General features: G+C 41.8%; 9 protein-coding genes and 1 pseudogene across 21 annotated transcripts; 7 read left to right on the plus strand and 3 right to left on the minus strand.

Moving 5' to 3' along the window:
- Window positions 1-9,301: 9,301 nt before the first annotated feature.
- LOC110509901 (eosinophil peroxidase) lies at window positions 9,302-15,587 on the plus strand. Its single transcript, XM_021591098.3, has 13 exons — window positions 9,302-9,433; window positions 9,694-9,853; window positions 10,051-10,235; window positions 10,382-10,514; window positions 10,735-10,864; window positions 10,991-11,197; window positions 11,598-11,961; window positions 12,166-12,326; window positions 12,532-12,790; window positions 12,934-13,104; window positions 13,309-13,546; window positions 13,639-13,927; window positions 14,047-15,587. Exons 1-13 carry the CDS (start codon window positions 9,304-9,306, stop codon window positions 14,053-14,055), a joined length of 2,436 nt encoding a protein of 811 aa, XP_021446773.3. The 5' UTR covers window positions 9,302-9,303; the 3' UTR covers window positions 14,056-15,587.
- A 10,398-nt stretch (window positions 15,588-25,985) lies between these two features.
- Window positions 25,986-31,751, plus strand: LOC110509899 (protein-lysine 6-oxidase). 3 transcript variants are annotated; one of them, XM_021591096.3, is made up of 8 exons: window positions 25,986-26,289; window positions 26,942-27,791; window positions 27,941-28,049; window positions 28,464-28,595; window positions 29,315-29,468; window positions 29,969-30,064; window positions 30,222-30,337; window positions 30,623-31,751. In XM_021591096.3, the coding sequence occupies exons 2-8, from the start codon at window positions 27,155-27,157 to the stop codon at window positions 30,627-30,629; spliced, it is 1,251 nt and encodes a 416-aa protein (XP_021446771.1). In that variant the 5' UTR covers window positions 25,986-26,289; window positions 26,942-27,154; the 3' UTR covers window positions 30,630-31,751. The 3 variants fall into 3 exon arrangements, with proteins under 3 accessions (XP_021446771.1, XP_090082909.1, XP_090082910.1); XM_090226783.1 differs by lacking the exon at window positions 25,986-26,289 and having other exon boundaries at window positions 26,513-27,791; XM_090226784.1 differs by lacking the exons at window positions 25,986-26,289; window positions 30,623-31,751 and having other exon boundaries at window positions 26,513-27,791; window positions 30,222-30,341.
- Window positions 31,752-31,841: 90 nt separating this feature from the next.
- On the plus strand, window positions 31,842-35,770 carry LOC110509900 (sorting nexin-24). The gene is made up of 7 exons (XM_021591097.3): window positions 31,842-32,135; window positions 32,599-32,682; window positions 32,960-33,064; window positions 33,207-33,301; window positions 33,436-33,465; window positions 33,641-33,705; window positions 34,004-35,770. The coding sequence occupies exons 1-7, from the start codon at window positions 32,067-32,069 to the stop codon at window positions 34,072-34,074; spliced, it is 519 nt and encodes a 172-aa protein (XP_021446772.1). The 5' UTR covers window positions 31,842-32,066; the 3' UTR covers window positions 34,075-35,770.
- Window positions 35,771-35,872: 102 nt separating this feature from the next.
- On the minus strand, window positions 35,873-54,014 carry ggcx (gamma-glutamyl carboxylase). Of its 2 annotated transcripts, none has more exons than XM_036967944.2 (15): window positions 53,047-54,014; window positions 50,042-50,281; window positions 49,681-49,839; window positions 49,167-49,332; window positions 48,951-49,029; window positions 48,717-48,823; window positions 46,380-46,543; window positions 40,198-40,499; window positions 39,617-39,748; window positions 38,950-39,101; window positions 38,682-38,851; window positions 38,434-38,564; window positions 38,098-38,245; window positions 37,797-37,998; window positions 35,873-37,621 (listed from the first exon to the last, which is right to left on the minus strand). In XM_036967944.2, exons 1-15 carry the CDS (start codon window positions 53,078-53,080, stop codon window positions 37,468-37,470), a joined length of 2,340 nt encoding a protein of 779 aa, XP_036823839.2. In that variant the 5' UTR covers window positions 53,081-54,014; the 3' UTR covers window positions 35,873-37,467. The 2 variants fall into 2 exon arrangements, with proteins under 2 accessions (XP_036823839.2, XP_036823840.1); XM_036967945.2 differs by lacking the exon at window positions 53,047-54,014 and adding an exon at window positions 50,631-50,722.
- A 103-nt stretch (window positions 54,015-54,117) lies between these two features.
- Window positions 54,118-66,732, plus strand: LOC110509898 (germ cell-less protein-like 1). Of its 3 annotated transcripts, none has more exons than XM_090226785.1 (15): window positions 54,118-55,658; window positions 55,850-55,973; window positions 56,136-56,232; window positions 56,355-56,452; window positions 56,609-56,721; window positions 56,828-56,893; window positions 57,010-57,094; window positions 57,216-57,306; window positions 57,436-57,576; window positions 57,674-57,743; window positions 57,865-57,940; window positions 58,044-58,189; window positions 60,836-60,923; window positions 61,606-63,431; window positions 63,568-66,732. In XM_090226785.1, the coding sequence occupies exons 1-10, from the start codon at window positions 55,492-55,494 to the stop codon at window positions 57,676-57,678; spliced, it is 987 nt and encodes a 328-aa protein (XP_090082911.1). In that variant the 5' UTR covers window positions 54,118-55,491; the 3' UTR covers window positions 57,679-57,743; window positions 57,865-57,940; window positions 58,044-58,189; window positions 60,836-60,923; window positions 61,606-63,431; window positions 63,568-66,732. The 3 variants fall into 3 exon arrangements, with proteins under 3 accessions (XP_090082911.1, XP_090082912.1, XP_090082913.1); XM_090226786.1 differs by having other exon boundaries at window positions 54,155-55,055; window positions 55,471-55,658; window positions 61,606-66,732; XM_090226787.1 differs by having other exon boundaries at window positions 54,608-55,055; window positions 55,457-55,658; window positions 61,606-66,732.
- Window positions 66,733-66,863: 131 nt separating this feature from the next.
- Window positions 66,864-68,450, minus strand: LOC110509895 (TIM double twin CX3C motif protein). Its single transcript, XM_021591092.3, has 3 exons — window positions 68,115-68,450; window positions 67,773-67,913; window positions 66,864-67,685 (listed from the first exon to the last, which is right to left on the minus strand). The coding sequence occupies exons 1-3, from the start codon at window positions 68,199-68,201 to the stop codon at window positions 67,497-67,499; spliced, it is 417 nt and encodes a 138-aa protein (XP_021446767.1). The 5' UTR covers window positions 68,202-68,450; the 3' UTR covers window positions 66,864-67,496.
- A 623-nt stretch (window positions 68,451-69,073) lies between these two features.
- LOC110509896 (prenylcysteine oxidase 1-like) lies at window positions 69,074-70,937 on the plus strand (annotated as a pseudogene). Its single transcript, XR_016493135.1, has 4 exons — window positions 69,074-69,090; window positions 69,361-69,568; window positions 69,675-69,829; window positions 69,952-70,937. The product of XR_016493135.1 is annotated as a prenylcysteine oxidase 1-like (transcript).
- A 6,250-nt stretch (window positions 70,938-77,187) lies between these two features.
- On the plus strand, window positions 77,188-81,343 carry si:dkey-200l5.4 (uncharacterized). 4 transcript variants are annotated; one of them, XM_021591088.3, is made up of 11 exons: window positions 77,188-77,361; window positions 77,778-77,831; window positions 78,090-78,125; window positions 78,308-78,340; window positions 78,632-78,655; window positions 78,758-78,790; window positions 78,906-78,941; window positions 79,133-79,159; window positions 79,261-79,278; window positions 79,449-79,496; window positions 81,200-81,343. In XM_021591088.3, the coding sequence occupies exons 1-11, from the start codon at window positions 77,307-77,309 to the stop codon at window positions 81,211-81,213; spliced, it is 378 nt and encodes a 125-aa protein (XP_021446763.2). In that variant the 5' UTR covers window positions 77,188-77,306; the 3' UTR covers window positions 81,214-81,343. The 4 variants fall into 4 exon arrangements, with proteins under 4 accessions (XP_021446763.2, XP_021446764.2, XP_021446765.2 ...); XM_021591089.3 differs by having other exon boundaries at window positions 77,223-77,361; window positions 78,909-78,941; XM_021591090.3 differs by having other exon boundaries at window positions 77,223-77,361; window positions 77,778-77,822.
- A 118-nt stretch (window positions 81,344-81,461) lies between these two features.
- Window positions 81,462-97,905, minus strand: LOC110509893 (sodium-dependent phosphate transporter 1-B). Of its 2 annotated transcripts, XM_090226788.1 has the most exons (12): window positions 97,582-97,901; window positions 95,590-96,306; window positions 95,288-95,428; window positions 94,139-94,224; window positions 93,751-93,847; window positions 93,247-93,305; window positions 87,807-87,926; window positions 85,306-85,539; window positions 84,606-85,149; window positions 84,156-84,341; window positions 83,911-83,995; window positions 81,462-83,642 (listed from the first exon to the last, which is right to left on the minus strand). In XM_090226788.1, exons 6-12 carry the CDS (start codon window positions 93,263-93,265, stop codon window positions 83,481-83,483), a joined length of 1,350 nt encoding a protein of 449 aa, XP_090082914.1. In that variant the 5' UTR covers window positions 93,266-93,305; window positions 93,751-93,847; window positions 94,139-94,224; window positions 95,288-95,428; window positions 95,590-96,306; window positions 97,582-97,901; the 3' UTR covers window positions 81,462-83,480. The 2 variants fall into 2 exon arrangements, with proteins under 2 accessions (XP_090082914.1, XP_021446758.2); XM_021591083.3 differs by lacking the exon at window positions 93,247-93,305 and having other exon boundaries at window positions 97,582-97,905.
- Window positions 97,906-106,710: 8,805 nt separating this feature from the next.
- Window positions 106,711-126,677, plus strand: LOC110509892 (stAR-related lipid transfer protein 7, mitochondrial). 3 transcript variants are annotated; one of them, XM_090226791.1, is made up of 8 exons: window positions 106,711-107,023; window positions 117,819-117,988; window positions 120,024-120,073; window positions 121,224-121,334; window positions 121,650-121,732; window positions 123,208-123,307; window positions 123,420-123,504; window positions 124,021-126,677. In XM_090226791.1, the coding sequence occupies exons 2-8, from the start codon at window positions 117,922-117,924 to the stop codon at window positions 124,185-124,187; spliced, it is 663 nt and encodes a 220-aa protein (XP_090082917.1). In that variant the 5' UTR covers window positions 106,711-107,023; window positions 117,819-117,921; the 3' UTR covers window positions 124,188-126,677. The 3 variants fall into 3 exon arrangements, with proteins under 3 accessions (XP_090082917.1, XP_021446757.1, XP_090082915.1); XM_021591082.3 differs by lacking the exon at window positions 106,711-107,023 and adding an exon at window positions 108,752-109,833; XM_090226789.1 differs by lacking the exon at window positions 106,711-107,023 and adding an exon at window positions 108,893-108,960.
- The last annotated feature ends 1,528 nt before the right edge of the window (window positions 126,678-128,205 follow it).

Genomic DNA, 128,205 nt, shown 5'->3' on the forward strand with positions numbered 1-128,205 from the left:
GTTTTATGGTCCTGAGAGCGAGATAAGAACATAGTTTAGGAGACAAAGCTGAATGATAATTTATAGCCAATGCTGTCTGGCTATGTGTGTCTTTGCTATAAAGGATCTCAGTTGCAATGTGTAAGTGACTCTCAGATAATTAATTTATAGACACTGAATTGATCTGAGAGTCACAGGGTTGTGATGGAGCTCATATAATTAAAGATGGACTTTATGATAACTCTGACTTGTGTGTGGTTTTCTCTCATGATTTGGTAAATACAGGAAATTTCCACTACACATATCAAAAGTAATGTGAGCATTGCATTTTGAAATGCAATTACTTTGTATGAACATGTATTGCAATGTGATGTATTTCTAAATGAAACACTGATTAAGTTTGGTGAAAAGGTGACTACGATTTTGTGTGTTGTAGTTAGTCAATTGAAAATGTGCTTAGTTTTGAAACAACTGCCTTTTTGATGATCTGTTTACATTTTTGTACTTATTTTTTAATTGAACTTTTATTTAACTAGGCAAGTTAGTTAAGAACAAATTCTTATTTACAATGACAGCCTACACTGGGCCAATTGCATGCCACCCTATGGGACTCCCAATCACAGCCGGATGTAATACAGCTTGGATTCAAACCAGGGACTATAGTGATGCCTCATGCTCTGAGATGCAATATCTTAGACCACTGCGCTACTCAGGAGCCCTAACTTTCACCAAAGCGATTAAAAACCTCAGAGCTTTAAAACATTCAGTCTTTAAAACATGTAATCACAAACTGTCTCTATCCAAAAACAAAAGTTCAAAGGAGGATATACACAATGCCCTTAATAAAGTCATTTTACCAACAGTGAAGGTGCATAACGATGGAGGAATTCAGATATGACATCATTGTTTTTGCACTACTCACAGAGTTCTTAAACTACGGTGCGCAGCATGGTCCAATGTGCCAGTTAATCAGCACAACTTACTTTTCCTTTTATCAAATTGCTGCCGTCTTGGAGCTAGAATTGGGATCATGTATACTGTGTTAATTCCGTTACAAAAAAAGAGTAAGGGAGAGCAATGTACAATACCGCGAACTTAGCAAATTAGGCATTTGTGGTAAGTACATGGGGGCCGCCATCTTTATGCATGCCCCTTAAGTGAACTAGAGAAAACATATGGATAGAGAAATCTCCTGGTTCCCAGTGTATTTAAAAAAATATTTTATTTTTTATTTTTACCCCTTTTTCATGGTATCCAATTGTTGTAGTAGCTACTATCTTGTCTCATTGCTACAACTCCCGTACGGGCTCGGGAGAGACGAAGGCTGAATGTCATGCGTCCTCCAATTCACAACCCAACCAGCCGTACTGTACAATTCACAACCCAACCAGCCGTGCATCCAACCCGGAAGCCAGCCGCACCAATGTGTCGGAGGCTACACCGTGCACCTGGAAACCTTGGCTAGCGCGCACTGCGCCCGGCCCGCCACAGGAGTCGCTGGTGCACGATGAGACAAGGAGGGGTGTGACAGTACCCCCCTCTAGGGATGCCACCTGGCATCCTAACTGGGCGCATACCTGGCTGAGCGGCATGCCGGCGCTGGAACTCAGAGATGAGGCCTGGGTCCAGGATGTCCCTGGCGGTGACCCAGCTCCTCTCCGGGCCATAACCCTCCCAGTCAACCAGGTACTGGGATCCCCTGCCCCGAGGTCAAACCTTCAGTAGGCGTCTCACTATAGACGCCGGTCGGCAGTCGATGAGACGGGGGAGAGGGGTGGGCCTGGAAACAGGAGACAAGGGGCAGCTTGACTGGGGAGGGAGGTCTACAACTTATGGAAGAAGCCCAGGTTCCCACTGGGAATGGATCACTGAATGTCAACTTGATGAAATTCAAACGAGCGTCCCCACCTGTCGCGGTTGCACTCAAATCACTTGTGCGGTGACTATGACCACCTCATGTCAAAGTGAGGAATTTTTTTTTTTATTTTTTTAATTTTACCTTTATTTAACCAGGCAAGTCAGTTAAGAACAAATTCTTATTTTCAATGACGGCCTGGGAACAGTGGGTTAACTGCCTGTTCAGGGGCAGAACGACAGATTTGTACCTTGTCAGCTCGGGGGTTTGAACTCACAACCTTCCGGTTACTAGTCCAACACTCTAACCACTAGGCTACCCTGCCGCCCCCTGCCGAATATCGATGAAGTGCTGGTTAAGGTGGTTCCTATGGCTCTGTCCCGGAGGGCTGACTGGGCAAGCAAATGATTGAAAGGGGATGATTATTTTCTGTTGCTTCTTCCGAAACCCGGCCGATGGTGCTGCTAGATGCTGCGAGGGGTATTTGCTTCTCAAGCCTGTGTAAAAACCCAGTTAAAGTCCGCTGACGGTTAGAATCGGGCAACTGATTTCCAGTTTGTAAGACAGAAAAGCCTCTGATGATACCACCGGGTGTGACTCTATGGATGTCAATTTGATGATATCTGACCATAGCATGCAACCCTTCGCGGTTGCACTCAAACCACCTTCGGGGTGGCTGTGACCCCCTTATGTCAAAGTGAGGAAATTCGATGAAGCGGGGGTAAACGGCGGGACATCATTTAGAGTCTCTTGAGGTAGCCAAATACCTCGTCATCTAATGACGCGCAGTCCTCTGGTGGGACTGTGAGTCAGGTTGGGACACGCTGTGGAAGTCAAAAGGTCACCAGGTGTACGAAGAGGCCTCCCCCAAGCCAGGGGGCACTCAGAGTCCGAGCAGGGGAGGCCGGACTCAGGGGCTGGGGGCAGCACTCAGGCCATGTTGGTTGGGTTGGGGACTTAGTCTCTGAGCGGATAAAAGCGGGTGGGTCACCAGGTGCACAGAGCCTGTTTCGTGTTACCAGGTGCACAAGGAGGCCTCCATCAAGGTGGGGAGCACTCCGAGTCCAAGCAGTGCGGCCGGACTCTGGGGCTGGAGGCAGCACCATGGATGTTGGAGTGGGGACTTGGGTCACCAGGAGATGGGTCACCAGGAGCACAGAGTCTGTTTCGGGTTAGCAGGTGCACAGATCCTGTTTCAAATTACCACGTGCACAGAGCCTGTTATGGGTTACCAGGTGCATGTGGTTCCTGACAGCGGGACTATAGATGTCTTAGTAATTCCAGGAAGTAAGCTATACTCTAAGGCCAAGGGAGAGGGGTGTTGACCAGGTAGAGAGAGTAGGTGTGGAGACCTGGAGGTCTGTAGTTTCCAGGGAGTAAGCTATACACTCTCAGACCCAGGGAGAGGGCAGGCAGGCGGGCAGGGAGTGTAGGCCTAGAGACCAGGAGTCAGAGGTCACCAGGTCAATGGGGGCCTGCCTGGAGGTCAGGAAGTTTGAAAAATTAATATAAAAATGTGTGAGATGAAAATGGACAAACTAAAGGGTGCGACTTTTTTATTTTTGAATTTCAATAGCTCCTTGGTCATGTGACCTACTGACTACCCTTCTATATGGCACACTCTTTAGTTTGTCCGTTTTCATTTCACACGATTTTACATGCATTTCTCAAACTTTTAAATTTCAATAGCTCCTTGGTCATGTGACCTACTGACTTCAAACAGGGTTCAGAATGTATACTCAGTGGGCCTACACATACCCACTGTATACCTTGACAGCCCAATTTGCCTGAATCATGCTTTCCACCCTGCATTGGATGATATGGTGTTTTCACAGTGGAGGGAGAAGGGGCTCACAACAATTGTTAACTTATACAGTGATGGTCAGTTAGCTTCCTTTCAACAATTACAGGGTAAGTTTAACATGCCAAAAACACATTTTTTCGAATACCTCCAAATCAGGAATTTCTTAAGGACACATATCCTACAGTGTGGCATTAAGCCAAATAACCCTACATTAAATAGCCTAATCCTTGTCAAACCTCATTCAAAAGGATCGGTCTCTAGACTGTATAGCTTGGGAGCAGGAACTTGGTTCAGAAATCTCAGATGAGGACTGGGTAGAAGCTCTCAGGAATATAAACCACAGTTCAGTGAATGCCAGACACAACCTTGTTCAGTTTAAGGTGATAAACAAGTTACATTACTCAAAAGTGAAACTGCATAAGATATTCCCAGACACCTCACCGCCGTGTGGGAGGAACAATTAGGATGAGAAGACGTTGACCCACTTATTTTGGACATGTCCTAAGTTACATGCTTACTGGGCTCTCATTTTTGATTACTTACAGTATCTAAAGCCATTGGATAGAGTTACAGCCCCAGACCCATTGATCGCTCTGTTTGGTACTGTTGATGGGAATAACCAGGAAGGGAAGGCTGTGTCACTTTGTACTCTATTAGCCAAAAGGATCATATTGAAATTTGGAAATTGGAGACTGTACCTACCTTTGAAATATGGTTACGGGATTTAGGGAATGTAAAACATATGGAAAAGATTCGATACAATCCCTCCAGTTGAAGTCCAATGTTTTACAAAATATGGCAGCCGATACTGGATAAATGGTCTAGTGCAGCTTCATAACTGGGTTGATGGTCTGCTGCTACTCTGTGCTGTACTCCACTCAATATTTATTTTTGGCTTAACTACACTGCTTGTAATGACTATATGCTGTCTTCTTATATATGTACCACCTAATAGAATTTGTTTTATTTTGTGTATGTGTGAGTTAAGTTTTGTTTTGTCCTCTAAATTTGTCATCCCATTCAACAGTACAATGAATGTCAATGTTTGTATCTTTGTCTTTTTTGTTTATTTTTTATTGGAAAATTCTAAACATATTATAAAAAAATATATATATATATTTCCTTTCACTGGAACTGAGGGGTCTAGCCCAAACCATGAAAAACAGCCCCACCAAACTTGACAGTTGTCACCATGCATCAATATGAGTTATTTCTTGTGTAGGCTGCTATCCAACTTGAAATAAAATCATGTGAGAAAAGAAATGAAGGCAACACGACTGTTATATCCAGTAAGAAGCACTTCAAGTCAGCAGGCACGTTAACACGACACCGATGCACTGGTCGCCGGCTCATCAATTCATCGTGCAGCCCAACCTGCCATGCAAAATGGTCTGGCAGCCAATCTGCCCAGTTAGCTGATTCGCTTTCCATAAACCCACGCTTTCCATAAACCCACTCCTTTCGACACACCCAATCGCCCATACTCCGGTCGCCATTTTCGGCTTCAACTACCCATATTTGGTATTTCTAGATGAAACACTCAAGTTTAGTGAAAAAGTTACTGTATGATTTTGTGCATTGTACTAAGTCAATTAAAAATGGTCTTAGAGTTTTGAAACGACTGCCTGTTTGATGATCTGTTTAGATTTTTGTATTAAGCGTTGTGAAAATGTACTACATACTTGTGAAAACTGCACCAAAGCAATTGAAAAGAAAACTGTAAAATAAGACCACTTCTTGGGCCATACCTTAACTATAGATCAAGGTATTTACATTGATTCTTGATACCACAATGTGTTGACTTGCATAGGTGTAAGAAACCTGTTATGTTTTGTCCCCCATATGGCAGGATTCTGAGAGGACTGGATAGGCCATGGAAGTAATATGGCCTAAGGTGTAGGGGCTAGGGGGCAACTAACTGCTCGACAGTTTGCAAGCCTCCCACCACTGTTGCAATCAAGTGGCTTCTAATTCGTTTTTGCTGTGTCATAGTATTAGCCAACGAGAAACCATGTCTTGGTAAACGTTGCTAAAACCTCAATATAGGGAACTGTCCGGACTGGAGAAACACTTTTCTGTGTGGGCCATGTATCACAGAAGGACTTTTCCCAGTGATATTTATGTTAGTGGATCTGTAAAACATGAGTTCTGAGAATCTACAACAGATCAATGCAACATAGAGGCTGGCAGACACGACAGAGCGGCATGCCCCAAGGAACAATGCACGTTGCAACCCTTGTCTTACATGTCTGTCATTGGGCAGGTCCAAGCAATTAGTAATAAGCCAGGCAAAGTAAAACTCTGTTCTGGTCTAAGTGTTCGGAAACAGGTAATACTGCAGTATCACTGTCAGACAGGAGACTAAATACTCATCCAGACACAAACCATAAACTCGATTAATCATGGAACACACATCATCATCACAGGCAGAATATTACCACAGGCTTTCCTTTTGTCTTTCCTCATTCCACATTTCATAAAGAACAACACAAAATAACAATATGGTACCACAAATTTCCCTGTGCAAATTCAGTGCATCCGCACATTGTTACTGTACAACACCATTCCCATGATAATATCAATAAAGTGTCACTCCCTGAAACAAGGAAGTATGATGGTGAATATCTGAACAAGGTCCAAAGCATTTATGTGTCTATTTAATGTCAAATGAACTTAGTCATGTTAGGAGTAAAATACCTTGCTTTGTTTACTGAAACTTCCCTATTGAGGTCTCTTTCTCAAGTAACAGTTTCCGTGTGGTAACAACACAATTCAAGTTTTGAAAGAGCATGATGACAACAGACATGCAACAACAAAAAGCAAAACCTGTGTGAAAAACAGACTATAGCTAACTCTGAGATCTGACCACAACAGACCATTTTTAATTTTAGAAAAGTTGAATTGTGACTTGAGATAAATGCTTTACGATACAATCCTAAAGCACATATTTCAATCACAATGCACAAGTCTGTTGCATGATGTCAATTTCCCTGAATCATTTTTATATTGTATAACTGCACTCTTACGAAAATTGGTTCCAAAAGGGTTCTGCGGCTGTCCTAGTAGTAGAACCCTTTGAAGAACCCTTTCAGATTCCAGGTATAACCCTCTGTGGAAAGGGTTCTACATGGAACCCAAAAGGGTTCTACCTGGAAACAAAAAGGGCTCTTCAAAGGGTTCTCCCACAGGGTCAGGCGAAGAACCCTTTTAGGTTCTAGATAAAAAATAAAATAATCTCTTAATGTATTCATTAAGACAATACACAGAAGAAATGCATCGCAAACAAGAATGCTGAACTATTTATACATTTTGCTGGTTGGCTGGGAGCCCCTTGCAAAAAAAACTAAAACAGTCAAAGGTCACAAATTTGTTTTATTGTGCTGGTTGTAAGTGTGCCTATATCGAGAAGCTCTGAGTATACAGCCCAGAATAAAGTTATTCATTAATTATTCTTTGTCCAGACCATATACAGTGCCTTGCGAAAGTATTCGGCCCCCTTGAACTTTGCGGCCTTTTGCCACATTTCAGGCTTCAAACATAAAGATATAAAACTGTATTTTTTTGTGAAGAATCAACAACAAGTAGGACACAATCATAAAGTGGAACGACATTTTTGGGATATTTCAAACTTTTTTATCAAATCAAAAACTGAAAAATTGGGCGTGCAAAATTATTCAGCCCCTTTACTTTCAGTGCAGCAAACTCTCTCCAGAAGTTCAGTGAGGATCTCTGAATGATCCAATGTTGACCTAAATGACTAATGATGATAAATACAATCCACCTGTGTGTAATCAAGTCTCCGTATAAATGCACCTGCACTGTGATAGTCTCAGAGGTCCGTTAAAAGCGCAGAGAGCATCATGAAGAACAAGGAACACACCAGGCAGGTCCGAGATACTGTTGTGAAGAAGTTTAAAGCCGGATTTGGATACAAAAAGATTTCCCAAGCTTTAAACATCCCAAGGAGCACTGTGCAAGCGATAATATTGAAATGGAAGGAGTATCAGACCACTGCAAATCTACCAAGACCTGGCCGTCCCTCTAAACTTTCAGCTCATACAAGGAGAAGACTGATCAGAGATGCAGCCAAGAGGCCCATGATCACTCTGGATGAACTGCAGAGATCTACAGCTGAGGTGGGAGACTCTGTCCATAGGACAACAGTCGTATATTGCACAAATCTGGCCTTTATGGAAGAGTGGCAAGAAGAAAGCCATTTCTTAAAGATATCCATAAGAAGTGTTGTTTAAAGTTTGCCACAAGCCACCTGGGAGACACACCAAACATGTGGAAGAAGGTGCTCTGGTCAGATGAAACCAAAATTGAACTTTTTGGCAACAATGCAAAACTTTATGTTTGGCGTAAAAGCAACACAGCTGAACACACCATCCCCACTGTCAAACATGGTGGTGGCAGCATCATGGTTTGGGCCTGCTTTTCTTCAGCAGGGACAGGGAAGATGGTTAAAATTGATGGGAAGATGGATGGAGCCAAATACAGGACCATTCTGGAAGAAAACCTGATGGAGTCTGCAAAAGACCTGAGACTGGGACGGAGATTTGTCTTCCAACAAGACAATGATCCAAAACATAAAGCAAAATCTACAATGGAATGGTTCAAAAATAAACATATCCAGGTGTTAGAATGGCCAAGTCAAAGTCCAGACCTGAATCCAATCGAGAATCTGTGGAAAGAACTGAAAACTACTGTTCACAAATGGTCTCCATCCAACCTCACTGAGCTCGAGCTGTTTTGCAAGGAGGAATGGGAAAAAATGTCAGTATCTCGATGTGCAAAACTGATAGAGACATACCCCAGCTGTAATCGCAGCAAAAGGTGGCGCTACAAAGTATTAACTTAAGGGGGCTGAATAATTTTGCACGCCCAATTTTTCAGTTTTTGATTTGTTAAAAAAGTTTGAAATATCCAATAAATGTCGTTCCACTTCATGATTGTGTCCCACTTGTTGTTGATTCTTCACAAAAAAACACAGTTTTATATCTTTATGTTTGAAGCCTGAAATGTGGCAAAAGGTCGCAAAGTTCAAGGGGGCCGAATAGTTTCGCAAGGCACTGTACCATGAAGATATAGCTAATCATCACAATCACATAACTCATGTTACTGTAAAAGGGCTCTAGCAGGAAACAGCTGGCCAGATTATAGACTAAGCAAAGACAGTTGAGAGTAAGTCTTATTTTTCATGTTCAATCAAATACCATTTGCCTTGATTGAATCAATATTACCATAGTTGCCCTGTCCTGCAGTCAAACTAACTAGTTGCCTCATTGGTGGAATGTTATGCATATTTTTCACAATTTCATAATTAATAAACATTTCAGCAAACAGTGTTTCTATGTCAAACAGGTTTGTTATATTTCAGTATTCTGTGATGTATAGAAAGTGTAGTATTGGAATTTGAAATCTGACATGGTACAGGTGTCTTCTTTTTTTAAGCCCGTAAACCATGTGTGTGAGGTGTATACTTTTGTTTCAAAGTAGATTTGTTTAAGACTACCAAGAAACACTCAGTGTGACCCTTATTTTGCCCACTACAGTAAAATGTTAAATAATATTATCAGTCAATGGTTGGTTAGGTTAAGGCAAGGGCAGACTTTTTGGAAGAAGTAAGAAGGAACTACATACTGTCAGTCACCCCATCTGAGAAATGACAGATGACAGGGGGCGGGGCTTTGCAACATGGACCATAAATAGAACAGTTAGAGAGCGCACCATACATCTTCAGACAAGAGTTGACCTAATAAAAAGACTTCACAACAAGAGTTGTTCAAACAAAGGTAACAATTTTATACACTGTTTCTCTTGTCTCGTCTGATAATCAGGTTTTATTATAATTCTTTCTGTTGTCCATGGTAATTCTGATCCATGCATGATTGTGTTATTAATATTGTGTGCAAAAGCTGTATTTTTTGAATACTTTAGAGATGTCTCTGTAGTTAACAAGACAAGTTATTAGCAAAAAGATGCACACATTACATTTAAGAAGCAGGATGTTTTTTTAAAGGATGACATCTGATTATCCCTCCATTTTTTTCAGAGATGAAGCCATTTCCTCCCCTCCTGGCATTGGGATGGTGCCTGATGTTCAGCCAGCCAGCCCTGTCTACAGAGGAAAGTTTGGGTGGCCCTTTCATTCACAGTTCAGTGGAGGAGGCAAAGAGACTTGTAGATGAAGCATACAAGTACTCCCGAGAAAAGTAAGTGAACCTGACAGTTGACCTCTTCAGATGTAGTCGTCAATCTCTGTCTTTGTAAATTGTGCTAGCACAATTTTCTCAGTCAGTCGAAGAGACATGTAATGTAATTTCTAATGATTAGTACACTAAATCTACATGTATACTGATAGGAGCATGTTTCTATTCATAATTCTGTCATCTGCTTATCCATATCCCAGGAGTCTGGAGAGAGTGCGTGGGCAGTCCACCAGGCCCTCTGATGTCCTACGTCTCCTGAAGCAGCCTGCCAGGGACACACGCTCTGCTGTACGGTCTGCAGACTACCTGGAGAACACCCTGAGACTGATCCATGAGAAAGTCCACAGCACGCACAGGCTGCACAAACGCTCGCTCAACGCAACAGGTCAGTCACACACACCGTCACAGATACTCACACATTCACTTTGTGAAAAACTCCCCATACGTATTCACTCAGACGTAGACACACACAGTCATAATGAGTACACTTTCTTTATTACAAGTCTTCCTTATCGCTCTCTCGTTTCTCAGACCTGCTTACAGCAGAGCAGCTAGACACCATTGTCCGGGTAACTGGCTGTGCAGCTCGTGTCAGCAAACCCTCCTGCCACAGCACACCCAACATGAACAAGTACCGCACAGCCACCAGCGTCTGCAACAACCTGTAAGAGCACCAGGGCATGGCGGGTTTAATATTTTCACTCAACAATTTGATAGCCTTGTGTAATGTGCACAGTCGTTGTATAGGTTGGAATAAAAGGGGAAGAGCAATCAGTGTATGTCTGAGGTCTGGCTACGGAGAACGCAGTAGATGAGGCCATATCCCTTGAGTTTCTCAAGTGAGGTTTCTCAATTCTGATGTGTATTTTCTTTATGCTTATTAGGAAGTTCCCTCGTCTTGGAGCCTCAAACACCCCCTTCACTCGTTGGCTGCCTGCTCAGTATGACGATGGGGTCTCTCGACCCAAAGGCTGGGACCGAAACACGAGCATCAACAACTTTGTGCTCCCTCTGGTATGATGACAATAAATATAGTTGGAATAACTGCTACTATGTTGCCACAAGTTAGATATAAAGTATCATAATTGTATTCATCTTTCTCCCTCTACCCTCCGTCCTTCCTTTCCTCCCTTTGTGCAGGTAAGGGAGGTCTCTAACCGTATCCTGGCAACCAATGACTCTGGTATAGTGAACGATGGCGAGTACACACACTTTGTCACCCTCTTTGGCCAGTGGAACGACCATGACCTGACATTCACGCCCTTCTCTCCCAGCATCCGCTCCTTCAGCAACGGCCTGGACTGTAACGAGAAATGTGAGCGCTCCGAGCCCTGCTTCCCTATCCAGGTCAGTCACAGCTCTCACATCACACCACTTACAGCAGGCACTATGACTTCACTCTTAGACAAAAATGTGCTGTCTAGAACCTTAAAGGGTTCTTCGGCTGTCCCCATAGGAGAGCCCTTTGAAAAACCCTTTTTGGTTGCATATAGAACCCTTTCGGTTCCAGATAGAACCCCTTTCAGTTCCATGTAGAATCTATTCTACAGAGGGTTCTACATGGAACCCAAAAGGGTTCTACCTGGAAACAAAAAGGGATATCCTATGGGGACAGCCAAAGAACCCTTTTGGAACCCTTTTTTCTTAGAGTGTATACAGTCATCCCTGTATATATTGGTATTTTCTAACCATGGTCCATGAATTATTAGGTCTTCACCCTCTACCATGTCTTTTCCTCCATGCCCAGATTCCTCCCAGAGACCCACGCTTGCCCACTGGCCCAGACAGCTGCATCCCAGTCTTCCGATCAGCGCCCGCATGCGGCACAGGAGAGTCTGCTTTCAATTTCGGTGGCGTGGCCACGAAGAGGGAGCAGATCAATTCACTGACGGCCTTCCTTGACTTGGGGCAAGTGTACGGCTCTGAGGAGGGGTTGGCACGTGACCTCCGTGACCTCACCAACAATGGGGGCCTGCTGCGTGTCAACAAAAACTTCACAGACAAAGGGCGCGAGTTTCTACCCTTCACTAAGTTGAAGGGGAACATGTGTTTCACCCGCAGCAGAGTCACCAATGACACCAATGCCAGAGAGGTGCCCTGCTTCATTGCAGGTTAGCCTTTTAAGTATGTTTGTCTGAGGAGTAGACCAATGTATATTTAGGTTAAAGTTGAAGGAACAGAATGATGGCAGAAATAGAAAACTAGAGTCATTCTTTGACTTTCATGTACAATAGTTATCTGGATACAGACACACAATGTGTATGATGTTCATCTCAATCACTATTTGGCCTCACCAGTAAGTCTCTGTTTGCCAGGTGATGCCCGTGTGGATGAGAACATAGCATTAACATCCATTCACACAATGTTCATGCGTGAGCACAACCGTCTGGCCCGTGCCTTGAGTCGTCTCAATCCACAATGGGATGCTGAGACACTCTATCAGGAGGCTCGCAAGATCATGGGCGCCTACACCCAGGTACCACAAGCTGACATATATCACTAATAGCCGTGGTGTCAGTTCATTGTCTCCACGAGACATCCAGGGCATACTTTCTAACACACGCTCTCCTTCCCTCTGCTTCTCCTTCTCACACAAATAACTATTCTTGAATATTCTCACATTGACACAGCTTCCCTATCAAATACACACCTAAAAAATAAATCTACTCTCACTCTCCTAGTTGTTTGTCTTCCGGGACTACCTGCCGCACATCGTGGGCCCAGACGCCATGGCCCGGCAGCTGGGCCGTTACCCTGGATACAACGAGAATATTGATCCCAGCATTGCCAACGTGTTTGCTACAGCAGCCTACCGCTTTGCCCACCTGGCCATCCAGCCCATTCTGTCCCGCCTGGACAGCAACTACATGGAGAATGCCATGTTCCCCAATGTGCCTCTGTTCAAGGCCTTCTTCACCCCCTGGAGGCTAGTTTTTGAGGGTGAGTGGTGGGACACATAGGGATGGATGCTTTGCAGACCTCTTGCCAGTTGTAAGCTAATTCACTCTCTGGATTAATAACAGCATGTAACGGGGAAAAGGTTACAAATGTAAACATCCTATTCTCTCTCTGTCCTTCTTTAGGTGGTATCGACCCTCTGATCCGTGGTCTGGTGGGTCGCCCAGCAAAGCTGAACACCCAAGATCACATGTTGGTGGACGCTGTGAGGGAGAGACTCTTCCAGTTTGTAGAACACCTGGCTCTGGACCTGGGCTCCCTCAACATGCAGCGTGGACGCGACCATGGCCTGCCTGGTACACACCTGCCTTGTCCTCCATACCACTATACTGGCACCACAGATAAACACATCTATACCGTTCTACTTACATATTACAGCTAATGCTTTAGGGTTGTTAACACCAACTACAAAATGTCAATCATCTCTCTCTCTCTTCCTCAATATATCTCTACCAATCTGTTCCATGCAGTCATTATTTTCTTTCTCTTCCCTAACCTAGGCTACAATGCTTGGCGTACATTCTGTGGGCTCTCAACGCCTAGGAACGAGGCCGAGCTGGGTGCAGTTCTGAACAACAGAGACCTGGCCCGCAGACTGCTGCAGCTCTACGGCACCCCAGCTAACATTGACGTGTGGATGGGGGGCGTGGCTGAACCATTTGTACGCAGGGGCCGCGTAGGGCCTCTCTTTGCCTGCCTCATCGCCACCCAGTTCCAGAGGATCCGCCAGGGAGACAGGTGTGTGTTTTTGTATGTGGTGTAATGAGTTGTTCAAGTGTGTTTCATCTGTCAGAGCATGCATGTGTCCTAATCTTGCCTGTTGTCCCCAGGCTGTGGTATGAAAACCCAGGCGTCTTCACTTCGGCACAGAGGGCTAGCCTGAGTCGTGCCTCTCTGGGTCGGATCATCTGTGACAACACTGGCATTTTGACCGTGCCGCGTGACCCCTTCAGAATCCCTGATAATGGGAACAACAGACTCATCAACTGCAGCACTATCCAGCAATTAAACCTCCAATCCTGGAGGGAGAGACCTACAGAGGCCAAACAACAGAACCAGGACCATAACCAGCAGGAGGATCAGAACCAGGAGCAACAAGAACAGGACCAGGACAATGAGGTAATTGGTTGAACTTCAGTATAAGTTAATAGTTCTGCACCGAGTTGGCATTTCACCCATCCATAACCCATTCATCACTCTCTTCTAACGTCACCCTCTTCTTCTGTATTCCTTTCTAGATCCCCTGATTTGAGGCCCGCTTGACCCTCAGGACCCAGCAGCAACCCAACCCTGCAGTTCTCCACTTTCCATTATATGTATTGAACTACATTTAGAAGGAAACATTTTATGGTAATGTTTAAAATATAAATATAAACAACAAAGTAGAAATACAAAAGTAACACACTTATTGAGCTTGATACATATTACTGTATACCCATATTTCTTTATGAGCATACAAAAATACATAGTAGCTTTTTATTATATCAAACTAGGTAGCTGGGGTTCTCAATTTTCTCACACGGAAATATCACATTCTTTAAAGGGGCAATCAAATAATAACAATAACAAAGCGGTCGCCCACAACTGTTTTGGTAAATTGCTGGGGGATGGGGCTGGAGCTCTCAAATCTCCAACAGAGATATGACATTTCTAGATTCATATAATACATTTTGGCAGGAGTGTAGTAAGTCTTATGAATTATCTTGAATTGCAATAATGTATGTCTAAGGTTGTAGGAGCAGGTATGAACATTTTCACATATCTGTGATCAATAGTTCTCCTCAATTTCTTCCTTCAGATCTGTTTAAATGTTCCTTATAGGTTCTGAACTATCAGGTAGAGTTTCAATCAACCCTTGATATAACTTGGCAATCAACTTCTTTGGCAGAGCAGCTTCTTTCAGTATTTATGCTATATGCCTTAGGTTAATCCAAATTCTGTTGAAGTGAATGAATAAGATTTCTTAGTTGTAAGAACTTAAAGAAATTGACCATGATTTAACCCACATTTTTCTTGTTATCGATTGAATGACAGTAGAGAGCCATCATAGCACACATGTTCAAAATTCACATGCCACTTTGGAACCAGGACTTAAGGGTGTTGTAATTAAACGCTGGAGGTAATGTGGGATTGTTCCAAATAGGGGTGCCTGGCGATATAGTTTTCTTTGCATTAAAAAATATATATATTTGCATTCTTCTATCTGATATTTTGTTATGCCATTGTTACTGTGACTTTGTATGTGTTGTTCACTCATTCCGTGTCAACAAATCAAGGAATACTGTATGAATTTTTTTTATGCATTTATTTGTGCAAAAGGAATGAAAAAGAGGACTTTATTTAAAAAAAATCTAAACGTTTACAAATTATAAAGTAAATTTATAAATAAACAAAAATGAAAACTAGCGCTGAATTCCTCTATATGGATCTACTGTAAATTAACAGTTCTAGTAACATATTTTTTATAATTGTGTAATTAGTTTATTAAAAACAATCTTAACATTGTTCGGTGAGATGTTCAAGTCAGTTATCAACTGTTTTATATATATAATGAAAAAAACAAATATTATACAACAAAACTATAGAAATTAAGATTCTGCACACTTCCTGAATTTAGTGCTTATTTAAATGTGCGCTGCACTTGTATCCTTTTTCTCTGCCGCTTTTTATGGTTTATTTCACAAATATTGTATTTTTATTGAAACACTGTAATCATGTGTTTTATTGCATGAATATGAACTGCATCAGAAAATAAACATTCTTAACTAAGACGGCAAAATAATTTTCATGGTGTGTACTGTTGACCTAATTTATTCCTTGTTCCAAGTGTTGAGATGAAAAAAATAGATGCCGCATTCATGTCGTGAACTCGTAAATATGACCTTCCTGTTGGGAAAAATACAGATGAACGCACCCCCAACTCGTAAATATGACCTTCCTGTTGGGAAAAATACAGATGAACGCACCCCCAACTCGTAATTATAACCAGCAAACTCAGGTATTATCCCTGGACCCTGAATTCTGATGTCAAGCACAACTGAAAATGTCAACAAACATGGCTGTGATTTCAGCTGTCAATGGTGAGAATGGTTCTTGCATTACCCCCAGCACTTGAACACTCCAAGTCGTTCCTCCAAAGCAGACAAGTCATTCTTCAGATCACTCACAACATGAATGTGGCATTCATGTGCTCTTGGGAAGTGGGAAACTGGAAAGTGGAAGGTCGTAAAGCCGACATGATTGTGTTCAAGTGGTTTTGAAGTCGGACCAATTCTTCAACCAATTACATTTTAGCTAGCTTAATAAGCTAGCTAACGTTGCTAATAATAAAGTTAGCTAGCTTGCTTGACATTGACAATATGGTCAAAATTGTCTATCTACATTTTCCACTTTGATAAGTTTGTAATTTTTAAAAATAATTATTGTTATCTTTTGGTTGAAAATGTAAAAGGTAAGTGGTGAAACGTCACAGCTCGGCAACTCGTGCCGCATTCAAAACAACTGGGAACTCGGAACTGGGAACTCGGTGTGTGATTACTGGGGTGGCGTTAAGTGTTGAGGTGGAACAACTGAAATGGAAGATTCCCTGTATCTGTGACGCCTGCCGTTTGGTGCGGAACAGAGAAGACATTGTCTGTCCTTTTGCGTTTTGAAGCAGTCTTTACCTGACAAAGTCATGTTAGGATATGTCAGTTATCTTGTGAAAGCTTTTGTGAAGAACCCACTAAGGTGCAGTGTGTAGGAGGGAGATTCCAAAGTGTGAGAAATGTGTAGGAGGGCATGAGACAAAGGAATGTGTAGTATCGGTGGAAAAAACAGTGTGTCAATTGTGGGGAGGCCCATGTTGCTGGGGATCAGAAGTGCCCAGTGCTAGAGATACAGGTTGAGGTTGCCAGGGTCAGAGTAGAATAGAAGGCGTCATATGCTGAGGCAGTGAAGAGGATGATGATGATGATGATGGGTCAATGGTAAGTAGTAGGCCTAGGCCAATACAGACTGATGTGAATTGGTGCTTCAGTAAGGTTTTCTTCTTAACATTCATTGACATGTTTTATGCCAGCAGCATACCACCCTGCATACCACTGCTGGCTTGCTTCTGAAGCTAAGCAGGGTTGGGCCTGGTCTGTTCCTGGATGGAAGACCAGATGCTGCTGGAAGTGGTGTTGGAGGGCCAGTAGGAGGCACTATTTCCTCTGGTCTAAAACAAATGTCCCAGGACACAGCCCTGTGTAGGGTGCCGTCTTTTGGATGGGACGTTAAACGGGTGTCCTGACTCTCTGAGGTCATTAAAGATCCCATGGCACTTATTGTAAGAGTAGGGGGGTTAACCCTGGTGTCCTGGCTAAATTCCCAGTCTGGCCCTCAAACCATCACAGTCACCTAATAATCCCCAGTTTACAATTGGCTCATTCATCCCCCTCCTCTCCCCTGTAACTATTCCCAAGGTTGTTGCTGCAAATGAGAATATGTTCTCAGTCAACTTACCTGGTAAAATAACAAGATACAATTTTAAATTTAAAAATCAGTTGTACCTCAGAAATGGAACATAAATCCTAGGCACTGTGCTTCTACATCTGCATTGCTTGCTGTTTGGGGTCTTAGGCTAGGTTTCTGTATACGCACTTTGTGACATCTGCTGATGTAAAAAGGGTTTTATGAATAAATTTGATTTGAAATCCCAGAAAATATATGTTGTGGTGGCAGCTGCAGAAAAGTACTTGGGTGTACAAGATTTTCCTGCAGAAGAGTTACAACGTGTGTAGAACGAAAGAGGTGTAAGATCAGTTAGGGTCAAAGTAGTGGAATGGAGGTGTTTTTGTTTGTTATTTGTGTATGTAATAGTGGTATCTAAGTGTAGGGTGAGTTGGTGGAGTCTTTTCCCCTTCCTTTTTATTTTTGTATCACAAAAGATAACGCGATCGACCACAGGTGGCGTGATGCACTAACAAATGTGCGAACGCCATGATACCAAAGAAGAAGTAAAGGAAGACGCATGCGCATATTATTTGTGTACAGAGCATGTGGAGGGCAGGCCTGGACTGTGTCTCTACTCATAGTATGTTTTTTTCCCCACACATTCTGATTATTGGGATGAAAAGTATGAAAGGGAAGGGCAAAGCAAAAGAAAATAATCTCTCTGTCCGTACTGGACTTGTATTCCCAATCGGAAAAATTCACAGACTTTTGCGGGCTGGGAAGTACGCCGAACAGGTCGGGTGTAGAGCTTCCGTGTTTTTGGCTGGCGTGCTGGAGTACTTGGTCAATGAAATCCTCAAACTGGCTGGAGACTCTGCTAGGGAGGCACTCTCACCGCACATCAGCCCTCATCACATTCCTGGACTACACAAACGACAAACTTTCCCCAGAGTCTGTAAACCTTCTCCAGACTGTTGATACTGATGCAGTTTAGGTTCTCCAGGCAGATAATTCCGTATTCTGATGTGAAAACAGGTTTTCTTTCTGACCTGACATTGAAAGCGGCATTTACGAATCTTGCAGAAGTTATCATATGAATGAATAAGTATTGTCACAGCCTGCAGACAAATTAAGTGGATGCTTGTTTACACCTTCTTTCGGCAGACCTCTTCAATTACGTCATGTACCTTCTATGAAAACAAGGTGCACCCAACTACCTAAAAAACACATAATAATCTGAACTACCTTGGAATATGTTGTCGTTTTACCTCCATCGTTGGCCATCTAAATTTCAGTGTTTTCCTCTTTGGCCATTGACTTTTTTTTCTTTTAATATAAAGGATAACCTGTCTATGACATCTATGCCCAGGACTTGCAGCACATAGATGCATTCATTGTTGATTCAATCCCAGACATACCCTTGAAAGGGAGGGAAATGTGCTATCTCCTACCATGACAGTTTCTGATAAACAGACTCCTCTGGTCGTTTTGGTTGAAGGGAAAGGCTGTGTTCAAATAGTAGCTGTACAGTGCTGTATGTGCAAATTCACTGGATTTGTTTTAAAGTGAGTGAGAAGGCACTGTGTTTGCAAGACAACCTATGACCGTTAAAGCTACGTGTCTTTTAACATTGTGTCATGGAATGTCATCTCAAAATTGATAAATTGATGCAGTTGCTTGGATGGGCCTCTTGACTGCAAGCCAAGTGTAAGAGGAGAACACTACTGAGGACACATCACATGAATGTAATCTCCACAAACCGATTCTAACCACCACGTACGTACAAGGTAGACGACATTCATAGCGAGTTGGAGACACAAATAATGTTTTGTAGGTCTCTTAAAATACAACTGCTTTGTGAAATGTCCACCAAGATACTTACCACTGTTTGGTACCTGCAACTTCTGAGTAAATGTGGCACTGTCTATTCTTCCACAAGTGCGAGTGAATTACACCATGACATTCTGGGGGCTCTAGAAATGGTTGTATGGGCCTATTAATAAAGACGTCATTTAAACGGTAAACATTTATTACCTTTTAATGTGTCATGAACACAACCAGTCATATTTTCATCTGATTGTCAAACAAATCACTTCAAAAAGTAGGCTGCCTGTGAATGTTTGTCCACTCCAAAATAATTCCTGGATCCAAACTGCATGTCTACTCGTGCCATTTGATGAATGGAAATAGACATCTGTTACAGAACACCAAGAAGTGTTCCTAATGACATTCCGCTACGGTCATTGATTAGGCCTGCATGCTTCTTGCTGACAAAATTACATTTTTTGGTCAATTTGTTCACCCTAACACACACGGTCAACTTACTACACTAGGCTACAATGCCTTCAAATAGGCCTACCGGTAGCCAGTGATGTAGTGGTAAAAACAATAGGTGGGTAAACTCTGCTTCTAAAACAAACAAAAAACTCCCAGTGAATTTTTCTGAAAAAGTTTGGATAACTGCGTTTACTTGCGTTTACCCTCCACCAGGCCAACACCACTGCCAGTAGCCTACCCTCTTTGCCGAGGCAATTTTACACATGAATACATGCAGAACAGGTAGCCTATATTCAATATAATACATGAGTTGACTCAAAACATGTTTTACACCCTAGTTCATGAGTTGTCCATAATTCATGAGTTAATGCATGGAGTCTTCACAGATCGTGACAAAACAATACCTTTCTTTCCATATGTTAATGACATTTATGACAGTGTTATTTGTCTTTATTAGGCATATTAACAATTGAATTAAAACGTTGAACTTAAACCCTGTACAAATCATGGATCTTGGAGATCTCGGAAAATGCACTGTAAGTGTAACTGTGCCTTCATAACATTTCAGTTTGTTTCACCGTGGAAACATTTCACACGGGCATACAAATCCAAAATAATCTGACCGAAAGAATCACCTTATAGGCCTACTGTCATTATCGTGCAGCCAGCCTACTTGTTGGATGGATTGGATGTGCATTGGTGTCTAGCTGTAAGCTAGTTGTCTAGTGTTATTGTTGCCCATCATCGGCTGATCCAGGGAAGAAAACAACTATTGTTAAGAAATGATAAAGCTAAATAAATGGTATACTATACTGAACATAAATATAAACACAACATGTAAAGTGTTGGTCCCATGTTTCATGAGCTGAAATAAAAGATCCCAGACATTTTCCATATGCACTAAAAGTTTATTTCTTCAAAATTGTGTGCACACATTTCTTTACATCCCTGTTAGTGAGCATTTCTCTTTGCCAGATAATCCATCCACCTTGACAGTTGGTAAATCAAGAAGCTGAGTGCACCTGTACCAGACAGATGGCAGACAGTGTGTACTGTATGGCGTTGTGTGGGCGAGCGGTTTGCTGATGTGAACATTGTGAACAGAGTGCCCCATGGTGAAGGTGGGGTTATGGTATGGGCAGGCATAAGCTACGAACAACGAACACAATTGCATTTTATCAATTGTAATTTGAATGCACAGAGATACTGTGCATACTCACAAGACGTCACCCATTGAGTATGTTTGGGATGCTCTGAATGTATGTATACGACAGCATGTTCCAGTTCCCAACAATATCAAGATACTTCGCACAGCGTTTGAAGAGGAGTGCGACAACATTCCACAGGCCACAATCAACAGCCTGATCAACTCTATGCGAAGGAGATGTGTAACGCAGCATGAGGCAAATGGTGGTAACACCAGATATTGACTGGTTTTCTCATCTACGCCCCTACCTTTTTTTAAGGTGTCTGTGACCAACAGATGCATATCTGTATTCCCAGGCATGTGAAATCCATAGATGAGGGCCTAATGAATGTATTTCAATTGACTGATTTCCTTATATGAACTGTAACTCAGTAAACTCAGTCAAATCTAGAATTTCTTGCATGTTGTGTTTATATTTTTGTTCACTGTACTTCTGAGCACGGAGAACACCAGTATCCGCGCGTACCTGAAAAACAATACAATGAGTGCTCTAAACAGCTGGCTGACAAAAGCAAACAATGATAAATCAATGGATAAATCTAATGTGTTGGAATAAAGGCTATTTTTATCAAGGAGCCATAGCAAACAAATGGCAAAATTAAGACATACAAAGGAAAATATATGCAGACAGGGGCTCAGCTGAGGCTGAAATCCAGCACTACTGAGTGGATAGTGCCTCCACATAGGAATAAATGGTTTAAACCATGACAGATAGATGGAGGTGTTTATTTTAATTTACCACTGTAAAACATATTTAACACTACCTTTTTAACAAATAGGGAATGGTTAAATTAGCATTATTTAGATGAGCATTTATGGGAGCTAACTTCTCATTCAGTGAACCTGAGCTCCCCCTGGTTTCCCTGTAATTCGCACCTTGCCCACTAACTTCAAAACTGAAGGGCCACCACAGCACTGTTTTGCTGTTTGACTGCAATAGATTATACGCCCAATAGATGGTGCCAATGTGTTTTTCATATGCATTGGTGAAGTGAGTTGTTGTGACTTCATTATGACCACCTCAAAGACATTTGCTTTGAATTAGGCCAATATTTTTAGTCCAAGCTGTTATCAAATCAAATTTTACTGGTCACATACACATATTTAGAAGATGTTATTGCGGGTGTAGGGGAAAATGCTTGTGTTATCATTCTGACCTGGCTTTCTCTTTTATATCACTCTCCCCCCTCACATCTCTGTCATTCCTACTTTTACTACATCCTGTACATTTCTTTCCATATCTGCTTTCATGTTTCCTAGACAATGCACACAGATTATTTTCCAGGGAAAGAAGATAAATTAATTAGACATCATTACATTATGCGGTTGGTATGCGCAAAGTTCAAACATTCAGGGTTCATGCACTTGGAGTCACAGACAATCTCCTCCCATGCATTTCAGATGCCATACTTTATGAGGTTGAAAAGTACTGATCATTATTGGGTGGGAGTGAAACCAGAAGCTCCAGTGTAGTTGTGGGCCAGGGCAGTACAGTGTGAGAGGCTCCTCCTCCTGGATGCTGTGTATGGGCCTACAAATATTTGGCAGCCTACGTGCTGAATGCCACGTTGCCTGTGGTGTGTGTGTATGTGTGTGCTGCCCAGATTCAGTTCTAGACTCTTAAGTTGAGTAATGGAAACCTGCTGTCTATGAAAGAAAACATTGAAATTGTCTGGATGTTTATTTGTCTGCAGTGTAGAAGTGGCAACCTGGTTTCAAATGTTTGGTGATGCTGGATGTGAAAGTGAAGAATTGATAAATAATTTGACTGAGATTGTAAAGGGGATATAAATGCGGAAATTGTGCCTGGATAGAAGAGTTGAGGGGTTAAAGCAATAAGCTGTATTGGGGTGAATGTGAGGAAGAGGAGGAGGTCATAGTAGTAGCACCACTATGCCTGCTGCCTCATTTTATACTGCTGACAATGGTTTCTTATCTAAACTTTTAATTAATTTTTTAGCTGATTTTGCTGTCCATAAGTGGCAGTCTTTGAATAATTCTTAGTGTGTCCACTAGTCTGTCTGGGCCCAAAGTCAGAAAACGAGAATTCCAGCAACGTGGACAAACGAACTGGGTTAATGGCTTGCAGATGTGGTTCCACTGTCTAGGGAACACTGTGCTGCCCTTAACGGAGAGAGCGGAGGCTGCATGGGAAGTGATTCAATGAGTTACGAGGAAAAACAACCATGACCCAGTACAGATGGTTCTGTTTCGGTGGACCAAGAAGAACCAACCCAAAAACACCTGCGCATAATTTTTACTTTTTGGGGAACTTATGGTATGTTACTTTAGTATGCTGAATCATAAGAGTCTAGTCTCTGCAATCAAATCATGTCCAAAACATAATCAAAATGAATCATTCAAATGTCTTCCCTCTTCTTTCTCTGGAAAGATAGGCCATCTGTTGGATTTTACTGGAAATAGAACTCTACTTATAAGAAATCTATGTAGCCTATACGACCTAACGGAAAACTTTACATTTGAGTCATTTAGCAGACGCTCGTGATCTTAAGATAGCTTTGTGGGGCCACCACATACAGTGCCTTGCAAAATTATCCAGACCCCTTGGATTTCTTCCCATTTTATTGTATTACAAAGTGGGATTAAAATGTATTTAATTGTACTTTTTTTGTCAACAATCTACACAAAATACTCTGTAATGTCAAAGAGGAAGAAAAAGTCAAACATTTAAATATGAATAAAAGGTAAATAACTACACAATGGTTGTTGCATAAGTATGCAGCTTCCTTAGTCAATGCATGTTAAAAACACCTTTGGCATCGATTACAGCTGTGAGTCTTCTTGGGTAAGTCTATAAGAGCTTTTCACACCTGAATTGTGCAATATTGGTCCATTATTCTTTAAAAGATTCTTCAAACCCTGTCAAGATCATGGCTAGACCACAATGTTCAAGTCTTGCCATAGATTTTCAAGCAGATTTAAGTCAAAACTGTATATTGGCCACTCAGGAACATCCACTGTCTTCTAGGTAAGCAACTTCAGTGTAGATTTGGCCTTGTGTTGTAGGTTATTGTCCTGCTGAAAGGTGAATCCCTCTCCCAGTCTCTGGTGTAAAGCAGACTGAAGCAAATTTTTCTCTAGGATTTTGCCTGTGCTTAGCTCCATCCCGTTTATTTTTATCCTGGAAAAACTCCCCAGTATTAGCAGATGTCAAGGATAGCCATACCCATGATGCAGCGACCACCATGCTTGAAAATAAGGAGGCAGTTACTCAGTATTGTGTTGTGTTGAATTTGCCCCAAACATAAGGCATTGAATTCAGGCCAAAAAGTTGATTCATTTTCTGTGTTTTTTTGCAGTATTACTTTAGTGCCTTGTTTGCATACAATATGCATTTTTTTGAATATTTTAATTCTGTATATTTGTATAATTTCTTCACTGTCATTTAGGTCATTATTGTAGAGTCACTACAATGTTGTTGATCCATCCTCAGTTTTCTCCCATCACAGCCATTGAACTCTGTAGCTGTTTTAAAATCACCAATGGCCTCATGATAACATCCCTGGGCAGTTTCATTCCTGTCCTACAGGTCAGTTCAGAAGGATGAATGTATCTTGGATGTGTCTGGGTGGTTTAATACATCATTCACAGCATAATTATTAACTTGACCATGCTTATAGAGATATTCAATGTCTGATTTGTTATTTTTACCCATCTACCAATCATTGTCCTTTATGAGGTTTTCCAAAACATACCTGGTCTTTGTAGTTGAATCTGTGCTTGAAATTCAATACTTGACTGAGGGACCTTGCAGATGTTGTATGTATGGGGGATAGAGGAAGGGTAAGTCATTCAAAAATCATGTCAACCCCTCTTATTTCACACAGTGAGTCTATGTAATTTATGTGATTTGTTAAGCCAAATTGTATAGCTGAACTAATGTAGGCTTTCCTAAACAAAGGGACTGAATACTTATGCAACAGCTATATTTTAGTTATCATTTTCATTTTTCTTTTTTAAAATATACATTTTCCTCCACTGACACACTGTTTTACTCATATCATATGTATATACTGCATTCTACAGTATTCTAGTCAATGCCACTTCAACATTGCTCTTCTAATATGTATATATTTCTTAACTCCATTATTTTATCTTTATTGTTGTGAATTGTTAACACTGCACTGTTGAAGCTAGGAACACAATAATTTCGCTACACCCGCAGTAACATCTGCTAAATATGTTTACGCGACAAATAACATTTGATTTGATGTTCTTTCCAAAGACAGGAACGTATTTTTACTTTGAGGGCCCTGTAAACGTAAATAGATCATTGTATCCCCGTGGTTGTCATTGTTTCCTATTTTAGATTGAACTGTGTGTCTTGATTATATCTGAGGCCGATGGCTACTCCCACCTCACTGGATCAAACGTCTGCTATACATCTCTGTGTCTAAGACAATTCCAAGACGTTCGGAGGGAGGACACATTCTGGGGGAGATCAAATCATGCCTCTTGGCTCTGATTCGCCTTCAGAGAGCTTACACAAGGAATGATGTCAAGTCATGTGACTCTGGTCTGAAACGTGCAGAGAAGACTATTTTATAATTCAGTACTGGCCAGCCAATTCTATAAATTTGGATTTTTCCACAGTGTGTGGTGTGACAAATTCTAAGAAGATTTAGGGCCAAAATAAATGATATGGTCATTTATTATAATTATCGGAGGTCATACACAAGTGCTTCTTTCCAGATTCTCATTCAGATTGTCTCTTTGTGTGGTCGATGAAAAGGACTCGTGGATACATTGATTAGCCAAAAAAACTGTTTAATCATTATTAATAGAAAGTGCCCAGTCCCCAATGGAAAACATTCCTGTTACAAAACTAAACTTTAGTTTGCTACAATCTGCCCCCTAGTGTAAAATGTGGGTATGGAAATAATATGGCTGCCTTTTAGTTTCAGGATATGTAAAATAAGATCTTAGTGTATATTTTTTAAATATATATATTTTTTTACATAGTATGCATTTTGATAGTGTCCAGCAGTGTTGACTGTGGATTGAGAGATTAGAATGTATTGCGTTCTGGTGATTTTTTAAAATCTGATACTGCAGTACAGTCGTGGTGACTGTGGTCAGTCATTTAAAAAATACATTTCCGAGACGACATGACAGAGAAAAATGAAAACCATTGATTTAAGGTAACCCAACTATATATTATGTCCCTAGTGTTAACAACAGGGAAGTGTTTTCTTTGGCATACTGTAAGGGAAGATTAAAAGTTCCCGATATGTCCAGGACTTTAGGGATCAACGTGGTCATACTGCAATCTGAGGCACCATTGAAACAGTCCCAAATGAAAGAACAGAGAGACCGCAATGTGTTTATTGCATAGAATAACTGCTGCATAAATTCATATAGCTACGCTTAAAAATAAGAGCAACACATTGCCAAAAAAGGACCAAAGGGAAAGAAGCTGGAATTTTTTGTTCAGTTTTTGTTTATGTGAGTGAACATCGCAATGACATGTTTACATTTTAGAGCTCCTGTGAGAAAGTTGATGTGCAAAGACCATTTTGGCACGATGAGGTTGCACTTTTGTCAGAGGTCATCCAACAAAGTAAGTGCTATTTATCCTAACATTTGCGTTTCTGCTGATCTGGCCAATGAGCTTGTAATTTTCTTATCACATACTATAAGAAATAGGCCTACTGTTGCAAAATCAGAATTGTTTTAAGTAGTCTGACTTTATAAAATTGTGCGTGCGTGTGTGTGCTCTCTCCCAGATTTATTTCCTGGGTGGGGTAATTGTAGAAAGGCATTGTGACTGTGATTATGTGCTTATACTGTGATGTGCTTTTGCAAGCCCTAAGCAGTCATTAGCAAAGTCCACACATCAGTGATTCTACCTTGATGACCAAGGTGACATAGGGATTATTTTACTAACTGAGGGACCTGTTGAAAATGTTTCATATAGAAATATTTGTAATTTAACTGGTTAGTTAGTTAACATGTTTAGTTTATAGGCTACACATCTGAAACTCATGTTAATTACACCGCACATGGCTGACAGTTATAATAACGTAAGACAGTGCAAGAAAAACACAAGACATGGTTTTATATTATTAAACTCTGGAGTAGACCCATTAAGAGGGTCGGCGTCAAGTAGCCTATCCATCCAGTTGTTACATGAGCACCATGCCATTCTGGGCTTGTCTAACAACGGAATTAGAAACTTCATGTGTTCAACTCCTCCTCCTCCCCACTCTTAGCGCATCTGCTAGACTCTGGACAGAACGACGTGAGGTTGCGTGGAGAACATAGCAATACTGGTGCAGGTTTTTCAGCATTTAATGTAGTGTAAATTAGACTTACTTTGAAAAGTCATTGAATGTACTTTATTTTCAACGGGAAAATGATATACCACATAAAGTAAAATATTAGTAATTATCAGTCATAACCTATTTAGTTGAATTAGTTGTATTATGGGAGTGCGTTCATTTGTCACGCTTTATGCGTGTGCGCACGTATGTTTATTCGTTTGCATACTGCAAACTGTCCAATCTCAGCGGAATCCACCAGAGACAAGGCCAGGAAATAACCAAGCCGCAGGTACATTACGGCAGACAATACAATGGGCGCACAATGGTAAGGTTTTTAGCCTTCTGAGTCACGGCTCGGAATATCGACCACCAAAGCAAAGAGGCGCCGATAAAGACCAAGTCCAAGAGAGACCTGTCACCATCATTAGCGATGGGGAAGCCAACAAACCCTCTGATTCATCGAGACCGCTTCCCTCATCTATTCACACAGTGTCCGGCGCAGGAGCGCGCCCGCGCTGGATACCACCTCGAGTTTCAAGGCCCCCTAGGGGACAGGGGCACCAGCAACAGGATTCCCATCCAAGTGGCCTTGCAGAAACGAAGGCAAATGGCACGACGAATGGGACACAGGACAAACCATCCCCATCGCCGAGAAGAGAAGACATGATGGCAGGAGATGATCCTTACAACCCATACAAAACCTCAGATTCAGATAATCCTTACTACAATTACTATGACGTGTACGAGAGTCCCAGGCGCAGAGAGAGACCTGGATATGGCACAAGGTACCATCAGAACGGTAAGAATGGTTGAATTGGTTGGAATTTGAGATGCATTTGCTGCAGAATTATTTTCCCAGTACATGTAGCTTTAAAAAGATACATTCTGTGTTATTGTTTTTCTTCATATAACATTAACTTGTGATTAAGACAAATACATATCCTCTAGGTCTGCCTGATCTTGTGCCAGATGCATACTACATTCAAGCCTCTGCATATGTCCAGAGAGTTCCTATGTACAACCTCCGATGTGCAAATGAAGAGAACTGCTTGTCAAGGTACTATTGGAAGAAACACTACAGATTTAAAGAGAAGGTTATTGTCCAACAACTTCATTTGTGTGAGTCAGATTGTGTGAGTTGTAACTCTTGAGCGTTTGTGGTTTAAGGTTGCCCTAAATAGATTCCTGCTGCCAGTTGTAAGTGTCGACTGGTAGAATTCAACAAACCGTTTAAACGCTCCTCAGTTTACATGGAGAAATCATCACTAGTCAAACGGGTAAACTCATTATCAAAACTAACGCAAACAACCATATCCTTCTCAAAAGGAATCACTACTCGCTGTACCAAACCTTTCCCATAAATGTAAGACCAAACACTTTATTTAAAAGAAGGTATTTGGATTATAAATGCACTCTATTCAATTCTGTGTCCAAAGTGTATTCAGTTTGTGATGTTGTGTTGGTGTGGCAGTTCAGCCTACAGAGCAAGAGACTATGACACCCGCATGCTTCTGAGGTTCCCACAACGTGTGAAGAACCAGGGGACGGCTGACTTCCTGCCAAGCAGACCGCGCTACTCCTGGGAATGGCACAGTTGTCACCAGTGAGTCTCTCCCAGTCTGTCTATATGACTTTCCACCTATGTCCAGATCTGTATGTTTCTTTGTCTCTATCTGCCAGTTACACAAACACTGTATCGTTTGTGCTGTTCTTTCTTTTTCTTTCTCTGTCTTACGGAGTAGATTAATGTCCTTCTATTGATCATTAACACACTGGTCTCATCAGACTCATTGGTCTGTCAAATATAGCATTGCAACATTTTATGGTAATGTATTTGACTCCAATTTCCACTTCAAAATATTTGACTCCAAAACACAACTTGTACTGCACCTGAGAAATGTGATTCTGGATGTGTAGCCAGAACCTTCAGAGAGAGAGACGTCTATAACCTGTATACATTCAAAATATGCCAGTTCTCTTGATTCCATAGACGTCTGCATTTCACATTACCTCAGCCCATAGCTATGCTCTGAAGTAAGTCACATAATGTACTAACATCAAGTATGGGGTACATTTGGCAGAGTTCCAGTTAACATATTGACTTACATCCTGTAGTTGGTTTTTGTACAACTGATTTGTAAGTCTCAGTCTCATTGACTGGATCTTGACCTGAACCCTTTCCTATGCATTCCTCAGCATTGGAACAACATGTTTTCATTTTTCTACAGTGCATGTTTGATTGAATGCCAGCCAAAGTGATGACCAAGTTATTGAATCAGTTATTTTACACTGATCAACCTCCATTGTCCTGATTCTCTCCAGACATTACCACAGCATGGACGAGTTCAGCCACTATGACCTGCTGGATTCCGGTGGGAGGAGTGTGGCTGAGGGACACAAGGCCAGCTTCTGCCTGGAGGACAGCTCCTGTGACTACGGCTACTACAGACGCTTTGCTTGCACCTCACACACCCAGGTTACCAACACAACCCTTGTTGCTTTATGTCATGTTGACAATCCGACCCCAGGAAGACTAGCTGTCACCATTGCCGTCGGCCTAATAAAAAAATAAACCATAAATGTCCAACCATGGATGATTTTCCTGCTTTATCTCGTCTCTCAACTAATAACTGGACAGTGCCAATTTTGCTCTTCTTGTATGTCTAGATTGTATAACTAGTTGTTTAGTACCAGGATATGATGTCCAGCAAAACACATACATGCAGTTAAATACTCTGCAGGGTTGGGGTCAATTCCATTTAAATTCCAGCCAATTCAGAAAGTAAACCAAATTCCAATTCCACATGTTTCTCATTTAAAATAATTGAACATAAATGGAATTGGAATTTCAATGTTCTTCTTGAAAATTACTGGAATTGAAATGGAATTGACCCCTACCCTGATACTCTGTAATGGCATGTAGGTGCTTCTTACTGTTGTCTAATCAGAGGTTTCATGTTGCTCCTTTGGTTATAGGGCCTTAGTCCAGGATGTTATGATACCTATAACGCAGACATCGACTGCCAGTGGATTGATATTACAGATGTGAAACCTGGGAACTATGTCCTGAAGGTTTGTCACAAAAACAGATGACATTATTGGCACTTTGTAGCTGAACACTGTGTCACACATTCCCATACCATCTCTAAGAAGAATTTCTGTTGTTTTTATGAAACGCTATGAAACATTTGTACTTCTACCCTTTTTTTTTGCTCTTTTTGTGTTTTAGATCAGTGTGAACCCCAGCTATCAGGTTCCAGAGTCTGACTACAGCAACAACATTGTGCGCTGTGAGGTCCGCTATACTGGCAACTACGCCTATGTGTCAGGATGTCACGTCTCACAGTGAGTCTTGAAATCCCTCATCTCATTTTGCATAACATTGTGCATGCTTTTTATAGTAGGAGTCGGGAGTAGGAGTAGGTCTAGGAAACCAGCCCAAGTTTCAACACATGACTCAGCATCTTATTCACTGTAGTGTGCCAGACAGTAATCCTTTATAAACTTATTGTGACCATCTAATAATCAGAACTCACATTACAGGAAATATTATGCTGTGTGTTTTGCTGTATGTGCTGTATGTGCTGTATGTGCTGTATGTGATGAAATTCTTTATTATTTTCTTCTCAGCTATTAAGAGGGGGATGTCACTCTCCAAACCACTGAGAAGCAATTCTGTGAAAACTCCATAGCAGAAAATGACAGAACATTTGTGGATAAAGCACACATGGATAACTGCAATTATGTAAAAATGGCCATACTCTTACCAAATTGACAGTTGACCAATTTTTCCGGTTAATGTAAAAAAAAAAAAACTCTAAGGTTAATTTTATTCCTAAATTAAACATGTTTTTGTAAAGCCATTCTGTATGTTCAATGAGGAGGTAATAAAATATGGATCTAATTACTTGATAGGTTTAGAATTAAAAGTATAGCCTCTATATTACATAGCCTATAGTTGGTTTTAAAAGGTCTAAACCAAATACATTGAATTTCAGATGTTAAAACCCCACCAAAATTCGAAATGGCTTGTTTTTTACATATCAATTACAATATTCAGCACCACATTGTATGGAATCCATCTTCAGCTTGCTTAAAAAGCACAAAATGTAGCGCATGGTGAGATACCATTTTTTTTAACCATGGCATATTTCCCTCATCGTTGTATGTGTTTTACGTCAAACATATCATCACTTTAATTCACTCTTTCTATAATTATTCACATTTGCTTGCTATAGCTTGTATGTTTACAACTCATGTTCAAGGTCACTTTAGATTTTTAAAATTACATTAAAGGGTTTGAAAATTGGTATATATTAGCAGTACACAGATCCGTTTTTTGTAGGCCCAGGAATCAACTTCCAAAAATTAAATTTGGCATGAAATTTGTTATAAAATGGAAAAATATTCTCTCAGTCCCATTGCAAAATGTGTAGAATTGCAGGAATTGAACTCTAAAATGTATCCTCTGTCAAGAGGTGGGCCACTAAAATGTTTTGCTCACAAGTTGCCCATCCCTGAGTAAAAGTATTTCCCATATAGTACTGGATACTGTACATACTGTGCCTGTGCTCTGAACCAAATATTCAAACAGAATTAGGATTCATTTGTTTTGTGAAATGCTTTTACTTATGGTTTTTCTGCGAGCTATCTATTTTGTCCTGTTTTGTTTGATATTTATGCAATGATAAAGCTCATATAACTGCACCGTTTTGATGTATTCCAGGAAATCTACTTGAATAAATCATTGTGACATTCATTGTGATTTTGTTTTCTTATTTAAACCCTCGAAATATATTGTAGCTGGTTTTCACACAGTTGATTAATTTGAGATACAAATTATGTTGGTTAATTGATTAATGAGGCTCGCGGTCGTAATACCTCTCCACCCAAGTAGAGAGCAGCAGTGTGACTTTATTGTACTTCCATACGCTACAGTCAAAACAAGAAGAAGAATCAATTTCAGCGAAATGTAACTAGCTAGCTAGCTGGCTCACAAAACCTCCATATGTGTTTGCAAGTTCATATATATCTCGAGGCTTCATGCATTTAGTGTTGGAGTTGTTTTTCCAAAATGCATAACGTCAGGATTTTCATTCCATCGTTCCGTTCAGAGGACAATCCGATTGAGAAAGGGTACACGGTAAGAGATCTTGAATGTCCTCTGCACCAGTAAAGTTAAGCCTGTGCAAAAACCGCAGAACCACAATCATAGCATTGCAGGTTTGCAACACATGGTTGAAAACAAACCAAGAGTATCTTAGCTACTTCAATTTGGACAATGTTCGCTACTATCAAGGCAAACTTGACGTGACTAGAGTGGGAGTAAAGAAGACCCCCGTTGAGAGCGATCCATTCTAGGAATTTTGACCAGCGACCTTAAAAACAGATTTTTACTGGTAGTCCTGACATGGTGTGAAACTCCCGACCGTTTCATTTTGATAACAAAGTCACGAAAGAGCAGTTTTGTCCAACTAGTGTATTGTTTTAAATGGCTATGACTGTCAAATGTGAATTTGTTCAAATCAGGGTCATGTCTTTCAGCCTGTACGTTCACATTTATTTAACATTTCCTAACCATGACTGTGGTTCTTTTTCATCTCCAGGTCTTTAAAATCGACGTGCTAATGAATGGCAGACAGCATACAGTGAAGAAGCGCTACAGTGAATTTCATAATCTCCATAAAATAGTGAGTTTTTGTGTACCATTGATTATTTTCTGTCACGGCCATGCAAAAGACTGACTGATTATTCTTGGTGCAAGAACAGAGCCCACTTTACTTTCTAAACATATTTTGTACTCTGCAACATCCTGAGCCATCATTGTCAATGATATTGTAAGGCTTGGTCTAGGTTTGTGGGGTGATAATTAGTGGAATCAGCTTGAGCTAGGCTTTGAAAGACTCCTCTACCCTCATCCACAGATTGCCCTGTGACCATGCTCAATTTGATATTTGCTTCTTTCAGCTGAAGAAGAGTATGACGCCTCCTGAGATACCCTCTAAGCATGTACGGAACTGGATTCCCAAAGTTCTGGAGCAGAGAAGACATGGTCTGGAACTATATCTACAGGTAATGGGAATACAACCACAGGGCTACACTGACTAGATATTCTGAATCCACACACTCTCAATCTTTTGTATTAATAGGACCACTGACCTTTTTCCCCTGACTACCATTTGCTTTTGTTTTTCTTGTGTCTGTTATTCCACAGACTATAATTATGGAGAATGAAGTTCTCCCAAAGATATTCCTGGATTTCCTCAACATCCGCCACTTTCCCTCACTGACAAAAACAGAAAGTTGTGGGTGAGTTTTTATACAATGTGCCCTATAAAAGTGAGGCTACTTTTATAACATCTCATCTGGGAAAGAAAATAGTTCCTCTATATAATATCCCCAAACTGATTTTCTATCTTGCATTTTTTTCTTTCTTTTTAAAGGTCATTTGAAACTGAATCTGAAGAGGCAAGGTTTGTTAAGTGATTTTATGTTGATTAGATTTGTAGTAGTGACTGTGTTGTAGGGTAACTTCAAAGTATGTCAAAATGCAAGTTCAGATTGCTAACTATTCTGAATAATTTTGTCAGAACATTATCTTTATTAGACTTGTGAAACTTCTCCATCTCCTCTCTGGTCTCTCTCTAGTAAACTGACCCACCAACCAGCAATGCTCTACCATAGAGACCCCTACATGCTCCCATCCTCCCAAGGTAACATATCTTTACACATCTTCAGGCTGCCCATGAATATACATTCAATATGGTTGCAATATTAAAGATCTATTTTGTCATATTTTAATCAAGTCAAGTTTATTTGTCATATGCACCGGATACACAATGCTCCCCCTCAATAATGCAACAAATAAGAATATAAAAAAAATTAATACAATATGTAAATAGAAGCTCATTAGAATACAAATGTTTCTTGTAAATACAATAATCATTTGAAGCGGGAATGTAATATTGTATAGAACAAATCAGTTTTACTTTGCTTTTTTTCTCCCCATAGATACATTTTCAAATGTTGTCGTAGAAGGAGTGATACATGGAATATTCTTCCCAGACCTTCAACCAAGGTAGAGTTACTGTTTGCCAGCTTGGAGGACTTACTAGTAACTCATGAAGAGAAAGAGAAGATTAAGAAATTAACAGCTTGTATGAGTCAATTTTGTAAACATTCTAATAGTTGTGTGTTTATGATATAATATTTTGTGGTTTGTTTCTGTGTTAATGGATATCTTGATAATATTTTAGATGAAACGACTCAAAGAAATGCATTTTCTGAATGATTGTTATTCAAAGATGAACACTCATGATGTTATGACAACATTTAAGATAACGCATATATTCAGCCTCATGGACCCACAGGCTGTATCCATCTACTAATGGTCTTTCACTCAAATTAAGGTGAGACCTTGGAAGTTTTACACAGTGAAATAACATTACTAGGTCAAACACTTAACTCTAATATATTAGCTATGAATTAATGAAGGGCAACCGATCAAACATTTCAAACATGTGATTAAAAAGCTGAAATATAAAAAGGGAAACTGAACATGTACTGTCAGTGTAATAAGATGTCTTATGTTGGTCTGCCTTATCTCAACTTTGTGTGTGTCCCTTTCTATTTTAAAGAAGATCCATGTGGTTCGTTGTTGCTCTTTTTGAACGTGGGACTGCTGCTGTAAACTTACAAGGCCATTTACACGCCAGTCAGTTTTGATCCAATTTAAAGTGATTGACGCTGTACAGATCTAAACTCTTCGTGATGCTGTAGTGTTCAGCATATGGTAATGCTGTGTGTGTAATTGATAAGCCTCATACACAGCTGATGCTTTTTCGTAGTAAGTCCAGCTTAGTTGGTCTGACATTACTTTGCGCTTGTCATTCATTAGACAATTATGGATGGCTAATAATATAGACACTCTGAAAGACATGGTCTGGACTTTCTATTGACTAGAATTCTCTGCCATCCTTGATATTTCTATCCGATGTGGTCTCTGAATTGAGACCGTGTGAACATTAAAACACTTAAAGCTAGAATCCTTTATTAAAACAGTGGTAATCCTGCATCTGTTTCAGTAAAAAGCTGAGGGATAGGGCAGGAGAAATGTTGCCACCATCTTTGATATCAGCATTCGTTTTAGCTATATTTTGAGGATAGTTTGTTTACATTTACAAACATTGGATTAAAACAAGCTTATATTTTGGGTTCTGATGGGTATGGCTGTCAGGCATTTTTAAGTTGTATTTTTCAAGAATGAATTGTTATGTAAGGGATAAACACCAACTTTCAGTACATTACCTTGGAAATAATGGATGATGCAGTCCCTTCGAGGTTCATTCTTCCAGGGTAATGTACAGAACAGAGGTGTTTACTCCGCTTATACCACAGTTGCCAAAGAAAACAATACTAAAGCACACATTTATAGGTCAAAAATAGCATGTTTATTTTCATTTCGATGTGTGATTTCACCTGGTAATAACTAAGGATTCTAGCTTTAAAGTAGAGGATTTTCCATTTGTTAAATGAGAAGTGAACTTGGGTTAGTTGAGCAGTCATGTATAGAACTGTCCACTTCAACTGAGATAAAATCATGCCTGTGTTGACAAATCCAGCTGTTTTTGTTTCTACTTTGTATGTGTATGTCTTGTACAGTATGTATCTTGTGCCATGACACCCGAGTAATGATACTGTAGCACTTTACAGATCACTGTGCTCTGCCTAAAGTATCATGATTAAGACTGATGGCAATAAAGCATGACATTTCCTTAATGGTTTCTTTTTTTCTCAAATAATTTCCCCCATGTTTTAAGGTTTACAAAATCTGAAACATGCATGGTCATGAGCTTTTAAGTTCAAACACTGAGAATGCCATTTATTTCATGTTCAGGCTCTTTATTTGAAAAGTACCAACTGCATTTTGGAATGCAAATGGTGACAATGTTTAACAATGTTCATAATTTGGCCTCAAAGTAAAGCTACAGGTAAGAGCCAAAATAATGGAAACTCGAGTAAATGAGTGAAAGTATATTGAAAGCAGGGGCTTTCACACAGGTGTGGTTCCTGAGTTAATTAAGCAAAAATCATCCCATCATGTATAAAAATGCTGGGCAAGCTATTTTGGTTACCGTGGCTATGCTCCGAATGGATGACAATGCCCCCATCCACAGGATATGAGTGATCACCAACTGGTTTGATGAGCATGACATTTATGTAAACCATATTCCATGGCCATCTCAGTCACCAAATCTCAACCAGGTTGAACACTTAGATTCTGGAGCAGTGCCAGAGACAACTTCTCGAAGAATGGAGTCGCCTCCCTCCAACATGAGTTCCAGACGCATGTAGAATCTATGCCAAGGTGCATTGAATCGGTTCTGGCTCGTGGTGGCCCAACACCCTATTAACCTATAAGAGTCAAAGCATCATTTTGTGATTTTGATTTGGCCTTGATTTGGCCTTTTGATTAGCCCATACAAACGCAATGAATAACAGATTCACTACATGGAACAATTTCCCCCAAATAAAACTCTAAAAGGGTGTATCCTATATCTGAGAGATAAAAATCAGGATTTTTTTTGGGGGGGGGGGGGTGTACTTAACCCCTTATTTGTCACTGAACAGTCTTCATATATACTGCACATCCATATTCTTTCTACTGGTACCGGGGGACCTTCAGATGAGTCTTCTGAGCGACATGTACGTGAGAGTCTCAACTTAACACAGAGGGGTTATATTAGTGTGTGTAGCCCAAACTAGTCAGACGCCACAGACAGAAGTCCCAAGACTCGTGTGAGAATGTTTCAGGATGTCTCATGGTCTGACAAACACCGCTCTAACGCTGTCACCTGGATGCGGTGGCTTGAGACACAACAAATCTCTAGCTTAAACTGACTGACACATTTTTATGGAGACGTTTTATTATGCCAGTTAGATTTCAGCAGGGGCACGGACATCGACCTTAGGGGGTTTTAAAATGGTGTTTCCTTTATTTTGGCAGTTACCTGTAGCATATAAAGTTGATCACCACTTTTCACAACTGGAGTCAGTCTAAAAAAAAAATGACCTCATTAAAGTTAGGGATAGAAAAAAAACATACATTTTGTGAAGGTGCATGTTGGATTTTCAATTATAATACTTATGGCAATATCAAAATAAGACCAAAAAGAACAATGTGATCTTGAACAACCTAGGAATGTATTTTCAGTTAAACTGCAAGATCAGTCATAAGACAAATCAATCAGAAACATGCCCCTGCATATTTTATAACATATTTTCAAATACAATGCAGCCTTTACCCCACCTCTCCCCAAACAATTAAAGTAATTTCTCTTTCATATTTCCAAATGTTCAAAACCATTCAAATGAAAATCCTTTGTTTGATTACTGGGTTGGTGTACCTAGTATAGTAACAGTCTAGCGCCTTCTGTTATTCAAGCACATTCATATAAAAATGATTTTACACACTCCTAGAGCTCATCGTGGCCCACTTCATCCTTGAGGTCCTGGCTGGCCTCAGTCTCTGGTTCCTTCATGTTCGCGAAGGCCACTTCCCTGGTCAGCTGCTCCAGAGGAGGGAGGCCCACCGCCAGGTTACGCATTGCAATGGCTGTCATCAGGAACCTACAACACAGAGCATGATATACTCAAACTCATGTGCCTTATATTTAGTCTATGACATTTACTCCTACAAAGCGAATGTCTACGTTAAACCAAGCCACTGCAGGATACACGTGGAAACTGGAGGAATCACATGGTTGTCATGAGTTTTGGTAGTTGCACTGAAAACAACACTCACGCTCGACGCAACATGTAGTACTTTTTCACAGTAAACCGGTTCAGCCTTTCGCACACATTGGCTTCTCTGCGCTTCTTCACTTCTTTCATCCTCCGCTGTCGCCGTAGGAATAGCTGAACAACGGGATCCATCACATTGGCTTCTGACCCCTCATTTTCTCCAGTGATGAGCGACTGGAGCTCTGGAGGGAGGGGTTCCGTTTCTGTGGGGCGAAACGCTGTGTTGGCTCATCACTGCCATCAAGTGTGATGGTTCCTGTTGTATGTGTTAATTCCTGCCGTGTGTATATTTAAGACCTGACCTGTTCCGTTGCGGACCCTCTCCTGCAGTTCAAACAGCTTAGTGAAGTTCCTCTGTAGCGCTGCCTCTGTGGTGTTGACGTAGATGTACATGTAGCAGGACGGCCCCTCAGACACTGTGTACACCTTATGGTAGGCCCCTGCAGGAAGCTGTTCTCGCACACACACACACACACACACACAATGAGTACTCCTAGCCACACCATGGCAACTGGAATGTGAACCTTATGTTTAACAGTAAGTTTCAGCCCATGATGATGACTACAGTACAGCTGTCATCCAGGTGAAGGGTGTCATTACAGGCTGGCTGAAGCAGGTAGGTTGAAGAGGGATTATACCTGCTTCTGCTCTCCAGGTTGGAGCGTGTAGTTCTTTTTCTCATCCACTATCTCAACATTCAGCTGGCCCTGCAGCACCTGAACACTGGTGTTGCCCAGGTCCTCACTGACATAGTTCTCTAGAAGGAGACCTAAAGGAAAAATTAACCAACACATTTGAGCTAGATTGAAATGGACTTTGAATGATGAATCAGTGATCCCCATATGAAATATTCTCAATTGAAGACAATGAGGGAGAGACCCCAAACCTGGGAAGTCTGCGATGAAGACTATCTCTGTCTGGTTGTCCAACGAGCCCTCGATCTCCTGGAACTTGGTCCTCCAGGGAGAGAGGTCCACCAGCAGAGGCATGAGCCAGGGATTTGGACGGAATGGTGACCAGTCTGCCTTCACAATGTTCACACGGGGGTCAAAGATACTAATGGATGGAAAGAGAATTCAAGACCAAACTGTCCAGCGAATAACATTTCTATCTATGTGGAGGATGTAAGAGATCACAAAAAGGCTATGTAGTACCGTTGTTGGAAGCGTTCATTGATGGACACCCAGATGTCAAAGTAAATCTCTGGATCAGAGATGTTGTAGTGAGGCAGGTGGCGGCTCAGGCAGGTGGCATACTGCTTCAGCATGTCCCCATGGTCCTTCCACCGCCGACTCTGAGTGAACACCTACAGGTGCGCCACAGAACAATTTCACTTTGCTTCACCTTTATGGAACTAGTCATACCACCTTTAAAAAGTTTTGCAGTATGAGGTACTCAGATCCTCCTTCTCCCAGATAGTCACAGATAAGTTAATTCAATTATAAGATGTAAATATACAATCCATTTTTTCTATTAAAGGTTTGATACATTTTAAGTCAATTAATGAACATTACGAGCCACCCCCATTCCCAATATGTTAGGTTTTCTGAACAACCTCTATTCCCGGCATGTTCATATCGCTAATGTCCTACTGTATGTAGGCTTATGATGAAGTTCGGTATGCTGTAGTTCATTTAAAGTGGGACCAAACACGCTTTTATTGTTTAGTTGGAATGTTGAATGGTTAATATAATCGACTTGAGCTTATTATCCCTAATGTCACATTCCCCATGTCTCCCAAATTTCCTCCCTTTTTCCACATGCTTTCTAACCCTTCCTATGAGTCTGATTTTATATTTGATATATTGTTCAATGGCTCACCCCAGGGTTGAGGTATCCGACATCTCCTGTTTTTCCATCTTTGTAGGTGATCTTGACATGCTGGTGGGATCGGGAGTGAACCATCATATCCCAGGAGTACCCATACAGGCCATTGGTCCAGTTGTTATAGCCCTAGGTCAAAAAGAAAAAAGCTAGACATTTGTACAAAAAAAAGTTTTTTTAAAGGAATATCAAATGTTACAGTATTATATCACTTTTTTTGCCAATCAATCACAAAACTGCATTCCAGATCAGGACAGCAGGATGTATGGACCAGTATTTACTAATGCAAAGCCTCTTTCCACACCCCTCTGCAACCCCCACCGTTCTGCTGACTCAAGCTAGTTTACACTACTGTTTACTGCAGACTGATAGCAGTGTTGACACTGATTGAGCAATTATTCTGGTAATCTGTACTGTTGGGAAATAACTTTAGCTGACAGCCGTACACCCAGTGACTCACAACTGACATTTAAATCAAGGCATTCAAATCAAATGCTGCTGATTTCTTGATTCAATACATGGAAAGGATTCGAAGAAGTTTGTCACTGTAAACTCATATTCCATTTCTACAGGAGTACCTGTGTGATGAAGTGAGAGTAAGGCAGGAAGAACTGTTCAGCCAGGTACAGAATGGTGAACAGGGTTGCCAGCTTGTGTTTAAACCGTGTTTTGGAGGCCTTGGGGGCGGGGGACAAGTCCTGTAGTCCCGTAGATGTGTGCTGGGTCACTGGGTAAACACAGGAGGTGCTGGGCTGTGGGGGAGGAGATGTGAGCGGCAGCACGGGCCTGAGGATCTCCGGGAAGCGGGCAAAAAAGTGCCTGGGCCAGTCAGGGTAGCAGAAGAGAGGACTCGTGGCCAGCATAGTGTAGGCAAACATACCTGGAGATAAAATATAGGAAAATAGTAGCATTTGTGATCAATAGGTGGTTATAGATTAACTTAAATAGTGGATCATTATAGAAAAGATTGCTTTGAAAATGCTCTCTGGGCCACAGGAGTCTGTCTGCATGCATTATGTTGCCCTCAGTACAAGCGAAAATGAATCTTATTTCCTTATCAATGGAATCCTCTAATGATAATGGGAAAGGAACGGGGGATACCTAGTGTGGTGGTTGATTTCTTTACTATCAAATGAGGAGAGACAAATTTATCACACAAGTCAGAGTTATACTTACACTAAATCTTTAAATCACTTATTAATAAGGGAGCAGGTCAATACAACGCACACATTTATTCACTGCTTTAGCACACTCTGCCAACCCGGATGTCCTAGCCGTGTCTGAATTCTCATCACTGTCAAACGCTCCCTAAAGTTTCTAATCGACCTGGCCCGGGTATCCTGGAAGGATATTGACCTCATTCCGTCGGTAGAAGATGCCTGGTTATTCTTTAAAAGTGATTTCCTCAATCTTAAATAAGCGTGCCCCATTCAAAAAAATGTAAAACCAGGAACAGATATACCCCGTGGTTCACTTCAGACCCGACTGCCCTTGACCAGCATAAAAACATCCTGTGGCGTACGGCATTAGCATCGAACAGCCCCCGCGATATGCAACTTTTCAGGGAAGTTAGGAATCAATACACACAGTTAGGAAAGCAAAGGCTTTCAAACAGAAATTTGCATCCTGTAGCACAAACTCCCAAAAGTTCTGGGACACTAAAGTCCATGGAGAATAAGAACACCTCCTCCCAGCTGCCCACTGCACTGAGGCTAGGAAACACTGTCACCACCAATAAATCCACAATATTTGAGAATTTCAAAAATAAATCTTTCTACGGCTGGCCATGCTTTCCACCTGGCCACCCATACCCTGGTCAACAGCCCTGCACCCCCCACAGCAACATGCCCAAGCCTCCCCATTTCTCCTTCACTCAAATTCAGATAGCTGATGTTCTGAAAGAGCTGCAAAATCTGGACCCCTACAAATCAGCATGGCTAGACAATCTGGACCTTCATATAAAGTTGATAATTCTCTAAAATTATCAGTCGAAATTGTTGCAACCCCTATTACTAGCCTGTTCAACCTCTCTTTCATATCGTCTGAGATCCCCGAAGATTGGAAAGCTTCCGCGGTCATCCAACTCTTCAAAGGGGGTGACACTCCAGACCCAAACTGCTACAGACCTATATCTATCCTACCCTGCCTTACTAAGGTCTTCGAAAAACAAGTTAACAAACGATATCATAACCGCCATCGATTTTTTTAAAATTTTTATTTCACCTTTATTTAACCAGGTAGGCTAGTTGAGAACAAGTTCTCATTTGCAACTGCGACCTGGCCAAGATAAGGCATAGCAGTGTGAACAGACAACACAGAGTTACACATGGAGTAAACAATTAACAAGTCAATAACACAGTAGAAAAAAGGGGAGTCTATATGTACATTGTGTGCAAAAGGCATGAGAAGGTAGGCAAATAATTACAATTATGCAGATTAACACTGGCGTGATAAATGATCAGATGGTTATGTAAAGGTAGAGATAGAGATATTGGTGTGCAAAAGAGCAGAAAAATAAATAAATAAAAACAGTATGGGGATGAGGTAGGTGAAAATGGGTGGGCTATTTACCAATAGACTATGTACAGCTGCAGCGATCGGTTAGCTGCTCAGATAGCAGATGTTTGAAGTTGGTGAGGGAGATAAAAGTCTCCAACTTCAGCGATTTTTGCAATTCGTTCCAATCACAGGCAGCAGAGAACTGGAACGAAAGGCGGCCAAATGAGGTGTTGGCTTTAGGGATGATCAGTGAGATACACCTGCTGGAGCGCGTGCTACGGATGGGTGTTGCCATCGTAACCAGTGAACTGAGATAAGGCGGAGCTTTACCTAGCATGGACTTGTAGATGACCTGGAGCCAGTGGGTCTGGCGACGAATATGTAGCGAGGGCCAGCCGACTAGAGCATACAAGTCGCAGTGGTGGGTGGTATAAGGTGCTTTAGTGACAAAACGGATGGCACTGTGATAAATTGCATCCAGTTTGCTGAGTAGAGTGTTGGAAGCAATTTTGTAGATGACGTCGCCGAAGTCGAGGATCGGTAGGATAGTCAGTTTTACTAGGGTAAGTTTGGCGGCGTGAGTGAAGGAGGCTTTGTTGCGGAATAGAAAGCCGACTCTTGATTTGATTTTCGATTGGAGATGTTTGATATGGGTCTGGAAGGAGAGTTTAGAGTCTAGCCAGACACCTAGGTACTTATAGATGTCCACATATTCAAGGTCGGAACCATCCAGGGTGGTGATGCTGGTCAGGCGTGCGGGTGCAGGCAGCGAACGGTTGAAAAGCATGCATTTGGTTTTACTAGCGTTTAAGAGCAGTTGGAGGCCACGGAAGGAGTGCTGTATGGCATTGAAGCTCGTTTGGAGGTTAGATAGCACAGTGTCCAAGGACGGGCCGGAAGTATATAGAATGGTGTCGTCTGCGTAGAGGTGGATCAGGGAATCGCCCGCAGCATGAGAAACATCATTGATATATACAGAGAAAAGAGTCGGCCCGAGAATTGAACCCTGTGGCACCCCCATAGAGACTGCCAGAGGACCGGACAGCATGCCCTCCGATTTGACACACTGAACTCTGTCTGCAAAGTAATTGGTGAACCAGGCAAGGCAGTCATCCGAAAAACCGAGGCTACTGAGTCTGCCGATAAGAATACGGTGATTGACAGAGTCGAAAGCCTTGGCAAGGTCTATGAAGACGGCTGCACAGTACTGTCTTTTATCGATGGCGGTTATGATATCGTTTAGTACCTTGAGCGTGGCTGAGGTACACCCGTGACCGGCTCGGAAACCAGATTGCACAGCGGAGAAGGTACGGTGGGATTCAAGATGGTCAGTGATCTGTTTGTTGACTTGGCTTTCGAAGACCTTAGATAGGCAGGGCAGGATGGATATTGGTCTGTAACAGTTTGGGTCCAGGGTGTCGCCCCCTTTGAAGAGGGGGATGACTGCGGCAGCTTTCCAATCCTTGGGGATCTCAGACGATATGAAAGAGAGGTTGAACAGGCTGGTAATAGGGGTTGCGACAATGGCGGCGGATAGTTTCAGGAATAGAGGGTCCAGATTGTCAAGCCCAGCTGATTTGTACGGGTCCAGGTTTTGCAGCTCTTTCAGAACATCTGCTATCTGGATTTGGGTAAAGGAGAACCTGGAGAGGCTTGGGCGAGTAGCTGCGGGGGGGGGGGGGGCTGTTGGACGAGGTTGGAGTAGCCAGGCGGAAGGCATGGCCAGCCGTTGAGAAATGCTTGTTGAAGTTTTCGATAATCATGGATTTATCGGTGGTGACCGTGTTACCTAGCCCTAGTGCAGTGGGCAGCTGTGAGGAGGTGCTCTTGTTCTCCATGGACTTCACAGTGTCCCAGAACTTTTTGGAGTTGGAGCTACAGGATGCAAACTTCTGCCTGAAGAAGTTGGCTTTAGCTTTCCTGACTGACTGTGTGTATTGGTTCCTGACTTCCCTGAACAGTTGCATATCGCGGGGACTGTTCGATGTTAGTGCAGTCCGCCACAGGATGTTTTTGTGCTGGTCGAGGGCAGTCAGGTCTGGAGTGAACCAGGGGCTATATCTGTTCTTAAGAGACAACACTGCAGCTGTATTCATCAACCTGGCCAAGGCTTTCGACTCTGTCAATCACCACATTCTTATCGGCAGACTCAACAGCCTTGGTTTCTCAAATGACTTCCTCGCTTGGTTCACCAACTACTTCTCAGACAGAGTTCAGTGTGTCAAATCGGAGGGCCTGTTGTCCGGACCTCTGGCAGTCTCTATGGGGGTGCCACAGGGTTCAATTCTCAGGCCGACTCTTCTCTGTATACATCAATGATGTTTCTCTTGCTGCTGGTGATTCTCTGATCCACCTCTATGCAGACGACACCATTCTGGATACTTCTGACCCTTCTTTGGACACTGTTAACTAACCTCCAGATGAGCTTCAATGCCATACAACTCTCCTTCCGTGGCCTCCAACTGCTCTTAAATGCAAGTAAAACTAAATGCATGCTCTTCAACCGATCGCTTCCCGCACTCGCCCGCCCATGCAGCATCACTACTCTGGACGGTTCTGACTTAGAATATGTGGACAACTACAAATACCCTAGGTGTCTGGTTAGACTAAACTGTCATTTACAAAATAGCCTCCAACACTCTACTCAGCAAATTGGATGCAGTCTATCACAGTGCCATCCGTTTTGTCACCAAAGCCCTATATACTACCCACCACTGCGACCTGTATGATCTCGTTGGCTGGCCCTCGCTTCATATTCGTCGCCAATCCCACTGGCTCCAGGTCATCTATAAGTCTCTGCTAAGTAAAGCCCCACCTTCTCAGCTCACTGGTCAGCATAGCAGCACGCGCTCCAGCAGGTATATTTCACTGGTCACCCCCAAAGCCAAAACCTCTTCGGCCGCCTTTCATTCCAGTTCTCTGCTGCCAATGACTGGAACGAATTTGCAAAAATCACTGAAGCTGGAGACTCACATCTCCCTCACTAACTTTAAGCACCAGCTGTCAGAGCAGCTCACAGATCCCTGCACCTGTACACAGCCCATATGTAAATAGCCCATCCTGTTATTTATTTTTGCTCCTTTGCACCCCAGTATCTCTACTTGCACATTCATCTTCTGCACATCTATCACTCCAGTGTTTAATTGCTAAATTGTAATTATTTTGCCACTATGGCCTATTTATTGCCTTACCTCCCTTATCTTACCTCATTTGCACACACTGTATATAGACTTTTTTCCCCTATTGTGTTATTGACTGCATGTTTGTTTATTCCATGTGTAACTCTGTGTTTTTGTTTGTGTCGCACTGCTTTGCTTTATCTTGGCCAGGTCGCTGTTGAAAATGAGAGCTTGTTCTCAACTAGCCTACCTGGTTAAATAAAGGTCAAATAAAAAACAAATAAAACAAAGTGAATCGATTGAGTGCTCTACGATAATGATGGCTGGTCAACGATTCACGGTGAGAGCCCCGAGACAAAAGTACTAAAGGTATTTTATAGCCAAGATACACCCCTTTCAACCTACATGACGAACAACAGATATATAGAATGGGTCACAAGGGTAAGATTTGTATGAAAGATACTGTCTGCTATGTATTATAGGTACTGCTGTATTAACAGTTTTCATTGTATAGACCAGTGTCTGGCCCTCTGACTCCAAACTGGAACCATCTCTCCCTGGTATGGAACAGAAACATTAACTCATGCTCTGGAATGCTCTTTGGGTTTTAAAAGACATCGTAAATCTCCTGTCAGTGTTATCTCCTAGAGGCCCATACTTAGTAGAACACACACCCAATAGTTAACAAAATACTCTATTCTGTTGCATAAAACAAACATTTGATGCAATAAAAGTATTATAACATAATCTTGCACTCACACTAGTCAGTTGTACAACTGAATGCATTCAACTGAAATGTGTCTTCTACATTTAACCCAACCCCTCTGAATCAGAGAGGTGCGGGGGCTGCCATAATCGGCATCCACGTCTTCGGCGCCCGGGAAACAGTGGGTTTACGGCTTTGCTCAGGGGCAGAACGACAGATTTTTACCTTGTCAGCTCGGGGATTCAATCCAGTAACCTTTCGGTTACTGGCCCAATGTTCAAACCACTAGGCTACCTGCACCACAATTACAAGCAACTATTCAAAATGGGACATCATCCCAGAGTACAATGGACTCTATATACAAAGTGTTGAACTTTGTAGCTTCTGTAATTCAGTAACATTTGATATTCTCATTATGATGACTGAAAAGACTCACCGATGCTGAAGAGTTGAGAGTTCATGCAGTGGAAGTAGCTGACAAAGAAAATGCCAAAAGGGCGCGTGGCATCGAAAAACAGCAGATAGCCGGCAGACAGGTCCAGACAAAGACCACCTCCATGGACCACCAGCAGACTCACCATTTCATTAGGCAGAATCATCCTGTGGGACAGACGCAAAGGGTAAGAAATCCATACAATCCCACATGGGGCAGTTTTATATAAGCTGTTCCAAAATATGAGGGCGCTTGGCCCTCAATACATCTGTATTGAAGTCTGACAAATACCATCTGTGTGGTCCAGTGTGGGTCAGCTAGTAGAGCATGGCTAGGGCCAGGCGTTTTAGTTATATTTTGTGAGGGTTTTCTTTGACCACTATTTCCCCAGTATTATCCACTAGGTTTGCTGCAGGCAGAAAATCCTTTGAAATGTAATTTAATTGACACAAGCTATCTCCAATCAATCATTCAATCAATGTCTGGTTGTTCGTCCTAAACCAGGGGAAGAGTGGCATACGAATCTTAATTGCACAAAGCCTACTATTTGGCAGGGACTACTATTTGTAGATCAGTGATTCTACACTTCACTTTGCTCAAACTGATCCTCTCTGTTACGTTTCCCAGTTTCTGTGTTGTGTATATGTATATTTCAGGAAATGGCTTCCTGGATTCCCCCAAGCAGCTGATTGGTCGGCACCATTGCAGATTGGAGCTCTGACCCCGCCCTCTCGTCAGGAGATACAGCTGTCTGCAATTAACAACTCCTTCTGCAGCTTAAAAAGCCGGTGTTCCATTTAGGAGAAAGAGAGCTTCTTGGATGTTCTGTGTTGTTTGTTGTTCAGAGACAGTTTTGTTGAAAGTATTTTGTAGCTGCTACTGCTGAGGTATGCGTGTGCCAATAGGACTCAGTGTTTTTCATTATTGAAATTGTTCACTATAAGTTTGTATTATTCTGTTTAATTTGTTCCCAGGGGGAAGGGGAAGGCACCTTGGGAGTGCTTAGGCAAGAGGCCTGCGGGCATACATATACCCATAGTATGTACTCCGTCTGTGCACACTGGGTAAGACCTGGGCGGACCACCCCCTTGTATTTTGGTTAGCGTGTTAAGAATAGATAAGTAGTGGGTAGGTAGGAGAGGGGGCTCTAACTTTCTTTGGGTTCCATCCAGACCCTTTTCCCCACATTACCGTGTCATCCTTACCCGCACCTACAATCCCATACCTCTTTCACTCCACAGGGAGTTGAGTTGTAGCGGGGTGTTGCGTTCCCTCCACCAAGAGGCGTGCGTAACAGACTCAATCCCTGATCAGAGGTTATAAAAGTGGGGCAATTAGTACAGCTAAAAAGGGGGCTATGAATCCAACCAGAAAATATAAATTCCATATCAGAATATCGCTTAAAAAAGTTTTAAAGTATGCCAATACCCCGCTGGGGCACTCTGCAGACAATATATTCTACAAAACTTGCAATTTAGCATTTGATTAAGAATGCTTCTACCGTCGACGGTTGTGGAGGATATAGCGACAGTCTCATCCTTACGTAATAACAAGCCAACATCAATTAACACATATTTCACAATGTATTCGTTGTCAGTTCTTAACATATGGGTTTGATAGGGGAAAATGTTGACTATTTTCAGAACAAATGTCTAGCCTATTTTTATTAGTTACAGAAATAACCCAACTCTTGAATGCAGTGTATGGAGATACGCTTCTCATACTCTACAAAGCGCATGTGAATGCGCAGTTACTCAGAATAATATTGAAACTTGAATAGTTCAAGTAAATATACTATATTAGCTAGAATAACGAACGCCTTCACCCAGTTCTCCTTGGAAATATGACCATATCAGTCTTGTCAGTGGATTCGTCCGTTATTATGGAGATGCTTTGTTTGTTTTACCATTCTGCGCCTCCGTTCTTTACGTGTGTTAATGAATGCACACATTTTGGGATTGTCTACTTTTTGGAGTGTTGGCGCTTGGAAAAGCCATATCCTCAGCATTTGTTTTTTCTATAGTGAATAATAAAGGCAATTTTTTTTTAAGTCTACATTTTCTCAAATTAATTATGTTAGCTGGTCTATGAATGCACACTTGACAATTTACAGGTTGTGTGACAAGTTGCCTTATTGGCCTCTTGAGGTCAAATGATGGTAATGCAGGGTAGAAAGAGAAAAAAAACACCTGGACCTAAGCATGGCACTTGCAACACCAGGGTTGTGGGTTCGATTCCCATGAGACACCAGTACGGAAAAATATGCACTCACTGCTGTAAGTTGCTCTAGATAAAACCGTCTGCTAAATTACTAAAATGTCATTAAAAATGTTAACTAACCTGAAAGGGTCAAAAAGCCAATGGTGTGCCAAGTATGACATGGAATATCCCTCTACCCAGTCTGCATCCAGTTTCTTGATTCCAGCAATGAAGTATACTATAAAAATCTACCAAGGAAAAAGATTAAAGATATATTATAGTAGTGTCCTCAAAGTTTATCAGGCACATGTTAAGGCAGATACCCTTGATATAGTAAAGTTTATATGAACTCAATAGAAAGAATTTGGCACAGACCTGAAACCTCAGAAGAGTGTAGTTCCAAAGTGGCACTTGGGAATTCTTTTTTTGGGGATTACGTAATCCATCTATTGACCTGAAAATAATAATATACTGCATGTACTTAAATGCATGCATACACTCAGGCAAACCCACACACAGATTCAATCAACCAAATATGTTATACGTTTAAGAAATGTATAGTAATGGTTTCATAAAAGTTCTGCAACTCACCAGTATCTGTTGGCGTCCATGAATGTGAGCTGGAAGCCAATGAGTCCGTAGAGGTAAGAGTGGTTGTTCCAAGCTGTTTTGTCCAAAAAGAAGATGTACCAGTACGTGGATATGAACATGAGACAGGAAAGGCGGTAGAAACAGCCCAACATGATTCCTACAGCACCTATAAAAAGAGACAATTAAAAGAAAAAGTATTTAACTAGGCAAGTCAATTAAGAACAAATTCTTATTTACAATGACGGCCCACACCGGCCAAACCCGGACGACGCTGAGCCAATTTTGCGCCGCCCTATGGGACTCCCAATCACGGCCGGTTGTGATACAGCCTGGAATCGTACCAGGGTCTGTAGTGACACCTCTAACACTGAGGTGCAGTGCCTTAGACCTCGGTCTAAGGCACTTTTCAGCACACATTGAAAAGATGAAAGCATATTAACACTATCACATAAACCTGCACAAAGGAAACAAAATACAGCAGCTGTTCCAATCACTGACTCAGAACTTGACCTACCAAAGAGCATCACCACATAGACCAGGTACATATAATCAAGAGGCAGCGGCTGCAGGAAGCTGAAGAGAGGGAAGCGGCACACAGGAGCCCCATCCAGGTACTTGTAGTCCAGGTGGCTAAGGCCTCGCTCCTGTGTAATGTCTATAGCCATTATCATGCCTGGGGGACAGAGACAGGGGAAGACACACAGAAGATGAGAACAACGAGAGAGATTGCACAAGACCGCCAGCAGATGATTTGACTTGCATATGAAACTCAACTCAATGCGATTAATTCAATTCTCAGGCACAAATGAAAATGCCAGACCCTGCAGCCATTTTGACCAAGGGTAACTAATCTTAGTGGAGATGACAGAGCTCACCAAACAGGAAGCGGAAAATGCCCAGAGAAGCCGGGTCAGTGGGGCGGTTTAGGAGACACACCAAGCGATGCCAGGAGGACAGGTCCTCCTTCTCAAACCCAAACAGCCGTTTCATCATGCTCTCAGTCTCCACTGCCCTCTCTGCTGCTGGTACTGTCTCCTTGTCCATGGCGCCTTCTCCCTCATCACTGCTCCCAGACAAGTCTCCCTGTCCTGAGGACTGCTCAATGAAAGGAGCACCTAAGAGAGAATGGGAAAATATGCATACCAATTCACACGTCAGAGAAACACCTTAACCCTACGGTTCACAAGAATGCCATGGGTATGTGTGCAGTATTTATGCCACAGCGTACTATAAGTCATTAGGAACTAGATGTTCCTGATTATAAGCTGATGTGTATATTGCAATTCAATCACGGTGATACATTGATTATCGTGAGATGCATTGCATCTATCAGTCTCACGTTTTTATAAACCTAGTCAGCAGATCCAACCCGCTTACTTACAGCTGCACTAGGGTCGGAAAGCATATGCCTGTGTATATTAAGACACCGTGGAGCTGGTGCGAGATATGGTTCGGAAAACGTACCTCAATCCAGAGACTAAAATGTGTTGTACCGCAAATTGTCTCATTATCCTAACTGTTAAACTGAAAAGATTGAACGACTGGGCATTTTAGTCCTCATGCTAGGCAGCAGAAGCCACAGCAGCCATTTTGAATGGCAGTGTCAGCCAATCAAATGATGTCCTGGATTATTGATATTTTATTTGATAATTGTGGGGGGGGGGGGGCTTCACCTTCTTTGTATTCACAGGAATATCCCTGTATTGGTGTGTAATATTGTTATTGTTGCAATAAAAAAAGGATGGAAATGTATATACAGTGGGGAGAACAAGTATTTGATACACTGACGATTTTGCAGGTTTTCCTACTTACAAAGCATGTAGAGAGAGGTCTGTAATTCTTATCATAGGTACACTTCAACTGTGAGAAACAGAATCTAAAACAAAAATTCAGAAAATCACATTGTATGATTTTTAAGTAATTAATTTGCATTTTATTGCATGACACAAGTATTTGATCACCTACCAACCAGTAAGAATTCCGGCTCTCACAGACCTGTTAGTTTTTCTTTAAGAAGTCTTCCTGTTCTCCACTCATTACCTGTATTAACTGCACCTGTTTGAACTCGTTACCTGTATAAAAGACACCTGTCAACACAATCAAACCTCTCCACAAAGGCCAAGACCAGAGAGGGTGTAAGGACATCAGGGATAAAATTGTAGACCTGCACAAGGCTGGGATAGGCTACAGGACAATAGGCAAGCAGCTTGGTGAGAAGGCAACAACTGTTGGCGCAATTATTAGAAAATGGAAGAAGTTCAAGATGACGGTCAATCACCCTCGGTCTGGGGCTCCATGCAAGATCTCACCTCGTGGGGCATCAAAGATCATGAGGAAGGTGAGGGATCAGCCCAGAACTACATGGCAGGACCTGGTCAATGACCTGAAGAGAGCTGGGACTAGTCTCAAAGAAAACCATTAGTAACACACTATGCCGTCATGGATTAAAATCCTGCAGCGCACGCAAGGTCCCCCTGCTCAAGCCAGCGCATGTCCAGGCCTGTCTGAAGTTTGCCAATGACCATCTGGATGATCCAGAGGAGGAATGGGAGAAGGTCATGTGGTCTGATGAGACAAAAATAGCTTTTTGGTCTAAACTCCACTTGCCGTGTTTGGAGGAAGATGGATGAGTACAACCCCAAGAACACCATCCCAACCGTGAAGCATGGAGGTGGAAACGTCATTCTTTGGGGATGCTTTTCTGCAAAGGGCACAGGACGACTGCACCGTATTGATGGGAGGATGGATGGGGCCGTGTATCGCGAGATCTTGGCCAACAACCTCCTTCCCTCAGTAAGAGCATGGAAGATGGGTCGTGGCTGGGTCTTCCAGCATGACAATGACCCGAAACACACAGCCAGGGCAACTAAGGAGTGGCTCCGTAAGAAGCATCAAGGTCCTGGAGTGGCCTAGCCAGTCTCCAGACCTGAACCCAATAGAACATCTTTGGAGGGAGCTGAAAGTCCGTATTGCCCAGCGACAGCCCCGAAACCTGAAGGATCTGGAGAAGGTCTGTATAGAGGAGTGGGCCAAAATCCCTGCTGCAGTGTGTGCAAACCTGGTCAAGAACTACAGGAAACATAAGATCTCTGTAAAACAAAGGTTTCTGTACCAAATATTAAGTTCTGCTTTTCTGATGTATCAAATACTTATGTCATGCAATAAAATGCAAATTAATTGCTTAAAAATCATACAATGTGATTTTCTGGATTTTTGTTTTAGATTCCGTCTCACAGTTTAAAGTGTACCCATGATAAATGACAGACCTCTACATGCTTTGTAAGTAGGAAACACTGCCGAGTTTGCAGGTTATCAAATACTTGTTCTCCCCACTGTATATGTTCAACACAATTTGCCATTCTGGCTGAGGTTGCCACTGCTTGCTAGCATAAGAAGGAAAACGGTAGTTTATTTAAAAACGAATAGTTGTTGAATCTTATTGGTGTAACAGTTGGGATACACAAGGCATTTCTCATCCCTGGATTGAGGTACGTTCTTTTCCAAGCAGGCTCCTTTGGTGTCTTTTTAATTGATTTTATTTCACCTTTATTTAAGCAGGTAAGGTAGTTGAACAAGTTTATTTACAATTGCGACCTGGTCAAGATAAAGCAAAGCAGTGCGACAGTTACACAAGGCATAAACAAGCGTACAATCAATAACACAATAGAACAAAAATAAGTCTATATACAGTGTGTGCAAATGGCGTGAGGAGGTAGGCAATAAATAGTCTTAATATACACGAATGCTGTCTGACCCTAGCGCAGCTTGAAAGCAAGCGGTTCGGGTATGCTGACTACTTTATATACCCTGTAACAATTTACTGTAAGCAGAGCTGATCAATGGTTACAAAACAACAACAATGCTGTCCCTTGTTACATACCTGCATTAGCATTGTCGCACGCCCCTGCTTCCATGCTTCCAACTCGGTTATGCAAAAAAATATATACTATTTGGACAGGGATGTCACCCTAATAGTACAATTTCCCCTCCTTGTCCCTACCCCAATGAGATATTCAACACACGTGAACCGTTGGGTACGTGTCAGTCCGTGTACTAGCCTAAGGAAGGTTGTCTGGAAAATCGACAGGGAACCTGAAACAGTGCTCAGAGTCTATTGGTTATTTTTCCACGAGACAAACTACACCTAGTAGCAATCCGGAAATTGTATGCCCCCAGCGGTTGGGATGAGAATAACCTAATGTAGAAGGCATGCAGCTGGAGTACAAAACCGAAAGTATTTATCAAAAAATATATAGATTTACAGTACCAGTCAAAAGTTTGCTAAACCTACTCATTCAAGGGTTTTTCTTAAATTTGTACTATTTTCTACATTGTAGAATAATAGTTTTGATGACTTCACTATTAAATAACCCATATGGAATCATGTAGTAATCAAAAAAAGTGTTTATATTTGAGATTCTTCAAAGTAGCCACCCTTTGCCTTGACAGCTTTGCACACTCCTTTATTATATTGAACCTTTAACTAGGCAAGTCAGTTAAGAAAAATCTTTAAAAATGTCCAGCGATGCGGTGGATTGAGACATAACCAATGCAAAAAAAACATCTATTTTCAACTGATATTTTGTTATTTCAATTTCCGCGGGGGCTCGGACATCGACCTTAGGTTGGTTTAGGGTAGGGTAGGGACTTCCCAAGGATCTTTAGTTAGGAGAAACATATTTACCTCCTGAATTAAGGAGGAAGTTACCTGAGCCGTGGTGCACCGGTTTCCACAGCCACAATGTCAAAATGGGCTATATCGTAAAAATGGATGAAAACAAAAACGTGATTTTGGTCTTAATTTAAGATATATTAGCTGTGTGGTTAGGTTTAAAATGAGAGTTTAACAACATAACATGTAGAAATAGGCGGGGTTAATATGACTTTGTGGCTGTGTTAACTAGTGACGACTCCGTGCCCCGGTTTTTGTCCGCAACGATGGACAGTGAACGGGCAAAAACGGTGAGGGAGGGAGGAGCGCCCTTCTCAAATCGAACAGTAATCTGCACCGCTCGGTCATATTGTCAACAAGGCAGCATAGTGCATCGTTCAAAAACATCTCTTTAAAATAAAATATATGTTTGAATTTTTCAAACTAGTTTTAATTGGAAAGGCAGATATAGCGTTTTTATAAAAAGCAATCACTTTTGCATGTGAAAACACATAATCCTATTCATTACTCCACGTGCTTAATCTAGCCTAGCCCTAAACTATGTCACTCGGGTTTTTTGTGTACCGATTTCGCCGTGAGTTTTGAACGGGGACCTGGATTATGCCTGAGAGATAAAAAATAGCCCTGTTCCAAAACAAATGCAATCACTTTTCACCCAGTGCAAACTACCCACCGGGGTAACCCGGGCCTGATAATCGTATCCCCTCGTTGGATTGTTTCTGGGAGTGGTCACCGACCCATTTTCAAAGATCTATACATCTGGCTAAACAATCCTCCAATGCAAACATCCCTACTGTAGTTACCAGGTAGCCTGTCCACGTTGGCATATCGCCACTACTACAGTAGATGGCAATAATACGCAGAGGCACATTGTAGTTAGCACGCTAGAAGAAGACATGGACCTAGCTAGCCTGTGGACTCATCTGCATTGTTGTATGAATAATTGAAAGACAACTTGGAATGTGTTCTTGAAATATCCTTTGAAACATTCATAATGATGCTCCAGCTATTGGTAGATCGGATTTGGCCGGATTCGCGTTAGCGCCGTAATATCTTCTTGTCTTTGTTCAATACTTTTAAACGCAACATAGCTGATAAGGCTTGTTGTTTACTTCTAGTAACTTGTCACTGTTGATCTGGCTAGCAAACTAGGCCACCTAATTGACAACACAACTTGCTAACCGACCAGTTAGCCTTGTGCGTTGTAGATACATCAGGTACGTTTCTGTAATACAATACATTAGCAAGCTATTGCATTCGTTATCTTCCCGGTCACAAGCTATGGGTTGCTACTAGTTGTTGTGTGGGTAGCTGGCTAGTTTAGCTTTCTAGCTATCTACCACAGCAACTGTTGCAATCACAACAATGTAATGATAGGTTAGCTGAACACAGTGCCTGAGGTTGTTAGGTTATTGTTGCCAGACCTGAGGACAGGACCTGTGTTCCAAATTCATGCTTTTGACATGTATGAACAACTGTTACGCGAGTGTTTCTGGTCTGAACCTAAATAATAACTTTCAGAAATGGTTACTCAACAACAAAAGTGACCTGCTATTGTATACCCCTGCATAATGAAGTTCATATAAATTACAATAGATCCATCCATTTCATGTTGCAGATGATTTTGTTTAGTGTGTAGTGTGCAGGGGAGAGATGGGCAGCCGGTTACATACCTCCTCCCAGGATCCTGAGGAACCAGTTGAGACTACATGTGCCAGTGGCAAGCATGGATGTGAATGCAGAAAGAGGAAACGGACTGCACACTGCGACTGCGACAGTGAGCCTGATGAAGAAGACGTCTTATTGGACACACCACGGAGGTGAGAAGTCACACACATCACACTGGAAATACACACAATTTCACAAACCAACAGAGACAGCAGGCCAGAGTAAGAGACAAACACACTTATAGAACAGGTGAGGTATTCACATATCTTTCATGTCTTTCATATGGCCAGCCTGTGTCTAACCTTGGCCTGCGTTGTTCTGGTTTGTTTTGGAACTGTTACAGGAAGAAGCTGAAAAGCACATCTAAGTACATATATCAGACCTTGTTCTTGAACGGGGAGAACAGTGACATCCGCATCTGTGCCCTGGGGCAGGAGTGGAACCTGCACAAAGTGTACCTGTGCCAGGTTAGTGCATTGTTCTGTGTACACTACACACTTTATTAGGCCGTCATTGTAAATAAGATTTTTTTTTAAAACTGACTTGCCTAGTTAAATAAAGGTTAAATAAAAATGATCTACAATGCCTGTGACTCATCCCCCCACCCCATGATGTTCTTATTTATGTAGTCAGGGTATTTCTCCAGCATGTTCAGCGGCTCCTGGAAGGAGTCCAACATGATGGTCATTCCATTAGAGATCCCAGACCAGAACATCGACACAGAGGGTGAGGACTTCAGTCACTGCCAGGAATAAAACACTAAAAATTGCTTTGTTTATGTCACTGAACTCCTTTTTTGCAGTTACTATACACATTTATCTTGATTTTCTCCGTGTGTGTGTGTGTAGCTCTGCAGGTAGTGTTTGGATCTCTGTACCGGGATGATGTTCTGATCAAGCCCAGCAGGGTCGTCAGTATCCTAGCAGTAGCTTGTATGCTCCAACTGGTCAGTAGATTATCATCATATCACACTACAGGATCTTTACATGGAATGTTGAGATGATGGTGATATGTGTGAGTTGGAAGTTGAACTTGCTGGAATGCAATTTACTGAACGAGAATAGATGACCAAAGGCCATAATATGCCTGTGTGTCTTTGAAGGATGGTCTGATCCAGCAGTGTGGTGAGACCATGAAGGAGAACGTTGGTGTCAAAACTGTGTGTGTCTACTACTCCTCTGCCAGCATCTACGGCCTTGACTCTGTCATGAAGAAGTAAGCCCCATCATTACATTCCTATTGAGTAATATTAGTTAATCGAATAATACAGTTGTTCTTGTTCTTATCACTCTACATGCATATGCTTGTGTGTCTCCTGCAGGTGTCTGGAATGGCTCCTCAATAACCTCATGACCCATCAGAATGTTGACCTCATGAAGGAGCTGGGGTGTGTATCTTCAATGTTTTCCTATTTTTCCATAGAATTTATACATACTCATAATAGTCTAAGTGTTGTGTGGTTGGTGTCAGTGAGCAGCGTGTTTTTCTGTGCTGTATTTGCAGAGTGGATGTGATCGAACTGCTGATCCAGTCGTCTGACCTATTCGTCATGCAGGTGGAGATGGATGTCTACACCGCTCTGAAAAAGGTACTACTGTAACTGCCTTTGGGACAGTTTCTAAAGGCTGTTTTTGTAGACCGTTGACTTATCTCCCCTTCCCTATCCCTTCTCTCTCATTCATACCCTCTCTTTGTAACTCTCTCCTCAGTGGATGTTCCTGCAGTTCAATCCATCCTGGGACGGTCCCATCAAGCAGCTGCTGGCTGATGCCGACGCCTGGCTTTGCAAACGCAGGACTGGTACGTTCTGTTCCACAGGGCATGTCCACAGCTAGCTACACACCTATCTGAACACAGGGCTGTAGAATATACACACAGACACTGACTGACCAGTCTTTTCTAATGGCTCTTATGTGCATGCTGTTGCAGAGATGGGAGAGGAGGAGCCCTTTTTAAAAGCAGAGGACGGCGCCCCCTTTACTCCTGTCTTTAGACAAGTGCGCCTTCAATACATCATCAATGACTTGGCTTCCGCACGCATCCTGGAGAGAGACAACATTCTCCCACCCGGTAAGGGTGATGATTCGGATAGTGATTTATGTTTCACATTCACTTGTGACATTTTTAGTAGTCATTTTTATTTCCTCTGTAAAACTCCTCATACCAGATTAGCTGACCTCCGTGTACAAGAGCCAGTGGTTTGCCATGCTACGGACAGAGCACGACAATGACAATGGGTGAGAACTGGAGCTCCAAACCAGCAACATCACTCCATGACAACATTCATTCTGTGATTTTCAGTGACTGAAAATATATTTTTGCTTGTATAGTAAGGCGTGTGTTGTTGTGTGTTTGTAGCCCACAGGATGCCAACAAGGAGGAGTTTGAGTCAAGTAGTATGCAATGTGGCAGGAAACTGACCAAAGATGGTGATGTGAGTCAGACTATTAGTCTCTGTGTAATAAGGACATCAATCACACTATAAGAACTTCAAACAAAACATCACAAAAGAGAATGTTTTAACTTTATATTCTCAGTACTGTTGGCGTTGAACAGGCTTCAACTTTGGCTTTGACCTGCTGGTGACCTACACCAACCGCTTCATAGTGTTCAAGAGGAATACACTGAGCCAGCCATGTGGGGGAGCTGTGAGTATGCAGCCTCGGAGGCATCTAGCATACCGGTTAGTGTTCCAATCTGCTGACACGACCTAGGCTGTGGTCAGCACAACACACATAGCTACAGATTTCAAATGTAGGCATTGCATTGTGTGTGGAGTAGTAATGATATGTTTATGTTCTGTATAACTGCCATGTTTTATTTTTTTATTTCACCTTTATTTAACCAGGTAGGCTAGTTGAGAACAAGTTCTCATTTGCAACTGCGACTTGGCCAAGATAAAGCATAGCAATTCAACACATACAACAACACAGAGTTACACATGGAATAAACAAAACATAGTCAATAAAACAGTAGAACAAAAGAAAACAAAAGTCTATATACAGTGAGTGCAAATGAGGTAAGATAAGGGAGTTAAGGCAATAAATAGGCCATGGTGGCAAAGTAATTACAATATAGCAATTAAACACTGGAATGGTAGCTGTGCAGAAGATGAATGTGCAAGTGGAGATACTGGGGTGCAAAGGAGCAAGATAAATGCAGTACGGGGATGAGGTATGTAGATAGATGGGCTGTTTACAGATGGGCTATGTACAGATGGGCTATGTGCAGTGATCTGTGAGCTGCTCTGACAGTTGGTGCTTAAAGCTAGTGAGGGAGATACAGTGCCTTGCGAAAGTATTCGGCCCCCTTGAACTTTGCGACCTTTTGCCACATTTCAGGGTTCAAACATAAAGATATAAAACTGTATTTTTTTGTGAAGAATCAACAACAAGTGGGACACAATCATGAAGTGGAACGACATTTATTGGATATTTCAAACTCTTTTAACAAATCAAAAACTGAAAAATTGGGCGTGCAAAATTATTCAGCCCCTTTACTTTCAGTGCAGCAAACTCTCTCCAGAAGTTCAGTGAGGATCTCTGAATGATCCAATGTTGACCTAAATGACTAATGATGATAAATACAATCCACCTGTGTGTAATCAAGTCTCCGTATAAATGCACCTGCACTGTGATAGTCTCAGAGGTCCGTTAAAAGCGCAGAGAGCATCATGAAGAACAAGGAACACACCAGGCAGGTCCGAGATACTGTTGTGAAGAAGTTTAAAGCCGGATTTGGATACAAAAAGATTTCCCAAGCTTTAAACATCCCAAGGAGCACTGTGCAAGCGATAATATTGAAATGGAAGGAGTATCAGACCACTGCAAATCTACCAAGACCTGGCCGTCCCTCTAAACGTTCAGCTCATACAAGACAAGACTGATCAGAGATGCAGCCAAGAGGCCCATGATCACTCTGGATGAACTGCAGAGATCTACAGCTGAGGTGGGAGACTCTGTCCATAGGACAACAATCAGTCGTATATTGCACAAATCTGGCCTTTATGGAAGAGTGGCAAGAAGAAAGCCATTTCTTAAAGATATCCATAAAAAGTGTAGTTTAAAGTTTGCCACAAGCCACCTGGGAGACACACCAAACATGTGGAAGAAGGTGCTCTGGTCAGATGAAACCAAAATTGAACTTTTTGGCAACAATGCAAAACGTTATGTTTGGCGTAAAAGCAACACAGCTGAACACACCATCCCCACTGTCAAACATGGTGGTGGCAGCATCATGGTTTGGGCCTGCTTTTCTTCAGCAGGGACAGGGAAGATGGTTAAAATTGATGGGAAGATGGATGGAGCCAAATACAGGACCATTCTGGAAGAAAACCTGATGGAGTCTGCAAAAGACCTGAGACTGGGATGGAGATTTGTCTTCCAACAAGACAATGATCCAAAACATAAAGCAAAATCTACAATGGAATGGTTCAAAAATAAACATATCCAGGTGTTAGAATGGCCAAGTCAAAGTCCAGACCTGAATCCAATCGAGAATCTGTGGAAAGAACTGAAAACTGCTGTTCACAAATGCTCTCCATCCAACCTCACTGAGCTCGAGCTGTTTTGCAAGGAGGAATGGGAAAAAATTTCAGTCTCTCGATGTGCAAAACTGATAGAGACATACCCCAAGCGACTTACAGCTGTAATCGCAGCAAAAGGTGGCACTCCAAAGTATTAACTTAAGGGGGCTGAATAATTTTGCACGCCCAATTTTTCAGTTTTTAATTTGTTAAAAAAGTTTGAAATATCCATTAAATGTCGTTCCACTTCATGATTGTGTCCCACTTGTTGTTGATTCTTCACAAAAAAAATACAGTTTTATATCTTTATGTTTGAAGCCTGAAATGTGGCAAAAGGTCGCAAAGTTCAAGGGGGCCGAATACTTTCGCAAGGCACTGTATGAGTCTCCAGCTTCAGAGATTTTTGCAGTTCGTTCCATTCATTGGCAGCAGAGAACTGGAAGGAAAGACGACCAAAGGAGTAATTGGCTTTTGGGGGTGACCAGTGAGATATACCTGCTGGAGCGCGTGCTACGAGTGGGTGCTGCTTATGGTGACCAGTGAGCTGAGATAAGGCGGGGCCTTACCTAGCAGAGACTTGTAGATAACCTTTAGCCAGTGGGTTTGGCGACGAGTATGAAGCGAGGGCCAACCAACGAGAGCGTACAGGTCGCAATGGTGGGTAGTGTATGGGGATTTGGTGACAAAACAGATGGCACTGTGATAGACTGCATCCAGTTTGTTGAGTATTTGATTTACCTGTGTTCTACCAGGCCTGACTAGCCCCTCACATCTCACTCAATGTTTCTCCCTCGCCCTGTTCAGGTTACGCCTGGCTTCCTTTGATAACAGTGGTAAACTGGTGTGTAGTCGATCCACTGGTTACCAGCTACTCACCCTGGAGAAAGACCAGGTCAGTCCCACAGTATCCGGTCTGGAGTGTGAAGTTACTGCGTATTAACTCAGCTACTGCGTAGCAACTCAGCGGTGCATAAAAGCCCTGGTCTGCTTTAGAAAGCTTTTGTAAATTACGATCACCAGAACTGCCGTTTTGGGATCTAAAATTGGTTTATTATGATCAAGTTCAATCCCCACTGTGAATTATTTTAAAGTTAACTGAAAATCAAGATATTTAATTAAATAGTGATCCATTGACTACTACATTTGTTGTGCTGACAAATGTATTGGACTCCATAGACTTAAGGTTGACTTTCAGGCATGATGAAATCGACCATGATCCTTTGCTAGTTACGGCCATTTTCACCATGATCCTTTGCAATTACATTTTTTTGGGGGGGAGCATTCAGCCCCATTCAGCAATATTGCGCGTTTCGAATATTTCCGGCTTCATTACGCCATCAGAAGTTTTCCATAGGAAAACGTGGAATGACGTCAGCGCTATCACTATCTACTGGTTTTAATGTCTATTGGTCAGTCAGACCACACGTAATCCACATGTTCTGAAACTTTCCTCCCCTCTTGAAATGAACACATCACTATATAAGTATTGCCTGAATCGGACCATATAACTATTGCTGTACGTTCTGTGCTCCCCCTATTTCTTATTCTCTCGCTCTTTATTTTCTTCCTACCAGGAGTATGTGGTGATGAACCTGGACAGTCGGCTGTTGTCCTTCCCCCTCTACGTGTGCTGTAACTTCCAGTACACATCTCCTCATATGGACCGCTGTCCTGATTCCCCTGAACCAGAGAGCAGCGCCCGCAGTGTATCCTGATGCCAGCTCCACACCATCAGCCCAGTTCCCTTACCACTCCCCTTTATAATATAGGCTAATCCTATCCTTGCCCCACACCCGCATCTTCCATGGCCCCTCTCTGACATCCTGGCCTCAAACTGTGGCCCACAGCTTCTACCCCCCAAACACAACCCTGGCATCTGCATGCTCTACAGCTCAGTCTAGTGTGTTTTGGGATACGTTGTTCGTTTAAAAAATATATTTTTAATTCTTCGGCTTTCATTTTATAATATTTTTTTATAACATTCATAAATTTTTTTGTATTATTTATTTAACATTTTTTTTAAGAAAAAGTGAAGAAGAAAAAACTTGTCCACACCAGTGGGCTGTGGTGCTATCAGCAGCGTGTGCCCTTCTCTTGTCTCTCACAGGAAATGATCTGTTACTATTTCTGTACATCCATTACTATCCTAATTAAGAGTAAGTCGGCCACTATAGTAGTGTCCAAATTAGGTTTGAATTTCAAATACCCACGGCTGAAAATGGTGCTGTTTTTGCTAGTGGAAATACATTTTAAAGTTTGGTACGGATAGCCCTCCTACGTATTTCCATCTTAACAAACTTGCAAAGGGGGAAAGACGTAGGAGGACTATCCGTACCAAACTTTAAATTGTATTTACAGGCACTAGCATTTCATCCCATCCTTAATTGGTTTAGACATGAATCTTCCGCCCCCTGGCTGAGTATAAAGATACAAATTGTGTCTCCTATTGTCCTGGAAGAGGTGGTCTTACTGATACAGCCCTTAAACTATGCTTTGGTCCTATTATTGCTCACACCATTTCTATTTGGTGGAAAATTTGAAGAAAACATTTTGGAATCAAAATGACATGCCCATACTACTCTCAAATTTCGCAATAATGCCTTGCGATCTGGAGGGCAGCCATTTGCATCCACCATTGGTCCAAATGTGGAATCCATACCCTTGCTGATATTATGGACAGTAATGGTTTGAGAACATTCCACGATTTGAAACATAACATTACCAGGCAACTAATTTCCCATATTTACAACTTAGGTCTTCTATGTTGGCCTATAGAGGCCCTTGGGGAAACCCTGCTACCAAACCATCCAATGATGGGATTTACAAATGATCTGGGCTCCCGAAAGGACTGATCTCTATGAACTCAGCAAAAAAAAGAAACGTCCTCTCACTGTCAACTGCATTTATTTTCAGCAAACTTAACGTGTAAATATTTGAATTAACATAAGATTCAACTGAGACAAACTGAACAAGTTCCACAGACATGTAACTATCAGAAATTGAATAATGTGTCCCTGAACAAAGGGGGGGTCAAAATCAAAAGTAACAATCAGTATCTGGCGTGGCCACCAGCTGCATTAAGTACTGCAGTGCATCTTCTCCTCGTGGACTGCACCAGATTTGCCAGTTCTTGCTGTGAGATGTTACCCCACTCTTCCACAAAGGCACCTGCAAGTTCCCAGACATTTCGGGTGGGAATGGCCCTAGCCCTCCGATCCAACAGGTCCCAGACGTGCTCAATGGGATTGAGATCCGGGCTCTTCGCTGGCCATGGCAGAACACTGACAGTCCTGTCTTGCAGGAAATCAAGCACAGAATGAGCAGTATGGCTGGTCGCATTGTCATGCTGGAGGGTCATGTCAGGATGAACCTGCAGGAAGGGTACCACATGAGGGAGGAGGTGAGGACCTGCATTACAACAAGCTTACAAGTCCTCAGTCCAGCCTCTCAGCCTATTGCGGACAGTCTGAGCACTGATGGAGGGATTGTGTGTTCCTGGTATAACGGGCAATTGTTTTTGCCATCCTGTCCCGCAGGTGTGATGTCCGGATGTACCGATCCTGTGCAGGTGTTGTTACACGTGATCTGTCACTGCCAGGACGATCAGCTGTCCGTCCTGTAGTGCTGTATTAGGCGTCTCACAGTACGGACATTGCAATTTATTGCCCTGGCCACATCTGCAGTCCTCATGCCTCCTTGTAGCATGCCTACGACGTGTTCTTGCAGATGAGCAGGGACCCTGGGCATCTTTCTATTGGTGTTTTTCAGAGTCAGTAGAAAGGCCTCTTAGTGTCCTAAGTTTTCATAACTGTAACCTTAATTGCCTACCGTATGTAAAATGTTAGTGTCACAGGTGCATGTTCATTAATTGTTTATGGGTCATTGAACAAGCATGGGAAACAGTGTTTAAACCCTTTAAAATGAAGATCTGTGAAGTTATTTGGATTTTTATGAATTATCTTTGAAAGACAGGGTCCTGAAGAAAGGATGTTTCTTTTTTGCTGAGTTTATAACTTTAGGAAGCTCATATTCTGAGCGAGCCATTAAAAAAGAATGGTTCACAGATATAAGTGAATCTGAACAACCCTTTATCTGGAACAGAATATGGAAAAATATGACCTTGGCATCCCGTAATCCGAACCATCAATTTATACATTTTAAGATTGTCCGCAGACTATTTTACACCAAAAAAATGTTTTATGATGAAATTGGCCCAAACTGCCAACTGTTCACTGTGTCCCCTAAATCAGGTAGGCACATTCCTTCATATGATGTGGGACTGCCCTGCAGTTAAATGCTTCTGGGACAAAGTTACAAAATGTATTTCGAAGTGCATGAATGTAAATATTCCATGCTTTGCATCTACTATATTACTTAACGATGAATGCCCCTTGAATCTCTCAATCAGAGATGATTACTGGTAGCAGGCAGCACAGCAGCAAAAAAAAATGTTGGCTCTTAGATGGCTGTCACCTCCCTCTCTCCCAATTCTCCAGTGGATACAATTACTATTAGAAGTTATAACATGCCCTTTCCATGACATAGACTGACAAGGTGAATCTAGGTTAAAACTATGATCCCTTATTGATGCCACTTGTTAAATACACTTCAATCAGTGTAGATGAAGTGTGGGAGACAGGTAAAGAAGGATTTTCAAGCCTTGAGACAATTGAGTTATGGATTGTGTATGTGTGCCATTCAGAGGGTGAATGGGAAAGACAACATATACAAGTGCCTTTGAATGAGGTATGGTAGTAGGTGCCAGGTGCATTGGTTTGTGTCAAGAACTGAAACCTAGTGGGTTTTTCCACTCTCAGCAGTTTCCCGTGTGTATCAAGAATGGTCCACCCCTTTTGGGTGGTGCATTGGAGTCAACATGGGCCAGAATGCTTGTGGAACTGAACATTCAATTCTCTGGCAACAGCTCTGGTGGACATTCCTGCAGTCAGCATGCCAATTGTATGCTTCCGCAAAACTTGAGACATCTGTTGCATAGTGTTGTGTAACAAAACCACACATTTTAAAGTGTTCTTTGATTTTCCCCAGGACAAGGTATACCTGTGTAATGATCATGCCGTTTAATCAGCTTCTGTCAGGTGGATGGATTATCTTGGCAAAGTAGAAATGCTCATTAACAGGGATGTAAACAAATGTGTACAACATTTGAGAGAAATAAGCTTTCAATGCATATGTAACATTTCTGGGATCTGGGATTTTTTATTTCAGCTCATGAAACATGGGACCAACACTTTACATGTTGTGTTTGTATGTTTGTTTAGTGTACAGTACCAGTCAAAAGTTTGGAGACCGACTCATTCAAGGGTTTTTCTTTATTTTTACATTGTAGAATAACAGTGAAGACATCAAAACTATGAAATAACACACATGGAATAATGTAGTAACCAAAAAAAAGTTACATCAAAAAATATTTTATATTTGAGATTCTTCAAAGTAGCCACCCTTTGCATTGATTACAGCTTTTCCCACTTTGCATTCTCTCAACCATGAGGAAGGCTTTTCCAACAGTCTTGAAGGAGTTCCCACATATGCTGAGCACTTGTTGGCTGCTTTTCCATCACTCTGCGGTCCAACTCATCCCAAACCATCTCAATTGGGTTGAGGTAGGGTGATTGTGGAGGCCAGGTTATCTGATGCAGCACTCCATCACTCTCCTTCTCGGTCAAATAGCCCTTACACCTCCTGGAGGTGCGTTGGGTCATTTTCCTGTTGAAAAACACATTATAGTCCCACTAAGTGCAAACCAGATGGGATGGCGTATCACTGCAGAATGCTGTGGTAGCCATGCTGGTGAAGTGTGCCTTGAATTCTAAATAAATCACAACACCATCACACTTCCTTCTCCGTGCTTCACTGTGGGAACCACATGTGTGGAGATCATCCGTTCACCCACTCTACATCTCACAAAGACACAGCGGTTGGAACCAAAAATCTCAAATTTCTAATCTAATGTCCATTGCTCGTGTTTCTTGGCCCAATCAAGTCTATTCTTCTCATTGGTGTCATTTAGTGGTTTGTGCAGCAATTCGAACAGTTGATATTGAGATGTGCCTTTTGACTTGACTTTTTTTTTTTTTTACATTGTTTGCTTTCAGGCCCACAGGAAGGGGATGGTTGGGGAGGGTTTTCTCTGGTCACCAGGAGGGTGAATGTAAAAGCATCCTCAGTTGATAAAAATGTTTAGGGGGGGGCAATTTTTTTTTCAAACCATAGGTTTAATCTCAATTTTGGATATAATTGTAATAAACATGCCATAATATATTGTAAAGTGAGTTTGACAAATGTATTTATTTTGGCATAGCAGTATTGTAATGATCTACAGTGAAGGCTTACCTTTACACTTGTCTTTTTTTTAACCAGGCAAGTCAGTTAAGAACAAATTCTAATTTACAATGACGGCCTAGGAACAGTGGGTTAACTGCCTTATCCAGGGGCAGAACAGATTTTTACCTTGTCAGCTCGGGGAGTCGATCCTCCAACCTTTCAGTTACTGGCCCAATGCTCTAACTACTAGGCTACTCGTCTTTGCAGTCATTCATGATATGCTGTAACAGCCTCACAGATTTACTGTCAATTCATTATTTTTTTTACCATTGGTGTCTGTGCATCCATTTGTACATTATACAGAGATTATTCCACCATGCTTATCGTTATTAAAACCTGCATTTTCAAAAGCTGGATGTTAATAAGGTGTGTTTGGTGCATTACTATCAAGTTCAACTCTAGTGAAAAAGTTCTGATGAATTGCCAGAAGACACAGCTAGATAAAAGGAAAATTCAGGCTAAAAAGGCAATAAAAATGCAATTCCATCCGTTTTCACCATTTGCTTTCATTTTTATATAAAAACAGATATAGTGACGAGGGAAAGAATCACAGAACATGCATGGTTCCCACAAAACAAACAGCACAGAGATTGTGCTAGAGGAGAGAGGAACAGGTTGCAAATATTTAGAGCACTGAGGCAGAATACAGACTCCAATCATACAACAGCTAGGCTATCGGGACATGTAATAAATACCTTTACACACAGTTCACAGACACAGGAATTTTTGATGTTAGACAGTTCTGCTGAGTAAGTTTAGCTGGCCTGTCTGGTCTGTAAGTTCAACCAATAAACAGTAAGTGCTACAAAGACACAGAGTCAGTTTGCAGGGGATGTGTAGATTCTTCAGACTCTGAGCTGAGCTATATCCCCCACCCTCTCCGACAGCATGGACCTGATTAACCTTTTACCAGGACCCAAATCTCATTCCTGCAAGCTGTCCCTTTCCCTCACTGAGGCATTGGATCTGCCATTTATAACTCCCTCTTTTTCACTGTGATAATAACGAGCCATCTTTGAGTCTGCTGTTTATACTTCCTCTGTGTTATTTGAGTCAGATGACAGTCACTAAAGTATAGAGTCCAACCTGTCTCATGCATATGAAGTAAGCTGTTCCCTCCTCCTCACTGTGGAATAGAGTCCAGGTTCTCTTTGAGTCTGTGCGTCATGCTGGGGATCAGGTTGATGTGGTCGTCCACACAGCTTCCCACGCAGTTCTCCATCATGGCCCGCACGGCTGGCTCCTTGGCACCAGAGTCAAACAGGTCCCTGGCCTTGTCATTGCAATGCATGGTGCACCTGGTCAGCCGGTCCTGGGCATGAGGGAGACAGAATGTTAATCACAATCAATCACTACAAATTCTATGTATCAAATTCTATGTACACCACATGAAACTCACCTGAAACTTCTCTAGTTCATTGGTCACTAGTCCTTGGGCCTGCGCCAGAGGAGCGTGGCAGCGTTCAATACAATTGTGCACCTGCGACATGGAGTCTGTGGAGCGCTCACAGCACTCTGCACTGCACTTGAACATGAGTCCCTGGATACATTCACAAGAAAGATTTGAACTGTGCATCTGATATAAGCCTAAGTGTTGACAATAAAAGGTGGCAAATGATCTATGCCTGGAGAAAGAGGGTGATTTGTAAAACCAAAGTTTGTAGATAATGCACTGCACAATATACTGGATTGCATTGTATGTTTTGGACATAGCTGAAATTGCATTTCCATAACCACTTACTTGCATCTTGCGGATGTGGTCCCGTTCTAAACTTTGAACCATATCCTCTATGGTTTTCTGTACACGAGCTTGATGCGCCTCTGCCATTTCAAACGTTGCTCTCAGTAGCGTGGGTATTCAAACGGAATTCTAACTGTTAGAAGATACGGTTTGGCTACGTTGCAAAGCTAAATAACAGCCACACCAATGACATACAGTATGCTATTGCAAGATTCGCAAGCCTTGTTACATTACTGTTTCAAACTGTAGGTCACCTCCATGAAACCATGCCTCTTCGTTCTGGTGGCAATTACATCACATCCGCTCTAGCTTTCCGGCATTATCTTGGTAATTTCCGGTTCCAAATAAGGTCGCGATGTGTTAGTATAGATGTCTTTGACCGAAGTCCCCACTTAGTTTGAAGTCCAAACTTTAAACTTTTACAACACTGCTTATTCTATATATTTTTCTCAACGACTTTGACTAAATTACTAGTAAGATGAGTAAATAGCATGATGCGTTTTAAAGATCCTCTGTAAACTCGTAGTAAAACTCCTTGAGAATATTTTCCTCTACTGACTTTTGAAATGGTGAGCAGTGCACACTTATCAGTCCTTTCTAATTGTTTGATTTTAGCCAACTAAGTGGGGTGATATAGATGTTTTTAAAATTTCACACATTTTCATTTTTTGCCAATAACCATGAAAGACTGCTCCTCAAAATATCAACTGTGTGCTGCCCTTTGACCACAGACAGAGATATTTAAATACTTGATAGGTCTCTACTACCCATGTCACCACCAGCAGCAGGCTATGCTATCTGTCCTAAATTGACTCAGCAATTCACACAATCGTATTAAAGTGACATGTTTCTGACTACTGATCAGTTGTGAATGTAGCCTATGTTATTTTTGTCATTGAATGATGATTTCTTTACTCTCTACTCAGATGCCATTGCTTGGAAATAATTGAAAGGACATGATGATTTCGAAAACCCGGTAATCAGGGCACTCCTGTTCTTGGGACTCTAGAGTCAGCTTCAAAACTCAGAAATCCACCCAAGACGATAGGTAAACCAATCCCAGTCCAGACTCCACATTCCATTTTCTTTTTCAATGGCATCCAGTGAGGGAGGTTCAAAAACAATCATGAATTTAGTTCCATTGGTCCAGAGAGTATATATATTTCAGAGGACCCATATTTATGACACATTTTTTCACTTGTGAATGTATCATTTCACTCCCCTTGGATTTTGAATGACATTGTAGAGCTGTGGTTGGAGCGGGCATCGGTGGCACTGCAACAGCTTACTTCGTGAGACAGTGGTGAAGTTCGATGTGTTTGAGCCCGGCACTGTGGTGGTGGGTGGGGGGGGGACTGGCCACCCAGAACATCGGGGGCTATGAGTACGAGACAGGGGGGGGCGCAGTTCCTCAACCCTAAACCTGCACATGAAGCACTTCCTTGAAAAACTAGGTGAGACATGTTAGCCTATCAGAAATACACTTGTTTGTTCCTGCTGTACATGTGCACAGATGAACTAATATAACACTCATCTATATTTCTCCCCTGTTTATCTCAGGTCTCTCCCAGAGATGGGATGTCCCATGGAAAGGACCTTACCTTTGAAGAGAGTGACTGGTTTATTGTGAACTTTCTGCACCTGCTTCAGCAGTACAGGTTCAACTTCCTGCTGATGCAAATGTGGGTGGACAGTGTTCCGGACAAGTTCATGAGGTGAGACTTTAGTTTCTGCTACCTGTCTATTTACAGTACAGCAGTCAAAACCTTTAGTATGAAATAAATAATGAGAGAATGCTAATTGTAGGTAGGTGATGTTTTGATTCTTGTTTTTACAGAATCTACCAGCAGTTCACCAGTGTGGAGAAGCTCCTGCATGCAATGGGTGGTGACGGTTTCCTCACACTAGCCAATCAGATGCTGGAGGAGGCCATGTTGGGGGAGGACATTTCTCAGAGCTTCCTCAACGACGTCGTGGCACCTGTGAATTATGGCCAAAGTGTCCGCACCAGTGTTTTTTCAGGGTGCGTTTTTAACAAAAGACTTAAGTTCGATAAGTGGTTTTGAGTGCTCTTATGTGGCCATCCAATGAAAACTAGTGACAGGAAGTTCGTCCCTTTTTACTGACTCAGGTTTTTTCAAATTGTTGAGTCAAAAGAACAACTCATTTAGTTCATTTGATTCAGTATTTCCCAGAACACGCAGGACCCCCCTGAAACAATAATGATTCTACAAGCCTTGTTCACCATAGCACGGGTTTATTGGAGCTGTCATTTTGGACTAAGACTTATAAAAGTGTGTTTCTAACAATGTAGGCCTACATTTGTAATTGCTAGGCATACACATACAATATTTCTTGATACCTTTGAAATTAAGTCTATAGATGTGTCAGCGACCGGACTAGATTGTGGATGACTCTTGGCGGAATGCAATTGGGCGGGGCGGCAGGGTAGCCTAGTGGTTAGAGAGTTGGACTAGGAACCGGAAGGTTGCAAGTTCAAACCCCCGAGCTGACAAGGTCAGGGGCTGTCGTTCTGCCCCTGAACAGGCAGTTAACCCACTGTTCCTAGTCCATTGAAAATAATAATTTGTTCTTAACTGACTTGCCTGGTTAAATAAAGGTAAAATTAAAAAACATTAAAATTAAATTGCTTGACTGCCGTGAGGGATTAGTACAATATCGTTCGTTGCAGCCCCCCAAACAATGATTTGTTCTTGCGTTCAAGCTTGTTGAGCAGGCTCTATGTTTTGGTTCTACAAAGTTGTGTCCATCATAACATTCAATAATAAATTAATTGCAGTCATTCTTGCACCATGCAATCAATTATCAGTGTCTTTTTTCTTCTCTATGCTGCATTATACATTTTCCTGTGCACACTGATAGACAGTTGGTTGTCGGAGCACGTCTCCGGAGCCGCTGAGTCGGGGGAGCACTTATTAATCCTGCTGTATTCATTGCAGCCAGCAGGACAGACAAACAAACAACTCAAATGAACGATGAGTCAGTAAAAAGAGTAGTTCAGAAATAACTAATTGTTCACAAACTCACATCACTATTGAAAACATAAGGGAACTGAACTAATCTTGCGAAATGTGTGGTGTGATGTCTCCAGAGGTGGTGTCACTAGCAGGGGAAGACCCATGCCCCGGTCTGCTAACTGCTAGCTTGTTTAGCCCCGACCTACTAACTGTTAGCGTGTTAACATCGGTCTGAATTGCCGTGTCCCCAGTCAGCCCAACCACTCACTGGACCCATATGTTCACTTGGCTACACATGCCTCTCTAATATCAATATGCCTCATCCACTGCTGTTCTGGTTAGTGATTACTGTCTTAATTCAATGTAGAGCCTCTAGCCCTGCTCAATATGCCTTAACCAACCATGTTGTTCCACCTCATACATATGCGATGACATCACCTGGTTTAAACGTCTGTATAGAGACTATATCTCTCTCATCATTACTCAATGTCTAGGTTTACCTCCAATGTACTCACATCCTACCCTACCTTTGTCTGTACACTATGCCTTGAATCTATGCTATCGTGCCCAGAAACCTGCTCCTTTAACCCTCTGTTCCGAACGTGCTAGATGGCCAGTTCGTATAGTCTTTAGCCGTACCCTTATCCTACTTCTCCTCTGTTCCTCTGGTGATGTAGAGGTTCATCCAGGTCCTGCAGTGCCTAGCTCCACTCCCACTCCCCAGGTGCTCTCATTTGTTGACTTCTGTAACCGAAAAAGCCTTGGTTTCATGCATGTTAACATTAGAAGCCTACTCCCTAAGTTCGTTTTACTCACTGCTTTAGTACACTCTGCCAACCCGGATGTCTTAGCCGTGTTTGAATCCTGGCTTAGGAAAACCACCAAAAACCCAGAAATCTCCATCGCTAACTATAACATTTTCCACCAAGATAGAACTGCCAAAGGGGGCGGTGTTGCAATCTACTGCAAAGATAGCATGCAGAGTTCTGTATTACTATCCAAGTCTGTACCCAAACAATTTGAGCTTCTACTTCTAAAAATTCACCTTTCCAGAAACAAGTCTCTCACTGTTGCCGCTTGCTATAGACCTCCCTCTGCCCCCAGCTGTGCCCTCGATACCATATGTGAATTGATTGCCCCCCATCTATCTTCTGAGCTCGTGCTACTAGGTGACCTAAACTGGGACATGCTTAACACCCCAGCCATCCTACAATCCAAGCTTGATGCCCTCAAACTCACACAAATTATCAATGAACCTACCAGGTACAACTCCAAATCCGTAAACACGGGCACCCTCATAGATGTCATCCTAACTAACTCGCCCTCCTAATACACCTCTGCTGTTTTCAATCAAGATCTCAGCGATCACTGCCTCATTGCTGGCATCCGTAATGGGTCTGCGACCAAACGACCACCCCTCATCACTGTCAAACGCTCCCGAATAACACTTCTGCGAGCAGGCCTTTCTAATCGACCTGGCCGGGATATCCTGGAATTACATTGACCTCATCCCGTCAGTAGATGATGCCTGGCTATTCTTTAAAAGTGCCTTCCTTACAATCTTAAATAAGCATGCCCTATTAAAAAAATGTAGAACTAGGAATAGATATAGTCCTTGGTTCACTCCAGACCTGTCTGCCCTTGACCAGCACAAAAACGCATTCTGCATTAGCATCGAATAGCCCCCGTGATATGCACATTTTCAGGGAAGTTAGGAACAAATATACACAGGCAGTTAGGAAAGCTAAGGCTAGCTTTTTCAAACAAAAATTTGCATCCTGTAGTACTAACTCCAAAAAGTTCTGGGACACTGTAAAGTCCATTGAGAATAAGATCACCTCCTCCCAGCTGCCACCTGCACTGAGGCTAGGAAACACTGTCACTATAATTGAGAATTTCATTAAGCATTTCTCTAAGGCTGGCCATGCTTTCCACCTGGCTACCCCTACCCCGGTCAACTGCCCGGCACCCTCCACAGCAACCCGCCAAAGCCCCCACCATTTCTCCTTCACCCAAATCCAGTTAGCTGATGTTCTGAAAGAGCTGCAAAATGTGGACCCCTACAAATCAGCCGGGCTAGACAATCTGGACCTTCTCTTTCTAAAATGATCTGCCGAAATTGTTGCAACCCCTATTACTAGTCTGTTCAACCTCTCTTTCATCTCGTCTGAGATTCCCAAAGATTGGAAATCTGCCGCGGTCATCCCCCTCTTCAAAGGGGGTGACACTCTAGACCCAAACTGCTACAGACCTACAGTGGGACATAAAATTATTTAGTCAGCCACCAATTGTGCAAGTTTTGCCACTTAAAAAGATGAGAGAGGCCACTTCTACTATGACAGACAAAATTAGAAGAAAAAAATCCAGAAAATCACATTGTAGGATTTTTAATGAATTTATTTGCAAATTATGGTGGAAAATAAGTATTTGGTCAATAACAAAAGTTTATCTCAATACTTTGTTATATACCCTTTGTTGGCAATGACAGAGGTCAAACATTTTCTCTAAGTCTTCACAAGGTTTTCACACACTGTTGCTGGTATTTTGGCCCATTCCTCCATGCAGATCTCATCTAGAGCAGTGATGTTTTGGGGCTGTTGCTGGGCAACACAGACTTTCAACTCCCTCCAAAGATTTTCTATGGGGTTGATATCTGGAGACTGGCTAGGCCACTTACAGGACCTTGAAATGCTTCTTACGAAGCCACTCCTTCGTTGCCCGGGCGGTGTGTTTGGGATCATTGTCATGCTGAAAGACCCAGCCACGTTTCATCTTCAATGCCCTTGCTGATGGAAGGAGGTTTTCACTCAAAATCTCACGATACATGGCCCCATTCATTCTTTCCTTTACACGGATCAGTCGTCCTGGTCCCTTTGCAGAAAAACAGCCCCAAAGCATGATGTTTCCACCCCCATGCTTCACAGTAGGTATGGTGTTCTTTGGATGCAACTCAGCATTCTTTGTCCTCCAAACACGATGAGTTTTTACCACTTTTACCACAGCCACTCTTTAGGAGGTGAACTATGTTTGGGAATCTGGCTTCACACATTCCCTGAATTACATAGTGATTGTGGCCACATCTCTCCACAAGGGAAAGCCTGCAAGCTTCACATTTCCACCTTTGCAGGCTTCTCCCCTCCTATCCCCTCCCAGTACTCTGGGCACCTCCCCCAGACTGGCCTCCTTAACGTGTCCTACCAGGGGACCTGAGATACCTCTACCTTCAGTGTGTCAAGACATTCTCACCACAGACTCCATCATCAACAGTCTGAGCTCCATTGACCCCGTACACATACCACCAGGCTACTCATGCCCGCCAGTCAATGAGAGCAAGGTGTGGAAGGTGTTTTCTTCTCAGCCTCTGTCCCAGGAGCAGCTCCAGGACATGTTCCTATCCCGCTCACAGTCCACCCCACGGCGGGACCTCTCCGTTCATCCTTCATGAACGCCTGTACTACCTGAACACTGTGGAGTGAGCAGCCAGCATCATGGAAATAAGCACCATCTCAGCCAGGAACTTGGCACTGTTGGCACACCAGCATGGGCAGGTTCGACCAGGAGGACCTACACACGTCTGAGGGGAGAGCTATGAAGAGGGAGGGAGGGAGGGAGGGATAGCAGAGGCGGAGAAGAGTGAATCATGAGAGATGCCAATAATATAATTCTGATATATTCCACAGTAAAACATTCCTGTCAGGTGAATACTAGTCTGGGGTGTTCTGCCTCATTATGAATCTAACACTGAAGAAATCCATTTGATTTGATGTATTTTTTTAATTGAAAAAGTCAACTTAAATAATATCAACTGCAACATTAGTGCACAATTTTCAGCAGATGATATTCTTGTACTGTACTGAATAGAATGATCACTGTGACAACAGCATAGGGAACTATGCTATACTACAGGCTAAAAGTAAAATGATTGAAAAGACAAGGCACTTGGGTTTTCAAATATACACAGTAGCTGCTTTAGATACTGCTAACTTTTAGAAATGAGTGTCAAATACATCTGGAAAATGTACCCTGTGACGAGTGAACCATCTAAACGCATTTCTGTATGTCTTCCTGCTGTGTCTGAAGCGCTCTACCTCTGGTATAGTGTTGAAAAGATTGTAAAGCAAATTGGTTGGTGAAATTTGTGGTTTTGCAATTTAATTGTCCAACAGATAATTGGAAAAGTTTTGGTGGTGTACAATGATGAAAACAACCACGAAGAACAAACACCTGTACTTTTTCTAGTTTAAAATGTTTTCATGTTAGAAATGTAATTAAAGCAATTAGACTGCATATTCACATTGATCACATGATGTCGTTTGAAAATGTACTGTAGTGTATTTAGATATTTCAAAATTGTGCCTTTGAAATTACTAAGCAATGCTCTTTACATCTGAGAATCAGCCTTTCTACTTGCTTTCAGAAAATATTTAGTCTCTGTTTTTGGAATGTTTTTGTCATGTATGCGATGAGCAAATTGTACCATAAAACGAGTCTTCCATGGGGACCAAAGTGAAGTATAAGAACACAAAGTACATTTATTTTACTGTGAGTGACAAGTATCCTTCAGAAAATAATTGTCTTCTGTTCTGGGAGGTAAAATACCCATTTCTCTGTCATTTGTCTAGAATTAGTTTGAGAATAACCATAGTTGGTTCAGCCTTTCTAATTAACTTTTAGATGTTTTTAGGGTTTCTTTGTGATAATGTGTGATACTGTACAACCATAGTAGATAGTGCACTTTGTTAGAATACTTTTACAGCAAAGTCCCTAATGTTTAGACATGTAAAAACGATATTTGATGGAAGAGGGAGAGTATTTTGAGACCAGCTGATTTGAATCCCAGAAGTTGGCACAGATCAAATGCAAGCGTTTGTAGACCATTTTGAAATTAGAATTTGTAATTGTGATATGTTTTATGCTTTATTTGACATAGTTTTCTATGGCTTTTCAGCTAAAATAAAATTACTTGAAATCACTGTTTCCAATCATATTAAAGAGCCAACACACTGAAGAGATGAATGTCATCTTTAATTATTCAATACATGCCCTGCCAGGCCCGAAGATGCAAATCGCCTCATGTTCTTCACAAACTGGACATTGAGAGCCCAAACCACATTTTTCTATTTGCAGATGAGGCCATTTGCTCTGTGACATTTGCAGTGCTAGGGAGTAGTTCCACTACATGTAATTCAACTACTAATTTAACTACATTTTGTCATAGCTTGGTGGTAGTTTAACTAAATTCAAAGCTTCGTAGTGTTTGTATTAGTTAACAAAGCCGTGTAGCTTGCTACTACAACTACCCACTAAATCTCTGGCTGTCACACAGGTCGCACTAAACTGTTAACATCTGACTGCAGAGTTATGTGTTCATGCAGTCATGTTTCTTAACTTTGTAGTATATTACATTACAGATTAGACATGATCATTTGTCATGAGGTAGTTTTGATGTAGTGAGCTACTTTTTCAAAGTAACTTTAGTTAAACAAACTAGTATATTTTTATTAAGAGTAGCTTTGCTGTAGCTCAACTTCTTCAGTGTGAAGAAATTGGTAGCTTGGTAAACTATATTTTCAAAGTAGCTTTCCCAATACTGGACATTGGTCACTAAAAGCTGGGTCATATTGCTTGATAACACAGATGTGTCACTGTGAAAAAAAGTAGCAATGATACTGCGAGATATGACTGGGGGATTCAAATGTCATACAGATATCATTCACTTTTCCCAAACAAATTAGAATAAAAACGGAATGCTCTGTACCAAAATTGACATCATCAGGTCTGTGTGCACAATGGATGAATTGTCTCACTGAGGTGGTCTGTATCCCGCATCAGAACACAGCCTCAATGATACACAATAAAAATACAAAAATGTTATTCCAGAAAGGAAATTAGATTTTCTTTTGACAAATGGAAAGACCGTCCTACAAGCCCCCCCCCCTTCCAAACACGCACCAGCACCCCAAATAAAGGGGCACCTGACAGAAAAGCCGACAATGGGTGGCATTCACACCCTGAATAATGACACGTCTGTGTTGTGGCCGGGATGTGCCACCCAGCTGCCCCTAGGTAGGGAGGGACAATGGTACCATAGCCGCCTGTCCATGCAAAGCATGTGATGAAAAATAAAGTATAAATGGGCCAATGACCGACAAAAACACAATACCCAGTTTGGACTGACACTATAGCACCTTCTATAACCAACCAGGGAGCCAAGATGAGAGTCGGAGTGCCCATATTCCTCTTTTTGGCTGCAGCAGGATTCCACACTGGTATGATAATTGTGTGGTCTATTTTCTCAATGTCATAATGTTTTAAACTTCTCCAATATATTTCTGTTTAAATATCAGTCAGCTGTGGCATTTGATGAAGCCCTGTACTGCTGATACTAGTTGCAATGCTGTTTCATGATGTATTGTGCGATGGTAATGTAAAGAAGGCCCTCAGCCTTTTTTATGTGATTGGCATTCAATTGAATCCTTATGTTTAATTGATAACATGCCAGAGGGAAATGTGAGTTGGCTGGTTATAATAGTAAAGAACAATAAGGCCCGCACACTCTTTATGCTCCCAATTCAGCGCTTTCTTTGGTGGTGGCGGGGAGGGGGGGTTGGATATCATCACATCTATGTTGTGTTGTCTAATATTATAATCAAATTTGACATTAAATTGCTTCTGACATCCCCAGCTCTGACTGCATCCTTGGAATCGACAGAAAAAGAAGACACATTTGGTGAGGAAGGTGAGAAAGACCATGATTGATGAAGATGATGATGTTGATGTTTTTGAGCGCAATGCCTCTCTGACAACGCATGAGATAAAATAAGATAAGATAGTACTTTATTACATTTTATTGCGTCAGCCAATACGTACAGTACATGACCAGTAAATACACCATAAAAACACAACACACAGACATTAAAAGCAGAACAGTATCAATAGACATAAAAAAAGTGTTTGTGTTAAAAGAAAACTCATGTCACTTTTTCACTTTTTCCAGTGGGGCTGGAGCAGCTAAGCGAACTGCAAAAGAGAGGTACAATGATCAATGTCTCAGAGACACTCATAGAAGAGCTTTTGCTCCACGCACAACTGCAATGACTTTGACTGAAATCTAGTTCAACTGGAGTTTTTTAAATCTACTCTGGGGCACTGATGGCTCATAGTGCTAAAGCTTACATTAATCAACATCATTTATCTGCCTTTCTCTGTCCTCAGATCAGGAGGAGTTTGAAGCAGCTCAAATGAGTGGTAAGACACACAGTGACACAGACTTGTCTAGCTAGAATACTAGAATTGTCCCAGCAAATAATTTGTAATCGTTTTTAATTAACACAATGAAAGAACAATACTTTCCATATTGCCATCTAAAGATGATGCACACAGTGAGGATGTACAGTACTTGGGTAAGGGAATCCTAGCCTTCTAAAAACTAATTAGGGGACATTGTATTGTTTTTTGCATTTGGCCCATTGATAGTGAAATAATACAATTTCACCTCTTGTTTTCCTTTAACAAATGTATTTTTTCTGTCTATGGTAGAGGCTGTTCAAGATGAAAATACTGGTAATCACTGAAGTCTGCTGTTGACAAGCATACGTATTAATCAACCATACGTTTTTGTGAATGTAGGCCTATTCATAATGTATTGAATGTATTTTTTTACAGAGGAGGAGAATGACACTCAGGAAGAGGACATGAGTAAGAACAGATGATATGACAACACTCACAGGAAAAGATTGGTTACTGACAGGCACACGTTTTTTTTCCATAGTTTGTTTAGATTACTTATAACTTTACTCGTGTTGTTTTCCAGCAGACAGAGACGGAAACGTTGAGGCAGACCAACATGGTAAGGAAAGGTTGCATGGACAGTGTTTAAAGACACCTGTAGATGGCAATAAAGTGTTAGAAGACCGACATGAGTGTTTCTTAGCAAGACATTCACTTGATGTTTGGTTCTTTAGTTATAACTATAAAAATATATATATTTTAGATTCATTCAGGTACATGTATAAGCCTAAGTTTCCTGTTCTCCAACAGAGTCTGAGTCTGATGAAGATGTAGATGGTGAGTAATTACCTGTCTTTTTCAAAATGTCTCATGTAATAACACATGCAGGACTTTTCCTAATACACCCTCACAACCTTGGGTTCTCTGTTTCCTTACAGGTATGAGGCAAAAGCGAGGTACGCATAGAACCTTCAGTCTCATGTTATCTCAAGTTACATTTGATAGAATCTTCTTCTCTGAGTAACACAAAATATCCAAAGAACATTTGAAACTCACATGAAACACAATACCAGCCATTCACTCACTGGTATACAATAATATGTTAACATCTTCTGTCCCTTCCCAGAACACCTTGAAGCCAATGTTGAAGAAGCAGATGAGACTACAAATCTAGGTAGGATATGAATATCTACTTGTTAGTAAATATTTTTGAACAACTGACAATGGTCTTGTTGACTCTGGTAGTAGATACATACACTACGTTATATAATATCCCCCCTTTTTTTTCTCTTCACAAATGAGCTCGAGGACATAGCCAAAAACAGTGACAATTTCTTAATTTTACCTGGCTAGTATCCATCTTCCATAAAAATGTGTTTGCTCTAGCTGTTGTTGAAATTGTTGAACATTTTCCATTGCTCATAAAATGTAAAGGTTCAGGTTCAGAAAGTGTCCCAAGTGGGATGAAATGAAATGTAAAGGTTCAGGTTCAGACAGCGTCCCAAGTGGGATGAAATTAAATGTAAAGGTTCAGGTTCAGACAGCGTCCCAAGTGGGCTGAAATGAAATGTAAAGGTTCAGGTTCAGACAGCGTCCCAAGTGGGATGAAATGAAATGTAAAGGTTCAGGTTCAGACAGCGTCCCAAGTGGGATGAAATGAAACGTAAAGGTTCAGGTTCAGACAGCGTCCCAAGTGGGATGAAATGAAATGTAAAGGTTCAGGTTCAGACAGCGTCCCAAGTGGGATGAAATGAAATGTAAAGGTTCAGGTTCAGACAGCGTCCCAAGTGGGATGAAATGAAACGTAAAGGTTCAGGTTCAGACAGCGTCCCAAGTGGGATGAAATGAAATGCAAAGGAAAGGGCTTCATCAGGGCTTTCCCCTCAACATTTCCATCTGATAACACGGGAATCTTACAATACACAATAAACACATAACTTCCTTTACCACAGCTATATAACAGCAGCCAGGCACATCCTGGCAGCAAAAACATGTTTATTACACTCATGCGAACAAGGAATGATATCTATTGTTGTTCCACAAACTATGCTTTGTAGTGAGCATATCAACATAACTTGTTTATTAATCGTTTTATAGTTATTAACAAGCTAATTTTATGGACAGACAGCAAAAACACATTTTATGAACTATGCCAGTCGGAGTCCGCATAAAAATATGAATGTTATACACATGTTCAAGGTCAATAGTTATTTTTGAGTTGATGAGGAAAATCACATCATAGAGCTAGACATTATTGAGTTGACCTCATAACCAAAGCACTCCATGGAGAGACTTTGACCCAGACCATGGAGTCACTGATGTCAAACTAGTTGAACAGGACACTGGCAACGTGATTGATTGTTTGAATGCTGGCACCCTTGCTTTTAGTGTATCTAGGACAGACATCTAGGGCACTCCAAGACACCTGTCCCCAAATGCTTATCTGTGCTTGATTTATTCTGTATCATCTGCTGTGTCCTGGGTTATTTCTGGACCCGAAATACAGGCTAGGAAAGGAACGGCGTGAGTCAAGGCAGGCACATTTTTGACAAACTGTAGGACCAAGGTCAATAATCAAGGTCCTTATCTGCATGTTCAGCACTTAATCTTCTTAAGGCTCTGGATCTTGAACCCTTAAAACAAATTCATATTATGTTGTGTAATAATTTACAACTAGTTTCTAGATCACCGGGTTAACCTGAAAAATGCACTTCACTGGGCATAAAAGGGGCCCTTGTGTTATTGAATCAATGGTTTTCACAGTCTAAGCAACTGTGCTAGAATGGTTTTGAGACTCCTGCGGGGAGTAGGATACACTGTGTGTGTGTGATGCTCATAAAAACAAAGGAATCAATTCTCACTTTTTCTGCGTCACAGCTGAGGTAGAGTGAGCCTGCCGGAGGCATCATGTGAGGAGGCAGCACTTGCAGACCTACCCCCATCTTCTATCACAGAACCCGAAGAACATTGTGCAGCGAAAAAGTTAACCGTCAATAAAGAGAAATATCTCTCCCCATTCTATTTCACTGCTGTGAGACTCCGTCCTTATGCAATAGGCCATTGAGGTTTATTTAGAATGTAATGGTTTGAAAAGTGAGTCTTTCAAAACATCTTGAATACATAAAATACAAAAACATGATAGCTTTCCATTTTTATTTATTTTTTCCTCCAAATGTATTCTGTCTGTGCATAACAAACCAGTATTTTCTTTGGTGCCTTAAAAAAAAAAAAAAAAAAAAAACTATTAAGGCAACTATAACTCTAAATGAGTTTAGTAGTGCAGCAGCTCAGTACCGCAACTCTTGGTGGCATCACAGCAGCAATGCATGCCCCCCTCTTTCCAACAGAGCATCTGGGCAAGGTCCACACACACACACACCACCCAGGTCAAAAACATCCACCAGATTCAGGGTAGTAACCTGATGTCTCTCACACTAACCTCATCAACCACACATAAAACATAGCTGTGAGAGGGTGGCAAGAGCAACCTGATGTGTTGGCAAGTACACATTCCACAGACCAACAGTACAGGCAAATTACCAATTCTGCAGCTAAATTGCGAAACAGACTACAGAAGGCTTGAGCAGAACTAACGCATTACACCATCTAGTTTGATGCAATCAAGTTTAAACAGGAAATCTAAGGACCTCATTTAAGTGTCTCTCCCCACATTTACCAACATTCCATTTATTCAGATTTACCTTGTTTTCAGGTAAAAGGTCTGCCATCACCATCAATAACACCAAAGCAGACCCAGAATAGATACTTATGGTACTAGATATTTTTCTTGCAGCAAAACAATTAGGAAAAGGTTGAGAAATTAAACTTTTTACAATGATCCCATTAAAAAAACAATTGTCTTTATCAACCTGCCAGATTAAAAATAGACTGTACTGTTTGACAATTTATAAACATGTTGTGAAGACATTTTAGCCATTTTCCCAATTAAATAATGATGTCCCAAAAGCCAGGGTGGTGGGAGCTCAACTTTGTAAGGTGAGAGGTCAGGTCGCCTAGTATCACCATCTATGCTCAAAACAAAACCATTATGGTAACTGGATAGACAAAGGGGTCTAATCCACAACCAGGTGTTGTGTTGTTGACCTACAATGACGAAGGGATGGATTTGCCTGTCAAATGCAGCCTCTACTCAGTCTGGTTTCCTGTTGAGCAGGTTTCAGTTAAATGAGGTTGCCTGACACTGCATAAAATTTGTAATTTCTTTAGAATAACTTTCACAAGAACCATATAGTGAAAGTACAGAAAACCTGAGGGATCATTGTAACAAGTTGAGAAAGCGGAGGGGAAGCTGAGAGAATTAGCTCTGAGGGGCGTGCACATCATTTCCTGTACTTATCTACAGACCAAGGGCTCTGTAGAATGGCTGAGTAACAGTCAAACTCAGGTCATTCAGCAAATGGCAAGGGGAAAACTGAAACTCCCCATGCACATAAGGAAAAACAAGGCAACCAGTTCCAAGTACACACAATTCTTAAAATTGTTGAGTGACAAGACAAACACATTCTCTTGACAATGGCATTTAAAAGGTAGAGAAAGAACACCAATAAGCTCACTTTCAACCTAAAAATATACTGTTTATTCTAAGTTACTCTGAGCATGTGTTATGTATGACAGGCAAAATAGAAGCGTCACTAAAGGCTAATACTGCGTTGTAATTGTTGTTGTGTCATCCAAACTTGTAAAATAAGATTATAAAAACAGGAACATGGTATATGTACATAATTACACAGTAAAAAAAAATGAAGTAGTGGAGTATAGGAAAAAAATTAAAACTTGATTTGATTAGCTATTTTTACAAGATCATGAGCATTGAAAAAGAAATTCTGCCAAGTCAGGAAAAAAAACAAACAACAAAAATGTTCCCATTGGAAGTGATCTGGCGCATAAACGAACACAATCATAACTTAAGGTTGGAAATTATGCAGCCAAGAACCACAGGCCCATTTCACAACGTCCGTTTTTTTCCTTTTACCACATCTTTTATGCATTTCCCTCCTCTTTGGTGTGTTGGCATGGGGTTAGCAGGCTACATCCACCTTCCAACCCCTTCTCTCTCTCTCTTCCCCCCCCCCCCCCCCCCCCCCCATCACGAGTGGGCACTTGTTCTCTCCTCCCCTGTTATGGGGTGCAGGCAGCCCTAGGCTTCCAGGATGACGTAGGTGAAGAGGGCCATGATGGCAGCGCTGATCAGGCCTGAAATGGGCACAGTAACAAACCAGGCCACAAAGATGTTCCGGAACAGACGCCAGTCCACACCCTTCCTGGAGCGCAGCCAGCCAACCGCTACCACAGAGCCCACCTGAAGACACAGACCTTTGTTAACCAATTAGAATCCATGACCCATTAAGAAGAAATGGTCAACACTCCCCTGACAGTAGCAGACTGGATTCAGTTTTTAATCTTGGTTTGAGTGTTAAAAAAAAGAAAAAAAGAAGTGGAAATTAGAACCAGTTTGAACCACCAAATTCAGACATCCTGTTTACTGCTCCCTGCCTCTCACATTACTAAGGCATACTCCCCTTCATGTCTCTGCATCAGACCACAGTGTCTGAGTCTGAACAGCTTACCTTACAGTGGGTGGTGGAGACAGGCAAGCCAATGTTGGAGGCAACCACAACGGTCAGGGCTGAGGCAAGCTCAATGCTGAAACCACTGAAGGGAAAGAAAACCAGGCTTGAGTCACCAGATGGTTCTGCCTGTGTATGTGTCTAATTTCACAGATAGTGTGAAGTCATGTCTGTGGGGAATGTTATGCTATAAGGGTGCCATTTGAATGTTTGATTTAGTCAGTTCTGTGATGTCTGGCACATACCTGGAGGGAGTGATGGGGGTGAGGTCCTTGCCCATGGTCTGGATAACCCTGCGACCCCACACCCAGAGACCAAGGCAGATGCCAACTCCTCCATACAACAGCAGCCAGATGGGTGTCGGGGCGCTGGAGTTAACTGAACCACTATTGTAAACCAGCCACAGAGCTACCAAAGGACCAATGGCATTGCTGCAGGAGAAAAAAAGAGACTGGGTTACTAAAATATTAAATCAGGTACAAAAAGTCCCTCTACATGAACATACAGAGGCAGCAACTCTATTGCTAGTCCAGAAATATATATAAATAATATATATATATATATAAATAATATATATATATATATAAATAATATATATATATAAATAATATATATATAAATATATATAAATAATATATATATAAATAATATATATATAAATATATATATTCATCCAAGATGGAACATCTCCCTACCTGACGTCGTTGCCTCCATGGGCAAAGGAGCCGAAACAGGCAGTGAGGATCTGGAGAAACCTGAAGAGTTCAGAGACCTCAGGGCGGTCCCGGTCCTGCCTATCCTCCTCCAGAGAGCTGCGGCTGCTGCCAGCATCTTCCTCTCCCATCTCCAGAGTCACCTCTGCTTCCACCAGGCCCTCAGGAGCCCCGTGCTCAGCCACAGCGTTGCAGTAGCTGGTGTAGCTGTCCATGCGTACACGCTTCTTCTTCTCCTCTGTACCTTTGTCCTCGCTGGCGTGGAACTCGCCCTCTTTGGGCCGGAAGTCCCCGTGCATGCCGATGATGGCCATGGTGTAAGAGGTGTAGCTGTTGTTGCGGCGGATGGGTCTGTCGCCAGTCTCGCCCATGCAGTCGCCTACCTTGGCAAGGTGGAGCTTGTGCAGCAGGTCCTTGTAGAGGCCAGAGTCCTTGTGTACAGTGTGGTACTGGCTGTAACCGTTGCTGGGGACGTGGGCTGGGCCGTTGCTGAACTGCACATCATTACTGAACTGCACTTTTTGGACTGAATAAAAATATTTAAAAGTCAGGAACAGTGCAAGCAAGCTCTGTAGTCAGTGAGTCATGGAAAATGAATTACTTAATATTTACAGATTTATTTTATTTTTATCCAATTTTCTCACTTTACCAAGACCATAACCTCCCCATGACTCACACTTACCATTCTCAGACTCCTTGCCTTCCTTATTGTCACCATCATCAGAATCTCCAATGTCAAAGGTTACCCTGCGCTCCTCTTGGGGAAGCTGGGAGGGGGAGTCTGGGTCAACAGGGGAGGGGGGTGAAGGGGGCTCCTCAGGGACAGGTTTCAGGATGGTACAGGGTACAGGTTCCTCCCTCAGCTCCCTCTTATCCATCAGAGGGCTCTCAGAGGGGCTGGAAGACTTGATTTTTCCTGGAGGGGAACAAGGTGGAATTAGACTGCCTGGGCCAAGTCCAAACACGGTACAGTAAGGGAACATGAGATGGCACTAGGGATGTGCATCTTCCCCTTTCAAGATGATTTGATACATGGGCTCCGATACAGGAACGGTACATTTTAAACAATCATTTTGGACTGATTTTGTCAAGAGCGAAACCTCTCGCAACATCCACTCAGACCAAATCAAAGTTTGTCACATGCACCGAATACATTTTTCCTTACAGGCCCTAACCAGTGCGATTTTAAGTAAAAAATAAAAATTTGATAAGTAAAGAAATAAAAACAGTAAAAAGACAGTGAAAAATAACAGTAGTGAGGCCATGTACAGGCACTGGTTAGTCAGGCAAATTGAGGTATAATGTACATGTAGGTATGGTTAAAGTGACTATGCATATGAACAGTGTCCGAGCTGGAAAAAACAGGCGCAGTGATTATGGCCATTGTAGTTAATTACCACATTTACGCGCTGAACTAGGATGAATATTTGTTTAATGAAAACTACAACTCTTCAGCTCAGCGTACGACATAATTCAATAGGAGTCAAGAACTATTTGATTTCTCTGGAGAAAAGGCACGTTGGGCTCACAAAAACAAACTAAATGGAATTCAAGTGAGTGAACAGACATTGATTATAAAAAAATGAACATGTTTCCCTCGGCACCATGAAATGATCAATTTCCCCCTGTATATTAAAAAAACAAAAACACCATATGCAGAGATTGGATTTACACAAACTACCAAAATGATTGCTGATGGTGAACCTGAACAGTCTAAATTAAATCTATTGTAAGCAGGTATAGCCAGATGAGTAGTCTCCGGTAGCTTACTTCTATTCCAGTAAAACAATTCAACAGCTAGGGGAAAAAAATAAGTAATATGAGCAACAAAAATGTGAATTGTAACTTGGGTATACATTTTATGACCGATGCATGCTACATTTGGAACGGTTTGGGGTCCACGGACTGATGCAGTTGTATCTTAAAAGGTTTGAACCGGGGACCAATACATCCCTAAAGAGCACGTATGGTTCTTATACGCCTCAGCATTTAAGGTTCACATTGGAATTGCATAACCAGGGCTAATTTCACTACACCTGCAATAACATCTGCTAAATAGGTGTATATGACCAATAAAATTTGACAATGACGTGTTTATATTTACATTGTGCTACCGACTAAAACCTTCACAGGTAGGCCTATGTAGATAAGGTCCGAGATGTAATGCATGATACATTACTTTATGGCTTCAGACCAAATCAGATACTCAATGCAAACATATGGCCACTGTGTGGTCATCTGATCATTTGTCTGCTACCTAGCCAGTTAACCTGATTGCATCAGCAAAACTTTCCCAGAGACACTAGCCGTTTATTTGACTAGAGCCACGGCAGTCGAGTCACCCGCACAGTCTTAACCCTGTGATGCAGTGCTAACATCGCGTCAATGCCTTAAGTCAACCCATGGCTATTCTAGTCAAGGAGGTAAAGGCCCATTAGTGGATCGCTATGATCCAATTAGGCTGCCTCTGTCTGATGGACTAGAACCATCCCAGACAGTTCATTCATGGTCAGCCAGATTGACCCCAGCATCCCATGCATTTCCCCTTTCACAAGATGCATTGGCCATTTATAGTTAAGTTAAGATAAAGGGAGGCTATTTAAGAAAGGGTTTTTAACTTAAAATCCTGGCTTTCAGAACATCATGTGACGCGATTGACTTGCACTATTAATAGAAGGGTCTACTTTTGACCAGCACAACTATCCGCCTGCATTTTAAGCTCATTATCCATTTAAAGCAGATTAGTATAAAACAGTCTGACCTTGGAACCCAAAAAATGACAACTTCTAAGACAAGTCACCACACAGAATTAATGTGTAAAAGATAGAAATATCTGCTGCCCTGAATGAGTTTGCTGGATTAAACAATAGGCATGAATGAGAGGCCAGACACGTGCGGTATTAAAAGGAACATTTCAGTTTGTCTATATCTAACTTTTATTCCACCATATTTTTTTTTAACTAAAAAAAACAAGCCATTTTCACACACAGAATATGTTAATGTTGGGGTCACCCTGGAGATGAAAATGTAGTTGAAAAATTGTGAAATTTCCCTTGAATCCCTGACACTTGTTCAGTGCCTAATGCAATGCATCAATCTAACTACACTCAAAACTTATTTACCAAAATAAAACAATTTATAACAAGGGTGCCAAAACAAAAGAAAAACAATATTGAAACTTACGTTCAATCTTCTTCTTGAGACGTGGGCAAACAATGAACCAGACCAACAGGGCGGTAAGCACACCACAGGTCAAAGAGATGAGCAGTGTACCCCACCATGGAACCTTGTCAAATCCAAGCACTGGAGTAACAGAAGGGGAAACGGAGAGAGGAAAGATAGTTTTGAAAAACAAGTCAGCAGGCACTACCTTCCTAAAGAATAAGAAAACAGTTGGCATTGTGACTAAATAGTCTATCTGGATCCACATCTATAAGTGGTAGAACTACAAAAGCCTGTTCTTATGTTTACATTACAAAATATTTCTAAATTATACGTTGAGTACAGAGAAAAAAAAACGATTTAAATGCAGACGGTAAAATGCTAGAATGATCAATTGGAAGCAAATTCTTCGATTAATTGCACATGGTCATATTTCCAGGGAAAAATTAAGTACTACCTCAAACACATACACCACCACTAGCTACAAGGATGAGCCACAGCAAGTAGCAAAATATCCCAGTCAAATATGGTGTGTGTGCCCATAGAACAGTTACGCAATGCCGCATGGACGAGAGCATGTGAATGACAAGGGATGTCGCTGCGACCCAAATGGACCCCGGCCTCCAACTACACATGGACAGTGAGTGATTGCCTTAGAAGGCTAGATGAGAGGACTTGGGGAGGAGAGAAAAAAAACAAGGAGGCCTTCAAATGTACTTTAACAGTGTCCGCTGGAGCATAAAGGGCATCGGGTGCCAAGCCTGCAGTAGTGTGTGTGAGGTTGTCAACGTAGTCTTGTGCATGCTGTTGGCAGGGAGAAGGACCATTACAGATCCCCCTTGGGGAACAGCCGCCAGCGACATGTTGGAGAGTTAGCAACATGGTCAGAGTAAAAAAAACAAGTGCTGCGTGAAAATTCAAGTTGACCTTGACCACGCGTAATATAAATAAATAAATAACTCTAGACTGGGATTTGAACAACAAACAAAAGGAAATGAAGGCCAAGGCCCAGAGACAACAGTGAGTCTGTGTTGGTTACAGGGCAGAGTGTGCCATGCGCTCTCCTGTGTAGTCTACTGACCCACCCTCACATTCGGTGAGAGAAGACTACAGGCCGTGGCACATTAGCAATGTGTATTTAGTTACGCAACAAACTCACCCCCCTCCAGGAAGAGGGAACGAGAAGGGGGTGATATAATTTCTCTTTCACGAACGGCTGAGGCTTCTTTCATTAGACTAGTCTCGAATGGCTGGCTGTGGGACAGCCCAAAACAGGTGCGGCCGGTAGACATTTGTTGGGGGGGGGGGGGGGGGGGGCTGGTGCCAAATTAAGAGTGGGCAAAAAGTGGCCCCCAAAGAGGAGAGAATGGGGTCTGTATTATTCAATATGTGCAGAAGAACATTTCCATGTTGATGGCCTTTTGTGAATCACATCGCCAGATAATTTATTTATTTTTAAAAGCACCAACCCAGTCATTTTAAAACTGAGCCACACAAAGGGGCGTCTACACCACAGCTTACGCAGTGGGATGAATTAGGGCTCAGGAAGTGGAATTTAACCACGTCTGCGTTCCAAACCCCTCCCTTGTAACCTCTGCATCCCGTGGCCTACTTTACACAATAACATGGTTTGTTGTCATTTTCCAGCAGCGGTTCAGCCCCATCCCTCATGGCAGCAACAGTTAAATAACCATTTATGACTCATTGTATATTTGGGCGGGTGGCTTTGGCCAATTATCCTCTTCATTGTCCCCGTCTGTGTCACTCCTACAAACTAGTTGAATAAACCAAATGTTGACAGAGACTGAAAAAAGTAACAATGAAGATACTTTTGTTGAAGGTTTTGCACTCAGCTTTTCCTAACTGTACGAAGATAAAAAGTTGGCTACGCAAACTATTTCAGCGGCACTAACTTACTGTTGCTTGCCTATTAGGGTCTAATTAAGCTACAAGGCCTGAGAGGGTGTGGTATACTGGGCATATACCACAAATCCCCAAGGTGCCCTATTGCTATTATAAACTGGTTAAAAACGGAATTAGAAGAGTAAAAAATAAAAATGCCATACCCCTGATATACGGTCTGATACAGCACAACTTTCAGCCAATCAGCATTCAGGGCTCGAACCACCCAGTTTATAATTAGTAATTTGAAGTACCATACACACCACGTGTATTCTGAATCACAGCTCAGTTTAATAAACCCTTCTCTGCTTCTCCACTGTTATCCGCATTTCTATTTGACTGATTTTTGTGTGTCCCCTAAGCAACCAAGCCACCAGCCGTTTGTTTTTCAAAGGGGAACCGAAGCAGAAAATGTACATTCCAGCTAACGCATACTGAAATGCAGGGACACAGGGGCGTCCACTGGATCACTCTTTTTTTTTTATTTTTATGGATGTTGTTTGAAAGTTCACAGTTGGTAGTGAAAGACAGGCAGGTTATGTAAGTGAAGAAATACATTAGATTTCTGTAACAAGACCAGTATTTGCTTGGTTCCAAAAACAAATGTAGTCAAAATGTTGACATGGTCATATACATTAATGACTTCGACTTTTCCTCTGTTGGCGAAGCTTTTCAATCTATGGTCCTTCTACAGGGATCATCAACTAGATTCAGCCGCACTCTAATTAGCAGACTACAAATTGACCGCAAGAAGCCCAAACAGATAATTTGACTAAAACACTTTAAAACCTTCCTCAGATTTGTATACGATCACACGTTGCTATTATGCATGGCTATACTTCGGAACAGATTTCCAAAATCCAAGTCACTTGTAGCGGCTGTGGTGGGTTTTTTAAAGTCTTATGTACAACAATACACACGTGTAAAATATACACATTTTGCACAGAAAACATGGGGCACAAATAAGTTATCCACGGGACGGATCGCAAGTTGGGAAACCTTGCGTTACAGCACAGCTTCTGAATGACTGACTAGAACTTCGCTAAAATGAGGAGTCAGGGTGATTAAGGTCTCTCCTCAAAATTATCCTCTCTTGACCTATTGCCAGAGTTCCTCACTTTTCACTAGTTCCAACTGGAGTCTCTGGCACTAGGATTGGCTATATTGTGTATAGGAAAGTCATGTTACATTGTTTGTGCTTTTACACCCCCATGTTAAAGTAAAACCAGAGGAACATGTGGTTCTAAAACAGGAGACCAAATGTACAGTTCTGTTTTGACTCCGCCCCCCTCAATCACCCATTGAATTTAACACGGGCTGTATTAGTCTAGCAGAACGGTCACCACTACACTGTTTTACAACTTGGGGTAGAAATGCAGCAAAAAAATATATATATATTTTTGGTGCTAACCATTACTTATCCTGCGATTACAGTGGTTCCGCCAAGGACAAAATATTTAATGAGAGCACACAGCTGAAATGTGTTCTGAAATAGTATAACCCACTTAGATACATTGCGCCGGAATGATCTGTGCAAAAAATTAAAATGGGGGAAAGAGACTAATCATGGACTCCGGTCTCATTCTGAATTCTTAAATTCAGCCACTGGCATTTTTAAAGTATTCAGACCCCTTGACTTTTTCCACAATGTTACATTACAGCCTTAATCTAAAATGGATTAAATTGTTTTGTTTCACTTCCCATCAAGCAACACAACACCCCATAATGACAAAGCAAAAACAGGTTTAGAAATTGTTGCATAAAAAAAATCTGAAATATCACATTTACATAAGTATTCAGAACCTTTACTCAGTACTTTGTTGAAGCACCTTTGACAGCGATTACAGACTTGAGTCTTTTTGGGTATGACGCTACAAGCTTGGCACCCCTGTATTTTTCTCCCATTCCTCTCTGGAGATCCTCTCAAGCTCTGTCAGGATGAAAGAGGAGCGTCGCTGCACAGCTATTTTCAGGTCTCGCCAGATGTTCGATGGGGTTCGAGTCTGGCCGGGCCACTCATGGACATTGAGACTTGTCCCGAAGCCACTCCTGCATTGTCTTGGCTGTGTGCTTAGAGTCGTTGTCCTGTTGGAAGGTGAACCTTCGCCCCAGTCGGAGGTCCTGAACAGGTTGTCATCAAGGCTCTCTCTGTACTTTGCTCCGTTCACCTTTCCCTTGACCCGGACTAGTCTCCCATTCCCTGCAGCTGAAAAACATCCCCACAGCATGATGCCGCCACCAGGCTTCACCATAGGGATGGTGCCAGGCTTCCTCCAGACGTGACGCTTGGCATTCAGGCCAAAGAGTTCAATCTTGGTTTCAACAGACCAGAGAATCTTGTTTCACATGGTCAGTCCTTTAGGCACCGTTTGGCAAACTCCAAGCGGGCTGTCATGTGCCTTTTACTGAGGAGTGGTTTCAATCTGGCCACTTTATCATAAAGGCCTAATTGGTGGAGTGCTGCAGAGAACCTTCCAGTAGAACAACCATCTCCAGAGGAACCCTGGAGCTCTGTCAGAGTGACCATAGTGTTTTTGGTCACCTCCCTAACCAAACCCACCCCCCCATCCGATCGCTCAGTTTGGCCGGGCGGCCAGCTCTAGGAAGAGTCTTGGTGGTTCCAAACTTATTCCATTTAAGAATGAAGGCAGCGATTGTGTTCTTGGAGACCTTCAATGCTGCAGAAATGTTTTGGTATCCTTCCCCAGATCTGTGCCTACACAATCCTGTCTCGGAGCTCTACAGACAATACCTTCAACATCATGGCTTGGTTTTTGCTCTGACATGCTCTGTCAACTGTGGGACCTTATATAGACAGCTGTGTGCCTTTCCAAATCATGTCCAATCAACTTAATTTACCACAGGTGGACTCCAATCAAGTTGCAGAAACACATCAAGGACGATCAATGGAAACAGGATGCACCCGAGCTCAATTTCAAGTCATAGCAAAGGGTCTGAATACTTATGCAAATAAGGTATCTTTAAAAAAATGTTTCAATAAATCAGCTAACATTTCTAAAAAAAAAAATTAAAAAAAATTTGCTTTGTCATTATGAGGGATTGTGTGTAGATTGGTGAGGGGGAAAAACTATTTAAACCCTTTTAGAATAAGGCTGTAACATAACAAAATGTGGAAAATTGAACGGATCTGAATACTTTCCGAATGCATTGTATAACATGAGGAAGTGACTGACCAGGGGTGGCTAAAGATCAGGATTAGCCTCGTAATAAGCTGGCTCCAGTTACAGGCAGTGGCCAGAGTCTAAAAGTGTGCCAGTACGTGTAAGGATACACGTCCTCCTCAGTGTGTGCGATTACAGTAGGCCAACATGTCAGTATGTAATATCTGGATCTACTATTAAATCACTCTCTGATCTCTTCTCAGTTGTGTGGGAATTCATTGAACAGCAGGATTCCTGGAATGCAATCGCTGTATGGAACTTCATGTGAGGTACCCCAGACTAAAATGTCCCCACGTAGGTGTGACTGACATAACAGTAGAGTATGTGACTGATTGCATGTGGTCTCCTCTGAGTGTGCATTTATACACAGTGCATACTCTGGCCTATAGCCTTCATTTAATGGCCCAGGCCAGTTGACTTCTTGAACTGTTCGGTCCTGTAGGTAGAAGAAAACAAAAAGGAGCAAAGGTTGCTCATTTAATAAGAGTTGCAAAACCTAAAAAGTGAACAATATAGCAGACCTAAACATTTGCAGTGCTCTCAATGACACTACTGAGAATCAAAAGACTGCCAATGGCCGAGTTAACTTCCATTTTTCCTCCTCCGTGTGGGAAAGGGACAGACATTGAAGTAAGAGAAACCTATTTCCAGCTCTGTTGTGCAGTGCTCCTCTCTGCAATTTCATTCTGTTATGACCCACACCACACTCAAGAAAAGTGCCAAAACACAACAGGTTAAAATAAACAGGCCTTCTCTGAGAACAGTAAACAGTTTGGAAAAAGTGTGGGGATCCGGTTGGCTGGCTGAGGGAGCAGTTTATTTTAGTCCGTGGCTGCAGGCAGGCATGCAAGGTGAAGGCAGAGTGTGCCAACGATACTCACTTGGAGCTCCAGTGAAGATGATGGAGAACAGGTTGATCATCATGGTGACAGCATAGAAGACAGGCAGGGCCTTCAGACCGTTGGGCACGGGGTCTTTCTGCAAGGAGACAAACAGAACAGTCAGAAACACTATGCTCTCTATTGTACTGTCAGGTTACATTTGATGGCAGAAAAGGGTTGTAGGTAAATTTGATATGAATTGATGGCCCGTGAGATTACATGGAGAGTGACACTTCTTTCCAAAGAACAAGGAATGGCTTTATTCGAATGACCTGGCTTGGGACATCATTTAAGGTCTGGCACATAGTCAACAACAATTTCCAACAGGAAGCTTCATACAATTTGTAAGGACATCTAGATTTAGATAAGTGAATTTTACTCAGCTTACCTTGTGCAAGATGAACATACGTACAAAGTAGAAAAGGACACCTGACATGATGCCAGACAGAAGGGGGGAGAGGAACCAGGAGACAACTGCGGAGATTAGAACAATTAGCATTGCACCGTGCTCTCAGGAAGAACACCAGACACTAGCACCGAGCGATTAGTGTTTTAAACGTTAAATGCATTATGAAACTAAAGAGATTTTTAAAGGGAATTCCAGAGCCAAAAGAGTGAACATTCAATTGCTATAAAATATTCCATTATCTCTGTCAGGTCCACATTGGGTAGACAGCAGTAAAAATATTACTATGAAATAACAATATTGCTTGTAATTATTTCATTTTTAACTGGTACTGTTTATATAGCTCCATTCTTGTGTACTTTATTTTATTCCTCGTGTTTGTTACTATATGTATTTTTTTAACTGCATTGTTGAGAAGGTTCATAAGCAAGCATTTCACTGTAAAATGGCACACTAATACATATGTTCATTCCTTAATTAAAGTAATCATCTCAGCTTAGGCTGGAGCAACCAATCAAGACAACGTCATCACTGCTCCACATACGATACAGACTTTAGTCATCCTATTTAGCAAGGCTAGCATGCCTAAGTATGCTGCAGAGCAGTCTGACATTCATTTGACTAGTTTTTCAAAATTTAGAAGGCATACTTTGCGAACTGTCTATCCACCTCTCATCATTGTGTACATTCCTCTCTCATGCGGTCTGTGTGTATCCAACCTAACGTAGCAGGCACCTCTGAGCCAGAAAGAACAGGTGCACAATGGTCATTGTCGTAAATTATCACATTTCTGTGCTGAAATGGGTGCAATATTTGCTTAGTGAAAACTACAACTCCCTCAGCCCACTGTCCAACATAGTTCTTGACTTCTTTCGTGAAAGATTTGATTTCTTTAGTGAGAAACGGCACCTTGGGCTCACAAAAAACTAAATAAAAAATGGACTTGGTCAATTATTTAACTGAAACAAAACTACATTTTGGTTAATCGCTCAGCACAACCAGACACTGACATTACTTGTACAAACAACATGTCTGACTGGAAAACATGCGACATAACGCAGCCGTCTATTGTACTTAGACAATGACGATAACGTCAAAGTAAGCTGTGGATAACGGAAGCTGCGGACTCACCAATCCGGAGGAGTTCCAGCCACCTGACCCCCTGTTGACCTCTGGCCACCAGAGAGAAGCCAATGGTAGCACCCACAATGCAGTGGGTACCTGAGATCGGCAGCTTGAGAAAAGAGGCCACCAACTGCCATACCGCAGAACCTGAGAATCAGCATAAAAGGCCAAATTGACAACTTGAACAGGGAGCGACAAAGCATTGTTTCAACATTACATACAAGTAAAATCATACAAGAAATCCAGATGGCATAAAACCCATGTTCTTACATACAAATGTATTACAAGACCCTTTTTGTAACACTCACCAAACATGGCACTGACAGAGCCAGCCATCAGCACGTGCTCAGAGCCGTTGTACATGCCAACATCGATGATACCCTTGCGGATGGTCTCGCTGACCTTGGCTCCCAGAAGCACAGAGCCAACGGTCTCAAAGATAGTGGCCAGGATGCAGGCCTGCCGCAAGGTGACCACTCCAGAGCCCACTGCCGTGCCAAACGAGTTCGCCACGTCATTGGCCCCCACAGAAAAGGCTAGGATGAAGGCGATGATAAAGCCAACTATGAGGAGCCACATGTAGTCTGTCAGTGGTCCACCAGTGACCTGGGCCATTATCCCTAGTGTGGTGCCCGTCAGGGTGAGGGTGGCGAGAGTTGTCGAAACCATTGTGCGTGATTGATTTCTCTAAAGATTGATTTGCTTCACAATATAAGGGAATGTATATGAAAATAGATGTGATGTTCGCAAACAGCAAAATTAAATGAGGTATCAATGTGTGTATACAGTAACTTCTCTTCCAAGACCCTAACCCGTAGGAGTTTGAGGGTTAACTAAACTCACTGGGTGTAGCCTATGAGTTGTCCCTGACTGAACAGAAATAAATTATGGTGAAGTAAAGTGTGGGCGTATTGCTATCCTGTAATTTTACTATCTTTGTTAGGGTTTCTTTGGCTCTGGGCTATCATGCAGACTAAACGGTCACCCATTGTTCAACAGTCAATGTAGGTGAATGGCAGAACATCCTGAAAGACAACAGTTGGAGAAAGTCTTAGTTATGTAAACACTTCCAATCGAAAACAAAATTAGTTCTTCCAACTTTAGCACATCAGTGTGCCTCAGAACACATCCATTCATGACAATACAATAGGAGTCAGACCTGCTGCTGGTCAATTTATGATAGGCAAATCCTACAACGTAACTAGGGTTCAACTCTCCTAAAAAAAAGCATAACTTAACTACTCTACGCTTGGTTAACACTTTAGCAAAACTACTCAAAATAGCAGTCTGACCATGTCCTCCCTTTTATAGAAATTAAAAAACGGTGGCCAGGCCATTTAATTATGGGCAATCAATAAGAATTTCAGTATGAAAACAAAATATTTTTTTTAAACGTCAACCCTTGCTCTGTCAAGCATAAATACAGCTACCTAGTTAGCAAACTATGCTACTTTACGACACTGAGCCAACTTCCTTCCCATAATCATGTCTCGCTGTGCAATGACAATGGTTACCGTACAGACTGGCTTGCCTGACAAGATAAGCCAATAAAGGAAGCCATTTTGGGGATGCACTCGTAGGAAGAGAATCACCAAAGCTAACTTTAGCGAGATCACATAACAGAAATTGCCAACGTAACGTAGCAGAACATTGATATACGACGATGCAATACACACACACACAAGTTCGCTAGATATACATTTAACATGGTTAACAGTCATCCAAAGTTTGCCAGCTACCGAGAAATCTAACGTTAAACGACGCATATCACGTGTCATTCATTCAATCTTGACTTGCACTAGCAACACGACCCATGTCTAACGTTAGCTAGCCATCCACATTGATGTGTCTATGCGCTAGTTCACACATGTAATAGTCAATACGTGCCATATAAGTCATGCTAGCTAGCCATATTAACAAGCCATGTTTCGTAATCGCTATATATTGTTAGCGTCGCTGCGTTAATAATTCTAATGAATGATATTAGCTTTGCTAGCCAAGCTAGTAACGTTACGGCTAACAGCTAGTCAGCGCTTGCCATCTGATTTCATAATCATCACGATGTAACGTTAGCCAACGTACTGTCAATGTGATGGAACTATTCCCATAGTAATATAGGACATTTTGTTAACGTTAGTTATAGGGATGTTTATCATGTACTAACTAGTAAGTTACCTAGTAATAAGTCTGTCAAAGTACTTAATACGAGCAAACGTTAGTTACAAATTGAAACCGCACTGTTTTACAAACGTAACCAATAACAATTTGTGAATTTGAAAATAATGACAAGTTTAACTTACCACACGTCGCACAAGTAGTCAATGATGAAAAGGAAGACTAACAAATATATCACCAGCGCGCGGGATCATGAAATATACAGTCACTGGAAACGATTAGTTTGAACTTTAACAAATTTAGCTAGCTTTGGAAAGCTAAATAACCATATAAACGTAGCTACTCTTTCCGTTTAGTTATATTCCTATAAATTCAGCGTAAAAACCAGGCGCATCAGCTCTTGATAGTTCCGGTAAAAGCTAGTTTTGATTGAGTCACGAGCCGGTGCTTGTCTTTATGGAGAATCAGAGGGTGGTGCTTTGGTTACACCCTTTATGCCCATACTGGATATACCTGTCAATCATCGAGCTACAACGTATCCTTATTATTCATTGATGACAATTTTCACTACTTGGTTGTGTGTGGCACTTCATGGCACATTCCCACACAAAATGTAATGTCATAGATTGTAAAAACTCAAAAACAGGCAAGCAGCACATTTTCCAGTAGCATGTGGTAGGCCAAGTTTAACTAATTTAATCTTGCAGTGAGTGGAGTATCTTTTTCAATGCTGCATCCCAATAATTTTTAAACAATGCATTATTTCCCGTGACTGCGGATTGATAGGCTGATGATAGGCCGATGTTGTTATGAATTCTCAATAAATTGTGTTGTGTTTTTTAAAATTAAATAAACAATTTTCCTCCGGGTTGATCTGTAGTGGAGTCACATACCTTCTTTGTCGTCTTATATTTAAGCTCTGACTAATATTTATTCAAATCTTACAGTATTCGTCATTAAGTGTACAGTATAGTGGGGTGGCTAAACAGAAATTTCCATAATGACCGTTCATTTGATGATAAAAGCACCAAATGTTGCATCAAGGTTAATATGCCCCTTCCGTTATGTATTTATTTTTATTCAACCTTTATTATGTGGGCCCAAAACAAGGGAGGGGATGTTCTGATCCGTGGTATACTGGATAAACAAATGTAAACACTGTTTATACAACTTTTTTTATTTTGCGCAAACGTTTACTCACCAATCGTGGAAAATGAATTGAAAATATAGGAAGCGTTACTTCATTCATAGTGAACGCCAGACATTGGCACTGCACTAGCTAAAGCATGTGGGCATAAATGCAGTTGAACAGCACTTGCTGTAAATATTGTGCATTGCCAAATTTTCTCCTACAGTGGTGTAAAGTACTTCAGTGAAAATACTTTAAAGTAGTACTTAAGTCGTTTTTAGGGTATCTGTACGTTACTATTTATATTTGACTACTTTTACTATTTTTTTGATTGAAACTTTATTTAACTAGGCAAGTAAATTAAGAACAAATTCTTATTTACAATGACGGCCCACACCGGCCAAACCCGGACGACGCTGAGCCAATTTTGCTCCGCCCTATGGGACTCCCGGCCGGTTGTGATACAGCCTGGAATCGTACCAGGGTCTGTAGTGACACCTCTAACACTGAGGTGCAGTGCCTTAGACCACTGTGCCACTCGGTCTAAGGCACTTTTCAGCACACATTGAAAAGATGGAAGCATATTAACACTATCACATAAACCTGCACAAAGGAGACAACATACAGCAGCTGTTCCAATCACTGACTCAGAACTTGACCTACCAAAGAGCCTCACCACATAGACCAGGTACATATAATCAAGAGGCAGCGGCTGCAGGAAGCTGAAGAGAGGGAAGCGGCACACGGGAGCCCCATCTAGGTACTTGTAGTCCAGGTGGCTAAGGCCTCGCTCCTGTGTAATGTCTATAGCCATTATCATGCCTGGGGTACAGAGACAGGGGAAGACACACAGAAGATGAGAACAACAAGAGAGATTGCACAAGACTACACTCACCTTACCGCCAGCAGATGATTTGACTTGCCGACTCACGGCCGGTTGTGATACAGCCTGGATACATTCATGAAGAAAATAATGTACTTTTTACTACACACATTTCCCTGACATGTACTAGTTACATTTGAATGCTTACCAGGACAGGAAAATGGTCCAATTCACACACTTATCAAGAGAACATTGCTGGTCATCCCTACTGCCTTTGTAAATTATGTCTCAGTGTTGGAGTGTGCCCCTGGCTATCCGTACATTTTTTTTTTTCAAATAGTTGGTGCCATCTGGTTTGCTTAATATAAGGAATTTGAAATGATTCATACTTACATACTTTTGATACTTAGGTATATTTGAGCAATTACATTTACTTTTGATATAAAACCAAATACTTTTAGACTTCTACTCGAGTAGAATTTTCCTGGGTGACTTTCACTTTTATTTAAGTCATTTTCTATTAAGGTATCTTTACTTTTACTCAAGTATGACAAATGAATGCTTTTTTCACAACTGTTCCCCACTGCGTTCCCAGAGAGGGATGTCCAGAAAAATCTGTGCCACCTCTACTGCTTTCCAGTGTAAACATGGTTCTCCTGCCTTCCCAGTCTGACTCTAGTGACATTTTATCAGAACAGTCTGACATTTAGAAAATCTAAACAACTGTTGTGGGAGTTTGCATAATTCTTTATAATTATTAATAAAGGGATAGTTCACCCAAATTACAAAATTACATTGGTTTCCTTACCCTGTAAGCAGTCTATGGACAAGGTATGACGGCAATCCATGCTTGGATTGCTGTCATACTTTAAAGGAGTGTGCATTCACTGTATGTTGCTTGTCGTACAAAACTTATGATGTTTAATGGCAAATTATGTTGAACACCATAAGTGTATGGGTTCTGAAAGTACAGAATAAAGAGAAATGATTAGTAATTACAACAAAATATCTTGATATAACAATAAAACAACATTACAATAATGCAAAATAATAACTGCCATAAGAATAGTAGAGTATAGCTATAGAATGAACAGGCCTAAGGCTTTAAGCAAGAGGCCAAAAAGGCGTCCATGTTAGAGGTCGACCGATTATGATTTTTCAATGCCGATACCGATTATTGGAGGACCCCCAAAAAAAGCCACTACCGATTAATCGGACGATTTTTATATATTTGTAATAATTACAATTACAACAACACTGAATGACCACGTTTACTTTAACTTAATATAATACATCAATAAAATCAATTTAGTCTCAAATAAACAATGAAACATGTTCAATTTGGTTTAAACAATGCAAAAACAAAGTGTTGGAGAAGAAAGTAAAAGTGCAATATTTTCCATGTAAAAAAGCTAACGTTTAAGTTCCTTGCTCAGAACATGAGAACATATGAAAGCTGGTGGTTCCTTTTAACATGAGTCTTCAATATTCCCAGGTAAGAACTTTTAGGTTGTAGTTATTATAGGAATTATAGGTCTATTTCTCTCTATACCATTTGTATTTCATATACCTTTGACTATTGGATGTTCTTATAGGCACTATAGTATTGCCAGCCTAATCTCGGGTGTTGATAGGCTTGAAGTCATAAACAGCACAATGCTTGAAGCACAGCAAAGAGCTGCTGGCAAATGCAGGAAAGTGCTGTTTGAATGAATGCTTACGAGCCTGCTGCTGCCTACCACCGCTCAGTCAGACTGCTCTATCACATATCAAATCATAGACTTAATTATAATATAATAACACACATGAATACGAGCCTTAGGTCATTAATATGGTCAAATCCGGAAATTATCATTTCGAAAACAAAATGTTTATTCTTTCAGTGAAATACGGAACCGTTCCGTATTTTATCTAACTGGTGGCATCCCTAAGTCTAAATATTGCTGTTACATTTCACAACCGTCAATGTTATGTCATAATTATGTAAAATTCTGGCAAATTAATGATTGTCTTTGTTAGGAAGAAATGGAATTCCACAGTTCGCCATGAGCCAGGCAGCCCAAACTGCTGCATATACTGACTCTGTGACACAATTTCCCTAGTTAAAAGAAATTCATGTCAGCAGGCAATATTAACTAAACATGCAGGTTTAAAAAATATATACTTGTGTATTGATTTAAAAAAAGGCATTGATGTTTATGGTACACATTGGTGCAACGACAGTGCTTTTTTCGCAAATGCGCTTGTTAAATCATCACCCATTTGGCGAAAAGGCTATGATTCGATGATAAATTAACAGGCACTGTATCAATTATATGCAACGCAGGACAAGCTGGATAAGCTAGTAATGTCAACTATGTGTAGTTAACTAGTGATTATGTTAAGATTGATTGTTTTTTATAAGATCAGTTTAATGATAGCTAATAACTTACCATGGCTCCTTGCTGCACTCGCGTAACAGGTAGTCAGCCTACCATGCAGTGTCCTCGTGGAGTGCAATGTAATCGGCCATAATCGGTGTCCAAAAATGCCCATTACCGATTGCTATGAAAACTTGAAATCGGCCCTAATTAATCTGCCATTCCAATTAATCGGTTGACCTATAGTCCATATGCTTCCCAGCCGAAACAGTTCGGAAGAGTTTGTGCATATATTATGACATTTTGTGATGTTTTTGTTAGTTTTGGACTTCGTTAAGGGTTTTGTCAGCTGTTCGTGCAAACATTTTTTTTCTCAAGGCCAGCCAAAGTTCAGGAGCCGAAATCTATGCCCCTTTGTTGGTGATTGGTCAACAATAGGGATTCTCCAATAAAGTCTGTCGTCATTCAACGAGAGACGACTCGTTTTCATACACATTTTTTTCATTGAGAAATACAGCACCAAACATCTTAGCTGTAAAATTGAGCGACTAATATCGCCTCTGCAAAAACGTAAAAATTAATGACTGATTTCTTGAGTTATCTTAGACTAATTGTGACTATTTTGAGGACGTGTGAGACTGGCTACAGTGTCTCAAAATGGACCAACAGTACGATTGCCAATTCTTCAAAGCTATATTAGCATACAAGTTACACAGAACTAGAGGAGGAATGTTCATTAGTACATGGACAGAAAATAACACCATAAAGGTTATGAAAAAGACCTTGAGTGTCTGCAGTTATAACAAATAACATTATATACATTTGCTCTATACAGACACTGTTACGTACACCTCTAGGAAGAGGGAACGGAACACCCTGCTACAACTCAACTCCCTGTGGAGTGAAAGAGGTATGGGACTGTAGGTGCGAGTAAGGATGACAAAGGCAGAGAATGTATTCCTTCACACGGTAAATTTGGGGAAAAGGGCCTGGACGGAAGCAAAGCAAAGAAAGTAAATGTCAAAGCCCCCTCTCCTACCTTACCTGCCTACCCATTACTTACATAACCTACCCTCTCCTACCTTACCTGCCTACCCACTACTTACCTAACCTACCCTCTCCTACCTTACCTGCCTACCCACTACTTACCTAACCTACCCTCTCCTACCTTACCTGCCTACCCACTACTTACCTAACCTACCCTCTCCTACCTTACCTGCCTACCCACTACTTACCTAACCTACCCTCTCCTACCTTACCTGCCTACCCACTACTTACCTAACCTACCCTCTCCTACCTTACCTGCCTAGTGTGCATAGACAGCAAACTACTACGAGTTATGTATGCCTGCAGGCCTCTTGCCTATGCACTCCCTAGGTGCCTTCCCCTTCCCCCCTGGGAACAAATGGAAAAGAATAATACAAACTGTAAGTAATCAATTTCAAGAATCAAAACCACTGCATCCTATTGGCACACGCATACCTCAGAAGTAGCGGCTACACAATACTTAACAAAAAAACTCTGAGCAACAACTAACACATAATTTACCCATCAGCTCTCTCTCGCTCAGCAGAACAATGGCAGGGTTTTTGTAAACATTGTGTAACAACCCTGGGTTTATAAGCACAGATATCTCAAGCATGCTTTTGGGGCACAGTCGATAGCGCGCTGGACTTATGGCCAGATGGTCAAGGGTTCGAGACCTGCTCCCTGAAGTATAATCTAAAATAAGGACGCGCGACAACGAGGTTCTAGCTCCAGAATGTTTATTAACCTAACCCTCGCATGTCCTACATAGGTACGGATACCCCCAAGGGACATCCTACTACATCTTCCCCTCTCCCATGAACAAGAACTCAACATGAATAACCACTGAAGCATAACTGAAATGCAATTTGGAAACCAGTATTATTTGCTGGGTATGGTCCCCAACAGTATGTTTTCTCTTCACGTAACATCAGCCACTCTGGTGGCCACTCTGGTGGCTTCAAATCCCTTTTTGGGCGCGCTTCTGGCTCTGTGAGCATTCTCTCTCCTTCACCCTCTTTTTGTGCATTTTCTGTGGCCTCAGTCTGTGTGGCTGGTAGATCTGGAAGAGCTCTGAGGTGTGTTTTGTTCCTTCGTACCTCTTCTGAGCCTGTGTCCACCACATAGGAGCGTGGGGCATCCGCTTTCCTCAGCACTATTGCTGGTGTCTTTGAGTTTGTAATCCACTCCTTAGCACGGTGTCTCCGATTAAAGTCTCCAGTTTGCGTTTGTTTCAGACGTTTGTCCCTTTCAGCAAAGGCCTTCCAGGTAGGCCATCGGGGTTTAAGCTGAGCCGGCGAGACAGGCAATGGGGAAGGCAGGCTCCTGCCCATCAGGAGCTCGGCAGGCGCCGGCCCATGATGCAGTGGTGTAACTCTGTAAGCTAACAGAGCCCTGTATGGATCCTTGTTCTTTTTCAGCAGTCCCTTGACTGTTTTCACAGCTCTCTCTGCCTCACCATTACTCTGTGCATGGTAGGGGCTACTGGTCACATGTATGAAGTCATATTCTGCGGCAAAAGCAGAAAAGGAGCTTGCAGAGAACTGGGGAGCGCTATCTGTAACCAGGACCTCAGCGACCCCTTGCCTGGAAAAAATAGACTTTAATCCATTGATAACACCAGCTGATGTGGTTATGGGTGTCTTTGCTATTTCAATGTATCTTGAGTAGTAATCTACCACTAGCAGATAAGTGTCATTTTTCCAATAGAACATATCCGCCCCTACCTTTTGCCATGGCCGTTTTGGCAGCTCTGTTGCCATCATTGGCTCCGGATGACAAGGTTGACATTTTGTACAGACCTCACACTGGGTCACTAGCTTGGCAATCTGAGTACTCAGACCAAGCCACCACACTGACTGTTGAGCCCTCAGTCTGCATTTGGTTATCCCCATGTGTCCATCATGCACTCTGTCTAGCATTTCTGGTTGTAGAGTCTCTGGGATAACTATCCGTTGTCCTTTCATGAGAAGGTCTCCATTACAGTGGAAGTCACTTTGGTGCACCCAATAGGGCTTCAGCAGTTGAGGCAGTTCCTCCTGCCTGGGCCATCCCTTTTTGCACTGCTGCACTATCTGTTGGCAGATGTGGTCTCGTTGTTGCTCCTCTGCAATCTGCTGCAGTTTGGTCTGAGATGCAGGTAGACTGTCCCTTATTGCATTAATGGACACCTGTACCTCACCCTCTAGACATTGCTCCTCCTCTGATAATGGACGTTTAATTGGGGCCCTGGAGAGTGCATCTGCTGTGATCAGTGCCTTCCCTGGCACATACACCATCTTGTAGGTGAACCTCAGTAATCTGAGGCGGAAGCGCAGAACTCTGGGAGGCAAGTCGTCCAGTGCTTTTGTCCCTAACAGAGCCAACAGTGGTTTGTGGTCAGTCTCTGCTGTAAACTGCAGGCTAATAAGGTATTGGCTGAGCCTTTCACATGCCCATGTGATAGCCAACGCCTCCTTCTCCACTTGAGCATATCTTTGCTCTGTGTCGGATAAGCTTCGGGAGATGTATGCTATTGTCGCCACTCCATGTTATCCTGCATCTGTGTGAGGACCGCCCCTAGCCCAAAGGATGATGCATCTGCTGATACTTTTGTCTTAGCGTGGGGACAGTACTGGGCCAGCACTCTCTGTGAGGCCAGATCTCCTTTGATTTTGTCAAACGCTACCTGTTGCATGTGAACCCATGACCAGTCATTCTCTTTGGCTAGTAAGTCTCTCAGAGGTTTGGTTGTATCTGAGAACTGTGGGAGGAACTTACCCACATACGTGGCCATGCCTAAGAAGGTCCTGACTTCAGCCACATTCTGGGGTCTGGGCATATCTTTGATGGCGCTGATCTTCTCTGGGTCCGGCTCTATTCCAGCTGCACTGATTTTGTGTCCCAAGAACAAGACCTCTGATTGTGCAAAAGTGCATTTTTCATTGGGTGTCAGGCCAGTCTCCTGGAGTCGGGTCAGAACTGCTGTGAGCCTTACATCATGTTCTGCTCTGTCCCTTCTGCACACGAGCACACCGTTCGCGTGGACTATGACGCCCCTCAGCCCATCCAACAACTGGGACATGCGTCTTTGGAAATGCTCAGGACCGGAAGCGATTCCAAATGGCAAAACATTAAAACAGTAATGGCCAAACGGTGTTATAAACGTTGTGAGTGCCCTACTCTCTGATGACAGCGGTATCTGCCAGAAACCTGAGCGGGCATCCAGCTTTATGAAGACTTGTGAGCCATCCAACTGAGCCAGTGACTGTTACACTGATGGTAAGATGTGTCTCTCTCTGCAGAGTGCCTCATTCAATTTAGTTATGTCCACACGTCCTTATTTCCCCATTGGCTTTTGGGACCACCACCATCCCTGCACACCAGTCTGTGGGACTCTCTATTTTAGACACCGCCCCAATGTCTTCCATCCTCCCCAACTCTTCCTTTACTCTGGCCAATAAATGGATAGGCACCCGACGGGGGGTGGTAAGGGCATAGGGGACAGCATCCTCTTTCAGGCGGATTTTGTAGTCACCTTCTACCCTTCCTAGACCAGAAAACACTTTTGGGAATTTCATTTTGAAAACCTCACCTGGGTCCTCCAGTTCGCTCACTCTCTCAATGAGTTGCAATGCTTCAATTGCTGGCAGCCCCAGCAACGGTCTGGCTAGAAAGTCAATGACGAAGACAGGCTGGATGGCACTTTTGTCTTTACTCTCCAGTTTAATCACCAAGTGCCCTACCACTGGTAAAATCTTATTGCTGGACCCGTACAGTTTTTTGTTTGTAGAGAGCAAAGGGCCATCTCTGCTATAGCTATACAGCCTAGTTGGGATAGCTGTCACTGCTGCCCCAGTGTCTAGTTTAAATGACACAACCTCCCCATTGAGTTTAATGTCTGAATGCCAGCCAGTATTGTTTCCCTTTACTTCTCGCAGAAAGATGCTACCCTGCTGTACCTCCTCTGAAGCCTCATGCATTTGCTTTAATCGACAGACAGCTGAAAAGTGTCCTCTCCTGTGACATTTCCTGCATTCCGCATCCTTTGCTGGGCAATCTTTCCATCTGTGGAAAGGGGATTTCCCATATTTGAGACAAACACTTGAATTAGCTACTGGTGCTGTCTGTGATTGTTTTCTCCACGTCTGTCTCTGTTCTGTGTTCCCCTCTGTTTTTTTTTAGCTCTGTATGAAAATGCATGTATTTCCCCACTCTCTTCGTTCTGCAAGGAGCTGCTGTCGCGCAGTATCGTCTGCTGCCTTTTTACTGTCTCACTCTGCCTATCCTGGTTTATAGCTTTGGACAAGGTAAGCTGGGAATCCAACTGTAACTTTTCAGAAAGTGATACATTTCTTATTCCGACTACAATCCGATCTCGGATCAGCTTTTCCCTGAGCGCACCAAACTGACAATGTTCTGCTAGTTTGTGAACAGCTGTGATAAAACTGTCGGTGGTTTCACCCTGCTCCTGTTTGCGCATATTAAACCTAGCTCTCTCAAAAATAATGTTGTGTCTCCCTACAAAATGCGTTTCAAAACAGTCTTTAACGGCACTGTAGTTAAGTTTCTCTTCCTCAGTCAACGTTGAAGCGTTTAATATATCCTCGGCTTCATCAGTGTATTAACTTGAAATGCCTAATTTTTCACGTTTAAGCCTGATGCTACCCTGTACCTTTCAAAGCGCCTGATCCATTTCGGCCAATTTTGAATGTCCATACAAACAAAATTCTCAGGGTGACTAATGCGAAATCCGTCAGCACTAGCCACTGTCCTGTCCGTGTTTGCGCCAGAGCCCGTTGAACTTGGAGTCGCAAACCCTGAAATCCCGCCAGCTTCTTCCTCTTGCAACATGTTGCTTAGCAGTAACTTAGTCCTTGCTCGTTAGCTAGCAAAATAATGATATGCGCTGTTTTATCTCCAACACTGTGCCCTCCCTGCTTTGAAACAGCCTGAATGTATGATTTACTTGGTACTTCCTTCACATATATGTGAATTTTAAAACCACTTCTGACACCATGTAGTATGATCTAAAATAAGGACGCGCGACAACGAGGTTCTAGCTCCAGACTGTTTATTAACCTAACCCTCGCATGTCCTACATAGGTACGGATACCCCCAAGGGACATCCTACTACACTCCCTGCCCGTTTCATTACATTGGTGTCAGAAGTGGGATCGGACCTTGCGTCCATTACAGTGCGTGTGCTTGGCCAGTGAGCGTGTTCCGATAAGACGTTGGGTCGCAAGCTAGTAGGAGGACAAGCTCTTTGAAAGGAGGGAGTAATGTAACGACCCTGGGTTTATAAGCACAGATATTGACTCTGCTGCTCAAGCATGTGTTTGGGGCACAGTCGATAGTGCGCTAGACTTTGGGCTAGAAGGTTGAGGGTTCGAGGCCTGCTCACTGCCTGTTTCATTGCAATACTTTGTCCATAGACTGCTTAAAGGGTAAGGAAACCAATATGTCCTCTTGGAATTTGGGTGAACTATCCTGTTTACATCTAAATCTTTTCATTATACACAAATCTATCTGTGCCACATTTGGTGCTTTTATTAAAAACTGAACAATTATTATGCTTAGCCACCTAAGTAGTTTCAAAGTAGTCAGCTACTTTCCTTTGTAGTGTGGTTTAGCTACTTTCATTTCATGGACAGCTGTTCATCCCTTTTCACTAAGTATGAAAGTATGATATAAGAACCTAGCACTGAGGTATACAATTAACGGAAACCTATACGTATTCTCTTTTGAATGTCAGGAGAGGAGAGGCGAATCTTCAGTATGGACAAAGCCCTGTACATCATTGCATAAGAGCAGTAGCGTGAAATCTACTGCTCCACCTGGCGGACAATGGCTGTCGTTTCAATTTGATCTATCGTTGACTGCAAATATAAAACGCTGTCCATATTACATTTCGCTTTCATTGACCGTATTTGTTTAATGATTCAACTGTATTTTTTTTCGTTTAGCATTATTTCTGATTACCTTGCTAATGCAACTGTGCATTTGCATAGACTCCTTTTCACCTTTATCGTGGTCCTTCAAGGCAGAATGACGTCAGGATCACAACTTAACCTGCTAGTTGCTAATCAAAATATTGACACCAACTACTGCCAATGAAAATTGCACCCCAACGACGAATGACCAATAATAATTGTGTTATCCAAATAAGGAGGGTCCTCTCGAGGGGCGTGGAAGGTAGGGATCAGGTCGGCTGACTGCGATGTGCAAGTAAAACGTGAAATTGGTGAGCTAGTAATTTAACCGAATTGCGCACAATTAAAAGTAGTAGTGGTTTATACAACTATTCAAAAAACTGTACGTAATCTGCCCGCTGTGCAAAGGTAATCGGTTCCATGGTAGATAGTGCTTGGCTCGTGCAGTTTACGTTAGCTAGACAAACGTCATAAGTTTACTAAGAGCATGGGACCTTGATACTTTGTTAGGCCTGTAAAGGAACAACATAGCTGTATAACCAGCTAACGTTGGCACAAGCTGCATATTTGGCAGTGTGGTTTGCTTCTTATAGTAATGTAAATTATTCGTAGTTTGCCGTCAATATTGACAGTGTCAAAACGTGACATTGTTGGTAACGAGTGTTCCAATTCAACCACTTGCTTTAAATAGCGGCCACTTCTAGTTGTTTAACTTGCACAACCTGCAGCATGTTTCAGTCTATACAACGGCGGCCTATAGCGTTATGTGAAATCAGTGTATGTGCTGTTAGGTTTCAAAGCAGTAATGCACTGGGACAGGGAATTGGCAAGGGCAAATCCGTAACCACCTCATGGATGGGACGACGCATTGGCCTGTTGTTGTCATGGCTCCAGAGATCGGGGATGGGCACGAGTGAAAAAGCGAGATCTGACAAGAAGAAGCAAGGCCTGCTGTCAATTTTTGCCAACCATTGTAGCTTTGTGACCGGCCAGAGGCTTCGACGCGCTCATCAGATTGGAGAGCTCTACTCAAACTTGTACTCGGAGCGTACCAGGTGGACTCTCGTAGGAAGCATATGGCGTCGACTCCAGAGCAAGCACGCCTCCACGGGGAAGCTTATGGCTGCACTGGCTGGTGTATTTATGTGGGAGGACGAGAAGGTTCGAGATGACGAACTACACAGGTACAAGCTGTTACTTAAAATTAAGCAATAAGGCCAAAGTGGTATATGGTGGTATATGGAAAATATATCACTGCAAGGGCAGCTCTTAAAGGCGACGCAACGCGGAGTGCCTGGATACAGACCTTAGCCGTGGTATATTGGCGATATACCACAAACCCCCGATGTGCCTTATTGCTATTATAAACTTGTTACCAACGTAAAAAATACATGTTTTGTCATACCCCTGCGGCAGTCTGGCAACTAACATTCAGGGCTCGAACCACCCAGTTTATCATGTGAACATTGTGTCCATATTGTACTGTCAACGTACAGCGTAGGGGCAGCGTGTGAGTGGCGTCAATATGCGTGTATGTGTGAGCATATTTTTTTTCTACTGTGTTATTGACTTGTTAATTGTTTACTCCATGTGTAACTGTTTTGTCTGTGTACACTGCTATGCTTTATCTTGGCCAGGTCGCAGTTGCAAATGAGAACTTGTTCTCAACTAGCCTACCTGGTTAAATAAAGGTGAAATAAAACATTTTTAAAATGTAGTTTACGGTACCTTGAAAGTATTCATACTCTTTTGATTCATTCCACATTTTGTTACAACCGGAATTCAAAATGGATTAAATACAATTGTTTTCTCACCCATCTACACACAATACTCCATAATGACAAAGTGAAAACATGTTGAATATTAAATACAGATCTAATTTACATAAGTATTCACACCCCTGAGTCAATACTTTGTATAAGCACCTTTGGCACTGATTACAGCGTGTCTTTCTGAGTAAGGCTCTAAGTGCTTTCCACACCTGGATTGTGCAACATTTGGCTGTTTTTTTTTATTTTCAAAATTCTAAAAGCACTGTCAAATGTGTTGTTGATCATTGCTAGACAACCATTTTCAGGTGTTGCTATAGATTTTCAAGTAGATTTAAGTCAAATCTGTAAATGAGATGCTCAGGAACATTCACTCTCTTCTTGGTAAGCAACTGCAGTGGATTTGGCCTGTTTTAGGTTATTATCCTGCTGAAAGGTGACTTCATCTCCCAGTGTCTGGTGGAAAGCAGACTGAGCAAGGTTTTCCTCTAGGATTATGCATGTTCATTCTGCAATATTTATTTTTATCCTGAAAAACTCCCCACTCCTTTAACAATTACAAGCATGCCCATAACATGATGCAGCCACGACGATGCTTGAAAATATGGAGAGTGGTACTCAGTAATGTGTTGTATTGGTTTTGCCCCGAACACACCACTTTGTATTCAGGACAAAAAGTAAATTGCTTTGCCACATTTTTTTTTCAGTATTACTTTAGTGCCTTTATTACAAACAGAATGCATGTTTTGGGGTCTTTTTATTGAGTACCGGCTATCTTTTCACTGTGTCAATGAGGTTAGTATTGTGGAGTAACCACAATGTTGAGCCATCTTCAGTTTTCCCCTATCACAGCCATTAAACGCTTAACTGTTTTAAAGTTACTATTGGCCTCATGGTGAAATCTCTGAGCAGTTTCCTTCCTATCCGGCAACTGAACGAGAAAGGATATATATGGTTACCAACGTAAAACTGTTTATATATATATATATATATATACACACACACACAGTGGGGAGAACAAGTATTTGATACACTGCCGATTTTGCAGGTTTTCCTACTTACAAAGCATGTAGAGGTCTGCAATTTTTATCATAGGTACACTTCAACTGTGAGAGATGGAATCTAAAACAAAAATCCAGAAAATCACATTGTATGATTTTTAAGTAATTAATTTTCATTTTATTTATTGCATGACATAAGTATTTGATCACCTACCAACCAGTAAGAATTCCGGCTCTCACAGACCTGTTAGTTTTTCTTTAAGAAGCCCTCCTGTTCTCCACTCATTACCTGTATTAACTGCACCTGTTTGAACCCGTTACCTGTATAAAAGACACCTGTCCACACACTCAATCAAACAGACTCCAATCTCTCCACAATGGCCAAGACCAGGGAGCTGTGTAAGGACATCAGGGTTAAATTGTAGACCAGCACAAGGCTGGGATGGGCTACATAACAATAGGCAAGCAGCTTGGTGAGAAGGCAACAACTGTTGGTGCAATTATTAGAAAATGGAAGAAGTTCAAGATGACGGTCAATCACCCTCGGTCTGGGGCTCCATGCAAGATCTCACCTCGTGGGGCATCAATGATCATGAGGAAGGTGAGGGATCAGCCCAGAACTACACGGCAGGACCTGGTCAATGACCTGAAGAGAGCTGGGACCACAGTCTCAAAGAAAACCGTTAGTAATACACTACGCCGTCATGGATTAAACTTCTGCAGCGCAAGCAAGGTCCCCCTGCTCAAGCCAGCGCATGTCCAGGCCTGTCTGAAGTTTGCCAATGACCATCTGGATGATCCAGAGGAGGAATGGGAGAAGGTCATGTGGTCTGATGAGACAAAAATAGAGCTTTTTTGGTCTAAACTCCACTCGCTGTGTTTGGAGGAAGAAGAAGGATGAGTACAACCCCAAGAACACCATCCCAACCGTGAAGCATGGAGGTGGAAACATCATTCTTTGGGGATGCTTTTCTGCAAAGGGGACAGGACGACTGCACCGTATTGAGGGGAGGATGGATGGGGCTGTGTATCGCGAGATCTTGGCCAACAACCTCCTTCCCTCAGTAAGAGCATTGAAGATGGGTCGTGGCTGGGTCTTCCAGCATGACAACGACCCGAAACACACAGCCAGGGCAACTAAGGAGTGGCTCCATAAGAAGCATCTCAAGGTCCTGGAGTGGCCTAGAATGTGGTTTTCTGGATTTTTGTTTTAGATTCCGTCTCTCACAGTTGAAGTGTACCTATGATAAAAATTACAGACCTCTACATGCTTTGTAAGTAGGAAACACTGCCGATTTTGCAGGTTATCAAATACTTGTTCTCCCCACTGTATATATAATTATTTTTTACCCATCTATCAATAGGTGCCCTTCTTTGCAAGGCATAGGAAATCCTCCCTGATCTTGTGGTTGAATCTGTATTTGAAATTTGACCTTATAGATAATTGTGTCTGTGGGGTACAGAGATCAGGCAGTCATTCAAAAATCATGTTAAACACTTATTACACACAGTCCATGCAGCTTATTGTGACTTGTTAAGCAAATGTTTACTCTTAAACGTATTTAGTGTTGCCATAACAAAGGGGTTGATTAATTGATGGAGTATTGTGTGTAGGCCATTGACAATACATTTTTTAAAATCAGGCTTTTCCAACAATTTGGAAAAAGTAAAGGGGTGTGAATACTTTCTGAAATGTGTGTGTTGGTGTAGTATGTATGGGGAGATTCCAGTGTGTTCATAGAGCCAGTGCAAGCGTCAGTGCAAATAAAAAAAGGGGGTCAATTCAAATAGTCAGGGTAGCCATTTGATTACTGACAGTTTTATGGTTTGGGGGGTAGAAGCTGTTCAGGAGCCTTTTGGTCCCAGACTTGGTGCTTGGGCACCGCTTGACATGCGGTAGCAGAGATAACGGTCTATAGCTGTGTTGTTAATGAGTATATACTACATACTATTAGTTCATTTTAGTATACTGTAAACAAATGGTATCCTTTCAGTTGAGCATACTAGCGCTTCGGCTGTCTACCGGAAGTTGATGCTGTTGCAATGCAACTTCTTGCTAGCTTGTTAGCGTAACAAATTACTAGCTAGACATTTTACGATTTGGGGTGTGTTCGTAAATTCAATCTAGAGTGCCAGGGTGCGCTCTGGGCGTTCGTAATTGCAGACCGTTGTTTGTCAGATTTTCCGTTCATAAATTCAGTGTTTCGCTCTCGGAGCGCGTCACTGGACGCTCTGGCCGAGGAGTCGAGTTGAGCCGAGCGTTCTGCAGTCAAGCACCCAAGCTAACAGCTTAGTTGGCTAGCTTGCTAGCTAATTCCTGACACAAATGAGAGAAGGCCTCAATCTGACCATTTTAATTGCCCTAGCAGAGCTGGTTAGGCTCTTTTCATGTTATCCAGAGCATTTGTGATTGTAACTGTGCTGCTGGCAACAATTTAATTCCACTTTTTTTGCAGACGTTTACTGACACCGGCCATATATTCAATGGGGTTTTTAGCTTTTGTAAATTCATCAGGTATTCTGCGCTCTGGCTCTGTCTGAAATCGGAGTAGATAGCCAGAATTAACAATGTCCATTGTGGACGCACAACGACTATACATTGCTCAACATTTCCTTAACATTTGTCATAAAGCAATGCGTTTGTATACGCTCTCGTCGGACTTCGGCTGCATATTTTCCACTATTTTCTTAAAATCTGAAAACGTTGTGAAGCCACGCCCATTTTCTGAATTGCATTACTTGCCCTAAAAGCAAGGAAATATTGTCCACTGCTTGTATACTTTGTATTTTGGCTAATTTAGTACAACATCTGGGAACTTTTGGCATACTAACTATGACCAATAAGCATAATACATACTAAATTCACGTCAGAAATAGTAAGGTTAGTGTGGTTAAGTATGAGTATTCGAACACAGCTTATGACTTGGGTGGCTGGAGTGTTTGACACATTTTAGGGCCTTCCTCTGTCACCGCCTGGTATAGACATCCTGGATGTCAGGGAGCTTGACCCTGTGATTTACTAGTCCGTACGCATTACCCTCTGTAGCGCCTGGCGGTCGAATGCTAAGCAATTGCAATACCAATCTGGGATGCAGCCAGTCAAGCTGCTCACAGTGGTGCAGCTGTTGGACTTTTTGAGGATCTGAGGCTCCATGTCAAATCTTTTTAGCCTGCTGAGGGAGTAGAGCTGTTGTCGTGCCCTCTTCACGACTGTGTTGGTGTGTTTTGGAACATGATGGATCCTTATTGATGCGGACCCCGAGAAACCTTAAGCTCTTGACCCGCTCCACTACAGCCCTGTCGATGTGAATGGGGGGCATTCTCGGCCCTCCTATTCGCCACAATCTTTTGTCTTTTTTGACGTTGAGGGAGAGGTTTTTGTCTTTGCACCACACTGCCAGGCCTCTGACCACCCTATAGGATTTCTCATCATTGGTGATCAAGCCTACCAGCTAGGCTTGGGCAGTATGCCTTATATGCTGTATATCGGGGTATTTGGAAATAGCCACAAGATGGTTTTTCAGTACCGTTAAACTTTTCAATAAAGAATAAAAAAAAGTTTTCAATAAATGTATTTTCTAAGTTTATACTAAGGTTGAAGGGTGGGAACCTGGTTACTGAGATTTACTGCCCCAAACCACTCCCTGTTCCCCGGATAAATAACTGAGAAACCAGTCAATTTTAATTCATTATTTATATGAACATTATGGTGTGAAATGGAACTGTTACATTTTATGCAATAATATAATTCTGGCTTCTCTACGGCCTCTGCATGATGAAGGGTGGGCACAGACCGCCCATCCCAGTATGGAGCTCAGTTCACATTGCATGTAGACCTATCTCATGTTAACTTTTTTTTATTGTGACTGGTAGGCCAACATTTGCCGCAGCATAGCCTGTATTACAGTAATATAAAGACTGAATGCGCTTCTAATTTACACATCTCCATCTGGCTTTCGGAGGTCACCTTGTTTTTGTAAAAATTGTAAAGTATTTTTTTTATAAAACAGCCTATTATAAGAATATCGTTGCTTTAAATAAGTGCACGCGCAAGCACTCTCTCGCAATCTTCCTATCGCTCCATCAACTCCATTGAAATTGCATCCAAAATAGATAATCTTGTTCTAGATTGAGATATAGACGCATGCATGCATACAGTACCAGTCAAAAGTTTGTACACACCTACTCATTCCAGGTTATTCTTTATTTTTACTATTTTCTACATTGTAGTATAATAGTGAATACATCAAAACTATGAAATAACACATGGAATCATGTAGTAACCAAAAAAGTGTTAAACAAATCAAAATATATTTTATATTTGAGCTTCTTGAAAGTAGCCACCCTTTGCCTTGATGACAGCTTGCACACTTTTGGCATTTTCTCAACCAGTTTCCTGAACTGGAAACATTTTTTTTTTGTTGATTTAACACTTTTGGTTACTAAATGATTCCATTTGTGTTATTTCTTGTTTTGATGTCTAAACTACTATTCTACAATGTAGAAAATAGTAAAAATTAAGAAAAACCCTTGAAAGGCACATGGGTGCAGTTTTCTTATTGTCCTCGTTCCGCTGTGAAAGGACCACTCCGGTGTCCGAGGTGTCCACCTCCATCACAAAGGGAAGAGTTGGATCAGGATGAACGAGGATGGGTCCAGAGGTGAAACGTTCCTTGAGCGCCATGAATGCCCTGTCCAGCAAAAACGGGTCTGGAACTTGCAAATTTATGAAAGATAAACTAAAATATCACATTCACCTAAGAATTCAGACCCTTTACTCAGTACTTTGTTGAAGTGCCTTTGGCAGCGATTACAGCCTTGAGTATTCTTGAATATGATGCTACAAACTTGGCACACCTGTATTTGGGGAGTTTCTCCCATTCCCCTCTGCAGATCCCCTCGGGCTCTGTCAGGTTGGATGGGGAGTGTCGCTGCACAGCTATTTTCTGGTCTACAGAGATGTTCGATCGGGTTCAAGTCCAGGCTCTGGCTGGACCACTCAAGGACATTGAGACTTGTCCCGAAGTCGCTCTTCCGTTGTCTTGGCTGTGTGCTTAGGGTCGTTGTCCTGTTGGAAGGTGACCCTTTGCCCCAGTCTGAAGTCCTGAGCGCTCTGGAGCAGGTTTTCATCAAGGATCTCTCTGTACTTTACTCCGTTGATCTTTCCCTCGAGCCTGACTAGTCTCCCAGTCCCTACCGCTGAACGACATCCCCACAGCATGATGCTGCCACCACCATGCTTCACCATAGGGATGGTGCCTGTTGCCTCCAGACGTAATGCTTGGCATTCAGGACAAATAGTTCAATCTTGGTTTCATCAGACCAGAGAATCTTGTTGTCATGATCTAAGTCCTTTTAGATTTAAACAATTGTTGGAAAAGTTACTTGTCATGCACAAAGTAGATGTCCTAACCGACTTGCCAAAACTATAGTTTGTTAACAAGAAATTTGTGGAGTGGTTTAAAAATGTGTTTTAATGACTCCAACCTAAGAATGTAAACTTCCGACTTCAACTGTAGTTTAGGCTTACATTTGGCGTATGATTCCTACCTTTTTGAGTAGCATACCCTTTTCCTTTCTTCCTGTGCCAATTACATTTGCCTAAACCTACTGTCAAGTTACCAGGTTGTTAGCTAGCTAGGTAACATGACCGAACTGTCTTATCAAACCAATAATTAGCGAACCCGGGATTAGTACAACAGCCTGCGACATGTTTGTAAAATTATATCAAATGTGCACGAATCCCATTTTAAAATAGGTATCTCCAGTAATATGGGTCACATTTTTACAAATCATATAGGCTCGAGACAAGCCGTTTTCTTTGCTGTGAAGCTGCAAGCAGGCCTGTCGCCAAGCAGTGCTCCATTTTACCCCTCTGACACTGAGGCTGCATGACAGTGAACTTCAAACTCAGACTGGTCTGTGCTCTTGGTTAAAACAGGCTATTTGAAATCATACAATGTATCAACATTGCTCGCTTTGCTCGCTGCTCCAATGTACAAATCTAACGGACTCATCAGGGTCTGCATCCCTGCTCTCCATCACTGCTAAATGTATATATTTTGTTTTAACTGACTGAGGATGCGCATGAAGAGCAGAAGGAGAGAAGCATGTGAGGGAGGGCTGGTAGAGGGTTATGTTGGCTGATTACAGCTGCTACACGTGATGTGAGCATGGAAGTGAAAATGATTGGACCTGTGCATACCAGAGACTAGTGGCTGTTGCTTCAATTCAACTGAATTTATAAACATTTTGTAGCAGTTTTTTTTAGATCGCTAGGGCTGGAAAAAGTCAGTATCATATGAAATGGTGCTACGGTATTCCAAAATGTTGGTATCATGACATCTTGGTACTGTGATATTACCGTGTTAAGATCTCTATCACTGCACACTTCCCCAGATGTGGACTAGAGCTCCAAGCTTTGGAGAAGGTGAAGAATCTGAGTGCATCTTCAGAAAAGGAGAAGGCTGCAGGGCAGGTGGAGACCGGCTGGGAGGTTGTCATGGAGAAGAATAACTTCAAAGTTTGGAGGCGGCCCATCGAGGGAAGCCACTTGTGGGAATACAGAGGTCAGCCTGCATTGTCACTTATAGCTTTGTTGTGCTTCTACACCTGCATTGCTTGCTGTTTGGGGTTTTAGGCTGGGTTTCTGTAGTGACATCAACTGATGTAAGAAGGGCTTTATAAATAAATGTAATTGATTGTTGACACTTAGAATGAGTATTCAGACCCCTTCACTTTTTACACATTTTGTTACAGCCTTAATCTAAAATGAGGAAATGTTTATTTAATCCAATCTACACACAATACAACATAATGACAGGTTTTTAGATATTTTTGCAAATAAATAAAAAACTTTACAAAAGTATTCAGACCCTTTGCTATGAGACTCCAAATTGAGCTCTGGGGCATCCTGTTTCCATTGATTGGACATGATTTGGAAAGGCACACACCTGTCAATATAAGGTCCCACAGTTGACAGTACATGTCAGAGCAAAAACCAAGCCATGAGGTTGAAGGAATTGTCCGTAGAGCTCTGAGACAGGATTGTGTCGAGGCACAAATTTGGAGAAGGGTACCAGAAAGTATCTGCAACATTGAAGGTCTGGTGGCCCCCATTCTTAAATGGAAGAAGTTTGTTCCCGCCAAGACTCTTCATAAAGCTGGCCACCCACGCCTAACTGAGCAATCAGGGTGTCACGCCTGCTCCCCCTCTCTGGTGCTCGAAGCCGCCAGGCTCCCCAGCATTACACACTCCTGCCACCATCAGTACTCCTGCCTTTCCCCGGCTTGCGCGTCAGCTAGTGTTTGGAATCACCTGGACTCAATCATCTGATTATTACTTCCACTATATTTGTCAGTTCCCCATCTCTGTTCCCTGCTGCTGCAGTGATTGAAGAATGTCGTTGTTTTGCCTGTGTGCTGACGCTGTGCCTGTCTTGTTTCATGTCTGTTCCTTATTAAATGTTGACTCCCCGTACCTGCTTCTGATCTCTGGCGTCAGTCCTTACACAGGGGAGAAGGGCCTTGGTCAGGGAGGTGACCAAGAACCCAAAGGTCACTCTGTCAAAGCGCCAGAGTTCCTCTGTGGAGATGGGAGACCTTCCAGAAGGACAACATCTCTGCAGCACTCCACCAATCAGGCCTTTATGGTAGAGTGGGCAGAAGGAAGCCACTCCTCAGTAAAAGACACGACAGCCCGCTTGGAGTTTGTCAAAAGGCACCTAGAAACTCTTAGACCTTGAGAATCAAGGTTCTCTGGCCTGATTAAACCAAGAATGAACTCTTTGGCCTTAATGCCAAGCGTCACGTCTGGCGGGAACCTGGCACCATCCCTACAGTGAAGCATGGTGGTGGCAGCATGTTGTGGGGATGTCTTTCAGCGGCAGGGACTGGGAGACTAGTCAGGATTGAGGCAAAGTACAGAGATCCTTGATGATAACCTGCTCCAGAGCACTCAAGATGAAGGTTCACCTTCCAACAGGACAACGACCCTAAGCAAACAGCCTAGACAACACAGGAGTGGCTTCGGTACAAGTCTCAATGTCCTTGAGTGGCCCAGCCAGAGCCGGACTTGATCCCGATCGAACATCTCTGGAGAGTCCTGAAAATACCTGTGCAGCGTCACTCCCCATCCAACCTGACCGAGCTTGAGAGGATCTGCAGAGAGAATGGGAGAAACCCAGATACAGGTGAGCCAAGCTTGTAGCGTCATACCAAAGAAGACTCGAGGCTGTAATCGCTGCCAACGGTGTTTCAACAAAGTACTGAGTAAAGGGTCTGAATACGTGGGTAAATAAGATTTGTTTTTATATATATGTTCTCAAAAAATTCTAAACTTATTTTTGCTTTGTCATTATAGGCTATTGTGTGTAGATATAATACATTTTAGAATAAGGCTTTAACTTAACAAAATGTGAAGTCAAGGGGTCTGAATACTTTCCGAATGCCCGGTACCTTTTCTATCTGGCATGTCATAATTTCATCAACCTTTTTGATGTACATTTGCACTCTTTTCCCTCTTCTTATTGCCATGATCATCATCTACATGTCTGAGCGTCATTATTAACACTCAACACCCTTTTCCCTCTAATCTTTTCACAGTTTTGGGTTCTTACAACGATGTCACCCCCAGACAGTTCTTCAATGTTCAGGTACTAAGCATGTTTATTTTATGCGAACTGTCTTGACTTGGTATAATAGTTAAATTTTTAATGTTTAAAAAATGTGTGCAAGAGAACTTGTACCTTCACTAACCAAGTTTCCATCGCAACTTTTTATACGAGTGTAGTAGATGTCGTATTTAAAGAAATGTGATGACGCGCCTGATGAAAACAGAACATTTGTCGGTAAACTTTCCAAATGTCGACAATACAAAGTACGCTAGACAAGGTGGGATACTTTGGATGTCGGTAAAATAAATATTATGCGAGAAATGCTTTTATGCGCCAATATTGATATAATAACCATCATATCGAAGTGAACTTGGTGACATGTATTGTGGTCCTCTCACTACAACTTGTCAGAAAAGAATGTGGTTTGGTAGGGTACAGATTAAATAAGTTATGAACTTCACAGGGTGGTGAAAGTTCAAGGTTATGAGCTTGATGCTTCTTTCCAATAAATATGAAAGGTCTTATTCTGGTGACAGGATCATTGATGCTTGGCTGCCATTTGACAAATATAAATAATATCGCTCTTTTGTCCATAATAATCTCACTGTATCTGCAAGCTGTTGGCTAGAGTGCATATGCCAATAACAGAGTGGGCGAACTCTCTATATAACGCAAAAAACAATGTGTGAGCAAACCATCAGTGTTAAAGGCAATGGAAACTAATTTAATTTGTATTATTCATGGAAATGTAAGTGAAAATTGTATTTATGTGCGCTATGTCACACACAGCGTTTTATCCCCAACAAGTCAATTTAGCGGAAAAGCATCTCTGTGGGGGAAATGTTTATATTGTTGTGTGGATTTTAGAATATTCACATGAAAGTCTGTCGCCAATTGGATGGAAACCATGAACCTGTTAATGAACCTGCTAATGAACTAATGAACCTGTTAAGAAATGATTCAGTAGAAAATGTTCAAGTGGCTTGTGTGTACATTCAGCACTTGAAGTCCTGTATGTTCAAACACTCCCTTTGTGTGTCTGTGTGCTTATTGCCGTACGTGTCTGTCTACCCAAATGCCCTTGTTGGAGTGTAAGGTTTGTGTGGAGATATGTAGCTCTACGTGTTGTATGTGTGTGCTAAATTTAAGCCTCTGTTCCTCTCGTCTCACGCACTGCCCTTTGCCACAGTTGGACACTGAGTACAGGAAAAAGTGGGATGCTCTTGTTCTTAAGCTGGAGGTGGTGGACAGGGACGTCAACACAGGCTCAGAGGTTGTACACTGGGCCACGCATTTCCCTGTAAGTTCCCCCTGCCAACTCACACACTAGAAATGCAGAACTTGTGCTTATCAAAGTCATGCACTTGCGTTATGCTTTCATTTCCTCAGTGGTTTCTCTGTTACATTGTAACATTTCTAGACTGAGTTCTGCATGTTTTTGCCTTGTTCATGTGTTCTCGATTTGATTATTACAGATATGCAAGCATACAGTGTTGTATTTTATGGAAGAAAACAATGTTTCCCTGAAATAAGGGCTGTGTCATAGTCCACAGATGACAACAATAAGTTATCCTACATTTTTTGATTTTTGATTTGTTGTATTATCTTCCCACAGTATCCCATGTACTCACGAGACTATGTTTATGTGCGTCGCTATGATGTTGATGTGGAGAATAATCTGATGGTCCTGATCTCCAGGTGAGTGACTTCATGTCAAGTAGTTATATTGAAATGAACGCTGTTAAAAGCGATAAAAATATTTAAGTTAATCGTATGGTTTTCTGTTGGTAACTAAGATTAATCACATTTGTGATTGTTCAAATATGACCCTAATTAAAGAGGTTTCCATTTTAAACCATATTGGGTTGTAGGTATAATATATTTTGATTATAAGGGAGGAAAACTCCAGTAACATCAGCCAGGTTAATGTAAAATGGCATTCAGCTAGCTATTAAATTTAGCCTAGGCTTCTTCTCATCTGTTCTTCAAAATGAACTAGTCAAGCTTCTACCTACTAGCGAATGGGGATAATTTGCTTAAATCTTTTGGCCTGAGAACTATAACAAAAACAGTAGCTAAATGGAAGTTCTGTTCTGATTTTAAAATCTGTGTGAAATTGAGTAGAATCTAGAGTCATTCAGCGATGGCATTCTACATTTTCTCAATTGGTTAGCTTGGAAAACATACAGAAATTTCAACCATAAACACATTCCCAAGCATTTCTTTAGATAACAAGAAAAAAACATTTGCACAGAAGTAGCGAGCTAGTTAAAGGGATAGTTCAGGATTTTGGCAATGAAGCTATTTTTCTACTTCCCCAGAGTCCGATTAACTCATTTTTATCTTTGCATTCAGTATGAAGGTAGTGAGGTAGTTTGTGAGCCAATGCTAACTAGCGTTAGCGCAGTGACAGTCTGTGGCATCTACTAGCATACTAGCAGTTACTATAGACTTCTAGTCATTGTGCTAATGCTAGTTAGCAATTGCACAAACATTAGTTAGCAACTTCCTTTGAACTGCAAGCAAAGACATAAAAATGGTATCCACGAGTTCATCGGCGTCTGGGGAAGAATATAATCATTGACAAAATCCTGAAATATCCCTTTATACCATATAAAGACTGTTCACACCATGGGGAAGCCATAGGAAAAGGAATCTGGTTGATATCCCTTTAAATGGAGCGAAGGCAGGCTATGGAACAGAGAGCTTTCAGGAAAAGCAGCACTTCCGGGTTGGATTTTCCTCAGGTTTTCACCTGCAATATCAGTTCTGTTATATTCACAGACAATATTTTGACAGTTTTGGAAACTTGAGTGTTTTCTATCCTAATCTGACAATTATATGCATATTCTAGATTCTGGGCCTGAGAAATAGGCAGTTTCAATTGGGTACGTTTTTTCATTTAAACATCAAAATACTGCTTGGGTTGAACTGAACAGTATAAAACAATCAGAATGGAGAAAGACCCATTGAACTCACTTTGATGGTATGTTGCCACCATAGGGTCACAAACTGCTCCTAAAGCAAATGTACAACTTTTAATTTTTCAAAAACAAAATACTGTCAAATTTGAAAAATACCATGATATATTTTGGCCATATTGCCCAGCGCTACTTTTTGTATAAATTTATTTTTTTATGCTTGGAATACTATTTATTTATCTCCCATTTTAGAGCGGTTCAACATCCTGGAGTCCCGGAAACTCAGGACTACGTCAGAGTCCACTCATACCAGTCCAAGATGGTCATCCGACCTCACAAGACCTTTGATGAGGTGAAAAGAGTTTATCATAAAACATAGATAATGTCATAATTGGGCAATATTTAGTTATATGTGTGTGCATGTTGAATTACAGTATCTGACCTTATGTCGTCCTGTCCCACAGAATGGCTTTGACTACCTTCTGACCTACAGCGACGACCCTCAGACCGCCTTTCCCCGCTACTGTGTGAGCTGGATGGTGTCTAGTGGTGAGCTCTCTTTTCTTTTCACGGAGCTTAATGATTATCCCCAGGTGTAAACTGGATGTAGTCATTGTTGGAATATCAACAATAAAAATATATATTTATCTGAATAGACATAAAATTGCTTCACTGAAGGGCAGTAGGGCATAAAAGTAAGTCAAATCCTGATCATTCCATCAAATGCAGCCACTGACTATGCACAATTATTGAGACCTAACTCAATGGGCCAGGGATCATTTTATTTTTAGCTTGAGGTAGCTGGGGTACAGTAATTGGCGGATTCAACATGCCCAACAAGCTGAATCTGCTGGTATTGTAGCTCCGTGCTTTGTTTCTTGGTCTGATTTACTTTTATCTGGATGGAAAGTCACCTTGGGGCCTATTCAATCAAACCCTTTTTTCTTTAAAAAAAGATATATAAATAGGTCATTATGATCTACAGTCTCTTATCAGATGATGGTTTTCCATACGGTATGTTATCCTTTAGTCCTGGTTATCAACTGTCGCTCTCCTCCCTCATAGGTATGCCTGACTTTCTGGAGAAACTACATACGGCAGCCCTTAGGGCTAAGAACCTGGAGGTAGGGATCTACGACTATGCCAGTGTCATAAAGTCCAATGACACCAAGCACCAGCCCAGCCAGGACCGCCTTGGGGACAACACTCGCCCTGGGCAAATCTACGCTTAAGGGACCATGTCTTTTTAGCAGTGGTGGGGAGTTTGATTTAACCTGCACCTGCTCACATACAAGAACCCTCCAAACTCACAAGCTTTTGGATACGGGGTGGATGGGATATAAGGAAACTGGAATATACTTTTGTTGAAGATATTCAGTACTTGTTCCACAGACTGGTTATTGATAACAGAATTGTAATGAACAGCATGGACTGTACCAACAAGCAGTTGAGCCCTTCGGAGAAAGGACTCCGCTTTTGCTGCCAGGAGGATTTTCACTGGGACTTCCTGCCTTTGCTACACTTGTACTAGACAGCCAACATCCTCATGCCTCATTTTGCTAACTAGCTGCTTCACCAACTAGTGAGACAGCTAAAAAAAAAATACTACCCCTATAGAGATGTTGCCAAAGCATTTTCTCCCTCCATCCACCATGTCTACTAGTTTCTTCCAGCCACTTTGTTTGGATCCCTCATCTGGTCACATCAGCACTTAAATATCTCACTGTAAAGGCTTCGCTACATAAATACATACCTATAGTTATTTCATACAACAGAGAAAGAAGAACATCAATAATTAAACCTGCTGTGATATCAGGAACATGAGGAACACGCTTTGGAGCTGAATGCCCTGGCATATTGACTTCCACAGACAAGTGGATTTATGGGCTCTTTTGGTCTTTCACATTTTGGGATTGATGTTTTGCTCTCTGCAGAACTGAGGTTCTAACCTTTTTTTTTGTCTGTCATGCCTTGTCTGTGTTTTAAACTGCCAGGTCACGACACTTCTAACAGCCTTCTGAAGATTACCAGTGTCTTCCTGTCCACAAGGTGTCTTATGGTAACTGCAAAAGTCCTCAGTAACTATGGTACAAATGCTTGATGTTTTTTTTATTTCACTTGCATTGCAGTTCCCGTCCATGTTAAAATGCCCTAATCAAAAAAACGATATATAAAAAAAAAAAAAATGTAATAAAAAAAGTGTGTTTTCTTGTGCCACCAAACTATCTGTATTTCAATTGAATGGATATGACTGAAATACTGTTTCTTACTGAGAACTAAGTTCAAAGTTATGGAACAGACGTGATTAAAACCGACTGCTCGCTAGATTGCGCTACCGAGGAATATGTTTGTTTGCTAAACTCTTACTGTACCTTAACAGTGAAAGTAGTGCATCAATTGTTATATTACTGATGGGCTTTGGAAGGCAAGGGTTTAGTAAAATCATGCGTGTATGTGTAATCTTTATTGCATTTTATATATTTTTTTTCTTCATTCTTGATATGTAAATGGTTCTGCAAACTACTTAGACCTAATCTTATTAACTGTTTGACTCACTGGAGTAAGGGGCATGTGTGAATTCTCTGCTCAGCCTGACAATCTGGTACAATTGAAGGAGCACCTTTTTCTGTATGTCATTTTTTTCCCCTGTTACTGATATTGGTATAACAGAGAATTTTCCAGGCAAAGATTCATTCATTTATGGTACCAGTATATATGCATGACTACAGTTCCATGAAAACGGATTGTTGGTAGGTCACAAATACTGAGATAGGAATGTAAAAATTAATTGAAGTTGCATTGAAAAGATACCATAGTTCAATACATTCAAATGCATTCAAATGCCAAGGGGCACTTTTGTAATATCAAATCATTTCTGGGTAACAACTGTACCTTACTATAATAGATTATTTTAAAATGGGCAAAAAAAACCTCAGAATTTAGCTGGGACTATCTGGGAGTGGTCTAGCTGCTATTGGCAGACACATGCATAACAAGAGTTCCTAACCAATTTACCGCATGGTGATCTCACTAAGGAAAGCTGACACTCGCGCAAACCTGATTAGAAGGCCCTGTGTAGATTGTATTTTCAACCAGCAACTATCAGGAAATAACTCGTGTTTTTACATTTAATTTTACATTTTTACATTTGCTAGTTTCATCAGCTGCTGTACTGTATGCTATAAAACACACTTGACTCCACTGGGCCTTTAAGATAACTTACTCCCATGAAGTCTGAAATAACAAAAGATCGTTTACCTACTCTTATCTTTGTGGTGAAGAAATTGTTTTACTGTCCACAGTATGATTGTCAGCATATGGTGTGTTTTGATATATTGTACATGTGAGAGGAAATGAATTAGTTGAGCTTTTGTTTAGTGATGGTCAGAGCTATGTGTATGCAGAGCATAAAACTTCTATATTGAACTACTGTATGCAATGTTTGAGAATGTAAATCTGGCGATTGTAACGCTTTGGTGTGCTATCCCTTTCTAGACTACAATTGTGTGTTCAATATACTGTTTATATATTTTTTTTCAAAATGCAGTTTAACACCTTGGATATCATTTCCAGAAGTTAATTCCTTTAGAAATTGTGTAAAATATATTGATTGAAAAGAATTGGGAAAATATATGGAACCTGGCAAGAATTTAGTTGTCATTGTATGATTCCATGTTGAAATGGAGCAACTAATATGATTCAATAAACCAATTTGAAGTATACTGTATGTTGCCTTAATCTTTGGTTACACTATAACTAGTGAAATGGTGGGTTACTGATGGGTTATGAACCAGGACATTAAATGTACTGTTTGATCCACTAGTCACTCAGATTTTTTAAAGGCAAAAACATTACTAGTAGTAATGTGGTATATTGTTCATTTCATTACCAAAATAGCACAAAAGAGACCCAATGTTCACCTGCCACTTTTTAAGGTAACCGTGGTAATGCAACTCAGGTCATGTTTGTGCCTGTGAGATTGACCCAGCTTCTGAACAAAATAATGTAAATAGCCAAGAAACCCAAGGACAAAGTCTCACTTCAGTAGAATTTTGTGTCATTTAAATTTGACCTTTTTATGCCTGTGTGCACGTGAAGAGCTGAGTGAAAGATTCATTTTTAGAAGCGTTGCGCACAGACATAATTTGTCAAATTCTAATGAATTTCCTCATCCCTATAGGCTGTCTCGTCATTGTTGGTAATCAGGCTACACGTCCACCACTGTTGTGTCGTCTGCAAACTTGATTGAATTGGAGGTTTGCGTGGCCACGCAGTCATGGGTGAACAGCGAGGACAGGAGGGGGCTGAGCACGCACCCATGTGGGGCCCCTGTGTTCAGTATTGTGGAGGTGCTGTTTCCTACCTTCACCACCTGGTGGCGGCCAATCAGGAAGTCAAGGACCAAGTTGCACAGGGTGGGGTTCAGACCAAGGGCCCCAAGCTTAATGATAATCTTGGGGGGTACCAAACAAACCAGCAGCCTCACTGCTTGGACACTGACAGACGATCACCCTAACTGGCAGCACCTGATGTGCTTATCAAGCAGGCTAAGCACTTGGACAAGGTTGCTGCTGCCCCCTGGGGGAATGGAGTGTGGACGTGTAACCTGGTCAGTGTGGCTGTCTATGTCCAAACACTAACCTTGCCCCATTTAACAGATGACCCAATATCTAAATCTTATCAAGATACTTATCTGGCAAAATGAACGATCGTTATGGAAATCTCCCACTATTGTCCTCTCTTATGAAATCACAGTATATCACATATAAAGTATATCATATGGAAACAGGTGGCTGAAGCAGGTACAGTATGTTGAGCGGTACAAATGCCACATCATGCCAGCCACAGTAGATTTGCAGTGTGATGATGTATGGCATCCGTGATCTACTGAAAAGAGCACAGCTTGCTATTCAAAGAGAAACATGTTCAGATCACGTTTGCTTACAAGGTCATATTTCCCAGACAAAGAAAACAAGGTTTGGTTTTTATGGCATGGTGGTTTAGTGGGTGAGTAAAACATTCCCTGTCTGACAGTACTGTCCTCAGTACTGTTTTTGGAGGGGAAAACCAACATCCTAAAAGTCTGAAGAACATGATCAAATCAAATTTTATTGGTCACATACACATATTTAATAGATGTTATTGCGGGTGTAGCACAATGCTTGTGTTCCTAGCTCCAACAGCGCAGTAGTATCTAACAATTCACAACAATATATACATCTAAAAGTAAAATAATGGAATTAAGAAATC

Source organism: Oncorhynchus mykiss, chromosome 29, assembly GCF_057628025.1.
Source record: "Oncorhynchus mykiss isolate SJ-2025 chromosome 29, ASM5762802v1, whole genome shotgun sequence".
Lineage (NCBI taxonomy): Eukaryota > Metazoa > Chordata > Actinopteri > Salmoniformes > Salmonidae > Oncorhynchus > Oncorhynchus mykiss.

Coding starts and splice junctions, on each gene's coding strand:
- LOC110509899 (XM_021591096.3), top strand. CDS start 27,155: ATGGGAGTGCGTTCATTTGTCACGCTTTATGCGTGTGCGCACGTATGT. Junction 28,050..28,463: donor GAAGAGAACTGCTTGTCAAG/GTACTATTGGAA, acceptor TTGGTGTGGCAG/TTCAGCCTACAGAGCAAGAG. Junction 29,469..29,968: donor CTTGCACCTCACACACCCAG/GTTACCAACACA, acceptor CTTTGGTTATAG/GGCCTTAGTCCAGGATGTTA.
- LOC110509895 (XM_021591092.3), bottom strand. CDS start 68,201: ATGGCAGAGGCGCATCAAGCTCGTGTACAGAAAACCATAGAGGATATG. Junction 67,914..68,114: donor ACCACATCCGCAAGATGCAA/GTAAGTGGTTAT, acceptor GAATGTATCCAG/GGACTCATGTTCAAGTGCAG. Junction 67,686..67,772: donor ATGAACTAGAGAAGTTTCAG/GTGAGTTTCATG, acceptor CCTCATGCCCAG/GACCGGCTGACCAGGTGCAC.
- ggcx (XM_036967944.2), bottom strand. CDS start 53,080: ATGGAAGCAGGGGCGTGCGACAATGCTAATGCAG. Junction 49,333..49,680: donor CTATGTGGTGATGCTCTTTG/GTAGGTCAAGTT, acceptor CTCTTTTTATAG/GTGCTGTAGGAATCATGTTG. Junction 39,749..40,197: donor ACTCTCACTTCATCACACAG/GTACTCCTGTAG, acceptor TTTTTGACCTAG/GGCTATAACAACTGGACCAA.
- si:dkey-200l5.4 (XM_021591088.3), top strand. CDS start 77,307: ATGAGAGTCGGAGTGCCCATATTCCTCTTTTTGGCTGCAGCAGGATTC. Junction 78,126..78,307: donor AAGCGAACTGCAAAAGAGAG/GTACAATGATCA, acceptor CTCTGTCCTCAG/ATCAGGAGGAGTTTGAAGCA. Junction 78,656..78,757: donor TGTTCAAGATGAAAATACTG/GTAATCACTGAA, acceptor ATTTTTTTACAG/AGGAGGAGAATGACACTCAG.
- LOC110509893 (XM_021591083.3), bottom strand. CDS start 95,950: ATGGTTTCGACAACTCTCGCCACCCTCACCCTGACGGGCACCACACTA. Junction 93,848..94,138: donor GTATGTTCATCTTGCACAAG/GTAAGCTGAGTA, acceptor GTCTCCTTGCAG/AAAGACCCCGTGCCCAACGG. Junction 87,927..93,750: donor CATCTTCACTGGAGCTCCAA/GTGAGTATCGTT, acceptor CTGTTACTCCAG/TGCTTGGATTTGACAAGGTT.
- LOC110509900 (XM_021591097.3), top strand. CDS start 32,067: ATGCATAACGTCAGGATTTTCATTCCATCGTTCCGTTCAGAGGACAAT. Junction 33,065..33,206: donor GTCTGGAACTATATCTACAG/GTAATGGGAATA, acceptor GTTATTCCACAG/ACTATAATTATGGAGAATGA. Junction 33,466..33,640: donor ACTGAATCTGAAGAGGCAAG/GTTTGTTAAGTG, acceptor GTCTCTCTCTAG/TAAACTGACCCACCAACCAG.
- LOC110509901 (XM_021591098.3), top strand. CDS start 9,304: ATGACAGATGACAGGGGGCGGGGCTTTGCAACATGGACCATAAATAGA. Junction 10,236..10,381: donor ACGCTCGCTCAACGCAACAG/GTCAGTCACACA, acceptor CTCGTTTCTCAG/ACCTGCTTACAGCAGAGCAG. Junction 13,105..13,308: donor ACGCGACCATGGCCTGCCTG/GTACACACCTGC, acceptor TCCCTAACCTAG/GCTACAATGCTTGGCGTACA.
- LOC110509892 (XM_021591082.3), top strand. CDS start 109,379: ATGTTTCAGTCTATACAACGGCGGCCTATAGCGTTATGTGAAATCAGT. Junction 109,834..117,818: donor CGAGATGACGAACTACACAG/GTACAAGCTGTT, acceptor ACACTTCCCCAG/ATGTGGACTAGAGCTCCAAG. Junction 117,989..120,023: donor CCACTTGTGGGAATACAGAG/GTCAGCCTGCAT, acceptor ATCTTTTCACAG/TTTTGGGTTCTTACAACGAT.
- LOC110509898 (XM_090226785.1), top strand. CDS start 55,492: ATGGGCAGCCGGTTACATACCTCCTCCCAGGATCCTGAGGAACCAGTT. Junction 56,722..56,827: donor CTTGACTCTGTCATGAAGAA/GTAAGCCCCATC, acceptor TGTCTCCTGCAG/GTGTCTGGAATGGCTCCTCA. Junction 57,095..57,215: donor TCTACACCGCTCTGAAAAAG/GTACTACTGTAA, acceptor CTCTCTCCTCAG/TGGATGTTCCTGCAGTTCAA.